At 31.8% G+C, this 126,529-nt stretch overlaps 19 protein-coding genes and 2 non-coding genes across 31 annotated transcripts; 12 read left to right on the forward strand and 9 right to left on the reverse strand.

Moving 5' to 3' along the window:
• The first annotated feature begins 404 nt into the window (after window positions 1-404).
• Window positions 405-2,891, forward strand: LOC113861090 (protein GLUTELIN PRECURSOR ACCUMULATION 3-like). The gene is made up of 5 exons (XM_027493700.1): window positions 405-536; window positions 1,444-1,971; window positions 2,088-2,153; window positions 2,452-2,618; window positions 2,717-2,891. Exons 1-5 carry the CDS (start codon window positions 405-407, stop codon window positions 2,889-2,891), a joined length of 1,068 nt encoding a protein of 355 aa, XP_027349501.1.
• Window positions 2,892-13,633: 10,742 nt separating this feature from the next.
• On the forward strand, window positions 13,634-18,749 carry LOC113861933 (homeobox protein knotted-1-like 10). Its single transcript, XM_027495046.1, has 5 exons — window positions 13,634-14,022; window positions 14,169-14,279; window positions 14,549-14,696; window positions 16,706-16,956; window positions 18,382-18,749. The coding sequence occupies exons 1-5, from the start codon at window positions 13,753-13,755 to the stop codon at window positions 18,535-18,537; spliced, it is 936 nt and encodes a 311-aa protein (XP_027350847.1). The 5' UTR covers window positions 13,634-13,752; the 3' UTR covers window positions 18,538-18,749.
• A 3,560-nt stretch (window positions 18,750-22,309) lies between these two features.
• On the reverse strand, window positions 22,310-23,519 carry LOC113861932 (nicotianamine synthase). The gene has a single exon (XM_027495045.1). The coding sequence runs from the start codon at window positions 23,466-23,468 to the stop codon at window positions 22,503-22,505; it is 966 nt and encodes a 321-aa protein (XP_027350846.1). The 5' UTR covers window positions 23,469-23,519; the 3' UTR covers window positions 22,310-22,502.
• A 7,918-nt stretch (window positions 23,520-31,437) lies between these two features.
• On the reverse strand, window positions 31,438-34,315 carry LOC113862992. Of its 2 annotated transcripts, XM_027496345.1 has the most exons (3): window positions 34,126-34,315; window positions 32,647-33,204; window positions 31,438-31,823 (listed from the first exon to the last, which is right to left on the reverse strand). In XM_027496345.1, exons 1-3 carry the CDS (start codon window positions 34,193-34,195, stop codon window positions 31,714-31,716), a joined length of 738 nt encoding a protein of 245 aa, XP_027352146.1. In that variant the 5' UTR covers window positions 34,196-34,315; the 3' UTR covers window positions 31,438-31,713. The 2 variants fall into 2 exon arrangements, with proteins under 2 accessions (XP_027352146.1, XP_027352147.1); XM_027496346.1 differs by lacking the exon at window positions 31,438-31,823 and having other exon boundaries at window positions 32,362-33,205; window positions 34,123-34,246.
• Window positions 34,316-35,070: 755 nt separating this feature from the next.
• On the reverse strand, window positions 35,071-38,207 carry LOC113861975 (peptide chain release factor PrfB2, chloroplastic). The gene is made up of 7 exons (XM_027495106.1): window positions 37,862-38,207; window positions 37,571-37,783; window positions 37,105-37,206; window positions 36,721-36,858; window positions 35,902-36,206; window positions 35,670-35,823; window positions 35,071-35,581 (listed from the first exon to the last, which is right to left on the reverse strand). Exons 1-7 carry the CDS (start codon window positions 38,201-38,203, stop codon window positions 35,447-35,449), a joined length of 1,389 nt encoding a protein of 462 aa, XP_027350907.1. The 5' UTR covers window positions 38,204-38,207; the 3' UTR covers window positions 35,071-35,446.
• A 938-nt stretch (window positions 38,208-39,145) lies between these two features.
• Window positions 39,146-40,198, reverse strand: LOC113861976 (universal stress protein PHOS32-like). 2 transcript variants are annotated; one of them, XM_027495108.1, is made up of 4 exons: window positions 39,935-40,149; window positions 39,756-39,862; window positions 39,545-39,663; window positions 39,363-39,462 (listed from the first exon to the last, which is right to left on the reverse strand). In XM_027495108.1, exons 1-4 carry the CDS (start codon window positions 40,137-40,139, stop codon window positions 39,363-39,365), a joined length of 531 nt encoding a protein of 176 aa, XP_027350909.1. In that variant the 5' UTR covers window positions 40,140-40,149. The 2 variants fall into 2 exon arrangements, with proteins under 2 accessions (XP_027350908.1, XP_027350909.1); XM_027495107.1 differs by having other exon boundaries at window positions 39,146-39,462; window positions 39,756-40,198.
• Window positions 40,199-42,414: 2,216 nt separating this feature from the next.
• On the forward strand, window positions 42,415-44,731 carry LOC113861198 (GTP-binding protein SAR1A-like). The gene is made up of 3 exons (XM_027493856.1): window positions 42,415-42,701; window positions 43,380-43,511; window positions 44,144-44,731. Exons 1-3 carry the CDS (start codon window positions 42,573-42,575, stop codon window positions 44,462-44,464), a joined length of 582 nt encoding a protein of 193 aa, XP_027349657.1. The 5' UTR covers window positions 42,415-42,572; the 3' UTR covers window positions 44,465-44,731.
• Window positions 44,732-48,095: 3,364 nt separating this feature from the next.
• Window positions 48,096-51,091, reverse strand: LOC113862961 (zinc finger matrin-type protein 2). 2 transcript variants are annotated; one of them, XM_027496293.1, is made up of 10 exons: window positions 50,928-51,091; window positions 50,739-50,819; window positions 50,615-50,642; window positions 50,441-50,523; window positions 50,246-50,278; window positions 49,472-49,550; window positions 49,327-49,379; window positions 49,085-49,145; window positions 48,691-48,770; window positions 48,096-48,519 (listed from the first exon to the last, which is right to left on the reverse strand). In XM_027496293.1, exons 1-10 carry the CDS (start codon window positions 50,946-50,948, stop codon window positions 48,433-48,435), a joined length of 606 nt encoding a protein of 201 aa, XP_027352094.1. In that variant the 5' UTR covers window positions 50,949-51,091; the 3' UTR covers window positions 48,096-48,432. The 2 variants fall into 2 exon arrangements, with proteins under 2 accessions (XP_027352094.1, XP_027352095.1); XM_027496294.1 differs by having other exon boundaries at window positions 48,189-48,516.
• A 61-nt stretch (window positions 51,092-51,152) lies between these two features.
• TRNAP-CGG lies at window positions 51,153-51,224 on the forward strand. The gene has a single exon. It is a non-coding gene; the product is annotated as a tRNA-Pro (tRNA).
• Window positions 51,225-51,946: 722 nt separating this feature from the next.
• LOC113863158 (probable protein disulfide-isomerase A6) lies at window positions 51,947-55,561 on the forward strand. Its single transcript, XM_027496618.1, has 11 exons — window positions 51,947-52,144; window positions 52,230-52,314; window positions 52,441-52,538; window positions 52,671-52,726; window positions 53,203-53,320; window positions 53,423-53,450; window positions 53,557-53,648; window positions 53,749-53,905; window positions 53,991-54,115; window positions 54,281-54,380; window positions 55,232-55,561. The coding sequence occupies exons 1-11, from the start codon at window positions 51,981-51,983 to the stop codon at window positions 55,295-55,297; spliced, it is 1,089 nt and encodes a 362-aa protein (XP_027352419.1). The 5' UTR covers window positions 51,947-51,980; the 3' UTR covers window positions 55,298-55,561.
• A 3,088-nt stretch (window positions 55,562-58,649) lies between these two features.
• On the reverse strand, window positions 58,650-59,630 carry LOC113861094. Its single transcript, XM_027493705.1, has one exon. It carries the CDS (start codon window positions 59,628-59,630, stop codon window positions 58,650-58,652), a length of 981 nt encoding a protein of 326 aa, XP_027349506.1.
• A 3,123-nt stretch (window positions 59,631-62,753) lies between these two features.
• LOC113861749 lies at window positions 62,754-67,145 on the reverse strand. Of its 2 annotated transcripts, XM_027494764.1 has the most exons (6): window positions 66,722-67,145; window positions 66,479-66,621; window positions 66,293-66,351; window positions 64,422-66,194; window positions 63,988-64,129; window positions 62,855-63,678 (listed from the first exon to the last, which is right to left on the reverse strand). In XM_027494764.1, the coding sequence occupies exons 2-6, from the start codon at window positions 66,579-66,581 to the stop codon at window positions 63,002-63,004; spliced, it is 2,754 nt and encodes a 917-aa protein (XP_027350565.1). In that variant the 5' UTR covers window positions 66,582-66,621; window positions 66,722-67,145; the 3' UTR covers window positions 62,855-63,001. The 2 variants fall into 2 exon arrangements, with proteins under 2 accessions (XP_027350566.1, XP_027350565.1); XM_027494765.1 differs by having other exon boundaries at window positions 62,754-63,678; window positions 66,479-67,126.
• A 7,635-nt stretch (window positions 67,146-74,780) lies between these two features.
• On the forward strand, window positions 74,781-78,492 carry LOC113863737 (calmodulin-binding protein 60 D-like). Its single transcript, XM_027497418.1, has 8 exons — window positions 74,781-74,970; window positions 75,048-75,123; window positions 75,397-75,443; window positions 75,681-76,174; window positions 76,327-76,487; window positions 76,631-76,834; window positions 76,990-77,155; window positions 77,733-78,492. The coding sequence occupies exons 1-8, from the start codon at window positions 74,867-74,869 to the stop codon at window positions 78,224-78,226; spliced, it is 1,746 nt and encodes a 581-aa protein (XP_027353219.1). The 5' UTR covers window positions 74,781-74,866; the 3' UTR covers window positions 78,227-78,492.
• A 4,188-nt stretch (window positions 78,493-82,680) lies between these two features.
• LOC113861098 (calmodulin-binding protein 60 B-like) lies at window positions 82,681-85,476 on the forward strand. The gene is made up of 7 exons (XM_027493712.1): window positions 82,681-82,790; window positions 82,881-82,962; window positions 83,126-83,160; window positions 83,259-83,752; window positions 84,258-84,418; window positions 84,524-84,649; window positions 85,236-85,476. The coding sequence occupies exons 1-7, from the start codon at window positions 82,681-82,683 to the stop codon at window positions 85,368-85,370; spliced, it is 1,143 nt and encodes a 380-aa protein (XP_027349513.1). The 3' UTR covers window positions 85,371-85,476.
• A 3,261-nt stretch (window positions 85,477-88,737) lies between these two features.
• On the forward strand, window positions 88,738-90,277 carry LOC113860698 (dnaJ homolog subfamily B member 6). Its single transcript, XM_027493187.1, has 5 exons — window positions 88,738-89,053; window positions 89,140-89,227; window positions 89,338-89,408; window positions 89,739-89,795; window positions 89,892-90,277. Exons 1-5 carry the CDS (start codon window positions 88,940-88,942, stop codon window positions 90,045-90,047), a joined length of 486 nt encoding a protein of 161 aa, XP_027348988.1. The 5' UTR covers window positions 88,738-88,939; the 3' UTR covers window positions 90,048-90,277.
• A 2,726-nt stretch (window positions 90,278-93,003) lies between these two features.
• Window positions 93,004-98,472, forward strand: LOC113860696 (importin subunit alpha-like). Of its 5 annotated transcripts, XM_027493185.1 has the most exons (13): window positions 93,022-93,361; window positions 93,599-93,608; window positions 93,861-93,929; window positions 94,018-94,109; window positions 94,195-94,326; window positions 94,465-94,650; window positions 95,115-95,278; window positions 95,374-95,452; window positions 96,204-96,332; window positions 96,447-96,574; window positions 96,686-97,064; window positions 97,221-97,708; window positions 97,775-97,895. In XM_027493185.1, exons 1-11 carry the CDS (start codon window positions 93,146-93,148, stop codon window positions 97,059-97,061), a joined length of 1,581 nt encoding a protein of 526 aa, XP_027348986.1. In that variant the 5' UTR covers window positions 93,022-93,145; the 3' UTR covers window positions 97,062-97,064; window positions 97,221-97,708; window positions 97,775-97,895. The 5 variants fall into 5 exon arrangements, with proteins under 5 accessions (XP_027348984.1, XP_027348983.1, XP_027348985.1 ...); XM_027493183.1 differs by lacking the exons at window positions 93,599-93,608; window positions 97,221-97,708; window positions 97,775-97,895 and adding an exon at window positions 97,980-98,472 and having other exon boundaries at window positions 93,004-93,361; window positions 93,833-93,929; XM_027493182.1 differs by lacking the exon at window positions 93,599-93,608 and having other exon boundaries at window positions 93,004-93,361; window positions 93,833-93,929; window positions 97,221-98,435.
• A 2,011-nt stretch (window positions 98,473-100,483) lies between these two features.
• LOC113863443 (GATA transcription factor 15-like) lies at window positions 100,484-101,835 on the forward strand. Its single transcript, XM_027497028.1, has 3 exons — window positions 100,484-100,842; window positions 100,935-101,021; window positions 101,226-101,835. The coding sequence occupies exons 1-3, from the start codon at window positions 100,816-100,818 to the stop codon at window positions 101,502-101,504; spliced, it is 393 nt and encodes a 130-aa protein (XP_027352829.1). The 5' UTR covers window positions 100,484-100,815; the 3' UTR covers window positions 101,505-101,835.
• A 1,906-nt stretch (window positions 101,836-103,741) lies between these two features.
• Window positions 103,742-107,814, forward strand: LOC113862038 (exonuclease DPD1, chloroplastic/mitochondrial). Its single transcript, XM_027495197.1, has 4 exons — window positions 103,742-103,895; window positions 104,942-105,591; window positions 107,161-107,366; window positions 107,461-107,814. The coding sequence occupies exons 2-4, from the start codon at window positions 105,017-105,019 to the stop codon at window positions 107,676-107,678; spliced, it is 999 nt and encodes a 332-aa protein (XP_027350998.1). The 5' UTR covers window positions 103,742-103,895; window positions 104,942-105,016; the 3' UTR covers window positions 107,679-107,814.
• Window positions 107,815-108,321: 507 nt separating this feature from the next.
• TRNAT-AGU lies at window positions 108,322-108,395 on the reverse strand. Its single transcript has one exon. It is a non-coding gene; the product is annotated as a tRNA-Thr (tRNA).
• Window positions 108,396-110,289: 1,894 nt separating this feature from the next.
• Window positions 110,290-113,996, reverse strand: LOC113862037. Of its 3 annotated transcripts, none has more exons than XM_027495194.1 (4): window positions 113,821-113,996; window positions 112,205-113,434; window positions 111,139-112,111; window positions 110,290-110,829 (listed from the first exon to the last, which is right to left on the reverse strand). In XM_027495194.1, the coding sequence occupies exons 2-4, from the start codon at window positions 113,432-113,434 to the stop codon at window positions 110,576-110,578; spliced, it is 2,457 nt and encodes an 818-aa protein (XP_027350995.1). In that variant the 5' UTR covers window positions 113,821-113,996; the 3' UTR covers window positions 110,290-110,575. The 3 variants fall into 3 exon arrangements, with proteins under 3 accessions (XP_027350995.1, XP_027350997.1, XP_027350996.1); XM_027495196.1 differs by having other exon boundaries at window positions 112,205-113,588; window positions 113,821-113,952; XM_027495195.1 differs by having other exon boundaries at window positions 112,205-113,647; window positions 113,821-113,952.
• A 6,041-nt stretch (window positions 113,997-120,037) lies between these two features.
• On the forward strand, window positions 120,038-125,657 carry LOC113861099 (kinesin-like protein KIN-14G). The gene is given in 19 exon segments (XM_027493713.1): window positions 120,038-120,152; window positions 120,473-120,639; window positions 120,745-120,888; window positions 121,011-121,250; window positions 121,340-121,411; window positions 121,623-121,691; window positions 121,799-121,876; window positions 121,990-122,139; window positions 122,229-122,310; window positions 122,401-122,496; window positions 122,598-122,774; window positions 122,863-122,969; window positions 123,067-123,285; window positions 123,363-123,529; window positions 123,830-124,083; window positions 124,169-124,332; window positions 124,427-124,606; window positions 124,856-125,295; window positions 125,527-125,657. Coding segments are annotated over 19 exon segments (3,039 nt in total). The 3' UTR covers window positions 125,645-125,657.
• Window positions 125,658-126,529: the final 872 nt, after the last annotated feature.

Raw genomic sequence — 126,529 nt, forward strand, 5'->3', positions numbered from 1 at the left:
TTTCCAAAAATTTTTATTTTATAATTTTAACTAGTTTGGTGGACAACCTTGTTGCTTGTTGGCATTCGCCATTTTTGTTATCGGATTGAGGGTAGAATGTAACATATATAATGCGAAGGGAGGGAGAGTAAAATTGTTCTTTTCACTACATCCATCAGTTGCTGTTGGTTGCCACAGTGATTTGGACTTGAAAGCGCCCATCTTTTCATGTCCGTTGACATTGATTGTTGATACATCACTTGCCTTGTTGATGTCTTCTTTGAATCTCTCTTTCCATACGACTCTTCCTCCTCGACTGTTTCTTCATCTTTGTCAATCACTGTGCTCAACATAACTTTTTCAAGTTTAAACTGAACTTCACACATTCACACACTCTCGCACACAGAGAGAAAGAATATAGAAAGATGGGTTCTCTGGTAGCTCAAGTTGCCAAGAAGAAAGCAATGTGGCTGTGTCCAAAGGTTTTGGGTTCTAATCCTTCCGAAAGATGGGGGCACTCTGCTTGCTTCTCCAAGGGGCTTATGTATGTCTTTGGGGTATGAGATAAAATCCTTTTACTGGAAGAGAGAGAGAGAGAAGCTTTTGTTAAACTTTTTGTCGTAGTTCCATTTAGTAATTCATAACCACTAATTAGCTTCTTAATCACTTCTAGATGTTTTGTTAAACTGTTCTTTACTGGTTGTCCTCATTAGTTCCTTTGGTTTCCTGGGGATGTTTTTCCTGTACAGTCATGTATCTTCATCTCTGGGAATTTTGTTCTTGTAGTGTGCTTTAGAATTTCGTGAGCTCCTAGTACTACTATGAGTATGACTACTACTTCTTTAATTACTGCGTTATTTCTATCTATATGTGGCTAAGAACCAAATCACTTTCTTCTCTGAATTTTAGTTTTTTCCCAATCTCTTTTACCTAGCATTTTTCTTGGAGACAGTTGTCTGAATTCATTTTCCTTACTGTAATTAGTGTGACAACACGTGTTTGGGTTGCCATCATTTTTCTGCTTCCTTGATATAGCAATATTCACATTTTCATTCTTCTTGCGTTATAAAGCATGCACTGAAAAAGAAACTGTGCTGCTTTACTGTCCTGGTAATCTGAAAACCTCTTAGTTTATTATTTATTACTGTCTTGCCACTAAATAGATATTGCAAAAATTTAAGCACAATTAAAAGTAAAGAGATTAACATAAAAAGATTTTGCCTTTTCTTTTTAGGTTGAGATTACTTGGTTCATATTGTTAATGCAGCGTGTGAAAGTTAAGAAAATGCATGAACATAATCATTATTACCTTTCTTTTGTTCTATCACATACAATTCTTCATGTGGAAGCAAGTGAGCAAAATAGTGGACTTTATGAAAGTTCTTTTTGCTTTTAGTGATTATGTTTCTTGGGTTTGTAAGCTTTAAATGTAGTCATATAAGAAAATAGTGTCTACTATTTCAGGGTTGCTGTGGGGGACTGCATTTTTGCGATGTTCTGACTTTGGACCTTAACAAAATGGTTTGGAGCAAGCTTGCTACGACGGGTGAAAAGCCAGGGCCTAGAGATAGCCATAGTGCTGTCCTTGTAGGGCATAAAATGATAGTGTTTGGTGGCACAAATGGCTTCAAGAAGGTGAATCATATTCATATATTGGATCTTGTTACTAAAGAGTGGGTTCGCCCTGAATGTAAAGGGACTCCTCCTTCTCCACGTGAAAGCCATACTGCCACACTCGTTGGTGATGAAAGATTAGTGATATTTGGTGGTAGTGGAGAAGGCCATGCTAATTATTTAAATGATTTGCATATTCTTGATCTTCGGACCATGAATTGGACTTCTCCTGAGTTGAAAGGTGACTTGCCTGTCCCTAGAGACAGTCACAGTACCCTTGCAATTGGGAACAAACTTATTGTGTATGGTGGAGACTCAGGTGATCAATATCATGGCAATGTTCATATGCTTGATATGGCAACAATGACTTGGACTAGAGTATGGTCTTCCCTCTTTCTCTTTGATAATTGCTATTGGTTTTGTTGAAAAAGGAAACTAACGTATTTTTCACTCGATGGGATTTAACAATGGCTTTATTGGCATTTTATTGACAGATGACAATTCAAGGTTCTCCACCAGGAGTCAGGGCAGGTCATGCTGCTGTGAATATTGGAACAAAGGCAAGTTATATTACTGATGTATTCATTTTTATTAAGACTTCCCTATTACTAATACCATGTTTTAGTTCAGCTTAATTTTACAAAAATAATAATGGCTTATTTTTCAAAAGCTAAAAGAACTAAGCAATTATTTTTTCAGAAAAAAGTTGAACCAAACATGTACTTAAATTATTAGATTTGTTAAGACAACATTACATTTGTATTTATTTGCATAGAGGCACATCATTTTCAAATTAAGATGCTCAAATACGATTTGTATTAAGAAATCTGAAGTATATGAACTCTGCTTGATGCTCAGGTCTATATCATTGGAGGAGTTGGAGATAAACGGTACTATAATGACGTTTGGATCTTTGATATCTGCACTTGTTCATGGACGCAACTTGATATACGCGGTCAACAGCTGCAAGGGCGATTTTCTCACACGGCTGTTGTTGTAGACATGGATATTGCCGTATATGGCGGGTATAATCCTGTCTATCAATTTTATTTCAATTTTCAGCCAATGTTACAATGTTCCGCTCTCTCTCTTAATTGTTCAATTTTTGTTTTGTTGATAGCAGGTGTGGGGAAGATGAACGTCCTCTCAATGAACTGTTAGTGTTGCAGCTAGGAGCAGAGCACCCAAATGGACATTACCACATTCCCATGTGCAAACCTTTTGGAACTTACTGGAATCAAGACAAGAAGATTATCACAGGAGAAGCAGATACTAACTCGGTACTGAAGTTGATGTAACAATCCCATTATTTTACCTTGTTCAATTTTTTATCAAAATTAGAACTAATAGTGAGTTTTCAAGCAGAAAACTATTCTCGTGGCCATGGGGAATAATGTGCAAGTTGTTGGAAGAGGAGCTTATGAAGTTGCTTCAGAAAAAGTGCCACCTTATCATTTCGATTCAGGTGGGTTGAAACTTACACTTAATATCTTACTTAAATCTTAATATATATCATATTACTTTAGGGGTTAATTGACTGAAAATAAAAGGATTTTACGTAGGGACTTCCCGACAAAAGAGGAGAAGAATAGCCGCTGAAAAGATGTGGGATGTTGAATCGGAACAAGAAGAAAATTTTCTCTCATTGTCACTTCATTCATCTCCATATCAAGAACGGTCCCCATGTCAAAATTCAAATACATTGTCTCCAACCACTTGCCAACATGACAATGGCTCTAGTTATAAGAGAACTTTGAAGAATATCCCAGTAAGAAGTCCACAAGATCTTCACTTGCTAGAACATAAACTAAAACAAGAACAATGTCTTATTGATTATGAGGATAGAAAAAGGGCTCAACATAAGGCTGCAGAGCAAAAATCCCCTGGGCGAGGACCCATTCAACACGTGGTGAACCCTGTTCCTGCAGCTGTGAATGGAAGGATTTTCAGAGGGGTCTTATTTGCACCTGTATGTTTCTGAACTTTGGTGCTATAATGTGTCACATTATGATTATTATCTTAGTGTTGCAACTTGCAACTAACTAGTTTCAATAACAAACAAAAAATGCAGCAAGGAGCAGGAGTTGTCTCAAGCGGGGCCAGTGCTAAACCAAATTGTTCTCTAGCAAGTTCTTTTCCTTCCACTCAAGCATTTTTGAACTACAATCATGTGCATGCAGAGACTTGCCATGGTTCCAGCCAAACATCAGTGGCTCCACCATTGCCGGTTATGCGCGGCACTCCAACTGTATCCAAGGAGCATAAAATCAGAAGTGATCTTCAAGGGTTAGTGTTAACGCTTGGAGGACCTGCAAGTGGAGATCCTCAGGTGAAATATTGAGGAGGCAAATAAAATAAGGTTCGTGTAAATTTCGGACATAATCTTAAGTACTTGAATTGAATCATTGTAGTATTTGATTTTCGCTTTCCAGTGTAATCCTGTCATCTTCTCGTACAATGGGAAGATTTTTGTTTCATGATAATTAATAAGATAATTTCCTCTTAATGGTTACAAGTTAGGATTTGGAGTAAGTTTAAATTGTATTCTTACGCAAATATGTGAAAATTGAACTTCATAAAATTTTAAAATAATTTAAATTGAGCAGAAGCTCTGGCATATAATGTATGGGTGTGGCCAAGGCACAACATGGATGAATAGCTTCTAAAATTCTCAAAATAGGTACGTTGCATAACGCTACTTGTTTGCCCTAGCCTATATGATACAGTGGTTAAAATTGTTTAAAGGTAAAGGAGTGCTCTGTGTACTTACCAATCAAAATAGTGTCAGAGCAACTAAAACTGTTAAAACATGATGCAGGGTAAGATATAGTAGTATTACTTTTATACACAATTTTATAACATTCTCTTTATGCATTTACCTTGTATCTTGTTTCACTCCATCACTCTTGACGTTCTAAATTTCTTTCTTCTTTGTATTTAACTTTTTATTTAATATTCATTTTAAAACTTTTAAGAAGGTTAATTATAAAATATAACAATTATTCAGTGGAGCGCAAAGGATAAGGTCAAAAAATATTGCACTATGAGTTGTGCAGTGCAGAGGTGGCTGATTGGCATTTATTTTATTGAGGCACTGCTACTAATTATGGCGATGCAGGAATAATATGGGAAAAGGTGATGAACTTGCTATAAAAGAAGATGAGAAAGCAAGTAGATATGTATTCATTTTGGAAGTTGAATGAACTAAGATTTTTGTAACGGTATAGATATGCATGTTTTGAATGGAAGTTGGTCCACAAGAAAAATATTTCTTGGCTTGCAATTGCAATATTGTGGAACATGTGGAAACAGAGAATGAAGCATATAGTAGTGATTTTGAAGAACAGGTGCTGGGAGTGGTACAAGGATTTGAAGAGGGGCCGGGCAGGTGGGGCAGAGACTCGGGCACAGTTCACAACAGAAAATTTCGCCCGTGCTTCCCGCGGGACGCTGTCGTTCTGTCTTCCAATGTTGAGAGAGAGAGAAATGGAAATGGAATTGGCCCACACTACCCAATGGGTTGGTCCCTGTCACTTGTCTGATCTGTCTGCCACGTCCACGGATAGTTGCAGCAAATGAAATAGTTTTGTATTTATGTATTTTTATTATTTTACTATAATTAATTTTTTCATGTTAATATTAATATAGTATATATTTCTATTATCATTGTTAGGTAGTAGGTACCTTACTTTTATATATTTTATTATCTAAATATCTGAAAAATTATATTATCTATCATATTGTCTATAATTACTTTGTCTTTTGTAAAAATACATATGTATAAAAAAAATACTCTTTAAAATTAAAAAATATTTCTAAAATTGCAATCTGTCAGCATTTTCACTAGTACACCTTCATGATTTTCACGCAAGAACTAAAGGATTCGGCAGATATTTGTTCCGATACGGAAAATGATAATACAAAAGAAAAAAAAAACTTTTTTTATTAGAAAAGGAAATTTTGTATTAAAAAAATATAATTATATTACATAATATTTATATTTTTAACATGAATACATTTGTCACTAAAAAAAATCTTTTTCTTCAAATTTATTTTCTCCTTTTTTAGGGATAGAGAAAAAATTATGTGCTCTACTTTTCTTTGATTTCTCTTCATTTAATTGTAAAATAAAAATTAATTTATTCACTCTTTTTTTATCTATCTTATCTACCAACTTTTATCCCAACTAAACTAAATAAAAAATATAATTTTAATTATTTTATATAATAAAAGTTTAAGCACATATACTTGTATGGATGTGTTCAATTTTACATAAACATCTGAATAAATTATACATCTCAAAAAGAGATGTAAAAATAAATAATAAATAAAATATTAAATAAATTCCTTCTAGTAATTAGATACAAAATTATAATATTATTTAATGTTAAATTATTATATCAATCAAAAATATTTTTAATTTTTACAAAATTTAATTTTAAGATGATATTAATAACATATTTTAATTAACTGTCAGTATAAATATTTTTATGATTAATGCATTTACTGCCACAAATATAAGAATAAATTGAGATAGAGTCGTACCAATATATATATATAAAGAATGAATTAGTGGAGTTGTAAGGTAGGTCAAACATCACTGGGAACTAAATTTATAACAAGAAATGCTTTTCAAAGCAACAAAATATAATTTTTAATATTAATAGCTGACAGTAGTGGTAGTAATGAACGAAAGAGGGAGAGTCATGAGTCAAGAAGGATTGATTGATTGATTGAGTGCTATTGTGAGTTTTTAAGATTGAGGGTTGAGTGGATGAATGAACATCATCAATAAAAGAAAGGGCCCAACTAGAGCCTGTGCATGAGGAGTGCTTCACTCAAACTCTTGAAAAGAAAACATAGTTGCAATCATGTTGACAAGACTTTTACCCCCCCTCCACTACACTACACCCCATTAGCCTTTGCTTAAGTGGAAGAGAATAAATAAATATAAAAATATGTTTTTCTTTTTTAATTAAACAAAAGTTTAATTATTTATTTATTTAATGAATAAAAAATTAAAAACAAACTACTATAAAACCATGTGTTCTTATAAAACTAAAGTATTCGCCTTATATTATTTCACAACAGGGATAACATAAAATAGATATAAACTTTTTTACTTCTATGAACAATTTCTCACTTACATTGTGTTTGGACTATAAGAAATGTAAGAAAAGAAAAAAAATTAAAAAAATATTTTGTGAACTAAGAATTAAGTTACTCATGAAATAACTTAATTCTTGCTGTTTTTGTGTATATTTATTAACAATAAATGAAGGAATAAAGTTATATTTTTATCCTATCATTGTTTGGATTATTTTATTTCATTTTCTTCCTTCTAAGTTAGGATGTATGGAAAAGTAATGCAATGTTGCCTTCGTTCTTACTGTTCTCATTTCCTCCAATATTCTTTAACAGGTTCACCCTCCAAGCCATATAGTTGTTTTTTGTGTTTTAATCTATCTTGATATTGAAGATGCTTAAAGTTAAAGGCACTGGCAGAGAAATAAAACGAATGGTTGAACTGAATAATATGCTTGAAGATGTATAATATTTGAACGAAATGGTGAGTAACAAGTGCCAACCTTGCCCCATACACAGTATGGATGAATAATGCCTAGTGTGGACAAATATACATTTGGAACAAGGACAGTATTGAAATAATAAAGTTATAATTCTTATGATTCCATTGACTTCCTAAATAATAGAGGGATATTTTTAACTCGCTCTATCTTAAAAGTATTCAAAAAATGAAATAAAAAAATTTACTCTACTCTATTTTATTCTACTTTCATTTGCCATTATTTTCACTTTTCTTTGCTCTCTTGGATGAGAAAAGTGAACAAAGACTCTTTATTACTTCACTTTTCTCCCTTCTTGTCATCTTCTTCAGATTCTTTTCTTTTTCTGTTTTTGGTCGTTAGATTGCCATTTTCTTTTCTTTTTTTGTCAATGATTGCCAGCCACACATGTATTCATGGGCCAAAACCCAATCCATTTCGCTGAATTGTCTAATTTGGAGTCCAGTGGTAATTGTCATTTTATTTATACAAGTTCATGGATCTTGTCGACCAAAAATATATCTGTTTTGAACTGAAAACTAAATTTTTAAATTCGGCTAAGACTTTTTTTTTTTTTTACTCTTTTAAGTGCTCTAACGGATAATAAGTTAAATTTTTTTAACTGTGTCGTCGTTTCAAATCCTATCCTCCTTCCTTTCTCCTTGGCTCTCAAATAAAATAAAATGTTTAATTTTCTTGTTCTCAATTTGACGGAGAAGTGAGAATAGGACAACTTACTTGTTGGTAACCTATCACCTAACCTATATAAATTTTAGGTTAGGATAAACTTATTTATTACATTAGTCAATTATTTTTTTATTTAATTAAAAGGTCAAATTTCGAGTAACTCATTTTTTAACTTAATATATTAGTCTATTTATTATTAATAAGAATAATAACAGTGATAATAATATAGTATTTTAAGAATATATATTTATTTTATTTAAATGCTTATATTTGTTTATTTACATCTTTTATTAACCTATTCGGAGATAAGGTTCTGTATCTTATTTTTTTTAAAATATTATAAAATACTTTTTTAATAAGTTTTTAAGGCCAGATTAGTCTTTAAAAAATAGCTTTATCAAATAAATAAACACAGCTAGAGTCTTAAAAACTTAATTTAATTTGTTTTATTTTTATCTATATATGTGTTCTTACATTCAGTATAAATTTAAAAATTTTAATACTTAATTTAAATATTTTATTTAACTTATATCTAAATATCTAAAAAATAATAAATTATAACTTATTAAATATAAATTAAATTAAAGGCTTAGAGTTACACTAATGTAAAAAAATCTTACCCATATATATATAAGGTAAATATGATAAACAAGAAAGAAATGTTATCGCTAAAAAAATGGCCAAGTAAGTGGATCTATATGTTCAATAAAGTGTAGAAGGAGGAATTTTATGCGTTCACATAATATTTTTCATTTAGAAATTGTCAAGTGCTTTAGTGTTTAATTTTTTACGAAACCAAATGATAAATAATCGCTTGACCGAGTTGCAAGTTGCAGCTTGCAAGAGAACCATCTCCATTCAATTTGCTCACAAGTGATAAACTCATTGTCTACAGCCAAACCCCAAATTTAGTCACAACAAGACAAATTAGTTGAGGATTACAGCAAGAGCTGGTAATATCTGATTTTGCCATAGCCATTATTAGTTCTTCTAATTGTAGAGCAACTGAAATCACAAATACACTCAAATCATAGCCATCTTTTTTCTTGGAAATGTGGGGTAAAGGTCGGAGACAAATTGAAGCACGGTTTCAGCGAGCACTTTTCATTAGGGAAAAATTAATAATTAACTGTAGTATTATAAATACTCTTTTACGTTATTTTTCAAAATAAAATTAAAGTTTTAATTAATAATCAGTATAAGCAGTTCATGAAAGAAAGAAAAACGTGTAAATTTTGTCCTTTTCATTACTAACTAGGATATTAACAGATAAACATCGGCAAGTTATCCAAGTGGCTTGAAAGAAAAGGGGTTCAAATGTCTTCTAACCTTTGATAGTTTCAAGGTTGAAAGTGTTTATCCAGGAGAGAAATAATAGTTTCATTTTATTAAAAGTTATGTTAATTTCAGTTAATAATTGTAAAAATTTATTAAAAAAATATTTATTATATTTTTATAACTTTAATATAATAACTTTATATTTTTTTTTATAAATTTATTTTATTTATAAATGCTTAAATTTACTCTAAAGACTAAAGTTAACGAAATCTTTTTATTAAATATAAACAGTAATAGCTAATAAATAAATTTGAATGTCGTTTGTTTCATTAAATAATCCATAATCACGATTGAACGAGAAAAAATATATAAAATGAAATTTATCATGATTAATTGAAAAACTTATTAATTATTTTTAAGTAAAAAAACAATTTTTTCAATACTATCATATCATATCACTAGTAATATGAAAAAGTGAATCCATAATACTCTCTCTGTAAATACGAATTATATGTGTATATATTACTTGAGCAGCGGAAACCTCTAGTCTGAGTTATTTTAAGGCAGAAACAATTGGAGTGGAGATTGCTTGTGGATTATGAAAATGAATAGTCACATAGAATTTCTAGTCTTCGAATGACTTACTTAATATCATAATTCTTTAAAAGATAAAATTGATGTAAGCAACAAATTTAAGAGACTGAAGTAGTCTTTGTTTAGTAATTTGTATTACTCTGTTCATTTACATATACAATAACTTGATTAACATTGACCTGTTATTATTAGAAAGATCAACATCATAATATATACATTTGTGCATTATACAAGCCTAGTTATAAATTATTTACCAACAATTGATTACTCGACTTGAATCAAAGTCAGGATCGGTAATACAATGGTTTAAATATGCAGATTTCAATCAAACTTGTGAAAAAATACTTCTGAAAAAGGAACAAAAGCAACAAATTCCAAGCTATATGGAAAAAAAAAAGAAAGGATGGGACCTACCTATTAGACATCATAAACAAAGGATGTCTACCCAAAACAAATTATCGAAGAAAAGTTCCCGAGGTCCATAAATAGGGGGCTAATAACTTCTGTTCATCCTGCAAGAGTTGTCTGATTTCCAAACTTTCACTTCACTTGAGATCCATATCTTCTCGAGTTTGCAATGTTGGTCAAAAATTTCAGTAGACTCTATTAGAGTTATATTTTCAGTTGATTTAAATATTAATTTTTTAAATTTTAATGTCAAAGTTTTGATTTAGTTTGTGATAAAGAAAAAAAATTATAAAATATATAAACTTTTTAAGATTAGAAGCCTAAAAATTGAGTCTAAAAGATCATTGAAAGTGTGAAAAAATATTTAGATAATAGGATTGAATAAATCAGTTTGACATTTATTGAGTTAACCTCTCGAATAATACAACATATGACAGTTTAGAGAAAAACTTTACATAAAATGATAAATATTTTATATAATTGAATACATTTTATGATATACTAATCTTAATATCTTTATAATAAAGTTCACTTTTTATAAGCAATTAAATTTCAAATTTTTTGTTTCATAATTTTTTAATTTAGCTAAGTAGAGACTCTAAAATATTTTTTTTTAATTAAGTACGCAGAAAACTCTTTATCATTAAAAAAAAAAGTAAATATAGTTAAATCTTTACGATTTCGTATATACTATATAACTCATGTAATTCATATTACAACTACCATTTATATTAATTTCATAGTATTTGAAGATAGTAAATCTCAAATATATTTAAAAAAAAGGGTAAATTTGATGGCTAACTTATTTAAAATTTATAGAAAATAATCTTGTTTAGTGGGGAAATACAACATGTAAGACTGTCAAAAATTACAATTGTTCTCCAAAAAATGGCAACTTTTTATCGTTCGTTTGTTGCTAAAATTTAGAATAATTATTTATTTTTTGGTTTTGTACGTTTATAGATTATTTTCAATATTATATAAATAAATTATAAATATTTTTTGGCCAAAAAAAATACACATTTGCATTTAATATCTACTTTGTAAAACGATGATAAAATTATTAGAAAGATACGTAGAAGAAGGTAACAAGATTCTTAAATTTAATAGGTGTCTCTTTAGAGTCTGCGGACCCCATTGTCTTTTTCATATTCAGAGTTAACATATAATTGATGCATTGGTTCATTGAATATATCTTGAAAAGCAGATAATTAACTTGGAAAGCATCAGCTTCAGCTCTCAACTTAAGGTCAAAGAGATTAGTGTGCTTTTAAAAAGGATGACTATCCTTCTCAGGCAGATTTGCCTTTATTATTTTTGGGGCATATTTCAAGGTATCGCCAATTATATGCAAAAAACTGCTGAAAGAAAACATCATTTTATAAATCACTTAATCAAACTTTGGCATTAACGATTACTTAGTGCTGTATTTTTATTTTTTTTTGTAAATATATTATCAACGTTAAAAGACAAATTTCTATGCTACCGATAAATTAATGAAATATTTTTTAGTTCACATTATGTAAACAATATTTTCACACTTTTATTAGAGCTGGTATCTGTTACATTAAATATTAATTTTAAATACTTACATCGTTTAATAATTTTGTATATAATATCAGATTAATCAGTCCTTATTTACTTTATAGTTTTTATTTTAATAGTATTCATAGTATAAACATCTTACTAGATGAATTTAATTCAAGCATGGCAAAAATAAAATTATTAAACTAAATCAATTTGAACATAGTTATTCCAAATGAAAGTTAAAATAAAGCAAATTAACCTTTCGCCCCCCCCCCCCACCCTATATGAGATGTTATTAGAGGTGTTGACACTATGAATTACATACATTTTTAAACATAAAGTTATCTAATTTGATTAAAAAAAGACAATACATTTTCAATTTGGATAAATTCGAATCAAAATTTAAAATAATTTAATTTAGTCTTATTAATGGCTGTTTATCTGGGATTGAATGATTAGATTTTATGTTCTTATTTTAAAACTAGTTAAAAATAGTAAATAAGTTATTTTATTATTTTAAAAAATATTCAATTCAATATTTCGAGTTTATTTTAAATAATTAAAAATGATAATCTTTTATTACAAAACTATATATTATATTCAGAATATAAAGTATGAAAACGTTATATCTTTTCAATACAAATTTATTATTTTTAAATATTTAAAACTATCTCTAAAAATTAAATGTAACAAATGATTACTATACAACTTGTTTTTATATATAACAAAATTTGTATTAAAAATGAAACACGATAAAAGTTTTAAATTAATAGATTTATATACTAAAATAATCATACACAACCATAAAAAACAACAACATGAAACTTTAAGATTAAAATATGAAATCCATAAAAAAAAATGAAAAACTAAATAATTTTATTAAAATAAGTGAACATTTTTCTACAAATCAAAATTTCAATGTATGCTCGTAACTTTTGTATAGATAGACGTAATTAATTTTAAAAATTATAAAAAAATACGATGTAAAAACAAAAAAATAGTTTTCTTTTTCTTATAATTTATTTTAAGTTACATTAAATTATAAATATTCATTGAGGATATATTATTATTATTATTAACCTTAAACTCATTTTCAATAGTTGTATTTAAATAGATAATAGTAATAATAATAATTTATTATTATTATATTGAAATTTTAAAACTGTGATTACAAAAATTATTATATTAGTTTAAATAAATTATTATTTCATAAAAAAATTGTTCATTTCAATTTTTACTCTCTACAAAAAGTTTATTTAATTTTAATTCTTAAAAATAAAAAAAATTATATCGTTGTAGTTTTTAATAAAAATAAAAATTACGGGCTTAAGTATTTGTTAAATATAAAAATAAAAACTGAATAAAATATTTATAAAGAATAAAGAGTGTTATATTTATCGTATAAATATATGGTGGTTTTTAGTTGATTGGCCTCATTTATAGTTCTAATGTGAGGAGATAGATGGACCCACGTATTAAAGCAGGGCAATGAAACATTGTCCAGAGTGAGATCACACACTGACTAAGTGATTTCTACACAATACGTACAACCTATCCTATACTTATCACTGACGCCATCTACATCATACCCATACATCCACATGCTGAAATCAATTCACTTCACAAACCAGACACACTCACCTTCCTTTCTCTTTCCTCTCTCACTCCATCCACCATCACTTTCTCTGTCTTCTTTCCTTTTCCCAGGTCTTCTTGGAAAAGAAAAGTCTTTGTGCACTGCAGCTACCGTAAGTAATTCTCCATCTCTTCCTCTGTGTCATTATCATGCGTAATTTCGTATAAACGTACACATTCACTTACACCCCCTCCTCTTTCTTCTATCCATTTCTTTTCTCTTCCCTTCTGTACCACTTTTATTAATCAACAAATACTGCTGCTTATGGGCTCAGGGCCAATAACTAAATATTAAGAACCTACGTATATATAGGTCGTACTATATATTTGAACTAGAATTAAAAAAACTTATAGTAATTTTAATTAGATATACCATATCGTTATTTAAGTTTAGCTCTGCTTGCTGGAGTGCACTAGTGTAGAATTCACCGACTCAGTGAGATATTTGAATCTATCCAGAGCCGTGATGGAAGCAGTATACAGGTGGAAACCTCCTTTGTCTTGTCCAGAGGATGTTGTTAGAGTTGGGAACGCGAGCGTTTCAGCAACTACTACTGCTACCACTACTTCTGAATTGCGTCTAGGGTCAGCTGAGGCTAATTGTTACCTCCAGCTGGAAGCTCCTGCTGAACGAAATGTTACCGGGTCAGATATGTCGGATCGGCTTATCAAGATCCAGATCGCAAATCACCCTCTTTATCCTGATTTACTGGCTGCATACATAGGATGCCAAAAGGTTCATACAAAGATTATAGATATGCTTTAGAGTTAGTGTTTTTTTTTTAATGTCCAATATTAAATCTTAAGCAAGCAAGCGAGTAAGTTTCTCTTGTGAATATGAATAGTTGAATACTAAGTAGTTGTAAGCTGTTGTTTGGAAAGGTTGGAGCACCACCGGAACTGATATCGCTTCTTGAAGGAATAGCCCGAGAAAGCCACTCCATGAATGCTCACCGTGAGATAGGGAATGGTCCTGAACTTGATGAATTCATGGTATACTTTGAAATTTCTTTTTTTACCCTCTTTAGGGTACATATGTTGATGTATGTTGCTTTGTTTCCAAATAAGTTGGAGGGAAAGTCAAGAGATTGGAAGAAAATGATGTAATTTTGGTGACTGTTTTTACGGTTAAATTTCGGGAAATTTATTAGTTGGCCACTTGGTTTTCTTTTTGCTAAATATAGAAACATCATATGGGTGGCCATGGAATTGTTGTGTTGTTTCTGAATGAGGATTTGAATTGTTGTTGTTGTAACCTGAAGGAAACGTACTGCGAAGTTCTTCATAGATACAAAGAGGAGTTGTCAAAGCCCTTCAATGAAGCGACTTTGTTTTTGGGTAATATGGAATCACAACTCAGCAATCTTTGTCAGGGAACACTAGCAAAGTCATCGGACAACAACCGCTCGGGTAAACACGTGATTTCAAACTTATTCCTTTGCGTTGTATAAAATGCCTGGTATTTTCATAGTGTCAAGTGAGTTTTAGGAACTCAAATCCTCGAAAACTAACATTTTTTGAGAGCAAGTTCAGGTTTATTCTTGTATATATTATTGTTTTTTATTTTCTTCCGATGTCTGAACATAGATGGCCCTTTTGTGTACGTTAAAGATGTAGTTGATTTAGAAATATTTAATTTGAACATCCACCCCCGCTCCTGTCCTTTAATTTAAATTTAATTTTATCGCCTACACTGTTTGAAAGACAGACGATTTTTTATAATTGTTGGTTTGTTAACTATTTTCTCCTTTTACATGAGTGGTGGTGAGGTCAATATCTTCGCCTTTAGTGAATAGATGAAATTTTACTCTTGTTGTTCTAATTCAGTATGGTGAAAACAAATATAAATTGCCTGTCATAGTTCTATATTATTTGTTTACTTGATATATGCAATGATAATGCAGTTTTATAGATTTAAACTCTCATATGCGGATATCTTATATCGTTAAAGTCTAATTTTATTTCTGGTGTTTGATCAGAAGTAATTTTTGACATTTATAAGAAAATTCTATTTTACTAGTATATCTTTCGATACATTTCATTTGTTATTTTTTACCATTAATCTCAGCTACGCCCTAAATTTGAATAATTTTAGGGCATTAATGCAAGAATTAAATTGAGATTGAGATGGTGATCGTTCTTTTTATTGCAAATTTTACTCAGGCATTTAATCATACCTTCAGGTTCATATGTTAATTTCTTTTATAGGAATATTACTCTTATTTTTAATATATGATTTTGTCGTCCATATAAATTTGATCTTTCAATATAATAGACTAATAGTTTATTGGTTTCCTAACTGAACAACAATGATGGCGACGTTTTGGAACCAAGTTATATTTTAACATATTTGAATTTTCTTAACAATATAATTTCGGAGTTTTCCATTCATTAGATACAAAAATGTCATTTTCCAATTCAAATTTTATTACACTACCCCTATACGTACTCATTCTTAATTAACCAGTATTATTAAACTTAATTTGGTCATTAATTCGGTTGAAGTATTGAGATACTGGGTCGATTTGTTCAACTTTTAGCTTTGCTTTCAAACCTGTTCAACCACATGGGTTGTGGTTCATTCGGTTCAGCATCGATTTCGCGGTACAATATTGGTTTGTGGACACAACCGTATGATTGTCTTCGTTCGACTTCCAAATGATCCGGTTCGTGGCTGAACTTGTTGACTTTAATGACTTTGCTTTTAGGGTTAAAAAAAGAGGAGGGGAAAAGTAAAATTACTTTCTCTTCTTTTTTATCCTGATAAAAGAGAGGGTGTAAGGGTAATATATTAAATATATATACTAAAAATAAGTTTGAAGTAGGATATTCATATAATCAAGAACAGCATTTTGCTTTCTATGAGCTTTCTGTCTTGGGTAACTGAGTCGAGTTGTATACTAGCGATAAAGGATAGTCATTCCTAAGAAGTAAACATGCATAGTCAGAGCTATAACTGATAACATATAGATTGAGAACCATTTTAATAGATCCAATGTCATAAAGAAATGGCCAAAAAGTGAAAAACAAAATAGATGTTAAAGCCTTACTTAAGCATGTAATAATAATAGAGGGTGTAATTAATCCCCAGTTTATAATCAATTATTTTAGCTAAACTTTTACACATGGTCATTTTTTTTACCTCAAGCCTTGGCTTAACAATATGTTCTCTTCTCCATGAGGGCAATAACCAATTTGTTTGTATTTGTGGGAAATTTCCGTCCAATTAATTAAGCGTCTTAATAAATAATAATCTTAGTACACGTTTCTCGACAGATACTGAAGTACTTTGTGTGTGTGCATGTATACATTGTCAGTCATTCGTTATTTCTCATAACTAAGAATCTAATTTTGTGTTTGTCTTTTTCGGCACATATATTGAGGGCCCTTGTGTTTTGTATTTTCATGAGACTCGGTAGCTGGTGGAGCATCAGAGGAGGAGTTAAGTTGTGGGGAGATGGAAGCTGTTGAAAGCCATGTATCTTCTTCTTCTGGTACTTGCCCAGGTGATCAAAAGCTTAAAGAAATGCTTCTTCGCAAGTACAGTGGCCATTTTAGCAGTTTGAAAAAGGAATTTCTAAAACGAAGGAAAAAGGGGAAGCTGCCACGGGATGCAAGGATGGCACTGATGGACTGGTGGAACACCAATCATAGGTGGCCATATCCTACGGTAATTGCTTCTAATATCTTAAAGCATACCTATTCATGTCAAAACGAAAACTTGCTCCTTTACCTTCAATTAGTCCAGATTTATTTTCGTGAACAAATTATTGTGTACATGCATTAGCACTTTTAGGTGGTGGTGGTAGGATAATTTCAACAGCAAACTTTTGTCTCCCTTAATTTAATATATTCATGCATCGCTAGGTTTGTTTCAGTTAGTAGCTGTAGAAAATGAGGATGAGATGGTCATGAGTTAGGGGATATGGTATGGTGTAGAGGAATTTCGTACGAGTTTGTTAAATCAGAATGCTAGTAACATACTTTTTTTTATCTTTAATATATTCTTGACTGTTAGCTAATATTTTTTAAAAATTATAAAAATTGCATATATTTTATTTTTATTTTTATTTGTGTCATACTCCTTCGGCATTTTCTTACACATAAACCTTTCGATACTTCGATTAATGGGTATATTATCTGGTTCTGGTCCAATTTGCATTGTCATTTGCCATTCTCCGCAAAAGCTTCTTTAACCCGTAGGTTTCCGAATTCTCCGATAAGAGATATATTTGTCCTTCTAATGGCTTGTGAAACTTTTTCTGTCAATAATATTTTTGTTTTGATAAAGATTATATTATTTTTACAGTGCATTTAGATACACAGCGTATTTAAATGTTTAATGCTTTTTAAAACAATGATTTATCTCATTAATTTAAAAATAATTTATCAAAATAAGTTAAAAATAGTTTATTTTAATACATTTATAGTAAAAAAATGATTAAAATAGCTAATAGAAGTTGTATTTTCACTAACTGTTCATGAGTTCACAAGTTCTTTCTAAACTATGCTCTTATTCTTAAATGCATTTTGCTTGATTCAAATCTCGTGAATTTCTCTCTCTATATTCTAGCTAGCCTGTAGACATCTATCTCTCCATCTGTGGTACCTAGGGATTGGTATATTCGATCAAAAGTTCTATCTTTCACCCCACCGCTGTTTTAGTATCTTTGCTACAAACATACTTTTCTCAATTTTCAAAATCTTACACGAGGATTGTGTTTTATAGCATTCCCTCTTGACCGAGACTGTATCTTCTGAAATAGTTTATTTTTTCAATTTTTACTAAATGAATTTTACGTTACTCTAAGTACAGAATACCCGTTTTGTTTAGTGACAAATTTCATTCACTACCAAACACTGACTTATTATTATTTCAAAGATGAGTTTAATTTGGTAAAAAATTAATTAGAATAATATTTTTTAATTAATCAATCATAAAGTATAATATCAGCTAGAATTATTGATTTTTGTAATACTTAATTAAAAAGTGAAGTCTATCATGCATTTTAGTTAATTTATATTATCCTTCTTTTAATATATGAACAGTGAATTAACCTCATTATATAAATGGCTTGAAACTATATTGATACAGGAGGAAGAGAAAGTGAAATTATCAGAAATTACTGGACTGGATCAAAAGCAGATAAATAATTGGTTCATCAACCAGCGAAAACGGCATTGGAAACCAACTGAGGATATGCGATTTGCCATTGTGGACGGTGGCAGAGGAGGACCTATGTTTTTGTAGTTCTGCAAGTGGCACCTCAACATGTACCCCTATGCTGGAGTAATGTAAGCATTCCTATATATTCCAAAATATACATATTTTTGGAGTCTGCATTATTGTATATGCCCAAGTACGTTTGGCTTGTATCCTTGTCAAAGTTATAGTTATGGTAGGGTAGTGCGTCATTGTTGTTCGACATTAATTTTTGGTAAACCATGAATGATGTTCAACACAGTAATTTTTGGGTGGTTCTTGCCAAAATTTTATTTATAACATTAAGGACAGCACCTAAAACATAAGACGATATGACATGCAATCTCATCTTTGACCAAAAAGATTTTTACCACTAATAACGAAATAAAAGTAAATTTATCATTTAATCAAAACGACATTTATGCAATCGGCCCGAGCTAAATCGGACGGAGTATCTTGTTCTTATAAAGACAAAAAAAGAGAAGAAAACTTCTTATTTCATTCAATTTCTTACTCTCGTATTCCTTTCGTTTTGGTGCATAAAAGATAAAAGTAAAAACATTATTTTACAAATCCAATCATTGGTGTAGTTTAAGTTTTGAGAGTATAAATTATATTTAAGGGTCTATTCATAAGACACATGGCTACAGCTTCCTTAGATATAAAATCACAAATGTTTATTGATATCAGTCTCCCTTTAATCACAAATTGTACTAATTTATCATACAAAGAACTGTAATTTTAGATTTTAGGTTAACAATTGTCTTTCAAAAACTTTAAAGTGAAGTACAAAAAATTTCTAAATGAGTTATTTATTTTGCATATTTTGTCTTTTATTGGTTGAGCCAGTTAAGTCAGTTCATTAACGATTACATCTGCATATGAATGAGATTGGGCTCTAAAAAATAAATGCTGGAAGGCAAAATGTTTTCACCCATTTATTTTGTGGGCTCTGCATATGTGTCAACAATCAGCACCAATAAGTCCTCATTTTCTGCAGAGGTCGTTGGGCAAAAATTTTCACAGAATTTTGTTGAGCACTTTTTGTGGACAAAATTTCATAAATTATTGAGGGCCAAGCCCGACCATATGATCATGTTTTCAATCAATTGAGCTTTTTAAAACATCCTCTTCACTAGAACCGAATAAAATTCCTATTCACAATCCAAGTTGGACTGTCGATCAATAAAACTTGACCTCCGTTTCTTGTGAATATATTAATAATAAAATTAACAACGACGAGGCCTATACATTGAGAATGCTTCTTGGGCTGGTTAGAATGAAGGAAATATCATAATTTTGAACTGTTATTTTGATGTTTGTGGTTTGGTCTTTTTGGATTTCAAGGAATCAAAGGGTACTCAATAGAATAGAGTATATATTTAGAAGAATTACTTGAATTGATTTGGAATGTGTATTAAGGAACAATTTAAACAGGGTTGGATATCATCTATTGAGTAGGATCAAATTCAATTTTAAGTTTGTTATATTCCTGTAAGAAGAGAGGTTGATGTTGGTCTATAAAATTTAAATTGGTATTTATGGGTGTGATAATATATATCATAGCATAAGCTTTTATGTGAAAACATGTTACGAAATATTAATCCTACTGTAATATTTTTTTTATTAACTGTGTTGCAACTAATTAATAATATTTTGTTTTACTTTGAAAATAATTTATGTATATTTATTGATAAATAATTTTATACAAAGTATATATGTTTGCATATTATATACGTCATCAACTTTTTTTTTTGTAATAACATTTTTTTGAATAAATTTTAAAATATCATACTTTAAAATATTTTATATTTTTAATTTGATTTTATCAGGCAGTGCACAATAAGTATACTGTTTAAAGGAGGAATAATATTATTTGCTTACTTTAATTTTAGAACTTCTCTTGCATTAATTCTTTATGAAAAAAGACGAGGGAAAATGAGTTTCTCTTTTTTATTTTTATCACAACAGATAAGTATTACTTTATAGAGAGTTATTTTTGCAGCAGTGACCTGCATAGGGTAAAGTTGTGGCAGTGACATGCATGTATGTTTTACCTCGATTTACACAATTTTTCACATGTCACCGGTTTGACTATGTAAGTGATGAAACATTCACTCAACAACTTTAAACATATATTCAAATCTGTATATCAGCCTTCAAAATTATATGTATTGGACATTTCAGTTTTTAGATTTAAAAATATTTTTCTAATCTTTAACTTTATAAATAACATTGAAAAATAAAATAAAAAATATAAATAAATTATTTTTTAATAAAAAATTAACAAACAATTTTAAAGATTTACTTTAGAGTTTATTTTTACATATTTAATTTGGGAGCCCGGGAGGTACAATATATGCTTTTGTTTTTTTAAGCAGTGACATAAAAAATGCCATCCTCTGGCTTGGTTTTTTGTTAAAAGGGGGGGCCAATAGAGAAAATATCATCAAGATTCATCTTTGAAGAATGCAGATATGTATTGACAACAAAAGGATTATAACATTCAGGGGTCGCATATTCTAGTTCTCCTAATCAATAGACCAAACAGATAATAGGAGCCAATTACAAAAGAATATCTTTCATAAGTGTCTTCTGATAAACGCAAAAGGCATACATGATTAGAACCCAACAAAAATTCGGTCTTTCCCATTATTTGGATATTTTTGGATTCTTTGTCAATTTTCCTTATATGAATATTGACATCATTTTCTATATATATATAAGCCAACGAAAATTATGAAATAAAAATAGTATCCCTATAGCAAAAAAAAAAAAAGAGAGTATCCCAACCATTAAGACAGTACAACGGGGAAGGAGCCTTTAAGCTTTAAATTAAAGGCCTTTAAAAGCATTGACATCGTAATAAGACATTAGGATTAGATTAATGAATGACTAAAGTGATTTGTATGAAATTGTAAATTTAAACTTTGTTGCGACTGTCCCCACAAAAATAAAATGTTTTTTTTAATAAATATGGTTAAATATATTTTTAATTAATTTTGACCATCATATATTTTTAAAAATATTTTTTTAAGTTTTATCAATGACATAGTATATATTTCGTTATTTACCACCTTAAAATGATCATTGAAGTAAGTAATTAATATATTGCGTATCTTTATAAAGTAGTAATATGGACTTCTTTTAAAAAAATTAAAATTTATGAAAGACAAAATTAATAATAAAATTTGTAGGATTAAAATTTAATCATATTTACAAGGCTAAAAATATATTTAAGTAAATAAAATTGGTATCTTAATTATGGAAAATATGCTTTGCTAATTATATCAGGTACACTGATGTGAAGATACATATGCTTATCATGTCCTTTCTTCAGCTTTTCTCAGGTCAAAGTGGTATATCAAAATGTCATCATCAGCATAAAATTTAAACCAAAGTGAAACATTGATTGATCAAGTACCGTAAAAAGGCAGATAAGTATGCATCCTTTAATTAAAAACAAACAAAAATATTTGATTTGATAGGCAATATCGGCAAATATCAAAGACAGGAAATGGAGGACTTTGTCTTTTTAAGGGATTGAAATTACGTGGATAATGAAGTAAAAGCTAACAAGTCAAAGTATAGGCAAGGCCAACTCTAGCATTAAGATTTGGCAATTAGTTGAGAATTCTAAATAATTAAGGTGTTCCTGTTCCTGTTGCGATTCCATGACCATGTCTCGATGTCAATGCGTTACATGTATATTAGCTACTAATAAGAACAACAAAGATGAGAAAAGGCAAAGGAAACCGAAAACATGCTATGATAGCATGCATGGCGTTATGGCTTTGATTGAGGGAGACATGATCTAAAACATAATCTCTTTTATATTTATTGAAAATTTAAGAACAACATTATGAAAAACACTAATGTTTTGCTCGATGTGAACAAAACAGTCGGACATATATGTAAGAGGAAATATGAAGTAATTAAGTTGCTACCACATGACCCAATTCCCATCTAAAGCATGACACGGAGTAGATAAGAGGAAATCAGAGAGTGAGAGTTTACAAGAGTTGCTCCTCAATGGTCAATTCCTCAATCATATTCCCATGGTTAAGGGGGTTGAAGGCTTGGATCTCAGAACACTTGTTGGGTAGGATCATAGAACCAAGGCCTTGCTCAAGTGAGTGCATAGGCATAGGCATAGGCATAGGATATTTACGTGCTATGACAACTGAATTGATAACCTCATCCGTGGGGTGGAACACAGAGAGGACCTCAAAGCCTCGAAGATCACAAGGGTCAACCACAGGGTAGAGAAAAGCCCTTGCCCCATGAGCACTCCTTAGCATAAGAAGTGCCCCTGGAGCCATGTGCTTAGCCAAGTGATCAATGATTCGGTTCTTTCCCTCCTTGTCCATGCCCACAAGGGCTGCCAAGTAAACAACTTCATAGTCCTTCAAAGCATTGGACACATCCAATATATCATTGGTGTGAAAAAGCATGCGCTTTGACAAGTCAGGGTCACAGGAAACCAAGCGCATAGCATTTGAATTGGCTAAAGGGTCCAAGTCATAGTTGTGAAAAATTGTGGCGGGTAAGTGATTTGATGCCAAGACAATTGAAGTAAGAGGAAGGGGTCCTGAACCCACAAAGGCAATTTTGCTAGGGACATGGGTGCAGTGTTGGCTAAGGATAGTGTACTCGAGGAGACCAAGTTTAAGGTAGTTAGTATAATAAGGAAAAATATTAAGGTGATCAAGAGGGTTGTCGTATGAGCCTAGGATGGTTGAATAGTGGGTCTCCAAATGTCCTTCAGCTTCACCACAGATTCTTATAAGGTTGGATCTAATATCTTGCACGGTTGTGTTGAGATTAGTGACATCGATTGGGCTAGGGGGTATGCATGTGAGCACTAGTTGGGTAAAAAGCATGTCGACATTTTTGCAGGGTTTGAGACTCTCAAGCCTTGAAATTTGTTCATAGAGCTCGCACACTTTTTCAATCAACAACTCTTCTTGGCTAACCATGTCGACACTATGTGGTTATTGTATGGGCAGACTGAGTCTCAAGATAGCACACACTTCACAATGCTGTAAGGAAGGATCAATATTTATGCCCAACTGTGGGGTCCACGTCATCACCTTGAGTTCAGACTTTGCTATTGCCTTCTTTATTTTATTGTATTTTTCGGATATTGTTATGCTACGAATTACATTGCTTCTCCTCCTCTCCTCTATGATCTTTTTTTAAACATTTTCATATGAGATTTTATAGGTTTTATAAACATTAATTCATAATTTACTTTATGTAAAACATGCTTTTGCTAAAAAATGTTAAAAGTTATCAACATTGTAAGTTGTAAGTTATCTCCACGGCAAATTGTGTTTTTCTTTTTTCAATATCTTTATCTTTTTAGAATATGATCGTGCACCGAAAGTTGAAACTAATTCTAATGATATATACGCACACATTCAAGATCATACGATGAAATTCGAGCTCTTATTACTCATAAACACACCTAGATAATTATAAATATATTTCAGCATACAAAGTTACAAGGCTGTGCCGCAACGACAAATTATATTCCGCTTGATGTTTCCTATACAGTAAGAGGATATGTAAAAGAAATTATTTAATTAATCAAGTACAATGATGCTCTGTGTTGTGAACTTTTTCAATACCAATGGGGGTGTGGGGGTATAAAATATGAAAAATACGATGTACGTTCTAAACTAAATAAAATTAGAAAGAAAACTCTCGATAACATAAATTTGAAGGTTAACACACAATATGTTAATGGGACGGTAATTTATTAACAGTAACAATTTAAAACAAAGACAAATAGAAAACAACATACTATTGTATTTAAACTCTAAAATGTTATTAGGTTAAATTTGTATATTTTATTCTTTCGAAGAATATGTTAATATAGACCCTTCGTTTAAAAAGAAGCGGTCAATAAACTGTGGAGATACAAAAGTTGACTATCCAATGCTTGTATCATAAAAAGAAGACGCTCGTCATGATGAATTAGTGAAATTTGATGATTATAAATTATTATTAAGCTAAGCAAATCTCTTTTATTACAAGAAAATATATAAATATTATATTAAAATCATAAAAATTATTTAATTTTTTTAATTTAATAATTCAAGAGAGATTTATAAACATAATATATGTATTCTTTTCATACATTTGCCTCAACCTGATTCCGATTATCCTATATGCTTTAGGGTTCACAGTGACCGTTGCTTTTTCATTGATTATAAGAAGCCGTGCTCGAGTCCAAATCAAGTTTGATTATGGTTGTCGCAATCAAAATGCCACGATCCATTAGTTGTCTTAATAGTAAGTACTAAATAAGGCGATGAATACCTGTAAAGACAAGTTCTCACATAACATATTACTCTCACCATTTCTTTTTATTTATCGTTTGAAGATATAGTATAACAATACAAACTATACAATTAATACTTTAATTTTTATATAAAAATACAAACTAATTTTTATTATATCTCAGATTTCTTATGTTAATTATTTTTCTAAAAAACACATTAATTATTAGTTGAAATTTACAAAAATTAATTATCCATTCATTAGTACTATGAAATGATAATTAAAATAAAATAAAAAATTAATCACAAAACTATCAAACAAAAGAAAATTAATGAAGTATTTTACCATTTCTTTTAATGTCTAGTATTTTAAATAAATAGTGAAGTTTATTAACTAAAAAATAAAAATTATTTAAAAAAATATAGGATTGGCATCTCATTCAACATGACCTTTATATATTTTATCTAACAAATGTGAAGACGGAAATGTCAAATATGTTAATAGCAATTCTTTAACAATAAATGATGTACTTACTTTTGTTAAGGCAAATGTTAATACTAATTCACGGATTGAGAAAATAAGAAAAAAATATTTATTATAAAAATTAATATTTTTAAAGTAATTATAGATATTAAATGAAGTGTATTAAATACTTCTAATGTATATGAAAAGAAATTGATTTATATTGGTATATATAATTCAGCATTTCTATAAAATACTTAAAAAAATATATCATATTTTTTAATCTTTCGAATTTCTATCTATTTAATTTTAACAATTTGTTACCTTAAATATTTTAAAAATCAAACAATATAAGTATATGCAATCATATTTTTTCTATATATTTAAAAAATATATAACATTATTTATAATACATATTGATGAAATATTAAATATTTTTAAATCATTATACAAATTTATATGTAAAATAATTTTCTCTCTCTATATAAAGTGAGTATTTTTTTTATTATTAAGAAAAATATTTAAAATTTATACAATAATCAATATTTAAAAATATATATTGAAAAAGGGATATTTGACTATATATATATATGTGTGTGTATTTATTTTTTATTTTTTTTGCTATATATGACTGTGTATTAATTCGGTGAGAGTATAAAAATTGAGAGGAGATAATCGTATTTTTATAATTATATGTCGATAATTAAAGTTTTGTTTAAATTTAATCTTTACTATTCGTTATATATAGTCAAAATAATTTCTATTAATATTCTCATCTTATATAAACTGGGTATGACAAAGACCAAATTTGCCGTAGACAATTTATAATAATTTTGCATAAAAATATCATAACAAGTTATCATTTGTTTTTTCTGTTCTTTTAAACTACTGTCAAGCATAATTTTGGTTCACACTAGATTAGCAATTTAATATGAAACACCGCTGGTCCTCATCATCTTCTTCACGAAACAAGCAAAAATTTAATGCATGGTGATGTAGATGCTAGATTTTACTTTCATTTTTTATTGATCAACTTTGTCAAACACGTACGTGCATCACGCACAATTACCCCCAATATCAGCTTACTGAGGAAATATTTTCTTAATTTCATCGGATACTCAAATTTTTTGGAGAAGGTCCTTGTTATTATTTGACTTGGATTTAAAGCTCCACTGTGTTTTCTCCCACCCCTCTATCATCAAGAATGATCCAGAGCTAGGATTATAAATTTCAATATAGCACTGGCAAGAACTAAAGGGAAGGTTAATCCTTGCAGATAGCTATATACGGAAATGAGACACAAAGTCCTTGAACCTAAACTTGGAAACTTTTTCAAATATATCTTCAATCACAGTCAGTATAATGGAGTTCTTACCACAACATAGGATGATCTCAAGAAGCTATACATACACTATAAAAGTTCAGAAAAATTCAATAAACTTTGGTAGATTCGAAGATGAGCATTATTGTGTTAGTCATGTGGGCGATAATGCTCGCCAGTGTAATCAAACTTATGAAGGTCCATGTATATACTCCAAATATGAAGTACACGATGAGCAAACTCGAGCAAACTTGATATTTTTTCAGAAAATTCTGGGAGTAAATTTAGTTGAGGTATTAAGACGGATTAATGAGCTTCCGTACGTTCATTAGTGAAAATCACAATAAGTGAGCAAAGACTTGATATAGAAAATATTACATGCAATGTGTGCTCTTTTCCTCCTCTCTTTTTTACCTGCCTTTTGTCATACCTAGGATGCTTGCATTTTAGTTTTATAACTTCATGCTTTTAAGTTTCTGGTTTGTCAAGTTTATTATACGCACATCTTATGTTTGATACTGTGATGTTTGTTTCTAGCTTCTTTTACTTCATATAAAATATTTTTAGATAAATAATTTAATTACATATTTAAGTATTTAATAAACTTGTATCATATAATAATTTATCAAGTGCTTTAGTTTTCAAATAATACACACAATAAATAAGGGTATATTTATAAACAAGTTTCACCATAAATTACTTAGACCTAATTTAGATAAACTTCTTAATAAATAAAAATTAAGTAGTAAAACGAATAAACTATTCACATATTTAACTTTTCTCAAAATTGAAAAAATAAATTATCTTTATCTTATGAGATAATTTTTATTTATTTTTATGTTATTTTTCTTTTCTTACAAAGATATATTTATAAGTTCACTCAAACTAGACTTTAAAACTAAAACAAAATACAATTAAAAAAGTTATAAATCATTCTCATAAATTAAATAAGTTCTTTCGAAAACTCTTGATTTTAATTAACTGGTTATAGTTTGTTTCTCTTTCCATAGAGGTTTTTGAAATTTTGGTTCAACTTGCCCTTCTTTATTTATCTTTGTAAACATAGGTACATTGAATCAATCAACTGTTCCCAGTAGCTATCAAAATTTATTCCCCTTCTAGGAAACTTATGTTGAGTTTATTTGTTTGTGATACCTCTTAAGATTTTTAGGCTTAACACATCATTGGCATGGCTCATGGCTTCAGCCTTGTAATGGGTAACGCTGATATTCGATTTTCTTTATTTTCTTGCCCTTTTTCGATCATTTTTTCTCCCACTGCCACAGAATATGTCTTTACAAAAGTTGTAAGGGCACAGTATGGGCACTAACAAAAAAAATGTGAATCTGATATTGTTGACATTCAACATCTGGAGGGTCATGCAGAATTTAATACATTAATTAATCAATTATGACAACTTTGATTCCTTCTTTTTCCTTTTCAACTTGAATGGTGCGAATGAGATGTTTTCATTCCCTTTATTTCGTGCAAGCAGTTTTCACTCATTAGACGCCTTGCCTTGTACGGCTGTAGATTTCTCTCATATATACTGATATATAATTAATAATGATATAATAGGCGATCATGATAATTTTCTTTTATAGGTTCCATCTTCCTTGTGTTCGCCTACAACACTAGTCATAGCTAGCTTGATACAAAATGTGTAATTAAAAATGCATCATCCTTATATTATTCCCTAACCGTCCATGGAGAATTGGGACCTCTTTATGGCTCTTAAATTGAAAGCAGGATTCAGTGATGGAAGTGGTTCCCTAGATGTAGACATTAGATTGGATGTTTGGGGTGGAAATAGAGTTTGGGAATGTGCATCCGTTATAGATATGAACCAAAAGCTACTTTTTTGCCCCCCATATTCTTTTTTTTTTTTTTTTTTTGGGTTGCCAATTTGGCCACTTCCACTACTAGAGATACCAGTAACACTAACAGCACCAAATGCGATTACTCGACGCTGAAACCAAAGGGGAATAGTGCAAAGGCACTTTAGCAAGTAGAACATCAAAGAAAATGAAAGATACAACAGATGGTGTTGCTAAAAAATAATAATAATAAATTAAAGACTCGTAAGTTCTGTATTTTTTTTTTCAGTAACTAATGTTTAAAATGCTATAAGAACTAAACTTCTTTTATTAAAACTAATAAATTTTTAAAATAAATCAAAGATTGTATCATAAAAGTACCCTTTTTTTTCAAGTAATCCAAACCCATCCTAAAACCTAAATATTGTTCCTTTCCCGTTTGATTGTGCTTCTTAGCTTCAACTAGCTCTGGGTTGTGACAGTCCAACTTTATTGCTCTACGTAAGACAAAGATTGCTTAAAATAATTAAGAATGAGCATGTTGGCTGGCCATGAATGAAGTCAAATATTCTTGATAATTTGTTTTATATAGATGGATGTGTGGCAACCACACGATGGCGTGTGGCAAAAGGAGCCACGTATTCTCCGAATGATGCCCCATTGTCATGCTACTCATATTCAAGAACGTACTTACCAACCACGCAACCTCAAATGACACGTAACAACGACAATTAGAAGTAATCCAGTAATTACAATACTCTAAAGTCAAACACCCTTAAAAATCAATATTTTTTAAAAAATTCTCTTAAAAGTTAATAAATATAAACAATTATATACTCAAACTAAACAAACACGTTAAGAGAGATGGGAATTCTTCTGAAATTGTAAGGTCTGGAGTTTTTGTAGTTATGATATGAACTTGTACGCTACAACGTGGAGACGCTGTATCGGCCAATAATTGACCATATTTCATGGTGCCATATTATTGTCGTAGCGAAGAGGGTTGCACGTTGGATGAAGGAGGGGCAAATGTAAGTCTGGTCGTTCTCAGAACTTTTATATTGTTTTGTCTTAATCTTTTGAACTTTTATTCACTTCAGTAAACTTTTCTCGAAATGTAGATAGTAAGCAGAAATAGAAAAAAAAAAAAAGTATGATCAATAATATAATATGATAAGAAAAAAACAAAAAGACGTGAGAATGAAATAAATAATAACAATATTGAGGTATCTAAAAATTGAATTTAATATAATTTTTAATTTCGTTTCTGAGTTGTGGTATCCGCCTTTAAAGGGTATTAAAACACATTTGTAAATACTTGTTGTCCGTTAATTATATATAGTATTTTTTTAAAATCTTGACAGTAAGAGTGGTGCTAATAAATATTAATCTATTAAAAAAATACTTATTTACTATTTTATTTTTTATGAGGTTAAATTTAAAACCATCTCACATTTGAATGTAGTAAATGAGTTTATTATTATTATTTTTATATAAAGATTTAAATTTAAAACATTATTTAAAGATAAAGACTTAAACTTAAAACATTATTTAAAGGATATTAAATCATTTACTACTCGAATCAACTTCTATCAAGTTAGTATTAAATTAGTTTTATTAATTCATTTTTAAAAAAAGTAAATTATTATATTATATAGACAATATAACTTTACACTAATCGTATAATATATTATATTAATAAATTATTTTATTAGTGTAAGATATTAATATGTATTATCAATAATTATATATTAGTATAATACATTATCTATTAGTATAGATTGTTAACTATATTAATGGTTTAATTTATCGATAAAAATATATAAACTAATGTTATCTTAACATTTTATAATTTTTGTTTATTGTTAATCATAATTTTATTGATTAATAAGTAAAATTTACAGAATGATATCTTTGATAAAATAATGTTTTTAAACATAATATTAATATAATTTAATAAAATTAAAATAATATAAATTTTTTTATTCTTAATAAGTATTTTTGAAACATTCTTTTTTAAAAAATCTTGTAAGTAATTTAAATAATTTAGTATAATGTATTAAATGGTACACACTCAATGATACAACTTATTACTGAGTCAACATCCAATTTATATTTTGTTTCATTTCCTTATTGTTGCAATATGTGTTTCCATTTAATTTAAAACTTCAAAAATGTTCTTTTCTTTTTATGTTCTTCCAAAACGCTCTTCTCCGAAGAATGCTGATTCCCCACGAAAGGCCATTGCCCATGCATGCTTAAATAATACGGAAGATTCCTTTTAAATTTAAATAAAATAATTGAATTTTATGTAATTTGTATTTTATATATCTAATGAATGATCAAGGTACGTAAATGATAATTTCTCTTACCAAAATTGTTACATTAAATTATATAATATTATAATGGCAATACACACACATATATATATTATTATTTTTGTCACTGTTGTTAAAATATTGTTACTATTATTTCTTCTAATTTGTATGACTTTTCTCAACTCATTTAAATATTCTTCCTTTGTTTTCATTTTTGGTCATTATCGTCGCATGATTATTTACGTAAAACTTATATTTTAGTAATAATTATGTAAGTATATAAAATATAAGTCGTTGGATTCGGGTTATACGTGTATTTAGTTAATGTTATTGTAACTTCTTAAATAAATTATATATACTCTCAATTAAAAATTCTTGAAGAGGTGAAAAAATTGCCAAACTGTGGTACAGGAAATTAAAATAGTTTTTACAAATTCTTTTTGGATGTATAAAAAACACCAGTTTTGCCAAACTAAGAGGTTGCTCACTGATGTTCACTCTGGCATCAACTTAATCAATAATCATAAACATTAGTAATAATTTTTTAACTCCTGTATCATAAAACAGCTATGTCCACATATAAATTATTTTACCGAGTCATACTACGTACTTTCTACATCTTTATCTTACGTCATTTTTTAATTCAACCAAAGAATCTACATCTTATTTTGTTGTTATCTATCTCTGTTTTTTGTTTCATCACATTATCCTATTAATTTATATGTTCTCATCTTGTTTTTGTCACTAACATAATCACACCCCTGCCATCATCCATTTTTTATCAATATTATTGCCTAAACAATTCGTTCTTCACGTTTACTTACAATTTTTTTGGTAAAATTGGAAAGAAACAAACTAGAAAATACAGAAAATGAGGGAAAACTAAGCTATGAAACTGACGAGAGATCATAACTCCTGATGTGTTCCCAGCAGCAATGGAGTAAGATCTTGTGATTGTGTCCTTATATATAGAATAGTCGTATTTGCATCCATGGCAACTCCAAGTTAAGCCAAATAATCAGCTCAAAATTAGCTTCTTTGTCGATGTATGAATACCGGTGACTTGGCACTGTCTTGCCAAAAGCTTCCCTATATAAGATATGGCACTTCCATCACCATAAATGATTTCTGACACCAAATAAACTAATTTAAATAAGTGTGATGTAATTTGCTAGAAGGAATTCACAAAAGCCTGAGATCCATTCTTCCTCGGAATCGTGAATAAGACCTCTAAAACCATCTCGAACAGAATCAGAGATAATTTTAAAGGATAGATTCTACTTTCATTAAAAATTTATTAAAGAGAACTTTTGATGAAAACTCTTGTGAGACATAAAATAAACTAATTTAAATATTTATGATATCTCTGTTAATTTGATTGTAGCAACACTTCGATAATTTGTGGAATAATATCTATATTGTTCGCTTTGCTTTATATTTTATTTTGCACACAAAACTTCAAGATGTTGAGAGATTCTCTGCGTTTCAGAATTAGCATCCATTATGAATCCTATCAACGATTTATATTGAAGAAGTTATATGGCATATGAGATTAAATAATATCATTTTTACATTTTAATTGGAAAGAGCAGAGGACAAGAAATCACAAGCAACATATAGAATATAAATTCTTTAAAGTGAAACGTCCATTATATGTTAGAAATTAAAATGCTTGATTTGTACACAATACTAGAGCAGATACATTGAAGAAAGTCGCATATACATCCAATTAAAATATGAGAAAATAACAATGTTGTGAACTTCACACTTTCATCACAGTTCAGAACCTTTATAAGTGTCCTACCTCTGCTAGACAGTAGATTCATAATTTATAAACAGAACCTCTAGAGCTGTCCTAAACAGAAGTTTCATCACTTTCATGGAAAAAGGAACTTCTAGTTGATTCAGAATTAATTTTCTTGATGGTTAGCTTAAGTTTCTTGAACTTCACCTCCATATGTTTGAACAGAATGCAACAAGAAATGCACTCCATTAGCCACATCATAGAGCATTAGTCCTATTCTACCTCCAACCCAACTTCCCATGTGACTTCCAACAAGATAACCAAATCTCCCAAGCCTTTGCTCCCCAAGGAAGCCTCCAGCATAAGTGCCAAACAGAGTACCACTTCCCCTGAGGAACCCTTCTGTGAGAGTGCCACCATAGTATACAGCTTCAAAAAAATCCCATCCAGAAGATATGATGGGACCTATAATGCGCTTAGCTTTGCGGGAAGCCAATTTTGCTGCCTTTTCACCTTCTTTCTGAGCATATTTTGATGAATCAGTTGGTGACATTCCCTGCTTCACAGCATCAACAAGAGCAGACTGGATTGCATCATGCCTTGCTCCTTCAACATGAGCAGCTCTTATATTGTAAAAATAGAGCTTTACACCTTCCTTGACACTACATGCTAAAGTTCCGGAGCCCATGTCAAAGCAATTTAAGAAAGTAAATTTTCCACTCTTGGACGACGCCTTCTCGCCAACAAGCTGCCTGCATTTTTCAGCTGAAAGGAGCAACAGTATATGAGTAATAATAAACAGACACTGAATTCGAAGGGATTCCACAGTCTATGATGAGAAAAAAACTGTATAATCAAAGACAAATAAATAAATAAAAGATAGACAGCTGTACTTAAATTTACAGGAAGTAGCAGAAATGGCTTGTATATTAATGATCACAATATATTGAAACATTTACACGTAGCAAAGTCAAAGCAATCCAAGGAATCCTTGCAAGTTGCTGGAAGAGATAGATAAATGTCCTCAATAAGGAGGCCAGTTTTGGGTTATACAATGGATTTGAACTTAGGATCTCCAATTCAAATTCAGCACCGAGAAAGCCTCTAACTAATGTAGTCAAAACAGATAGCTAAGGTGGGAACATTTATATCCCCGGAAGGGTAACAAAACTTCATAGAGGAAGAATTATCATATGCAATTTAGGAAGTGAATTGATTCCTTACTTGACTCAACAAATTTTTGGAAATAATATCTAGATTGGTAAAAGCAAAAGAGAACCTGATTGGGCTAACCCCCCAAATTAATGTCATTAATTGACCCCCAAAACGTTCATTAAAATTGACAAATAATGACAAAATTAGTTAGCAAAAATATTCACTGTTCAATCAACTCTGATGCGAGTAATAGACATGGTGAATTATAAAAAAAAGATCAAAACTTTCTCTCTGCTGGTTCTTCCCTTATTTTCCACGCAACCAAAGAGGGTAGAAAAGCAGGAGTTGAATCAAAGCCCCATTATGTGGCTAAGGTAGTGAAACAAAAGATCATGTGATGTATGCAATTAATGTTTATAATTAGATAACATTAATGTCAATTGTTTAAAAAAAAAAAGAAAAATGAATTCAGTTGTAACCGCAACAAAAGAACAGAGAGAATAGGGAATGAAAATAAGGTAAGGTAGGTACCTGTGATGCTGAGAGTAATGATTGCAGCGAGAAAGAGTAGAAACTGAACCCTCTTCTTCTGGAAATCCATGGCATGGCAATAACGGTAAAACGGAACCTAACCCAATTATTAATTATAAATAATAATAAATTAAAGAAGCCTTCAAGGCTTCGAAGAGAGGGAAGAATCTTAACAAACAATAAGATTCTTTGTTTGAGGTTCAGGCAAATTACCTGTCACCAAGAGAGAGGGAGAGAGAGAGAGAGAACAGCTGGGAAAACGCATCGTATTGACAATGGGCCTAACTGAATAGCTAAGGGCCTAGGTTTTAAGGTTCTGACTGTAAAAAGGGTTTGTTTGGACATCAGAATGGGCTGATGAAGGGCTCTAACGCAACGTATAGATCTCTAGAATTTTATTTTTGAAGTGAGAATTAAAATAAAAACATGGTGCTAGAATAATTAAATTTGGGTAGTTGATGAATTTGATCAAAGGTAATTAAAATTAATTAATTATTTTTATTTTTCAATATTAAATTTCAAAATATTGAAAAGAACAAAAATATTTTCCTAAATGTCATTTGTCGATATTTGTTGGAAATAACTTACCTGAAAATTTTCTAAGAATTATACAGTATTGACTTCTCCACCATTTCAAACTCCCTCCCATACATTAGAATCGCCGGAGTTGTCCATCTCTTTTCTTATATAATGTTTAAGATTAATCTTAGCTTATTATATTAAGCATAAATGCCCAACAGAATTTTACCGACGGCTCAATCAAATTCCTTGCAGCTCATCTGAAAAAAAAAATAATAAAAAAAAAAATTCTCATATAACATAACCCCTTAACCACTAACTTCAGTTTACTTACCACTTGGTTTGTCACTCTCTGGATATCTTTAAAGAAAAACAAAAACAAAAGCCACCTTCCATTAACGTGAATATAGAATTAGATTTATTAGTGTAGAAAAATGGAAGCTTCATTGGATTTAGATGCTAACTTTTTCGTCCATGAGTCATGATTTTAAAAATAAATTACAAAAAATTACATGATCATAATTCCTTGAGAAGAGTTGGATGCATGCCACTAAAATCATGCTTTTAAGCTTCATACTTCCATAGTCAATACTAAGCGGTATGTATACATTTATTTGTTACTGCAAATAATTGACAACCTAATATGGCTCCCCGTACGGAAGGAATAATGATCATGTGTTCACCAAAAAATTATGCTTCCTTGTATTCCAATAGACCTTGGCGAGGAATGACAGTAACTTTGACTACCTCAGACGCTGAAAATGTATGCAATAAGCTGCCATAGTCTGGGAATTTGATTGATTTAAGCAGCATCTTCGTCTTTATCCAAAGAAGCTGATAGATAGCTCAGGATGAAACCGTCTATATCTCCCTCAAGGACAGAGTCAGGATCTGAAACCTCATAGTTAGTTCTAAGATCTTTCACCATACGGTAAGGCTGCATCATAGACAAAAATAATTAATGTAACCCTCAGATCATCAAAACCTGCCAGTAAAAGAGGGGATATGAACAATCTCAAACCTACATGAAGCACATAACTACGAATCTGACTGCCCCAAGTAATGTCAGTGAGAGATTGTGTATGCTGTGCATTCAACTTAGCCTGACGTGCCATCTCCAGTTGGTCTAATCTCGACTGAAGCACAGCCATTGCTGAAGCCTTATTCTGATGTTGTGATCTGTTTCAAATCAAACCCAAAATTGAAGCTTAAGAACACAACAAAGTCAATGCATGGATACGTGCAAATATTACATACCTTTCATTCTGACAAGTTGCAGTAACTCCTGTAGGAATATGAATTATTCTTACAGCACTCTCAGTTGTGTTAACATGTTGGCCACCAGCGCCACCAGCCCGAAATCGTTCAATTCGAAGATCAGATTCATTAATTTGTACATGGGTAGATCCATCATCAAGAATTGGAATAACTGCCACAGCAGCAAATGAAGTATGCCGGCGCTTATTACTGTCAAAGGGTGATATCCGCACCAACCTGTGCACTCCTACTTCTGCTTTGGCATATCCAAATGCAAACTCACCATCTACTTTGATGGTAGCTCGCTGAAAAACACAATTGATCAGTATATTCAGAAACTAGCATCCCTATAATAAAAAAATAAAATTATATATATATATATATATATATATATATATATGGAAGGATCTTCTTACACCAGTATAAGTCTAAAAACTCTTAGACCCAATTTGAGTCTTTCATTTAATTCATTTAACTTAGATCTAACAGTCAGTAAAGTAATAAATTATAACTTGTTAGATGTAAGTTAAATAAAAGGTTCAGATTGAGTGTAAGAAAATCCTACCCTATATATATATAATCTACAGGGATGAGTGCTGCAGGCCCAAACAATTTTGAACTAGAGGCACATGGAAACCGAATCCTAATTGTAATCTTGATATTTAAATGCAAGTTAAGCAACTTAGAACTTGAAAATCAGAAACAATAGTCACATAAGAGGGAGGTCGCTGTGGGTTGTGCATCCAAGTATGTAAGAGTTATGTGGAAATTCGCAAAATAATTTAAAAATAACTAATGGAGGATGGTACGAAGAAGAACCTTGATTCCTGCAAGCTCACCAGGCATTTCGTCCATTACGGTTACTTTATATCCTCGTTGCTGGGCCCATGACTTATACATCTGCATAACCATTGCAGCCCAGTCCATGCTCTCAGTACCCCCAGCCCCAGCTTGAACCTATAATAAATTACAAAAGAAAAAGCTTCAATGGGCATGCACACACATAATCTCAGTCCGTGTGCATTGTTTTATTAATGCTGGATGAGGAAAAAAGAAGTTGCAATATAATCTACAGCAGCATGCCAACACCATGTGGTCTAAACCCTAAACCACATGCTTAGACCAAGACTGAAGGCTTGCGCATAAATGAGGATAAAAATACCAACGCAACAATAGCTGCTTTAAGATAGCTTTGGCAACAACCTCAATGTAGCAAGAACAAGAATCTTGCTCCCCAGAAAGCAATGCCTCTAGTTCTTTCTCTTTTGCACTTCTTCTCATGCTATGCAACACTTTCAATGATTCCTGAAAAAGGAGATACTCTCTGCATGAATATAAACCAGCATCTACTAGTAAGAACAGTCCATCTAACTCTACAAAGCTTGAAAGAGAAGACACCACAACAATAAAACAATGCTTTGGCTTTTTCGACAATGATGCACGTTTCCTCTAACATTTCAATATGATGCTAAATAATAAAGTGTCTACTTAATTTTTCTTTCTTGTGACAATAATTTACCATGTCCTGACCAGCTTGATTTTGGATCCACTTCTTCATTGAAAATTGTACACTCAATCAACAGAACATACAATGATTAAGTAGCAGACTAAGATTAAAGCCACAAAACAGATGAATACATGCCTAGGAGGAGATGAAGTGAGTCCCCACCGATTCCAAATCTGCATCATTTTCTTCACGAGCAAGCTTGATCATGTCAATATGCTCAAGTAAATCTTCCTCCAACGCATTTACCTCTTTCATTTTTCCCAGTAGCGAACCATGCTCTCGGCTTATTTTTCCAGCATGCACCGGATCATCCCAAAGCTCTGCTTTATTCAGCTCCGCCGATAACAAACCCAACCTCACTTTCAATTTCCTCCACTGTCACCACCACAATCTCATCAGTTATTCCACTACACAAAATCATGCTTAATTAAGAGAAGGGGAAACTTAATATACCTGTAACCACCGTTTGATTAAATGAATGGATTGAGCTATGGCGGTGGCATGACTCTTCCAATCGCTGTCGTTTTCGTCAAGAATGGTCCAATTATGGGCTAGAATTCCTTGCACCGTGAGCCCGTCCGAGGTTGAGGGTTCAGTGGCGGCGGCTTCAGAAGCCCAAAAGCGAGGGCGCTGAGGCCCGTGAAAGTAGCTGGTCTTGTGGTTAAAGGAATGTGACAAGTGGCGACACGTTGACGAAGAGAGAATGTGATGCAACTCCGACGAGTTTCCGATAAGTTTGTGCAGAAACGATGACAATCCCCTCATCCTAAGCGATTTTCGTAGGAAACATGACATTTCTTTGCGCTCCACCCTTCAGCCTCAGGGTTTTTTCTTTTTAATTCAAGACCACCAGAACATTCTGCCTCGGCTTTGTTGGGCTGGGCCTGCTTTAGACCTGGATATTTTTTTCATTATTCTCGTTACCAACAACAAATATTAAAAAAAAAGGTGTTTACCACGTATTTATTTATTTTTATTACCTTATATAAAGTTTCAAAATTTTTGTAAATATTTTTATTTATACTTATAAAAATTTTCTGATATTAATAAAATTTATAATATTCATAATACTTCATTATTTACGGTTTGCTCTATCAAAATTATCAACAATAACTCATGTTTAGTTCTATGAAAAAAAAAGTTATGTTAAAAATTGTAAAATGTAACACTTCTATCCAATTTTTTTCTCTCAAAATTACCATTATTATCAAAAACTCTCTCATTGCACATGTTATTAATTAGTTTGTTAAAATTATCTGTAAGACACTTCGTTAACAGGACCTGTTCAAATTCATCTTTCAACCGCTCCCCTAATGTTTCACTTTAATAGTCACTCAAACGCTAGAAGGAATAAATTTTAAAATTGCAATTTCACGCTAATGTACCACAAACCATGCACCAAAAGAGTTACATTTTTTAAAATGATGTTCTAAAGTTAAAAAAATAAAAATAAAACGAAAAAGATACATCATTGTCGTGTTAGCACAAAACCCGTAAGATTCGCTGCAAAAACTTCTATAAGTCGGATTTTTTTGGTTAACAGTGTTAGTGAGTGGATGACAACGCTGAATAACTTTCAACAAAACACTTCCTGATTGACAAATTAAATTGGATCGAACAAGTTAATAGAAAGAATTCAAAATAAATGCTCAGTTATTTAAAATTAGAATAATATTTTAAAAATATAATTTTATCAATAAATACGAGAAGTAAGATTTAGTATGCTTATTCAAATGCAAAAAATATCTAACTCAAATTATTAGCCATCTTGACTTGTAACTTGTAACAGTGATACAATCGATCACAGTTGACCCAACTTGAGAGCCTTGACAGCAAGGCATTCCCAATCCTCAAGGATATTCTCTAAAATTGAAAGCATATCACACGATTAGAAGAGCGACAAAACTAAACTATAATCTAGATTGAAAAACCATAGAAGAACAAAATTAGCATATTATTCTTCAGCATCGGCACTTCGCTTTGGATTCTTTACAATCAAAACTGGGCACTTGACATTCTGTGAGCAATAATCGCTCACACTTCCAAGGAAAGATCTGTAATAATTCCCCAAAAGCACAATTTAGCATTTACCCATAGAACTTAAAAGCCTTAAAAAAAAGAAAGTAAAGTGTGTACCTCTTGATAAAACCATAGCCGTGGCTACCCATGACTAGCACATCGGCACCCAACTTCTCAGACATCTCGCATATCACTTCCCTCGGGTCTCCACTCTCTACCCTCGTCTCCACTTTAACCTATTCACGGTTCAACAGAAGTGATTATTGAATCATGAAGGGAATATATACAATAATAGTATGATGAAAACAAAACAAAAGAAGGAACGTACGTGTTGGAGATGTTTACATAATTTCTTGGCTTTCTCTATAACGCAATCGGCCACGTCTTGGCTATACTTCTCGATAGTTGCGTTTATCTCTGAGGAAAACAAAATTGCTGAAATTAGTAATAGAAAGGGCACCAAATAATTAAAAATATATGTAGAATTAAAAGAAGGATTAAAGATACGTGGAGTTTGAGGATCATCCATTCTGCCTGTGGCATCGAAGGGGGTAAAAAAGGATTGATGGTGCTTGACGTATAGAAGGATAAGGGTATCTCTGGAATTTTGGAAAACTATGTTCTTGAGGCTCCAAGAAAGGGCGTAAGCGCTTTCTTCACCTGCGTCCACTGCCACCAGCACTCGCCGTTCGTTTCTTGCTTCTTCGCTCATTTCTGAAAGATGGTTTGATAAGAAGAAACAACCAATGAAAGAAAGTGTGTGTTTGTGTGTGTGACGGCTCTTAAGCTTTGACCAATGCAATGTAATAATAATGCTACTCACTGGAATCACTTTGTGTTAATAGCTTCTGATTTGTGGCTGCCCAACGTCACTAGATAAAATTGATCGGTTATTCGGTAGAATCTATTGGCGGTTTCAAGATTTGGGCTTCTGGTTTTGCTTTACTCATTTCAACGCAAAGGGAACAACAAATTTAGAAGTTTGTAATTTTTAATTTATTTTAGTAAGTTGTTTAGTGTAATTTATTGAAATGAGCGTTTATTATCATTTTGGGAAAAAAAATCAAGTTTATAAAACCATTTATCAATTATCATATATACAAAATTATTAAATAAATATTTAATTAAACATTGTTCACTTGAGAATTCTTTATCGTGTTTATATAATGTGAACCGAAAAAAAAATATAATTAAAAGATAATATTGTGTTCATCTTTTGTTTTTTTTCAAATGTATGATCTTATCTTGTTTACACGTTTTCTCTGTAAGGTATAAAAAGAAAAAAAAAATGCAATAGATCTTGCAAAAATTATTTCACTCGTTGGCTGACATGAATATACGGGGTATCCAACAAAGGGAGGAGCTACGATTTTTCTTGAATTATTTTTACATTATAGAAAACATAAATATTTACAATTTTTTATCATAATTATAAATTATTATAGTAAAAACTTGTAATTTTTTATTACATTAAAACCAGTTATTAATGGTATATGGTTCTTTTTCATAGCTTGGTACCTATCAATTCACTCTCATACTTGTGATAGATGTATTTGTGTGGTGGCTTTGGAGGTGTAGAAACGGGAGATTAATGAGAATAAAGGAGGGAAATAAACCTGTGAGCATTCTCTTGAAGTTGGGCTCTATCAAGCATAATCTCAACGCCACTTCTCTGCCTCAGATTAATGTAGCTGATGATAACATTATTTCTTTGAGACGATTAGAATATAAGATTACGGAAAGGTTTAATCCCTCAATTTATTGCATATATTATACTCTCAATAAATTAAAATACATAATATATATATATATATATATATATAATTATATCAAATATTTATTGATGTGATAAATTCTAATTAGATGATAGTATAATTTTGTTTACAGTGTTATTGTATTTAAATTATTATTTACTTTTTTAGTTAATGTCTTAACTTAATTGCTACATATATTTATATATTAAATTTCACTCTATACTTTAAAAAATTTTATTTTTATCAATTTATCCGTTCATTTCATTTGTTCATTGACTTAGGTCAGGTAGATGATCTTTTTATAAGGTTAAATTCAATGAATTCTAATTATTTGTTAACATCTAAATTTTTTTAACATATTAAATGAAAATTATTGGTTTAATTTTTGAAAGATTATGTTAATTTAATGATTTATTATTATATTTAAATATTCTTATATAATTATGCACAATCCTCTATCTTGAAATCACTGATTATATTTTTAATACAATTATAATAATGAAGTTTGATTTTTCATGCAAATAACTCAAATTCCTCATTATTATTATTATTACTATTACTATTATTTTATTTTAAAATAAAAATTATTATTATTATTATCAAGCAATGTTAATATTTTTTATATATTTATATATAAAAAACTTAAATTTAAAAATATTATTTTAGTGTAATTTGCTTAAAACATGTAAGTTGATTATTCTCTTAATAAAGATTAAAAAGAGAAAAAGAGAGAGAGGGAGAGAGAATAAGTTTTAGGATGTCAAGAAAATTAAGAAGTATTTTATACCCTCTTTTCTTACCTGAAATATTTAATATTGTTAATATTATATATATATATATATAATAGATAATGAGGATTAATAATTTATTTTTAAAAATATAAATGTTTTATAATTTTTAATATAGTAAACAATTATAATGATTTAAGAAGATACAAGACAGTCTTTTAAGTTTATTTATACAGTAACAAGGAAAAAAAGAAAGGTTCTCTGTTTCCGTTAAGCCAGTCACTCCTGAATGAGCCCTACTCAGCATGCTTTATACAAATGAATGGCTCGGATTCTGACGATTAAAGTTTCCATCGTCAGCTTCTGACTGGTTGACCCGGTAACCAGGTCATATAACGCCAGCGTAGTAGACAAGTGAGTAGGCCTAGCCTAACAAGTCACCGGGTGAGCCAGTGACCGGTCCTAGTCCCCACGTATTAATATATTTGCAAACTTGTGTTGCAGCAAAGAAACGGACCCTAATGCAAACGTAACTAACATCTTTCTCTCTCCTCTGGTTTGGGGTTAGGTCTTCGTACTCGAACACCAAATTTGTTTCAGTTTACATTAGATCGATATTTCTCTAATCAGGGTTTAGCAATTGAAATTCGATCGTGAAAGGCAATGTTTTTGGTGGATTGGTTTTATGGGATTCTAGCATCGCTCGGGCTGTGGCAGAAGGAGGCCAAGATCTTATTCTTGGGGCTCGATAACGCTGGCAAAACTACCTTGCTTCACATGCTCAAAGATGAGGTTTGTGTCCTTTTCGTTTTCCTAATCGTTTACGATGTATGTCTTTTTTTTTTTTTTGGGGGGGGGGGGGGGGGGAGGGGCGGTTTGTTTGTTCCCCAGTTGTGGTAGATCTCTGACCTTACAATCTTTATTGAGAATGTTACTTTGTTAGTTGAAAAATGTTTTAGGAAAGAGTTATATTTTTACTCTCACCTGTTTGCTCAGAAGAGTAACGGTACATGATACGAAACAATTGTGCATTTTATGTCTTTCTGAATGCTATTAATGAGAAAGTTAGCATGGTGTTAATTGGATACTCAAATCAGCATAATTTGTTTGCTATTAGCTGAGATTACAAAAATACCACTTTTCTTCAGTGCTGCTGGATCTCTTTGTTTCCACCTAGTGTAGCTCATGGCTTGACGCAAACATGCTATTCAACTACATAGCTTCCTTACATCAACCTGCGCTGTGCATAATTGGTTATGATCTTCTATACTAACATGTTTCGGTCTTTTGCTTTTCGGTTTACATCAAATGATTGTTTAAATTTTTGTTGGATTCCTCTGTTTTCCTCCCATCCATGCTTTTGTGGTTTTGGCAATCAAGAAATATTTACTGCAAACGTGACTTATTAGTCCAGAGCTTCCTGAAATTACCCTGGTGTGATGTTTTTTATTATAAGAGTTGGTTTTGCAGAGACTGGTCCAGCATCAGCCCACACAGTACCCTACATCAGAGGAGTTAAGTATTGGGAAGATCAAGTTTAAAGCATTTGATCTTGGGGGTCATCAGATTGCTCGCAGAGTTTGGAAAGATTACTATGCCCAGGTCTCTCTTCTCTTCCCGCATCATAATTTGTGGCGACTGTAGCCTTAAAAAGAAATTATCTTAATCATGCATTGTTTGAAAATTATGGTTGGATACCACTAAGCCTTCCCTAGATATATTAAGATCTTAGTCTTGCTTTCTGATGCAATGTTTTTTCCCTCTGATATATTATAGTGATTACAGTTTTGGAGGTATAGAGAGTTGCATGAGAGGTTTAAGGAATATGTGAACTACTTTAGCCATCATCTAGGAAAAAATTTCTTATGCTCATTGAGTCAGTACTATAGTAGTAGTGATTAAGTTTTTAAAGTTAAATTTTTTCCCTATGCAAAATGTTCTAAATCAATCTTTAAACCATTCATTATATGACTACACCTAAACTAAAGTATTTACATTGTCCTATTTTATCCAAAAAAAATTATTTATGTGATACATTGGAGATAGAGATCGTGGATATATACAGCTTATTACACCTTTTCACTTTAGAGGTTCTGCTAATAGTATCTCAACAGACACGTCTACTTTTGAAGCAGTTTCTGATTATTTTTCTCAGTTGGGATCTATTATTTTCTTGTGCCTGATATTTATTTATTTATTATGATCGTGAATAAGTTGCATCCTTTTTGATTCAGGTAGATGCAGTGGTCTACTTGGTTGATGCTTATGACAAGGAAAGATTTGCTGAGTCAAAAAAAGAGCTGGATGCTCTACTATCTGATGAATCTTTAGCCAATGTCCCTTTCCTTATCCTTGGGAACAAAATAGATATTCCATATGCTGCCTCAGAAGATGAGTTGCGTTTCCATTTGGGCCTGGCTAACTTCACCACGGGCAAAGGTAAGGTAAATTTGTCCGACTCAAATGTCCGCCCCATGGAGGTATTCATGTGCAGTATTGTGAAGAAAATGGGTTATGGGGATGGTTTCAAATGGCTTTCCCAGTACATCAAATAGTCCGTTAGCAAGAATGGTTTGGTATCTCATAAGTTTGTTTCTGTAGTTATGAATGAATTGGAGGTGTTAGCGAAATTGCAGTATATTTCAATTTTTATTTATATAAAATGACTGGGAACCTCTGCCCCTTCTCCCACTTCATGATGTGCTGAGCTAATTTCAGTTGATTTGTGGGGATTGATGAATTTTCATATTAAAATTCAGGTGGTCCAAATCATTATGCAAGCTGAAACTTTTTCGTACATCTTCATCTGCGGAAAAAAAAGACACGACCTTTCCTAGCTGAGTTATTAGTTTGAGATTTGATAGTTATCAAATCAATGAAGAACTAATTGCGCAAAATAACTGTCATGTTTAAAATCTCATCGAAAACAAATAACCAATGAACGTTTTCTTGTCTTGGATTTGAAAGTGTTACCCCACTTCCCTTGATAATTTTACTTGATGTAAAATTATTATAGTAGAAAAAAAGGGGTCTTATACGATTGTTTTCAAAATTTCTCACATTTTTTGTATAGAAATTATACTTAGCTTGCTATTATTTTGTTTCTGGAGTAACCTCTTAAATAAATGCCCGAAATTGTGTAGTATATACATTTAGTCTCTTTTAGTTTACGAACCTTTAACTAGTGTTCAACCTCATTAAAAGTTATTGACCGAAGTGTTTTTATTTTATTTTCATCATTATTGCATGTAAAATTTGACCGATGTTTCACAAAGTTAAGGACTGATGAAAGGGGATTTTAAAATTTTAGGAGCTAAAACGTTTGATTCATATAAGCTCGATGACTAATTGAAAATTATATTTCAAATACTATTATTTTGTTTAAAATTAAACTTTCAAAACAGTTTTCTAAATTGAATAAATTAGACATTTAAATCTTTGAGATTTAAAACCTTTCTATTAGTTTCAAACATCACAAAAAGTAACAATTTAGGTCAATAATTAGTAGAAAGTTTTTAACTTACTTTATCATTTCTAATAAAATTTTAAGCTAGTAGATTGTGGTATTTGAATTGATATATGAAAATTTAAATAAATAGAAGTATAAATGAGATTATTGCTTATGTTAACTTTATGTCTGTGAATTAAGTTGAATATTAAGTAGTTAAATAATTAAAAAAATTATTGAATTATGAACTGAGGGATTATGTAAAATAGAAAATATTTTTTAGGAATTTGTTTAAAAAATAAAGAGTAAATAAAATGTGAATTTTTGTTAGGACTAAAACTTTTTTTAATAATCATGCAACAAACAGATAAGAATCTTCACTTCACCCTGTAAAAAAATATGCCTAAGTTTTTATGTCACGAAATTGAGGGTCTAGATCTAGTCCAGTTAATGCGGAAACTGAACATCCAGTTTTATTTTTGCTTAAGCAAAAATAGATTTGTTTCAGCAAAAATATAGAAACGACCAAATTTTTTTTATTTAAAATTAGTTTAAGTGAATTTTGTGCATTTAAGGAGATAGAAGCTAGGTATGAGAGGAAGAGAGGACTCAAGACAGATGGAGATAAGAAGAGCAGTGGTATAAGAGTGGTGGTGGAGGGAGAGAAGGGTGGAGAGTTGGGTATGGAGCAAAGACGAAGATATTAGTATGAGGTGGGTAAAAATGAAAAAAAGAAGAGAAGAGTTATACAGGAAGAGAGAGTTGGTAGAGAAACAAATGAGTTGAATATAAGAGAAGAAAAAATGTTAGATACGAAAGTTAAAGAGAGTTGAATATAGATATTAAGGAGAGAGAGTGTTAGACATGAGGAGAATGAAAAGAGAAGATTGAGAGAAAAGATGAAAAATTTGCTTAAGTAAATATGTAAAATTCACTTAAGCTAAAAGAATTTGTTTAAGCATAATTTTTTTCTTTTTTGTCATTTTCTGTATTTTCGCTTAAGCATAAAAAAAATTTGTTGTCTTTTGCATTTTAAATCAATTTTTGCTTAAGTAAAAATGAAACTAGATGTCTAATTCTCACGTTAACTAGACTGAATCTGAATCTAAAAATGAAAACTTGTCACACAGATACAAAGAATATGAAAAATAATTTAACAATAATGAGTTAAGTATGTATAATTTAACGATCGTGCAGAAGGAAGGCTACGTTTAAGTTTTATCTCTCTCATTTAGTCTTTTCTGCTAACCATTTTGTTGAATCTACACTGTTTTCACTCTTTTTATCATCATCAACACAACTAGTCTCCAATCGTTATTGGTATAAACTGCTCTTTTTCATTAACTAACCGCCTTTTCACTTTCAGTTTTTCCTTCGTAACTTCGTGAGCTGGCCTACTTTATCAGCTCCAACTTTCACTTAAACTCAATTAGAATGCACTGAAAAATAGGCTAAAAGCTAACGTTGCTATATGGTCTGCAATATTGTTCACAACTCTCTCCTCATATGACGCACATTGCAAAATTCCAAATTAGAGACTAAAAGCATACAATATTTCACTATGCTTTGGAAATATGTTTCATTATCAAACCTTTTATTCCAAGTCTATGCCACCAATATATTATCAGTCTCAATTTTTAGTATTTGAAAACTAAGATCTGTAGCTAGTGTTAGGGCTCACCTGAGACAAAACGCTTCAGCAATATGAGTTTCTACACTGAGCCTTATACTTCAAATGAATACTTGTCGACATGATAGAGCATTTCTGAATCTTTACATGAAAAACATGGAAAATGCCTGAAGAATGTTTAAGCAGATAAACTTCAATTATTTTTTTTTAGTCAGTGTTATTTCAGGTAGTGCAGACGCTTAAACATGGAGAATGCATGTTTCCATTATCCCAGCTAGCAAGAATGTCAATCATGAGTTAAGTACGTATAATTTTACGATCGTGAAGAAGGAAGGCTATGTAGTTATATTTCTCAAGTTTTATCGCTGTGTTTAGTCTTTTTTGCTAACCATTTTGTTGGATCTACACTTTTTTCACTCTTTCTATCATCGTCAACACAACTAGTCTCCAATCGTTATTGGTATAAACTGCCATTTTTCATTAACTAACCTCCTTTTCACTTTCAGTTTTCCCTTCATAACTTCGTGAGCTGGCCTACTTTATCAGCTCCAACTTTCACTTAAACTCAATTAGAATGCATAGAAAAATAGGCTAAAAGCTAACGTTGGTAAATGGTCTACAATATTGTTCACAACTTTCTCCTCACATGACACACATTGCAAGTCTGTGCTTTGACAATATTTTTCATGATTAGACCTTTATTCCAAGTCTGTGCTACCAATATACTATCAGTCTCAATTTTTAGTACCTGAAAACTAAGGTTTAGGACTCACCTGAGACAAAGCGCTTCAACAATACGAGTTTCTACACTGAGCCCTATACCTCAAATGAATACTTGTCAACATGATAAAACATTTTTGAATTGTTAAATGAAAAACATGAAAAATGCTCGAAGAATGTTTAAGCAAATTAACTTAGATTACTTTTTTTTAGTCAGTGTTATTTCAGGCAATGGAAACGCTTAAACATGAAGAATGCCTATTTTCATTATCTCGACTAGCAAGAATATCGATCATGAGTTTAGTACGTATAATTTAATGATCGTGCAGAAAAAAGGCTATGTAGTTATATTTCTCAATGAAAATGGGTGTTGAAATGCTAGCCCAAAATAGAATTGTATCAGAATGTTCATAATTGATTTCCATTAGTTACGCTCAAGTTATCACTTCCCACTAAAAGAAAAGTAGAGAACACAAGTATGAAGCTCGTATAATACACCAGGTTAGCTATCAGAAGAAATGTACAATATTCAACCGAATCACATGATTGAATAAGGCTACGCTAAGGACCAGCACGCAAACTACTGTGCCCGCCGCAATTTAACTTTTCACTATAGATTCATCGTTTAGCCACCCAAAATCAGGCTGGTAGATATCAGATTCAGCTTAGCATTGCAGAGCAATTGCTCAAAATTTCATACAGTTCATCCCGCATGCAGAATGTTATCATTTCTTGGATGACCGGAAACCTCCAAACCCCATCATAGCAGCAACATCAGGATCTATTTCTGGTTCTTCCACCGCCTTCTCCTTCTGAATCCAAAAGTGAACATTTCTTAATTACTAATTTGGGAAAAAGAAAAAGCAATATTTATTTACTAAAATAACACTACAATCATTTTCTTAATGGCAAACTCGACACAGATATGGTTGAGGGAAGATAGAGAAGGATTTGTCCAACCTATTGCCTACACACACTCTTACCTTTTCTTTTTTCTTTTCTCGACGTAGTCGTTTTCTTTCTTCCTCTTCTTGCTGCTGTTTTAAAATCCGCTCATCAAGATCTGTTAAATAATACCAATTAATTTCCATAACATTAATTCCATCATAAAAGTGGGGAATCCTAGCGTGGACTGTGGGGCAACCACAAAATTTGAAAATTCCACATACACCTACAAATAATCAAAATATTATACGGCACTAATCTTTTTTTTAAAAGCTATTACTTGGGAATTTAAGAAATTACATACTATATTTAGATATTATCAAAGAAAGAACACCTACAATTCCAGGGTAAGAAAGAACAAAGAACAATATCCAGGCTGATGTATGATTCTATATAAAAAAACCCAACCCCTTCTGTTATCCAAGGCTTTACCTTGCTCTGTGAAACTGCCAAGATCTTTTCGTTTCTTAAGAACTTCAAATCGTTCCTGAACCTGTTTCATCAAAATATTTATTACTGTCATGTAGAGGCATAGATAAATCAACAGAAACAAAATGACAGAAAAAGGCTCACACGTGCATACATGCATGTGAAAACAAAATAATTTGTGCAAAGTCAGTTATTGGTTTTTCCATTTGACTTCACAGGTAATAGAAGTCAATTTTAAGCTTTACCTGTTTAAGAGAAGCACGTTCAACTCGCATAGACATGCCCAAAGCTCTTTGATCTAAGGGATAACATAAGAATAAATATGAGCAAAGCAAAGGCAATTAAAGCAATTACATGGAAAATCAGAGAAATGTCAAAAAGACTACATACGTTTCTTCCCATTAATATGATCCAAATAGTTTGCAGAGTCTTTTACCACGCACTCACAAACGGAGCAGTAGTATCCAGCCTGCAATACACATAATTAAATAAAAAATTGCTACATAAACAGTGTAACAAAAAGAACAACCAGATAGCAAAAACCTAAAACTGTAACATCATCTATAAGTCTTATTCTTAGTACTCCTTGGTGCATATATAAAAGTAACATACAAACAAGGCTGAAAAATTCCCTAAGCAAGAGGCATCAAGGATGATAATTTCCATGTCATTCCACCCTCCATCTTATTTCATGTGTCATATCTAGTTTCAAACTTGACATGACATGTAGCTTGCTAGCTTCAGATAATATCTCACACAACGATCAGGTACAAATAAGCCCAGTTGGGGTCTCAAATCTAACTAAAGCCACAATCCAACTGAACCTGGGAACCTTAACACTCAAAATTTATGCATGATTGACATGGTTGAAAAAGATATTTGACTAACTGCAGAGCTCATGACATAGGATTCCCTATGAATCTGGAAAACTTTAAAATTCATTAAAAGAAGCGGTCCTATGTGTACAGTGTAACCAGCAAAGTCTACTACTCATCCTTAACATTTAATCACGCATTACACCTCCCACAACAAAAGGAAAAAGTAATTTACAATTTGACAAGACTCACTATGAGAAAAGAACTTTTTTTCTAATATAAAAGTACCTAAAAACAACAATTAGATAGTGATAACTAGAAATCTAAAACAAATATGAAAACCAGGTACCTGCTGACTTAGTGGTGCAACCGGCGTAACAACCTGCAAAAGATTACATTTTATCAGTACAACTGAATCATGTGACAAAATTTTAACACCAGTGGACGTGACCGCTCATGACCTACAACATACAATGCTTACATACTTGTAAGAATCTGAATGATGCTGGGCATTGCATTGACCAAAATGTTCAGAGTAGCATACCTGAGTCTTGCCCAAGCGGGATTCAAGGTCCACTTCATAATCTCTATGTTTCAATGGCTTCCTCTGCACGGGAGGACCTTTAACTGCAAGAATAAGATCATGTTTAGTCAGTTGTTACTTAAAGCAAATTTAGTTGAACACAACTCCAACTCTAGCACGAATGCAGTGACTGACCTTTAGGTTTCGATCGATTATCCTCCTCCTGTTCAAAATTGCAAACACACAGCTCAATCAATCAACCTAAATTATCCAAAAATCAGAATAAGAAATCGATATCGGAGGAACACCAACGACGTACCTGCCTCTCGCGCTCCCGGGCTCGTTCCAGATACTCTTCTCGATCGAATTTCCTTCTGAACGTGTTGTCAACCCCAACGACCTGATTCATGCCAATCAAATTAACAATTAGATGAAACTCAAAAGCAGAAAAAATCGAAGGGATTGTGGAGATGAAAATAGGGAGTCGATTCCAAAATTCTGAACTTACATTGTTGCTGGTGTGAGACATTGAGAAAACCAAACAATTGATAAACAAACAAATCTAGAGCAAGTTACAATGAAGGCTGAGGCAGTTTGATAATTGAGATAAACAAAGGGCAGATACAGAAGCTGATATGAAACCCTAGTTTTAATTTTCAGAACGAGTATAAAAAGAGGAGCGATTTATCATTAAAATACCAATATAATGTGTTATAACTTTTAATAAGAAATTGGGTGTTTGGTCTAGTGGTATGATTCTCGCTTCGGGTGCGAGAGGTCGCGAGTTCGATTCTCGCAACACCCCTCTTCTGTGGTCAATTCTTTTTTCTTTTACCTATAACCTTAAATTTGATCGTGATCACATAAAGGTTCAAATAATAGTATTAAATAGGATTATAGGCTAATAATATGTATGCTGATGATTTTCTACTAGCTCTTTATACTAGTTTCTCTACTTCTATTATTTTTTTTCCTGTTTAAATCTGGATGCTAGTAGTTTTAGATATCTTAGAATTGTAGTTTAATTTTTTCTGTAATTGGGTCCTTTGAGCCTGTTTACTATAAATAAAAGAAAAATAAAATTAAAAGGTTTTTTTAAAAAACATCCCATTTAATAGTGTTTTTTATATATATAAATTTAAATAAAAATTTTCATTAAATTCAAAATAAGAAAGATTCAATAAAAATTACATAACTTTTATAAATTTTAATTAATAATTAAAATATGTTAAAAACTGTATTGACAACAATTTTTTTTTAATAAACTTATTTATAAAATATGATTATTTAAATTTTATTGTCATCACTTAAAAACAATTAAACCATATTTCAATTCATTAAATACATTAACCATTTAATCATAAACGAATACTCTCAGCGTTTTTTTATTTATTACGGATTGACTGAAAAATCATTTATGTTGCTTTTACGTTGCTGCATCACTAAGTAAGAAACGAAAATTATAGGAAAAAAAAAAACAAATAAAAATAAATAAATAAACACAGAGCAAAAGAAAGAAACATCCAACATTGATTTTGAAAGATCGAGGAAGAAGCGAACAATGTGGAGCTCAAGAATGAGGTTGATGCTTGGTGTTGGAGCCATTGCTCTGATCCTTCTTCTCTCATCGGCTTCAGCGGACGACGTCGTTGTGCTCACAGAGAACACATTCGAAAATGAGGTCGGCAAGGATCGCGGTGCTCTCGTTGAGTTTTACGCTCCCTGGTATATACAAATCGAATTTCCCTATTCTCACGCGCTTCTCTTTACGTATTTTGATTGTGACATATTATTCGTGTTTTCATGTTAGGTGTGGACACTGTAAAAAGCTTGCCCCAGAATATGAACAGCTCGGAGCTAGTTTTAAGAAAACTAATTCCGTTTTGATTGGGAAGGTTGGTTACTTTCTTTTGTTATTCTTCTTTTTTTTACGTTATTTTGATTTCATTACGCTTCTTCAAAATGTAATTCGTTTCATTTTAGCAACTTGGTCGATGATTTGGGACTTAACGTGTTTGCAGGTGGATTGTGATGAACATAAGAGTGTTTGTAGTAAATATGGGGTTTCTGGTTACCCTACAATTAAGTGGTTTCCTAAGGGATCTCTTGAGCCAAGGAAGTGAGCACCTTCTTTATTTCCTTTACTTCCAATTTTTTTTAGCCGTAGAGAATGTAAACAATATTCTCGTTCTTAAGTTGTAGCTATTCATTGCATCTGTAATCTACATTTAATAAATTTTGTGTTTTCTAGATATGAAGGTGCACGTACTGCGGAAGCCCTTGCTGCGTTTGTGAACATGGAAGCAGGTAGTTATCTGAACTTGTCTTTCGCTATTTATTGAATTATGCTCTTGCTAGTTTTCTTTTTTATCCCTTCTTTCTTGTAGTGGCTTTTTGCATGATGCCACTTTGCGTATTTTAGAACAAGTTTGTTGATTTGTATATAAATCTAAGGGTTGTCACTATTTGCATGTTTTGAACACAGGTATTTATTTTTTCTTTGTACCAAGTGGACTCTGTTGTATTCATATGCATTTCTGATTGATTGTACTTCAAACTATTATCCGATATTATTATGAATTTTTAGTCATTGTACTGAATACTTAACAATATTATATAATTATCCCATGTTGTTTTCCCTATTTTATTGCCATCCCGTGCAGTGTCTCTATTGTAGCATGCTCTCATGATAGTTTGCCATCCATTCTTTGTTCTTTATGGCTTTTTTAGCATTTTGCAACTTAATTCTCCTAACACTGATATAAAATATCTTGTTAATGTAGGCACCAATGTGAAGATAGTTTCTGTTCCATCCAGTGTGGTAATTCTCTCTCAAGATAACTTTGATGAGATTGTCTTGGACGAAACAAAAGATGTTCTGGTGGAATTCTATGCACCATGGTTAGTATAGATTAGTCATAGATGAACTGAGAAAACTTTGTTGAATGGTTAGATTTCTTTTTATTTTGAATATTTTTCTTGATAAATTTAATTGTCTTCCAGGTGTGGTCATTGCAAGGCCCTTGCCCCTGTAAGAATGTTCTTCAGTCCTTAGACCTCTGTTATAGCTTAATGGGCTTCACTTGCTTGTGACTGTGTCAAGGTCAATCCTGATTAAGCTTTTACTATTTCTTCAGATTTATGAAAAGGTTGCTGCAGCATTTAAACTAGAGGAAGAAGTTGTTATAGCCAACGTTGATGCTGACAAGTATAAGGATTTGGCTGAGAAGTGAGTACAATGATATATTTTGATTTGTCTTCTATTCAAACTAGGTTGATATCATATTTCAGAAGTGCATGTGCATAATTTGAAAATTTTGTTAATACAGATACGGCGTTAGTGGCTACCCCACACTGAAGTTTTTTCCAACGAGAAATAAAGCTGGTGAAGATTATGATGGTGGCCGCGATTTGGGTGATTTTGTAGCCTTCATCAACGAGAAATGTGGTACATACCGTGATGGGAAGGGGCAACTTACTTCTAAAGTTAGTGAAACGATATATGTTTACTAATAAAAGAAACCAGAATGATATACTTCATTTCTGAATGGCTAAATTATTCTTGCTATAGGCTGGTGTGATTGCTTCTCTGGATGACTTGGTGAAGGAGTTTGTGAGTGCTGATGACAATGAGAAGAGGACAGTATTTTCCCGGCTTGAGGAGGAAGTTAAGAAGCTTAAAGGTTCTGCTGCAAGGTTTGAACGATCTTATGGTTCTATTACTTTCTGGTTACTTTAAGTTTTATTTCGAATTATGAATATTGTGAAGCTGGGAAAGTTTAACCATGTTTCTTTCTTTAATTATAAAGATATATTTGTTTGATTTTTTGTGATGTCCTTTTTGTTTGTACTTTGTACCAGACATGGCAGTCTCTACTTAAAACTTGCTAAGAACAGTATGGAAAAGGGTGCAGACTATGCAAAGAATGAAATTCAACGTCTTGAGCGCATGCTTGAGAAGGTAATTTATTACATTTTGTGGAATATTGTAAACATGTTTGAGACCAATATGATAAAATATTATAAACAAGAAACATGCATAATATCATATCAGATTGGACATAGCTTCTCTACATGGGATGGGAGGTCTTATGTCCAATGACATATTATATTACAAAAATGAAGCAACCCCCTCAATAATAATACAACTGGGTTAAATTCAGTATTTTTCTATCGAGGAACATGCAAAAACTTTAATTACTGATCTCATGATGTAGCTTTTTAACTCTACTGATGAAAGAAAGTAATGAATTTTTTTGGTTGAACTTTCTACAGAACTCATTATATTTTTTAAATAACCTGCTTGGGACCGAAGCTGTTCCTTATATTTATGCATATCGGATTAAGAGATCCATAGTTTTGCTTTAAAGAATTCGCAATGAGGGAATATTCTCAAATATCATGCTGGTCTCGTTAAAGGAACTCAATTTTCTCAATTCTAATTTTCAAGATGCTTATGAGTTATGACATTTACAATTTACAATAAAGATATCCTTTCATTAGCAAATTTAAGAGTTGTAAATGTCGAGCTACTTGAGATGATGTAAAAGATGGTGTTGTTCTCATATTTTTTGTTTATTGAAGGGTTAGGTAAGGGTTTGATGGTGACATGTCTAACAGTCAAAGTAATCTATTTGCTCGAATCATTTAATGGTTTGGCCATCGAGAAGTAATAAAATTAAGAAACAATGGAAAAAGCTGATCAAAGAAATGGTTTTCGTTATTATGAACTGGCATGTTAAAAGCTTTTATTTTTAATAATTTGGATTACTCGTTTGAATCATGTTTGAAATTTTCTGTCTTCGGATGCAGTCAATCAGCCCAGCAAAAGCTGATGAATTCACCCTTAAAAAGAACATCTTATCTATCTTTGGTTGATTTTACTGTGGTAGAAGAGTCATTTCTTTCAGTTCTGCGGGCAGATATATAATTTGTAATTCCCGAGTTTCTTGGTGTTATCACCTTGGTTTTCATGATGACCATGTCCTCTAAATATGTAGTCTTTTTAGGCACATTTTTGCAGTGTTGATGTACTACGTTGTAAAATTAAATGAAAAGATAGGCTTAACATCTGAGAAATCATATTCTAAACCTGTTAAATTCAGGCTCAGTTTTATAATATGAAGATTGTTTTACCTTTTTCATTCCCTTTTGTTTTACTTGCCTTTTCTTATCCATAATGATTCCGTTGAACTTTGCAGGCTACATCTCTTATTTTGTTGCACTATTACCTTCATTATTTTCTCATTAGTTTACAAAAACGCAGTAGTTAGTAATTACTAGTAAAAAATTACGTGTACTGGAATATGGTATAGGGCCTACTACTACATGGCCCTTGTTTGGCGGTGGCGCAACGAGAAAGAGGAAAAGAAGAAAAACTCACATGGATTTCGTGCAATGCATCTCATCCCAATCATAACTAAGAACTCCGAACTAGTACGGAACCATGTTTATGGTGCTGCTTCTTTAGGGCCCACACAGACGAGATTGAGCAGGAAAAGAAGAAGGGGGGGGGGGGGGGGGCTGCGTTCTAAAAAGGTTTCGGCTGTACAAAAATCTATGCTTGTATTATTAAAAAGTACAAAGTTTAAATATAAACTTTTAGGATTATTTTGTTATATACAGTTATTAGAAATTATATATACTATACTAAAATAGTGTTTTTTAAAATTATAGAAATATAAAATTTAAAAATCATCAACTACAATTTTTAATGTAAATACAAAAATTTATAGATGAAAAATAAAAAAAAAGTAATAAAATTTTAGACGATTTTTTTAAAAAAAACCTAAAGTTACTAATGATAAATTTTAAAATAATAATAAAATATTCAAAAAGTTAGAAAAAAAAAAAAGCATTCAAAAATCGTTATAGCCAAAAGTAGCTGATAGTAATTTTTGAAAAAAAACTATACTTTTATAATTTTATCAAAACTCGCATATTTTGTAATTGAAAAAAAGCCTAAACTTTTATATATTTAAACATTTTTATCAAATGTTAAAAAAATAAAAGAAAAAGAAAAAAGTACAAATACATTTCTCTAATCAATAGCATGCCCTAAAGGCTGAAATAGGTGTAAGCACCATCACAAATTATATACATATGCATGAATATAGCAGCATATTCTCTAACACATTTTTTAAAATATATATTTTATTATTATTAAAATTATATAATGCTAAATACAGGTGTATTTTTATAAATTATATATATATATATATAATTTTCAAAATACAAAAAATTATCTTTTAATTAGAAACAAAAAACCCTTAAAAAAGAAAGAACAAAAAAATTATAAACAAATAGAAAAAAGAGAAGGTGGCGATTGGCGAACAGTTGTTTAGGTGGCGAGGACATGTTCTCGCACGTTTTTGTTAGGATTTGACACTACATTTTAGATATAACAGTGATAACTTTTATTTTTAAACTCATCAACATGTCAACATTTATTTAATATCCCGCATATTTCCTTGTTTAATCATTTTATTCATCACATGAATTATTTTTCTCTTTTGATTCCTGTCTCTCTCAATGTCTGTCTGGAAATAATTTCCTTACTCTCGAAAATGAAGTACGACCCAGACTTGTTGTCGTGCAATTAACAAATAAAAATCAGATGACTGGGATTTCAATGTTAATAAACCAGGTTCAAAAAGTATGAATTGTTCCATCTTTATCCACCAATTCTGATTCGCGAAATCTAGATTTCCTCTACATTTTTTTCTCTCCTTCATGCTCCCAATTGATATCATTAAAACCCCACTTTAATAACAAAATTTTGCCGACACCAATTGACTACAAACCGTTAATGATAAATCTTTCGCTCAATCCCCGAGACATACATCCAAATTGTTCATCGCGAAAGAGCCAGGAGAACGTGGCATGATTTTGCTTAAATCAGCAACCAACTTTTGGGTTTTGAAGGAGCTAAAATCTTGATGCCACCACCTTAATTTTAAAGGAGTTGGGGCCCGCCTCATTTGACTTTCATATCTCAGTTATTGGCTACCTTTTGAAGATTTTCCAATAACCACAATAATTCTTAAAAAGAAAAAAATTTAATAATTGACAGCGCGAGTAGCAAGTACAATTAACGTTATAACTAACATTTTATCTTCCTCAATCTACATCCCTCTCACATTTCCGTACTAATCTGTATGAGAACGAGAGATTACACCAGAAGAATAAGAACACATCTCAATTCATGGGTTCCATTTGAACGTGTAATTGTAACATACTTATAGGCAAGTCAATATCAAATAATCTGAATCCATTTGATGTCCACTTCTCAAGAGGTACCTAGTACAAACATATAGTATAGGATAGCAACTTTTTTTTTTTCCTGAATCCAATAAGCTCTGTCAAATATCATCAGGCCTTGATAATTATGGTGTTGCATGTAACACCTTATGGCCCCCCAAGCAGATAATTTTAATTGGGTATAGGACTAGACAAGAGGCCACCTGGGTCATCTCGTCTTCATCTATTTGCCAAACACAACTCACTTCTTGCAATTGATATTAGGAACAAAAAGCTTAGGACGTGAAAGATGCAAACAAAAATACAGGCATCTTCAATTTTGGTGTGTCGTGGGTCTGCTTATAGCTCCCAATGCAATCTGAGTTGTGTTGTTTTTGTATACACTGTGAGTCTGGGGCATAGGGTTCCCCACACTACGTGGATACATTAACCGTCCCCGTTTTTGTATTAATTAAATTGGGAAACCCTTTACATATTAGCTTAATGATTCAACTTAATAGTTAATACTAGTACGCTTCTCTCTTTCTCTCTCTCTCTCTCTCTCTCTCTCTCTTTCCTGATAATACAAGCTGTAATCACGCCAATGATGACGTTACTTAGGCCCGATTTAACCACAAAATTTGCATTTAAGAACAATTGAGAAAACTGTTTTCCGAAATGCTAAGAAGATATGGAAGATTTTCGGTGTGGTTGGATCAAACATATCAAGTGCCAAAACTAAGAACGGCTAGTGTGAATTTTAACTCACAGCATCAGCAAGTGTAAATAGTAAAATATTGTACATAGACAAGGAGGGTGGGGAAGTTTCATCCACCGCAAGGAATGGAGGATTCAACCACCTTCACCAATCTGCGAAGCTTCCACAATTAACTAGACTAAACTATATATAGATTATAGAAGAAAAATAATAATAATATAGTGATAATAATGTTAACAATCTGTACATTATTAATTATATATATATAAACCATTACCTGGAAGAGACAGGGTTTAAGGCTCTAGCGAAGCCACTGATAGCACCATAACCTTTGGAACTAAATCCCAAGCAGCCAAGTAAGCCCTGTTTATAAGGCAAATATGTCTTCTTTCTTAACTCCTCCGCTTGCGCTCTGTTCGCTTTATAATGCAACTCGTGCGGCGATGGTGGCACGCGCCTCTTTCCCACGCCGTTACTGGGTTTTCCGGTCACCTTCTTAGAGAAAGCTTGAGAATTTGGTTTGGATTTTTGGCTCCGGGAAGACCCATTTCCGTGATTTTGGTTCCCTCCTTTCTTATCCTTGATGGGTGAGAAGGAAATGGTGGACCAGAACTTGTTGTTACTGCTTCCCTCGCTTTTGCTCCTCAGAAAATCCTTCAAGAAAACCCACCTCTTCGAACTCCTTCCAGCAGAAGACGACGAGGTTGTTGTCCCATCTCCATCTTCGTTTTCCTTCTTGTTAGTTTTATCGTTATTCGTAACATCCTCGTTCTCTGTCCACTCCAAAGGTGTTTTCCTGAGAGGAGAAAGAGATCTGGTTCTTCTGCGCTGCGACTTGTCACGCAACCTTAGATCTCTACCTCGTACATGCGACTCAACAACCTCAACCTCAACCTCCTCTTGATCCAGCACTTCCAAGTGGGTCGATAGCTTCATGGGCCGGATCTGACCGTTCAAGAACAACTCGTCGGCGGAACTCATCAAACCGGAAGCGCCGAACCCGGTGGAGTTGAACCGGGCCGAGAATTCAAACTCGGAAGAAGAGGCGTTGTCGAATGAAGAAGAGTAAGTGGAAGCGGCGGTTATGGCGAAGTGCATTGGGCTGGCAGGAGCGCTGTAGAAGAAGCCGCCGGCGATGGGTCCCCGGCCGGGACTGGAAGGTGCGCTGACGTAAGGAGTGGAACACGTGCTTTCGATGTCTTCGTAGAGAGGGGGGTCTGGGTTTGCGGTTTGACGCTCCATTTCCATTGCCATTACCATTCCCGAGAGAGAGAGAAAGGTGATGCTATAGCCTTAGCCTGCAACTGTAACTGCAAACAAGAACGAGTGCAGAAAAATACTATACAACACTAACATTAACACAGTACTATTATTACTTTTTGTTTAAGCATATCACAACCCTCATCAAATTGCCCTTCACACTCTTCTTTTATATCCCTCCTTGCCATTCTCTTCTCTTCTTTCATATACACAAGTCTGCTGTAAATTTATTATTCCTATCCTATTATAATTGCTATTCTATTTTTATAATAAGTTAGCATGTCGGTATTAAAAATTTATATATATTATTGAAATAATTTTCAATTAAAAATAGTACAAATATTACTTATAATATAACAATTCTTACGCAATATTTATATTGTAATTTTAGTTTTAATATTTTTATTCAATGAGTTTAAGTAAAGTAAATGTTAATAACATATTATTTAACATACTTTTTAATGTAATTTTAATTATTAATTAAAATTTATATAATTCTCACTCTTTTGTATTTTTAATTTAATATTTTTCTCATATTTTATAAATTTTATACAATAACTGAAATATAATAAAAAAATTATTTCTAACACTTTTCTTTAAGTAAATAGTTACCTGATGCAAAAAATAATAATGATTCAGGATTTTAGCAAAAATTTTGTTGTTCCTTAATTGAATTGAATTTGGAGACTAACAAAACAGCATGTATTTATGATGATAACTTTTGTATTACAAAATTTACTTTGAAGTGAGTTTATATATAAATATAAAGAATAATGTTTATTAAGGGTATTGCAGCCGGTGAAATATGAAATAAAAGAGAAAACTAATTAATATGATTAATGATATAATGTACGTACTAAAAATGTTAAATAGATGTTAATATTAATTTATAGAAGAATAAAGTAGTAATAAAATAGTTTAGTTGATAAAACTTTTAGAACGTTTTTTAGTTCCGAGTCTGTGATTATTCTTATTTTAGTTTTGGAAAAAAAGTTAACGTTATATTCTTATTTATGAAATAGTATCAATTTTTGTTATATATTATTGATTATTTCAATTAGTATGTTTTGTAAATGATAAATTAAAATAATACTATTTGATAAGTAATAAATTAAATTCATGCTTAATTTTTAAAAAAAGCATCATGATATTATGTGTAACATTGGAGAACTAAAATATTTATTATTTAAAGAAAAATTTCTTAAAAGAAGCGGTCACATGCATGTTAAAATAATGGTATACTCTCTTTCCTCAAATATTTATGTGTAAAACTTTGGAAGTTTCCTTAAAAGAAGCCTGTGTTTATTAAAACAACTAATAAATAAAATCATAAAAAAAATGTATTTGTATATTGCCAATTATTAACATTGATGTGATTAACTTCTTGTTTTTAATTATTTTTATCTATATCATAAACATTATTCACAACATGTACTTTGTTTGAATTAAAAACCTCTACGTTATGAGATTAGTAAAAAAAAAGATAACTGGAATTCACCCCTTAATTCATTTTAGAAAGTTAAAATTACATAATATCATTAAACTTTAATTCATTTTCTTAATGTCATTACACTCAATTATTCGACACCTTTTCGTAACTATTTTAGGAGGCATGACAGAAACTTCTTTATCATTTTCTTATTATTAGTTTATCATTATTTATCTTCATTTGCAACATTTAGCATGCATATAGATATTGGTAACATGATAACGAAGGGGTCTATTTTGCTTTTGAATAAGTAATATCTTTTTTTGTGCCGCTGGTAATCACACTCACATGGGAAGACAGTAACCTGCAACAAAGAATGGTAACCATTGCATCTGTTAATGTGTTTGCGTCAACGTTGAATCAAATTCATGGGTGGTATCAAGAAACTATTCAAACACAAACTAAGTCTTGGATTATCAAATGCTTGTGATTTATAAATATTTTAATAATGTTAATATTTGTTTAATATGTTTTATTATATCACATTATTTATTATATTTATAATTTTATAATGTAAGACAAATATTGTTTAGCAATGGCACTCCCCAGAGAGAGAGAAAAAAAAATTAGACAGTGGTATGTGAGGTGGCTTCGGCTGGCAGATATTCCGTCAGAATCTTTTATTAGCATATTAGGTAAAGGTTAACTGGTTGTAATTATTATAATTATATAAATAAATAATTTGACAATATGAATTTCGTCTATGAAGTTTCTTTTTCTCTTTTTTTTTTTCATGTTCACTAAAAAAATCAGCATGGTATTTTTAGAATATCAAAATCTGAATTAGAAAACATAGTTATTAAATTATAAAATTACTAGTCATCCAGTTCTACAATTTATAATGGTACTTTATGTTAAAGGGTGTTCAAACTTTTCAAATAAATATTCAGGTTGTTATTTTCAAATTTGCATTAGTATTTTTTAACTATTGTTTATAAGTTGGATTTATTATTTTGAAGACAATTTTTCTTATTTTAATATTTAATGTCTTAATGAATCATTAATAATTTTTTAATCTAAAAAGAGAATAAAAACAGTTAAAAGAATATAAAACAAATGAAATATAATATTCCATATTGTTTAGAGTTGCATATGTTAGGAAACTAAAAAGAGTATCATGGTTTTCTCTTTCTTTTTTTTTCCTCTCACTAAAGAGAAAAATAATACAACTATTGAGACTCCAACTTGCTTAATATTAGTATTAATGTATGAGACTTGTTGATTGTGACACATGTAAAGGGGAGGGAGCAAAGTTGAAACAAGGAAATAATGAAGGAACCACATGGTATGCTGTAATAGGCTGTTATAATTATGGCATAGGAGACTTGTTGACATTGTGGAACATACAATAAAAAACACAAACCAATATACGAGCAACGGGGATTCCCAGTTCCACTCTCCTCTCAACACAAACATCGAAGTTTAGATACTTTCATCTATACTACTATTGGGGGGCATACAAAACCAATTGCTTCAGGCGCAGCATTATATTATGGCCACGACAACATGTTAGAAATACGACTTAGTCCCTAGATAATAAACTGTGCTCTTCTCTCCAACCCCTCATACTCTTCTGGAAGAAAAGGAAAATGAGAGAAGCAGAACAAAATAGAACACATGAGGAGTAAACAGGGAACTTGAACAACTTTCAACACACATACATACCATATACACAAGTTTCTTAAAAGAAATTCTACAGGTAAAAAGTACTAAAAATATTATCAAGTTGGAAAAACATTGTGGGGACTTGATGAATTATATTCAACGAGACGCTACCGTGTTTCTTTTTAACAATTTCAATGGTATCGATCCTTATCGTCAAGTCTTCATACGCATTACATAGAATATAATGTAAAAAATGGAGGCCATCAAGTGGTTAAACATGTAACAAATCAGAAACCAATTCATTAATCAAATAAGCTAGAATGTCCCCTTCAACTTCTAAACCCTCTTCAAATGCTTCAACATTAAAGTCAAGCCATTTCCCGCATCCAGTGCTCATGTCCTTGTTGACAAGCTCATCCACCATTACCTCTTCCATGCTTCTAAAACGTAGCATCTCCTTGTACAATTCCTCAGCCATCCAACTCTTCCTCTGAACTAATGTCACCCATCCAAGCCATGCTTTGCATGTTCCAACAAAAGCTTGCTTACATTTGAACTCTAGCCACTCACTCACAAAGTCAAATATAACCTTCCTTTCAAGCTTTGAGTACTCTTCTCCGTAGTTTTCTATTCCATTGTTCAGATTCTCCAACAGATGAAAGAGATTTGGCATTATGACCATGTTAGTCTCACCAGTGACAAATTCTTCCGACAAAAACTCTGCATTGCCAAGTACATCCTGTACATATTCAAGTTCCATGTCACTTGATCTTTTATAATTTACCAAATTTGATGTTCCACTTATTTGTTTCACGGTCATATTTATGCCCATCAATGTGGAAGAGCTTTGCTCTGACCATTTCACCTCATCTTCAAGTGATGGAGATTCGTTTGTCTGGGAAATATTAGATACTTCTTCATCTTGCATGGAAGAATAAACGGTGCTGCCTGAAAAAAAAAGGAAAGAAACTGGCAGGTGTTACAACTTTATAGTTAAATGCATCTATGCTGAGGAAATGTAATAAATTCATTGCAATTTTCTCTGACCCAATATTCATGAATGAATATAACAAGTTTGTATATTCCACAGCATAAAGGATAAAATAATAAAAGACTCCAAAGTTATGCATAATAATCAAGTTTTTAAGAATACTCCTGCAGCATCTTTGAAGTTCATTCTAGTGTTCCATCTTCCCCCCCCACCCCAAAATGCAGTTTGTTATTAAGAAAGTAAAAGAAGAGAGATTGAAACATTACCATATGCACTGTCTTCACTATCCAAGTAACTTTCACTGACCAAAGGAGTTTCAAAAGTGACAGCGGTGGAAAGTTGGCAAACTAGATCATTTCTACTTTCACCGTTGCTGCTACAGCTAGGATCTTCCCTTACTTCTAATGTCTGCATAAGTGATTGAGTATTCAGATAAGCAAGTGAGTTTTCTTTAGTTCAAGGACTATTGAAAATTGCAAATAACCAAATTTGTAAAATCAGAATCTTTAAATGATGCGAAGACCATTTCAAACAAATCCTCAATAGTTTGTAATGTGCATCCCCAACATTCCTTTTTCCAACCTCAACATATTCTCCCGACTAATTAATAGCAGGAAGTTAACCAGATGCCATATCAATAATAGATACTTGAAATAAAACCCATATATGATGCAGCTGAAAACATAAGGAAATGACATACCTGCAGTTGCTGATTCATGTTAAGCACTGGATCATCACTTGAACAAAAATGAAGTTTATGCATGCTATCCGGCTTATCACTAAACAGGTCAGGGTGAAAGCTCTTCTCCTGTTCCTTAGGCACGGTGCTTATCACACTGGGAAATTTGTCTTGCAAACTAGATCTCAAACTGGTAGAAGGACCCTCTGTGGCCAGGGTACATTGAGGTAAGTTTATTCTAGATGTCAATTCTTGAAGCTTTTTCTCCAACAGGACATTTAAAGCATCACCATCTATCATATTTAACCCTGGTGGAGATAATGATAATTTTTTGGCATAAAGATTATCATTGTGCCCAAGACAGTTGACATCAATTCTATTTCTGGTTCCCATCACTTGCTCAGTAGAGGATGGTGACTCAGGCATGCTTCTCCTCAAGGGAGATGTAAATGTAAATGAAATAACATCCTTGCTCTCTTTCATGTTAAATGCATCTTGATCAAAACTTCCATCAGTTGTAAAATTGCATTTAATGGACTTGCTTTCAAAACTATTCACTCCATTATCAGGACCTCTTGCCTTAAGAACATCTCTGCTGATATACTTTTTCTTTTGGGAGATACTCTCTGTTTTGAATCGTGGAAACTCCTTTTGGTTATCAGTTGCCCTAGTGCTTGACCTTTTTGGCTGAATATTGGTATTTATAGCACCCTTGTTTTTTGTCTTCCTTGTTCCAGTAGAACTTTCTGAAGACGAAGCTTGTGTTGTTGGCTGATTGAAATCTATTTTAGAAGTTGATTTACCTTTGGTGGTCATGCTATTTTGCTTTTGATTATTCTGCCCAAGCACATTGCTATTTCGACTTGTGGAAGTTCTCTGCTGCATGGCACGATGAGCACTTGGTTTCTGGCTCCTTGAGAGCTGATTTGACTTTACATCATTCTTCTCTTTCTGCTTCACATATTTCCTATCACCATTTAAAACCAATGTATCTCGGCTTTGAACATTGGTTTTGGCTTGTATAGTGAGTGAAACTGATTTTCCTTTACTTGCTAAAGGGTAAGAACTAATTTTTTCTGAATCTCTTGAACCCTTGAATGCTGAAGTGCATTTATACAGATTATTGCTCCTCTCACTAAGCTTTCCATTTGCAGGATTGGCATTTCCCAAATGCACAGGCTTTTCAGGCACGGATGCACATTGTGCAGCTTCCAATCTCTCTTTCAAATCAAGAATTCTCAAAGGAACTGATGAAGGCCCGGCGGATGCCATTCTTTTCCTCATATATGGCCGAGGGCTTGCCTCAATTATCTTAGCAGCTGCCTCCATTACCTGAGCTGCGTTCTTTGGTGGCAGAAAACCAGGACTCTTGATAGGAGATAACAGTTTATTGTGAGTAACAGGAATGGGTTTAGCTGACTTTGGAGGCAACATTTCAGTTTGAAATCTCTTTATTGGAAGGTTTTCCACTTTACGTGCCCTTGATTCCTTGGCATCCAAAGAAGATTTCTCCATCTTATGTGGCATGTTTATGTAGTCGGCAGCGTGAAAGTCATCCACTGAATGCAGAGCACTTTCATTACAATGAGAAGCTCCGTGAGAGTTAGAGCTATATAAAGAATTGCACGAGAGCTCATTGACTGCTGAAGCTGGCAATGAATCCAAACCCATTAGTCTCGCTACTAACCCAGGAGCTTTACTCCCACATCCTTCATCACTACAAATAGAGAGGTTGCTATCAAACTCACAACATCCAATGTTACTTGGACTTGCTCCAATTTCATCCACCTTTATCTGAAACAATGGTAATAGAGCAAAAAATATCAAATACAAATTGTGTGAAAATTACACCTAATAACAAGCAGACAACAAAAAAGAGGACAAATTCACACCCTACTGAGCTGCGACTTTGGTAAGTTCTCCACATTTTCCTTCCCTTGCTTTGAAACCTCTACAATATTGTAGCAGAAACATTTAGAACAGACACATGTGACTCACAAGCGACAAAAGCATTGAAGAACAAGTCATAGCAAGCAAACAACGACAATAAAAATGAATATTAACTTCATTAATATTACCATGTACGGTAGGATTGTTCCAAAGCAGCTTCTTTCGAGATTTGGAGTTCCAATCAAACAAGCTGAGGAAGCTTCCCTTGGAACGTCTTTTCTCCATCTCCATTTCTCCTTTTCCTATTCCTACCACATCAACATACAGTGTTCTGTGGCGAAAGGAAACATTTTTTCACCATTCGGTTCTCTCAACTCCAGAACCCAAATCTCTCATCTCAAAACCAATTAACATTTTGAACGAAATCTTACCTGAAATGAGAAATCCGTCACAGCCCATTTCAAAATTCATGAGCTCCTTGTTGAGAAAAGCACGCGACACGAATCAGCAAACACAATTGCAGCCTCTTTCGTAGAAAAGAACAATTTTTTGCATCATTTTCATAGACCCATTCTCCAATGCACACACTATATAATTATTAATCCAAATAATTTTTGAAAAGGGCAACAAGGGTACACAACACAACCCTTCGTTACTCTGACTCTCTCTTCGTCCACGAAACTAATCAAAGCGAGGAAATGAAGAAAAGATCTGAGAGTTAAGTGTAAGAGTGAGAGTGAGAAGTGGGAGCAGAGAGAAAAATCTGCGATAGTCACAAGAGAAGCGAGAGCAAAAGAGAGGTGAGGATGCTGGGTCTTGTGAACTCTCTGTGAAGTGAAGTGGAGGGATCAAATTAAAAACAAACAAGTAAATAAAACGATATAAGGTTTTGGGTTTTTTCATTAAATACAGTAATCAGGAAATAATTACTATTTCTTAACTCTCAAAAATTGTAAAATAATTATTTTAAAAATAAATTAAACTAACTGTTTCTTTCGAGTCTATTCACAAGTGTTTTTCTTATAAGAAAATAATTTTATTTTAAAAAGTTAAATATATAGTACTTTGAACCAAACACTTCTCAATTATAACCTTTTAAAATAGTTGCAATAAAAGTTGGGGTATTGCATTGCATTGCGTGTTATGTCAACGTATTGACTATATTCTTATAACAACACCTTTATGATTCCGTAAATCTTAAGATTAGATTTGAATTTCATATCTAATCTCTTGTTGACTACGATGTGCTTGTGCTATAAAGTTAATAAAACAGTTGGCGAAGTGCCTTCTTTGCATGAACGAGGACTAATCATTTGCGAATATTGCTTCTAAAATATAAGTTCGTTTATTAAAATAGGAGTGTATTTACTTTAAATTTCATGTGAAATTGTATTATTATTATAATTTGAAAAATAAACATATTTTTATTTACTCACTTTGAATGCAAGTATGATATCATGACCTTTTTATTAACAATTTCGGTATTTTGAATACCAGTCAAGGAATTAAAATAATTTTTTTATTAAAAACTATGCTGTACTGCATTAAAAATGATCCAAAGATGTCTATTAATAATATTTTAGACAAAAAAAATCTTTTTTTAATCAGACTTTATTTAATGATTATTATAATTTTAAATATTTTTATATTTATTTTTGTGTAAAATTATTTTTTATCACAACGTTTAATACATTTTTTATTTTTCTTAGTTGCATTTTATCTCTTTTTTTATTCACCTATTATTTTACACCAATTTATTAGGTATTAAGTGATAATTTCCTTTTATTAATGCATATTAGTGCACGGTGTACCTTGGACCCAAATCTCTTATCTATTTGAGAAGTCAATTTAAACTTTCTTGTTCGTCATTTTGTTTAATCAAAATAAGTGTGGATAACAAAAAATAAGTTGTAATCACATGATAAATAATTCAAACTATTCCTCGTATCAGAATTGAAATAGCTAGCTAGCATGTTTAATTTCTTCTCTGTTATTATATACATCACGGATCAATTATCCGCTTTTGCTTTTGCCTTTTGTGTCATACATTTTGCCTATCACTTTGATAAGCAGGAGGAGAATTCTGGCTAGACTAGACCTCTGAGACTGAGAGAAGAGAAAATATCAATATGATCCCATACTAAAAGACAATCCTAGAGAGGCATATAATTTTTCTTAACAATCCAATTATTGAGTGTCGCTTCAAAAATAGTCTCTTCTATATTTTTCTCTCTCTTTCAGTGGGACGATTCTATATTTTAGTATTGGTGACCAAAGGTATTAAAAAGAGTGTAAAAGTGACCTCAAATAAAACTTAAACGCACAAACTTTAGTGCATGAGATGGGAAGAGCCTGCAGGCTGCAAGCCAGTAAACAATGCTTTTTACACGAACATCATGTGAGATCCTACTTCACTAATTCTGCAATCTTAATTAGTAGGTGAATGGAAAGAACTAGATTGCTGCATGAGCGAGATACTTTTATCCTAAGCTTATGCATACTAAGATGTGTTTAGATGGGGTAATTTAGGAGGGGAATGTTTAGAATTTAAAATACATGCCCAAAAATATTGTTTTTGAAATTTTAGGAAAAATTAAACAGGATATTTATGAGTAACTGAAATCATGGAATTTAAAACCCCACAAAAAAATAGGTGAAGGTTTCAGAATCTTTCCTTCCATCTCATCAAAACTAGCTAGGCAGGTCAACATGCGAGTTTGGAGTAGGTTGAATCAAGCGTGTGTTACACATGCAAAGGAGATGGAAGCATGTTGTGGTATGTTACAATCAATCGTGAAATTTTATTATGTAACAAATTGACATGACGACTAGCAAACACGACATTAGAGGTGTCAACCAAAATATTAAAAATAGGAGAATGGAGTCTGACCAATGATGCCATCAAATACCATAAAAAAAAACGATTGTCTTCCCTTCCATGTTCTAATTCATAAGAAGATTTGATAGTTCATGTTTGGAAGCGAACATGGGCTCAAAATTCCATTTGTTGGGGGGTGGATTCGAAAGCTGTGTGTTCCATTGTCATTGTTGAAAATGAGATATGTCTCTGATTCTTTTGGTTCTCAATGAAAAAATGCAAAATGAAAAAACAATAAAATAATGGAAAGGGAAACAAATTGTTTTGAAAGGAGCGTGTGTTCTACCGATTGGAGGTGAAGAGGTGCTATTTGGGTACTCTATGAATCCAAACAAAAAACTGAAAAATACAAATAATGCAATTGTTATAATTAAGAAGATAGTGTGTAATTTCAGTCTTTTTCAAAGTATTTAAGTTGTATCCCAGATCTCAAACGTGTCAATCAATCAATTTTTTTGAAAAAATAAATGGAGAATTATTATTGAACATGCATCAATATCGAATAGGATGACATTGATATTTTTGGAATATCTAGATTTTATAGACCACAAGGATTGAGAAATCTGTGTTTTGGGTTCAATGTGTTTTCTCGACAGTTCCTGTAAGGAAGACTGTGGCGTCAATTTTAGTTGTATAATAAATACTTATGGCTGAGATTGATCCGTGTTCATTTAATAGTCTCTTCTCTTCTAATTGTTAATTTTTCATTTTTATTTTTTGGATGAGATGTTTTTTAATTCCCGAGAAAAAAAAGGAAATTTTTTCAGGAATAATTATTTTTTAAAAGGTTAAATATATTTTTATATATTTTAATTTTAGTTCATCCAATTTTAATCCAAATACTTGCAATATATTTAAGTATTACATACAAAATTATAATTATAATGTCAGTTAAACTAACCCATGTATTAGTTAGTTTTTCACGTGACGCTCGTACCTTTGAAATGGCTCGTCAATTGTTATGCCTTTCAATCTCAATGTCGTGGCTTGAAAAATCTCAAGACAAAATTATTGAATCCGACGAATATCAATAAACACGGAGTCAATCCCAGGTTATGTGTAATGAGGTGTGGGGGATCATCAATTGAAGGAAGAAAAGTAAAACCAACTACAGAAAATGAAAGAACTAATAATTATCTCAGAAAGGGGGAAAATCTTACATAAAGAAAAGACATGCATGCATGCAAGCAAGAACATATGAATGTGGACTTTTGTGATTGATTTGAAACAATTGTGGAGATTCCATCACACCTCTTAACAATAGATGTGCATATTAAAAAATGATTAAAGATGATCTTATCGCATTGCATTGCATAATGCACAGTTAAAGATTGGTTACGATCTTCATGCATTTGATCTTCAACCAGCGCCACCCTTTCTTCACAGAATGCTTGAGTTTTCCTTCCGCCGCATAATACTTGTACTTAGCCACTCTGCGCTTTCTCTTCTTTTCAGGGTCATTCCACCACCCCGTTGACTTTGACTTGGACACAGTTTGAACGCAACGTTCACGGGGTGGCTCATAAGGTTGCAAAGCTAGAGAGTTTCTGGTGGTGGTGGTGGTGGTGTTCGTCCCTACACCCATTTGGTTGTCCTTCATGTTTCTCTTATTCACATCATGTAGATAAGAGGAGGAACGAGCATAATGGTGTTGGAGCCCCTCCATTTCTTTAAGGTGATGATAATGATCACCTTTTTTCAATTAATTGATTTGATGTTCAATTACCTCTCTCTCTCTTCCTGGCTTAGGCAGGAGAGAAGAGAGGAACTTGAAAAGCAAGGTTTAAAATGTTGAGAATGTTTTATACAGATATTTGAAGGAAAGTATGAAATAGAGGTTAAGGGGACAGACATCTTCCTAAGCTGGAACAAGAGAGGGGGAAGGGGACATACAGCTCGTGATTATCAACCTACTTAACCGTAATAGCCACCGCTAGTCTATTTGCCTCTTTATTTAACCCACCCTTCACTAATTATAGAACATGGAGCCTGTCCACACCTCCTCATTTTCCACTGTTTCAAACCTTTTATTTTTTGAATGATAATTTTTTAAATCCTTATACTTTAAATAAATTCAAATAATTTATTTGAAAGGTTTTCCTTGACTATTGCATGCAAATTCAAAATATTAATTATTATTATTTTATTAATAACAATTCTCATAAATAGATCTAATTAAGTGTTTGAACTGTTTTTCTAATTTTTTTTGTTAAAATATAGTTTTTATTTATTTTATTTTATTTTTAGTTCCATTAATTGATACAGCCCATTAAAAAGTGCCATTTAATAATAACTCAATGAATCTTATAACATAAAATGACTTAAAAATAAAGTATAGAAGAAAAAATAAAGATTATATCTTAATAAAAAAATTTAAAAGAACTTAATCTAAATTGTACAATTTTTATAAAGATCAAACACTTAATTAATAAATCTTCATTTTAAATATTTAACAATAAAAACTTTAATAAAAATGATACATATTATTATTTGGTTAGAACATTATTGCCCCAACCCAACTTAATGATGGATACAAACAAGGTTGCAAATTTCAACCACGGGGACGTGCAGTTTTATATCTTTTTCATAAATCTTATTCCATCTGCCTCTAATGATAGAAAATTGTGCAAGTAGCTGCTACAGTTGGAGAGTTCATTTAATGGTCATGACTTATGAGGACCAATTCAGAATTCGATGGACAGGGCAATAGCATGAAAGCGAAACACAAACAGAAAGTGAGCATTATAGGAATGGTAGACGTAGAAATTTAAAGTAGTAGGAACAAGTGCAATAAACAAGAGCATATGAAACAAACACAGCCACTTCATGTGTTGAACCGCAATTTACCTCGTATCACCTGATGGACAACATTTGCAGTGAGTGGGAAAGAGCATTGCTTAGTTAATGAGCTTTTTACAGGTATAATAACCACCTAGCTAGATAGCCACCATTCCTTTATGCACAAAAATCACCAAAAAATCAAAGAAAGGACCACTGTCGTTTGTCCATTTTCCATCATTGCACTAGGATATTGTCTTGGACTTTTAAACCAATGAAACTTTCTTTTTCTTTTTTATACCCGTCAATCATGATTCTATTCTATTATATTTTTACATTTTTCTTGCAACTAATTAAGTGAGAACCACAAAAAGAATATTACCCCCTTCTCTCAACATAATAAAAATATGAGCATTACAAATAAAATATAACTAGCATGATTAAATATCTAAATTTAATAATTAATATTTATACATTTTACTATATGCCAATAGGTTAAAATGACATTTTTAATAAAATGAAAATTTTAATCATTTTTTTAAGATCAACAGTTTAATTTTAATTTTTTATAAAGTTGATCAAGTATACAAAATTTTATGTAATTTAACTATTGAATCGTACTTCAATATCTATTATATTTTAATAAATTATACTATTTAAAATAGAAATAAATAATAATTATTAAAATATATATTTACAAATGTCTAACTTGTGTAAAATTACACATGTATGTGTGAGTATATGAATAATTCTAAATTCTCTTATCTTTGATGCTTACAAATTCTTTTAATTAGCATCCCTAATCTTATTTATAAGAAATAATTATAAAAAAATATGTCTAAAATAAATAAAAAAATTCTAAATGCATTTATTGTTAAACTCTCCTTATATTTTTATATATTATGTGATATGTTTTGATAAGACACTATTTGTTACTTATATAAGTAAGCATATTCATCCATTAAATATATAAAATACTAATTAACATTATGAATATTTAAAAAATATATATATAAATTTACTATACATCGCTACTTTTTATTGGTTTTAATATATTTTGAAGATAATAATAAATGTTTGTATGTTTTCATTTTATGAAAGTTGCCTTGTGCTGCAAAGTATTTTCTTGGAAATTAGTTTTGGTTTGTTCAATACTAGTGAATGTTGACAATGTCAACCGTACAGCCTGTGAAATAAAATTGAATGGCCGAAAGATGTTTAAGTTCATCTTCTCATCCTATTTTATTGACTTTTTGAAGAGAAACAGTAACATTTTCACACGTGGGGAAACTAAAATTGAAAATTTCTAGATATCCTAGTTAGTGTTTATTTCTTCATTTCTCGAACGTGTTATATTGTACACAAACGATATCAACCAATTGATTCGAGTAATCATCTTTTAAAAGGCAAGAGGACATCCTTTCATGCATATATAAGTTAAGTAAAATAAAACAATGTTGTATATTTATATTGGGTAACATGGGAAAAAAATTGAGTGATTTGAGATTTTTCACTTATATAGTAATATGTATTTTTTTAATATAAATTATAAAATTTATGTGTAACACAAAATGATTGATCATATCATATGGTCTTAAAATATGAAAAAAATAAAGGAACATAAAGAAAGAATTGGGATAACGAGTAATTGGTTTTCTAATCACAAAACTGATGTCAAAATAATCAGGCCAAAAGTTATTAGATTTCGTTAGTTACATTCAATGTACATCCCCTTATATGTAAATCAAATTCAACTTTGTTTATTTGAAATTGATTTTTTGAGTTTATTAGAGTCAAAACCAATTAATTAAAAAGAAAAAGGCTTCAGTTTGTGTGGGTATTATGTGTCATCTCTAATTAATCTAAACGTATCAGTGATAAATGTTTTATTTGTTCAATCGCATCCCCAATAACGATCACAACAATCATTTTCTTTAATTTTCTAACTTCACCGTATTAGTGTAATAATGACGCGTCAAGTTAGTACTTATCTTTAATTATAAGTAGAGTATCAGTACTGCTCATTACATCCTCTAGTCTTAAATATAAAATTATTTTAATTACTTTACAAATTATAAAAAATAGTTAATTTTATTGATGATATAAAACTTATCAACAATTTAAATATTTTTTAAAATTATTAAAAATCATAATAAACAAAAGTGTCTATTATCATTTTAAAATATTTATTATCACTTCTTATTTAAATGCTTTATATTTAAGTATTATTATTAATTTAATCAACTAATAAAAATCATTTTATATAAAATTATTTAAATAAAAATAGTGTTAAATAATAAAAAGTCTCACGTTAGTATACTAACAACAAATTAAAAAGTATATAAATAATAATATTTAAAATTTAAATTATTTAACATTAAGTAAGTTATTCAAACTTAATTGGGGCCATATTTAAATTTTGTAAATAACAATAAATATTTTTAAATGATAATGGATTCATATGTAAACTCTCTTTATATTTAATTAACTTTTTTTTATCTTATTTAAGAATATTTTTATTAAAAAATAATTAATAAAAGCAATAAGACCGTAACAAATTCTTCAAACATCTTATATTTAAGACGAGACGTAGCATTTATTAACAAGTTATTGGTTTCGCTGTTTGAAGTTCGTGACACTTATATATTTAAGAGTTATTTCATAGTATATATCCTAACTTTTATATTAATAATTAAGTGTTTGAACATTCTGGGAATTTTTGGAGGAAATATGAGATTGACTTTTGGGATTAACGTGTTCTATTAGAGAACTGTTGAAGTTTCGTTCCTTCTTCCTGCATGTGAGTATATAAGGCATTTTGGCTTGAGTTAATGATACTAGTTCTTGGCACTTGGTTGACTTATTAAATCGTTGGGAGTTCTGAGAAAGGTGAATTGTTTCTTTACTTGTAACTTTTTGGATGGTATCAAATAGGCGATATCCTCAGAAGCACAAAGGCAGTGGCAAAATTCCAATTAGGGAGCCAAATTTTAGCCATGGTGATACAAAACAAGCATCAATAAGGTACTTTTTAATTTGTGTACTTATTTTGGTGTTTTTGGTTGTGAGCTCTAAATTTGATTTTTCTGTTTATTATGCAGTGGCCTTAGAAATGTGATAAATGCACCATGGATGAATGATCATGCTTCCTACTTTGAAAATTTTTTGCGAAGAGTGGTAAGAAATGATTGAGCTATTAAGTGGTATGGTGTTGAGAAAGATTGTAATGTTTATTTTTCTGCTAGTTTTAAGCATCTTCTTCATTTGAAATTGCACAACCAAGCACAATTTATCACCTATGTAGTATGCCATCCTCAAGGTTCCCAAGGTTTCAGCAATTGATAAATGTATTTTAGATTCTCACACATCGTTTCCCTGTTGTGCTTATTATTTGATTTGTAAAGGAAAGAGAAGCACAATTTGATTGATTCATGTGTCTTTCTTAAGTAGGTGAGAGAGGAGGTGGAACATAAAATCCAGGGTCATGTATTTTCAAGGTTTGTTCTTCATGTCCAAATTATGTGTTAATAAGAAACATTTGGTGTACTATTTCTTATGGGGGCATGGGATTAAAAACTCATTTGAAAGATCATAGATCAATTTTACTAGCGAAATTATATTTATTACGTGGTTAACCTTTTCTTTTCTTGATCCCAATCATATATCCCCTCTCCTCCATTTATTTGATCAACACTTGTAGTTTACCATTCTTTTTTTTGGCAATTTTGTTGCAGAAAAAGGGTTAATCAGACAGGCATATCTGGAGCCAAACCCTTACAATTGCGTTTTCTTAATAAGTTGCCTGATGCAATTTTTACTCGGTCTAATATACTAGCAGAGGACAAATCGCCCCTTCAAATTGTTCTTTTTGATGTTAGATCTGGGCATGTAGTGAATGATGGTCCCCTTTCCTCACTGAAGATTGAGATCTGTGTCCTGAATGGTGAGTTTGGATCTTATGGAAGTGAGGATTGGACAAAAGATGAGTTCAATGCCAATATCTTGCGGGAAAGAAATGGTAAGGAGCCACTGTTGATTGGAGAGAGGTTTATTACTCTAAAAAATGGAGTTGGTTGCATAAATAAAATTGCCTTCACTGATAACTCCAAGTGGCAAAGGAGCAGAAGGTTCAGGTTAGGAGCCAAAGTTGTGCAACCAACTTCTGAAGGAGAAAACATTCAGGAAGGTAGAAGTGAACCTTTTGTGGTCAAAGATAACAGAGGAGAGCGTGAGTTTGTCTCTGATTCTTTATCTCCAACTATGACATCACATAATCTTTGTTTCCATGAAAATTTTATGCTTGTTGGATTTTTTTTGTTTTTCATTATAACCTGTCTTTTGGGACAACTCCAAAACTGACGTATAATTTGGTCATTTAAGTGTACAAGAAACACTACCCTCCATCCTTGAAAGATGAAATATGGCGTTTGAAGAAAATTGCTAAAGGGGGGAGAATCCACAAGCGGCTCTCTGAACATGGAATTCGCACTGTTAAGGATTTCTTGCGGTTGTTCATATCCAACGAAACTTCATTATATGAAGTAAAATTTTGTCTGTTTTTCTTATCTTCTTTTGTCTGTTATTGATTGACATTCTTTACTTATTGTCCCCTTCATATAAATAATTTATGAAATCCTTACTTATAATGAGTATTTTGATTGGATCTTTTGCTCTGGAGATGTAGAAGTTTGGCAGCATTCCAAATAAGTCATGGTTAGCAATTATTGAACATGCCAAGGCCTGTGTGATAGATGATTACAAGCTTTACGGGTATCACTCAGCAGAACCACCAATTGGCCTGCTATTCAATTCCATCTTCATCCTTGTGGGAGTGACATTCGATTGGCAAAATTATTATTCACCGGATACTCTCACCCCCATTGAAAAGGTAATATTAATATCCAGTTTGGAATTGGTTGTTAAATGTAGATTTTAAAGAAAAACTTCGTACTTCATAATTGATTTCTTTAAATTATTGACTAATGTTTTATCTTTATTTATATATTATATTAAAAGGTGATCGATTTCCTTTTTCCTTGGCAGCATTTGGTGGAAATAGTGAAACAAGAAGCTTACAAAAATGTTAACTATTTGAAATTGATTGATGAAACTAAGTTGAACTGCTTAAACCTAGAGGCACGACTAAAAGCAAGACAGTCTGACACACTAGATCAAGGTCTCCTACATACTAATATCTCAACTACACAAGGTATATATGTAATGATATAATTCTTAGTTATTTCATTATCTCTAATACTGTATCACTCATCATGACTTCGTGACAAGGGATTAATCACTAACCAATGCCAGGCTATGTTGCACATGTTATCCTAACGGAATCCAGATCTCGTTAAAGCGGGAATTAGACGTACTGTTCTATTTTAGGGTTTAGGGTTTCGATTTGAAAAAATACAAATTATCTTGAATTACCAATGTTTTGTTTTTACATATATATTAAAATGTGAGTGACAGAGAGTACATAAAGAGTTCCAAGTGATCGTGCAATATAGTCCAAGTTATTTTTAAAGTTGGAAGAAACTGCTCCAAGTTGAACAAAATACCAAGGAAAATTTGGATATATCATGTTGTATTCATTTCTATCAGAATATCAATATTATTCTATATACAAATACAATAGCGAACAAATCTTTCTATGTCATTCACTACCTTCAAAACTAACCCATTTCTCATGCATTTGACTCTTTTTTATAGTTCATGTCGTCTTTTCACCAATCATGCTATTCCTGTTGAATATTTTTCTCTACTCTTTTAACCTTATTGTGCAGGTCAACCGGTAAGATCGCCAGGAGGCAGTCCACCATTTAACTCTACTTCACATTGTGATAAAGGAACTCTTGATTACCAAATCTATGCTGATCAACGGCTAGACATAAGAGAAATGCCACAAAATAGTCACGTGGAATATGAATTTCCCTCTGAAATGTACATTGAAGGGGATAGTTGTTACCTTAATGGATCACATTTTCCATTTGTGGAAGGTGGTGATGAAATAGATAATGTAAGTTCAGGTATTCAATTCATAAATGATTGTCCTCCTTACACAACATGTGAACCAGAAACTGGCTTTTTCTTTGGTTCTTCTGTCGGAGCAGAATTTAGTAGCTATTCTACTTTCCTCAATTCTGCTGTGGATATATCAAGCAATGGCAAACCTAAAGCAGTGTGGTACAAGTTTCGTGTTGCTCTCAAATGGGTCATGTCAGTGAAAAGAGATGCAGCTGCCAGAAAGAATGCCAAGCTATTTTACTATAACTGTTAGACTCTCGTTTTATGGCCTTCGTTGGTTATTAGGTAGAATAAGCCTACTAAGTCTAGTATATTAATTCCCCTAAATGTCTTATAGCTAGTGGTGAGTTTGTTTTTCCTGAAGTCTACCTCCTTCAATTTCAACTACAGTGAGAGACGTGTAAGATGGGGTCCTACTGTATATCCTAGTGTTAGGTTATTTATGCACAATTTATGGTTGTTGTCTGTATAAATCATGTTTATACATTCTGGTTCACCATCAATTCAAAATTTATTCTGTTGATACTTTATGTAAAAGGATTCTGTTAAATATTCAACTTAAGCCCTGAAAAATTTTTCACCCAACCAAATTTAGTCCCTAAAAAAAAGAAAGCAACCAAGTAGACCGCTACCTTGTTATAAATGTGAGATTCTGTCTATTGAATATGAAGACTAAAATATTTTATTTGTATAACTTTCAAGGACTAAAATAGTTACTTTTTCAACAACCAAAGTGTCTTTAGCGAATTTTTGAGCAAATACTCATTTACTCTAGCTTTTAATGGTTCAAAATAACCGTTATTCATTTTACTCTACCTCCCATTTAAGTTATATTTTTCTTTTTCAATGCAAGAATGAAAATAGTTACTATGATGAACATAATAAATTAATATTACTTATTTTATATTACAGAAAATAAGATAAAATAAAAAATATTATTCTATTTTATATTTATATCTTACTCACAAAGTGTCTGTAGTATATGGCTTGCAACAGCATCAAATCCGACTTCACAGCTGAAAAAAGAAGATTAGAAAAAGAAAATCAACGGATTGGAAAGAAGCACTGAATCACACACCGAATTTCCAGCACGACGAAGAAGGGATAAGACAAAAAACAAAAACGGAGGAGTAATTAATGAACGCAAACCAGAAAAATTAATAAATATATAAAAAAAAGAAGAATAATTGAAATAGCTGAGGTTGACCGAGCAAGTCAAGCTCCTTGGAATTTCTTTATATGAAGGTTTGTGCGATTCAAAATCGTATTTCAGATATCGAAAAACTCATCTTACTTACTTCTTGGTTGTCCTTCTCTCCGAAACCATTGACCAATGACCACCAATATCTTTAAAATTTGAAGTTGAACCACTGCATGTTCAGATCTATCTGCGTTACACGCATCAATGGCACACAAAACCCTTCAAACATTCCTCAACTTCAAACAAAGCAATAGCTTCTGCTCAGGTCAGCTATTTCTTCTCCACACTTTAATTGCATTTCTCACACACGCTATCATTTTATTTGTCCACAAATCGAAACTTGGCTGTAAACGCTGGCTCTTCTTCGGAAACTTTGTCCTGCTTTAGTTCAACGTTTATTTTTATTACAAAAATAACGAGTTTTTGTAAGTGTTTTTTAGTCCTTCTTGTTCTTCACATTGTTAGGATGAATCTAAAATATTTTCAACTACGCTTCTGCGTGATCTTATTAATTTGTTTTATCTCTACATGAAATTGGACAAAAAAACTAAAAAAAACATGAAAAGATCTAAGAAGACTTGGACTGTCTTTTTTATCTTTTAATGGCCATTCATTGTTTTTTATTTTGGTTTTGGGTCAAATTAATTGTATGGTCGCAAACATTTTTACTGGATCAGAAGATATTTATAATGGGCCTGTGGCCTTTTTTCTCCGACATTTGAGATTCAGCATTTAAATTAAATTTAAGAGCATCCGTGATTACGTCATATGTTATGCTTTTAGCTGACTAATTTATAAGAATTTATTTACCGTCCTGATTGCTGATTGTTTGGATCTTTGACAAAAATATGTAAATTTGTAATAATCTAAAATTGATTTAAAAATGTTGCAGGAACCTTTAAACTTTTTAAATTATACACTTAATTCTTGTAATTGAAAACTTTATGAATTAATTTTTATACTTAAAAAATTATGTTTAAATGTATATATAAATATTTTATTATATTTTAATATCTATAACATTTTTAATAATAAAATACATTAAATTATAATAAATTAATCGTGTATAAAATATAATTTTTATTAATTATAAAAATTAATTCAAAAATGCTAAATATACGAATCAAATATATATTTTAATTTATTTATTTTTATTTTTAGTTTAAATATACTTTAATCTTTATAATTAATACTTGTTTAAGAATTTGTTTTGTAAAAAATTTATGTTTTAATGAGTATTTTATTAGATTTTAATTTTTATCGTTATAACATTATTTATATTGTTAACGGGAGAAACCAAAACATAAATATTAAAATGTAACAAAATATTTATATAAAAAAGTTCCATTGCTACCAAATTTGATTTTGTAGGTACGCTGTCAAGTAATACCTTTTAAGAGAAAGTGTTTATCTATGGAAGCACAAACTTATTCCAAAACAGCTTCAATAAATTATTGTTAAAAGTGGAGTATTAGTCAGGAACACATAATATTCATTAAAAGCCATTTATGAGTGATTGAAATATAATTATCAAAATTAATATTCATTAAATAGAGAATAAACACATAATTTATAATTATTAATAGATTTTAATGAATAAATTTTTTTTAAGGAGCTAATATATTAAAAAAAGTTGTCGGGACTTTTTTTAATTTAACATTTTTTGATATATCACATCTTATTTTAGCAATATTAATAACCTTATAGAATGTTTCTAAAAAAAATTAATTAAAAATACAAATAGATTAATTAAATCTCTTATCCAATTAAAAACTTTGTATTAGAGTATGAATTATTGTTACTTATAAATTATTTAAATTCTTAATTTGTATTTAATGTAAGGTTTTTTCACTCATACTTATTACTTCAACAATTTTTTTTCAATTATGAGTACATAATGAAAATATTTTTAACCACAAGTGTTTCCAGTAAAACAAGAGTATTACAACTATTAACGCCAACTATCTTTAATTCTTATAAACGAGTCACGATTGTCAATATTTTGTTCAACTTTACGTTATTATTAACTTCATCAACACACACATTGTTCAACATATACATTGTTAGAAAGACTTTTTGATACAATAAATTTTTTACATAAATCTACTATCAATTTTTAACACTCATACTTGTATATGTGCGCATGGCTGCATGGAGTATATATGTTTGTTTTAGTTTATTTTAAAGAAATAATTTTTTACTTTTGTTAATTTCTTTAGGTAATTTTTCAAAAATAAGTGATCGTTTCTTTAAAATAATTGTATCTAAACAGGTACTTAAAATTTTTAAAATAATAATTATGTGTTTTTGTTAACTTCTTGAGACAATTTTTTAAAAACAAGCAAATAATTATGTCATGAAAAAATTTGTATCAAGACATATGTACCGAACTTATGAAAAATCCTTGACATATATAATGTATTAATGTACGTCCGTATGTTTTTTTCTTTAATATATTGCGCCAGTCATAAGAAAGAAGATTGCAAAAGAAAAAGCATATAACAAATGAAATGTCTGTACGTGTCAATCACTCAATCTGCTTGGGTCAAGTGAGGGAGATTATATAGACACCCGGAGCCTGCATGGAGCAAATTTTAAACATAAACACACGAAATAATGAAAAAAAAAAAAAAACTCCTTTGGATAGGAAAAGTTATCGTAATAAATTAATGGCTGTGCAGGAAAAAAGAGAGAGGCTAATGTAAGGTTATTTCAGTATTTGTAAAAAACAAAACAAAAGAATATATCCCTATTTTTTGAATGGTTCAAACTTGGAAAAATCCATCTTCAACCATAACCAAAAATATTCTACTGTAAACAAAACTAGGAAGTTCGGCAATTTTCTAATTTGCATATATATATATATGTGTGTGTGTGTGTGTGTTGAAGAATAAAAAATATTTCAAATGTTTTAGATCGTGGTCGCGGTTTTAGAGTAAACGCGTTATTTATGGAAAATTTGTGATCAACACTCCCTGCCCCACCAAGTGCTTACGCGTGAAGTATCAGTACACACTATCACTGCATACCAATTTTAGCAGTCCTTTTCGTTCATGCATGCATAAGTGAACGACGAGATTAATTACTGCCCAGAAACTTGATCGGGATAAATTTATTTAACCCAATATTCATGTTACCTTCAGAATACGCGTTATATTATTATGTCAGCAATTCGTGTTTATAATACAAGCTAGAAGGAAAGAGAGAACCGTATGAAGGGGAGAAATTTCGATTGAAATGCAGATATTATAGATATATATATACATATTTTATTTGGGGGGTGTGAGCAAAGCAGTATCAGAATCATTTGTTCAACATACGTTTCCTCGAACCTCCCCTTTTTCGTAAATTCCTCGAAAATTCTGTTGCGCCTACACTATAAAAATCTCATCATTATCAGCTCCCTTCAAAGAAACTTTTTAATTAAACGCTTTCTATCATTAGGATTCGAAATTATTAACATTAAGTGAGTTACCGATTTGATTGTGGTTCTTGTCTAATTTGAAATGGAATCAAAAAGACAACACCAGCAGGAGGAGGAGGGTGATGAAAGGGGTGTTCAAATTCAACATTCAAAGCGGAGACGCGAAGATTCACAACAATCAGAGACCAGCCGGTACTTACAATCTGTTATTCTCGATTCCTTACTGTAATTATAATTTCTTTGCATAACGGTTTATCTTTTGTGGTTACCTTATTGTGGCAGCACCATAACAAATTTTGGCTCTCTATTTCACTTAACGAATGATGATATGATGCCGTGCTTGTCAGAGTTAGTTAAGAAAGTGGTAAGAATAATCACTTTTCTTTGTGAGAGAGTACTATGATGTCGTTAATGACTAAGGCTATACATTCATCTTAACAACTGGCTTTTAACTTTGTTTAAGTAGCATCCATCACACAAATATTCAATTGTTGGTTCATTGATTCATATTGTTATTCCTCAACTAGGTAAGTGACGTGTTGAAAACCCGACTATTTCCAAGGTTTGTTTCTCTTTTATCTTGATTTTCTAATATTAACTAGTCCTTGCATAGTTGAATGTTATCAAAAGAAACGATGGCGTGTCTTAAATTTGTTGCAGCCCAACTAGTAATCGGAATGGAATATCTGGAGCCAAACCCTTTCGGTTGGTTTTCAAGAATAAATTGCCTGCTACAATATTTACTTTCACAAAGATCAAAGCTGAAGACAACACTCTTGTTGAAGTCGCTCTTTATGATATTAAATCTCAGTCTATTGTCGCTGAGGGTCCACTTGCTTCGACCAAGATAGAGATTTGTGTCCTTAATGGCGAGTTCGGCTCCGATGGCAATGAAGATTGGACTGCTGATGAATTCGAGGACAAAATCTTGCCTCCAAGAGACAATAAAGGGAAGTTACTGAAAGGAGATACGGTTATTACATTAAAAAATGGAGTTGGTTGGTTAACCAACAATATGATTACCGACAACTCAAGCAGGACCCGAAGCCGACACTTTAGGTTAGGAGCCAAGGTTGTTCTATCAAATTTGAATGAGGCAAACATCAGGGAAGGTAGAAGTGAACCTTTTATTGTCAAGGATGCCAGAGGAGAGGGTAAGTGTTCAACAATCCGTACCGTTTCTTTTGTTTCTTTTTCTGACAGCCACTCCTGAAATGCTGTTAGATTTTAATTTTTCAAAATATAATGAAATTTAATAATATAGATTATTTATCTTATAATTTGACAAAGTATACGAGATGAAAGTTTTTTTTTTATATGCTCTATAAGAAAATTATGAAAATAGTAAAATGATAGTTATATTTATTTCATTTCATTTATATCACCATTAAATATTTAGACATAATATATATGTGAATCAAAAGTTATTTTCTTGATCAAGTATCCACAGACGGTGAACCTTCTTAATGCTATTTTTTCCATAGATTCAATTAAACACTCATTCAAAGCTTGAAATCCAACCTAAATCGTATATTGGTGCACATATTTATAACTGTAGTTGATATATACTGTGTTATCTATTAATTTTGATTTTATAAGTTATAAACTTTAGTCATTCAAGATAATTCATGCGACTGACACGTTATTTGATCATTTCAGTGAATCAGAAACACTATCCTCCATCTCTGAAGGACAATATATGGCATTTGAAATATATATCAAAATATGGGAAAACTCATGAGCGATTAGCTGAATATGGGATAAAAACTGTTGAGGATCTGTTGCTGCGGAATGAAACCAATCCATCATCTTTGCCAGAGGTATTACGGAAGAAAACAACTGTTATTCTCGGTACTTCTATAGCTCTTAAAAACAATAATTTGACAAGTAAAATTTTATCTAAACTTTTTGTTCTGTAACGATAGATATTTGGCAACGTTTCAAAAAAGCGACGGGAAGCAATCATTGAGCATGCTAAGACTAGTGTTGCTGAAACGACATTTGACGGACCAAATTACCCTTCACAAAATACTGTCGACTCTAACGAGGAGGTTTAAATCTTATGCTGTCTGATACCTGATCCACATACACACATATATGCTGCCTGATACTTTGTTTCTTAGAAGTAGGGCATGATTATACACGCGCGTGCACACCAATATATACATATATTATATTGATTTCGTCGCACAATATTCATATTTTATTTATTTATTTTATTTTTTTCTCTTGTTTCATAAAGTTAATAGAAGTTGATGGTTATCAGATTATGTGTGTCACTTTTGCACTATTGATATATATGGCTATAGTGTGAGTTTCGTTATGCGTGTGCGCGCGCTGCATGTCATGCATTATTATTATGTTAAACTATGATCAAGAAGAATTACAGCGTTAGATATGGAATTATGACGAAAACATTCTAGTTATGGGGCTGCGATTTATTTTTATCATCCCTTGAGTTCCATTCATTATCTCCAGAACTTTGTGTTTTATAATTAATAATAACAATAATTAAAAGCTTCCTCAAAAAAACTTCATCAGTAATATATTCCCTTGTTGTATCAATATATCTTGCCAATGTTTAAAATATACGTTTAAGAAGACTTAAAGTCCGTTGATTTCCACCATTAATGGCAGCAGTTGGTGGATGCTCTCCAAAATGTCCAAGATTTGTTTCCAGTTGACCAGACGTCAGTTCACAGCTTACCATCAGCGGGACAATCTCCAGATTTGCAATCACTTTATTTGCCAACTGCTCAGCAAGGTTTGTAATTCTGTCTCATGCAGGTGTATGTGAAACCATGCATAAACAGTCTAGTGCAAAATCCTCAGGTAAGCGAAAATTAATGCAAAGATATAATTCCATAAGTAAATTAAGTGCAAAAAAAAAAAAAAAAAAAAACATGGCTAAAAATATTGTGTGGTGCTTTGTCTCAATTTTGCTACTTTTTATCATTTTTTAAGGTTAAACATTTGTTGCTGTTTCTCATTTGTATTTGCCATCTACCTTGTAAAAAAAGTAAAGATTTATGGAATAGTGCCTACTAACTTTAAGGAACATTAAAGTTTTGTTTGGGTGGCTGATTTTTTGAGGAAAGAAAATGTGGGATTAAGGGTTGAAGAAATATATAGAGGGTTGGCAAGAAAAGTGTGTATGGAACGCCCATAAAAACTTTTCTTTTTGGGCATAGATAAAATAGACGTTATAAAAAAAGTTTATTAAAATTACAATTTGCACATACATTCACTTAATTATTATTAAATTATAATGATACATAAATCATAAAATAATTAATTTTCTTTTTTCCTTCAACTGAATAAGGAAATGAATTACTTTATTTTTCTCTTTATCCAAACAATAAAAAACTATTTTATAAATTTTTCTCTTATATTTCTAACTTTTTTTTCTCAATTGGTAGTGATAAATTCAATCCATTAGTGAATTAGTTTTTTAAAATATTTTCCATTTATGTCTTTTCATAAGACTTTTAGGTAAATTTCTAGAAAACTAATTTAGTGATAACTTTTTCCTTTTTTGTAATTAATTATTTTAGGCCCTGTTCAAAAACTCCACTCTCCAAAATACTATCATTATTTCACCTTCTCAGGCCTCCAATTTGGATGTATATAATTTAGGTTGCTATGGTGTATATTTCCAACATAATTTATTTATTTTTTTCATTGTGATTTGTACTATATAGATCTCATTTTTGCCTCTACATGCCTCTTTATTTCTACTAGAAGCACAAGATTTTAATCAGCCTTCAACTTCAACATCGCACATTAATGGGGAAGCAGCACATTATTACCAAGTAGGCTTCGACGAGCCCTTGTCTGGAATGTGCATAGAAGGGAATGCTTTATTCTTATTGGATCCATCACATGTTCCAACCCAGATGCCTGACGTTTATTCAACAGGAAATTATTTTGAAAATGATTTTTTCTCTTCTTCATGGAAAAGGGGTGAAGAACATTAATTAGCATGCTTTGGAGAAGACTTCAGCGTTCACGCTTACTTCCTCAGTTGTGTTGTGTTTAGCAGAGAATCGTCAAACAATGGCAAAAACTGGTTTAACTATCCATACAAATGTGGTCAATTTGTACATTTTAGTCTAAGTGCGCAAGCTTTAGATTGATTGGCTATCTTTCAATAATTACTGATAATATAAAGCAATAGCAAATATAGAAGGTATTGGCAAATGATTTAAGTTAAGTTAGTATACAATTGTTATTAAGTGTATTGTTTCATTTTTTAATTCAAATACATGTTGCTATATTATATATATTAAAGAAATTGAATTTTATTTTATGATTTTCACTTAGTTTGATTCTCAATATAAGACTTGGAACAGTATTTAAATTTGGAAGATAATTTTAGCTGTACTATTATAAATCTTTATGATAATAATCACTCATAAATCTCAAATTAGATATTCTGATCTAACGATGCTTACAACTCTGAATCAAAAGTTATCAACACTTTCTAATTTAACAAAATATTATTGTCGTGAATATAAAGAAAGTAATCTTCGCTCACAATTATTGATTACATTCTAAAAAAAATAACCTATGAAAGAAAGAAAGCTTTTATCCACAAGAAAAAGAAGTTGAAAAAAAAATCTTGTTTAAAACAATAGTTTAGCTTTATTTTTTAATTATTATCACTTAATTTATTATTTATACATTTATAATTACTAATATTAAAAAATCATGACGAAATCCTAATAGAATATCATAAAATCATAATATAATTATATGAACAAATATATGAATAAAATACTAAATATAATCCTTATAATACATTAATGAAATATATATTATATTTAAATAAAATATTGATTAAATATATAAATATTAACTTCTTACTAAATCTAAACAAATCCTAATAAAATTTCTAAATAAAAGCTTCCTAATAAAGCAAAGTAGATTCAAAAATAAAATTGGCAAAATTATAATAATATTTATAAATAAAATACTAAAAGTTCTTAAAACTCTTATATAATCCTTTTATATCACTTCTTTAATATTGCATAATATTGTAATTTTGTTTGTCTAATTTTAATTTGAATCATTTGTCGAAATTACATGACGTTATGGTACATATAATTATGTTTACTTGAAATCATATTATTAATCAATTAGTATTCATTTCAATACCTACTATAATAATTTGAATTAATCAAATATTATAATGATTTTAAATGTGTACAAAAAATTATAACATATATAAATTCTGTCAAATACTTCTTAATTCCTCAACATTAAGTTTTTATTTATAATTTAGTGATTTTTTATTTTGTTTAAATTGTCTTTAATTTTAATTGTTTGCAGCTTTTAGTTCTCTTTATATTCTTGAATATATGTTCCACTGTTAATTTGTTTTTTTTTATTTTCATGTTTTTATTTTCATTTTTTATGATAAGATTTTACCCTTTTTTTTCGTGTGAATATTTTTAAAATTTTCTAATGTTTAATAAGCTAAGTTGGCTACAAAAAATATTATTTATTTGTCTAATAAATGTAAAATAAATGATCATGAGAAAAATAACTTACCATGTAAAAAATTAAGATACTTAATATTTTGTATGAAATTTTAAATTATGATATTATTATATTTATTTGATAAACAAGTATGTTTTTAGAAAGTAATAATAAATTTTATTATTATTTTATTTTTAATATATTATCATTAATTTTATATATCTATGAACATATTAATTGAAATTATAAACTAAAAGAATTAATCCAGCAAAATTATATTTACCAATAAAAGTATTTTTTAAATAAATATGTTTTTACGCAAATCATCTTTTAGAAGCATCCGTGCGGTGAAACGGAAGATAGAGTTGGTTAAGTTAAATCTTTTTAAACCCAATTGAACAACTTAAAAAGGGCAAAGAAAACTTAATACGGTTAAGATACCAATTTCTAATACTACACGACAATAGTAATTTGATTTAAATTTAATGACACACGCGAAACCATGAGTGGCAAGCGGTGTAATTTGATGAAGTTGGAGTGTCAATTGCCTAAACACCATAAAAATATCTAATCCCTTTTCACCATCACCAAGCCAAGGGGTCTCGAAGTTTCTTTTGAGATATCTATCTATCTATCAATCTTTCACCAGCAAAAGCTTAAGCCACCACAAGATATTTTTTCTCTCTCCTATTTGCCGCTTCAACAAAAAGTCTCTGCTCCTCCTCCCAAATTTACCCTTTTCTCCTCTCTGTACTTCGTCTATATCATTGACATGGCTTTTGCTTCTGCTTCTGTTGTTTTGAAACTTTGATTGAAGCTTGCTGCTTTGAGTGGGTGCCTTCGCCTTCTTCTGCCGTTTGATGGATCGAGAAGGAGGAGGATCCAACGGCGGATCTTGCTACTACTCCGTCCTCGGGATTCGTAGGGACGCCTCCTTCTCTGATATCAAAACCGCTTACCACAAGCTTGCTATGGTAATCATACGCTGCGCTTTTATTCTTGTCGTATTTTCTGTTACAATTTTTTATAATTGTGTTTTTTTTGGGCTGGGCCGGCGCAGAAGTGGCACCCGGACAGATGGGCTCGGAATCCTGCAACTGTTGGAGAGGCCAAGCGGCGGTTTCAGCAAATCCAAGAAGCTTACTCAGGTTAGGTTACGTTGTTGTTGTTGTCATCGTCGTAATTATTGGTTTGATTACTGGTAATGACTTGGATTTGATGGGGGATTAACGATTGCGTTGTGGTGGCGCTGCAACAGTCCTTTCGGATCTGTCGAAAAGGTCAATGTACGATGCGGGGCTCTACGATCCCTTGGAGGAAGATGGCCAAGTATGTATCGTTTTCTTTCCTTTGATTTTGCAGTTGCAGAGCATGAGGCAAGGATTTTTGCCGTAAACAAGCCGAGGTAAAACTGTGTCGTTCTGGTTTCTACACCCCAACGACGATGTCGTTTTTCTCATCTTGGTTCGGTAACACCATTGCCATTTTGCCTTGCCCTATTTCCTTTTTTTAAGCCGTCGTTTTAGTTCTGTTAAAATAATTTGAAATTTCCATTATGGACCAGCACAAGCTCCTTTTTATCGTGATGCGTGAATCCCAAGTCGCCGTTATGATTTTTTATATATATAAAAATTGTTTGGTTACAATTTATTTGGGCAGGAATTTTGTGATTTCATGCAAGAGATGATATCGATGATGAACAACGTGAAAGATGAGGTAGTGATTGAGTCATAATAGTTTCCTTTTTGGCAAAATGTGAAGAGAAAATAGAATGTGGTAGGTAATGTGATGTTGTGTTTGATTGTGGTGTAGGGGGACAGTTTGGAGGACCTGCAAAGGATGTTCGTGGAAATGGTGGGGGGTGATGGGGTGAGCTTTGACTTGAATCAGGATCAGACGGCTGGGAAGAGAGGACGCGTCAATGGATCTAGGGGCAACGCAGCCAAGCGCAGCAACTCACGCTCTTAGTGCGTTGTACTGAATCCCTCTTGTAACATTATACTTTTTCTTACTGGAAATTGGATCATTGAAATCAAAATCCCTGCATTGATTAAACATTAAGTTTGAACACCTAGTTAGACAATGCTTTTTATTAGTTACTATATTATGAGAACAATGGACTAAGTGCAAGTTTGCGGGCCATTCTAATACGGCCCTCGGGCCATTTTTTTAATACTAAATAGTTTTAATTTCGCTGTCTAAAACATCCTAAGCGTAAAGCATTTTCGTATCGAATTTCGAGGTCTGTGTTTTGTAATGCCACGTGAGAACGCAAGCATGACACGTGTATGGCATGCGGAACTGTGGAATTGAAAGGACGGTTGTTAGTTGAAGATAAAAAGGAACATGTGGGGAATCCTTTATTTTATTTTATAATAAAAGGTTTTTAGAACTTATATTTTGAGGTGGGGTTGCTAAACAGTTTGGATATTTTGGGTGAGTGGCCCAAGAGAGTTAGTGAAGTGTTGTAGTGCTACTATGTATCTATTTGGTGGGCCTCTCTTAGGAGCATTTGTGAAAGCACACGCATGAGAGCATCATTAGAAAGGTGGGCTCAGCGCCAGCCCTGGGCATGTGGTTGGTGTTATGCTCCACTGAACGACATTGTGCATGGTTTATTAAAAAAGTATGTTTGGTACATAGAGGTTTCTAGTTCTTGTTGACGTCGGCTTAGATATTTTGTCTTTGATACATACACCATTGGAAATTTATACATTTGTAAAAAAATTGGACTGGAGTTTGAGGTTTGAGTTGGAGCCGGATTTCACGGGTTTGGATTCGTGCATCACGATTATAGTTTAGCTGCATTATTTGTTTGACTATTTTAAAATCAATTGTAATTTTTTCGCCAAAATATAATAAAAAGACATTCTCAAATAAGTTTTTTAGTTAGATTTTTAAGTTTTTGAAAATTAATTTTTAGAACTAAAATTTTACACTTTTAAAAATGATTTTTTAAAATTAGGATTTTATATTTGCATAAATTACTTTCTAAAAGTAAATTTTTAATTTTGAGAAATTATTTTAATAATTAATTTTGTTTGAAAGTGTTAAAATTAAATTTTAGAAATTTATTTTAAATGGCTTGGAAGATTGACTACGATGGTAGGTCGACAAAACTTGACAAATATATTATTTTTTATGAAATTTAATTTTTTTTTATTACATTCAAAAGGGGCGTGTTATAAAATAATGATGTTTAAAGAAAGTGGTAATAGAAGAATGAGAATTTTTTTTAATAAAATAATAAGGTGTAAAAAGAATAAAAAAGAGGTGTAAAAAAGGTTTGATTGATTTAGTTTTGATCTTTAATTTTTAAAAATATTTTTTAAATAATTTTATAATGCTAATTATAAGAAAGAAATAAAAATATAATTTTTTTGATAATTTAGTTTTTAAAATTATTTTTAGTTAAATTTTTGTTAATTTTGGAAAGAGAAAATAAACTTAGCAAAAAAGAAAAAAAGAAGAGAGAAAACAAACAAGTACTAATATTTGAAAAAAAAATAAATGATGCTTTTATGTTTGGAAGTTTTATATCAATTTTTTTTATTATATACTTTTTTTGTACTGACACACTGAATTTTTTTTTCTTGTGATAATAGATTAATAATAATTTTTTTCCTGTAACAAAAGATTAACAGAAATATTTGTTAAGTGACTTGGTATTATTTAAGTAAAGTTTTAAGTTTGAGTCTTTGTATATGTAAAAAATTTTGAATTGTGAATTTACTATATTCAAATATATAATTTGGATTCGAATTACACTGAATAAAAAAAAAAGAATTAATAAAAATTTTATTGAGATTTTATTTCAAATTTTTTCAGATGTAAATTCATTTCAACGTGTTTTTAATAAGTTTCTAAATATGCAGTTAAAAATTAATATCGAGCAACGTCACCATGTGCTACACCGTCTTGACATGATAATTGAACTCATATAATGGATATGCACCAGAGGATTTGTTAACTATAGGGTATTGGATTAAAGAATTAATAAAAGATAATTATTAAAAGTTATAAAGATACATGTGTTTTATATTATTGTTATAAAATTTTTATTTTTAATCCTTCAATTTGCACTTATTAGTACTTTTTTGTAAAACAAAAAGAACAACAAAAATTGGGGTGGGGCATGAGTTAGCAGTTTATTATTTTTGAATGTTCATAAAAATTATCATTCAATCATAAAAGTTGTAGGTAAAACAATATCATACGTATGAGTATCTAGTAATTATACGTAACAGAGTAATTTATTTTAATTTTCCTTCTGTTTTGTGTTTTCTTTACCAAAAAAATTGTTTATTTTTCAAATTACACAAAACTTATTTATTTTAAATTTTTACACAAATTTTCTATTAAAAAATTACATTGCACATTATTTCATAGTTGATGTTATATTTAACAAAATTATCTGTTAACGATCAATTGTTATCTTTTATATTATCGTGACAAAACACACTTTAAGTTTGGAATTTTTGCAAAACAATAAGTATTGCAAAAAATTTCTTCATATTTTTATAAATGCTTTACAATTAAACTCATATTACAATAAGAAAATTAAATAATTAATCATATTTATATTTTAAAATAATATAAATTATTTAAATTACTTATTATCAAGAAAGATATCCTGAAAAAAAAGGAAGCTATAAAATTTGTGAAGGTGTGAAAGAAAACTATAGTAACTTATCCTACATGTATTAATTAAAAATTTGTTGAAAAAGTTATTTAATAGACAGAATTGGCCTTATAAAAGGCATCCCAATCCCACTGGGATTCCCTTTCCTAGAATCAAAGTAACTTTTTCCCTCATCTCTAAATTCAAAAACTAGTGGCATTTCCGCAAATGCAAGCCGATCCAGGTCCACTTCTGTCCCAAATCCATCGTACTATATAAAACCCCTCTCCTTTTCAAACCCTCAAAGTACTCTCACTTACTAATAATCAAAAACCCAAACCCTTTGCTCTCTCCATTCAATTGCTAATTCCTCTCCCAAACCCTACGGTTCGGTTCCTCAATCCATATCCGATTAACCCCTGCGGTGCCTCCTTCTTCCAACACCATGTCGTATCGACCCACCGGAAACGCCAGGACCGAGGTTCGCCGGAACCGATACAAGGTAGCCGTCGATGCCGAAGAAGGTCGCAGACGCCGAGAGGATACCATGGTCGAGATCCGAAAGAACCGTAGGGAAGAGAGCTTGCAGAAGAAGAGGCGCGAGGGCCTTCAAGCTCAGCAGATACCTGCATCAGTTCACTCTACTCAAATAGAGAAGAAGGCAAATTCTGCTTATCTTCAAATTTCACTCTCTTTTGTTTCATTACTTGTTTCATCGCGTTTTATATCATTTGCTTTATTTATTTATTTTACAGTTAAAATACTTTGTCTAAATTCGTTATGAAATTCAAATTGTCATAACGAATTTCCACCTCACTCTGCCAATATAGACACGTGATTAGGTTAATTGTACACGCGGAACTCTGGTTTTTGAGTTTTGTTGCATGTTTTATTTGAGCTGTTGCGGTGTTTGTTTATTGAAAGGGTTATACTATGATATAAACATGTTTATGATATTCGTTGGTTACAAAATGTGGGACAGTTTATATTCTCTTTCTCTTGTTTTTTGGTACTGTACTCAGTACTCACCTATTTGAAGCCATAAAGTTTGGTTGTTGTTATGTTGAATTTGCACGAAACAGAAACAAGTTGAAGCTTACTGAACTGTAGTTTCTTTTTCTATTTCCTGTAGTTGGAACACCTACCATCCATGGTTACAGGTGTTTGGAGTGATGACAATAACTTGCAGTTTGAGGCCACAACTCAATTTCGGAAGTTGCTTTCAATTGGTTAGACACTGGTCTCTAGCATTTTTCATTTATTTTTGGGTTCTAAATGTCGAACAATCTTTGATGAATTTTGTTTATGTTCTACCAGAACGTAGCCCACCAATTGAGGAAGTTATACAAGCTGGTGTGGTTCCACGCTTTGTTGAGTTCTTGATGAGGGAAGATTTTCCACAGCTTCAGGTTTGTTAACTGCTTTGTGTTATTTTGTGATAAATATTTATCTCTGCTTATGCATTGCCTTGACTTTGTTTAATGTTTGTTGTAGTTTGAGGCAGCCTGGGCTTTGACGAATATTGCCTCTGGAACATCTGAAAATACTAAGGTGGTAATTGATCAAGGTGCTGTCCCAATTTTTGTGAAGCTACTTGGTTCTCCCAGCGATGATGTCCGTGAACAGGTATATTTTATGTACCTTATCATTCCTTCACCTATGCTATGCATAAGAAAGATAACAGTACCTAGGAGTAATGTACCTTCTACCAAGTTATATTTTGCTTAAAGTTTTACATCTTTTCTGTATGTTGGGGAACATCAGGCTGTGTGGGCATTAGGAAATGTTGCTGGAGATTCTCCCAGATGTCGTGATCTTGTACTTAGTAATGGTGCTTTGCTTCCTCTGTTGGCTCAATTGAATGAGCATGCCAAACTTTCTATGCTCAGAAATGCTACCTGGACACTCTCAAACTTCTGCAGGGGGAAACCACAGCCTCCTTTTGATCAGGTATGCAGTTATGCATAACATGATCAGAAATAAAGATTTTTTAGTGCCTCCCATTTGTTTTTAAAATGCTCTGCCATGCTGAAATGATGGCACCGTTATGCTTGTTCTATTCATTTTAATTTGCTTCTTGAATAATATGTGCAGGTATCTATTGCAGAGTAAAATGTTGTATGGAATTATTTTTAGAGTTTTTATTTTAATTTGATGAACAGCTTTCAAATTTTTCTTCATTTTATTAAAAATAAAATCTTTCTAGTGTTTGTATAGATATATTATGAAATTGCAGTGTGCTGTCTTCTTGTTCTTTTGTGGCAGTACACGCACTTCACACTTGTAAATGATGGTATGACTGAATAAAACATGTAGAGCTATTGCTTGGCTCCATCATTGGTCTTCGTTGTTTTTGTTTTGTTGACACTGTTTTGACTGAGTATTGGTTGATTCTTATCCTTTTTTCCCTACAGGTTAAGCCTGCACTTCCTGCTCTTGCCAGTCTTATTCATTCAAATGATGAAGAAGTTTTGACTGATGCCTGTTGGGCACTTTCATATCTTTCTGATGGTACAAATGACAAAATTCAAGGTGTAATTGAAGCTGGTGTCTGTAGCCGGCTTGTTGAGCTTCTATTGTGAGTACCTTGAATCTCAAATATGACTGCAAAAATGTATGCATTCTATTGTTTTTATGCTGTCAAATTGTAAATATTATTCTACTTTTGGTCAGGCACCCATCCCCTTCAGTGCTTATTCCTGCTCTTCGTACAGTTGGAAATATTGTTACTGGAGATGATGTGCAGACACAGGTATTAAGTTCATGAATTTCTCGTAGTTCTTTTTTATCAACTTATATATAGGCTTCAATGTGTCACTTGGCTATTCTGCATTGAGGGAAATAGTAATAGTGATAGGAACTGGTATTAGTGTTCAAATAGAGAGAAAAGTCCTTCAGAAGTGATACAAATACAGCTCAAAATCAGAAAAAGATACCAGAATATCAGAAATGCAGAAAATGTTGCCACCACATTATTATTGTGTTTGGCCTCGCTGCTATTACCCACCCCATCCGTACTCATGTTTTATTTCCTTTCCCAGCATTGCACAATTTCCCCCCATATACCTTGCTGTTTACCACTATTGTTTGCTCCTTACTTGTGAAGCTTTCCCCATTCTCCTTCTCATAAACACACAATTTCCTTTGGTCCAAAACTTTCAAGCAGCACGTTGTGTTACTAAAATGGCTTTCTTGTTAGGTGCTCTATGAAACTATTACATGTTCATAAGGGTCCTTGTAAGAGTAGTAAGCTTTCTTAGTCATTTTAATATGTTGAGTGCCAGAGTGAAATCTTATTTTATTAGTATTACTTGAAGTCATGCCGAAACATTTTTTCAAACTTGATTGATTGGTTAATTCTTTTACTTCATTTTCTGTGAAGATTCCATTATTGTGTGCATTATCTGTATACTTCTGTTTGGACAATTTAATTGTGTGTATAGTCAAATGTGTGTCCACACATATTGTTTTTGTTTGTGTTGATGTTGTGCTTTTCTGCTTAGATTATCATCAATCATCAAGCTCTTCCTTGTCTTCTGAATCTGTTGACTAATACTTTTAAAAAAAGCATCAAGAAGGAAGCATGTTGGACCATATCAAACATCACAGCTGGGAATAAACAGCAGATTCAGGTATATAGATATTTTTAGGGATCTTCATTATGTTATTGTGCATTTATGGTAGTTAAAATTTGATGCATTCTCTGTCTTTGAACTTAAACTATATTTCTCTTGTATAATCTACAGGCTGTAGTTGAGGCTAATTTAATTGGTCCTTTAGTCCATTTGCTTCAAAATGCTGAGTTTGACATCAAGAAAGAGGCTGCTTGGGCTATCTCAAATGCTACTTCGGGTGGATCTCATGAACAAATCAAGTATGAGAGATCCTTGTGTTTACAATGCTTCCTAGAAATTTTGTTGGCATTAAAACTTTTCTTTTTGTTTTTTGCTTTGAAGATTAATATTTCTTTTCCCTTGATTGACAGGTACCTGGTTAGTCAAGGGTGTATTAAGCCCTTATGTGATCTTCTCATATGTCCTGATCCTAGGATTGTGACAGTTTGTCTGGAAGGGCTTGAAAACATCTTGAAGGTTGGAGAAGCTGATAAAAATGTCGGCAATACTGATGGTGTGAATCTATATGCCCAAATGATTGATGATGCTGAGGGGTTGGAGAAAATTGAGAACCTCCAGAGTCATGATAACACTGAGATTTATGAAAAGGCCGTGAAGATTCTTGAGACTTACTGGTTGGAGGAAGAGGATGAAACTATTCCTCCAGGGGACGCTTCTCAATCAGGGTTCAACTTTGGTGGTACTGAGCTTCCTGCTCTGCCTTCTGGTGGATTCAACTTCAACTAGAAGGTATTAATGCTTTACTAAGATAACATTGTCTTTTATTCGGCCTTTTTATGGTTTGTCTGGAAATTATTTATTGGAACTTGTAAAGAAAGTTTGGCAGTTTGCATTGTGTTCTTTCCTTTATTGTGTAGACATTATCTTGAATTTTCTTAACTGCAGGACTTTTTGCTGGTCAATCAGTTAAGTCCTCCAGTATGACAGTCCAACAGTTGGGTCAATTCAATGTCTTTTCATTGTTCTTGGGTCTTACAAGGTTCAGCCTTGGTAAATAGAGGATTGCTGGACCGGCTTGGGTTTTTGAAATGGCTGGTTTTACATACATCATGGGGACAGATGGGTTGTGGCTTGATTTTCTTGCCACGTTAGAGTTATATATATACTAGAGTTTGCTTTCTGCCAAGTGATCATTCTGAGTGATTTAGTTTTTATAGAATTGTTGTTGTGTTTTGTGATTTTTTTCTGTCATAGACTGGGGTCAGTAAGTAGTACCAATTGTGATTCTTGGTGTTTTGGCAAAATACCAAATTCTACTATCTTCATATTTATAGTAACGAGATGGAGTTTTCTTTTACCCTTTCTCTTATAAACTCTTTCATTGAAGTTTACCATGAAGTTTTAGTTGCCATGTTCACTAGGTCCCGGTTCAGGTTCGACATATAATGTTTACTAATCCGGTTCAGGTTCGACATATAATGTTTACTAATCCGGTTCAGGTTCGATATATAATATTTACTAATCAGATTTGGGAAGAAGTCTTGCAGATCAAATAGTGTGCAACAGTTTCTTTATTCCCAGACATTATATTCAGTTGCTCTTTGGGCTTTTCTCCTCCACTTTATTCTCTCCCTTGCATACTATTATACGTGCTCATTTATTTTTATTATTATTTTTTTTCATGCGCTCATTTATTGTTGTCAGATTTCCTTTATTTAGATTCAGATTGAACAATGCGTCTTGTGTCCAACTACTTTGCGGCCTTCATTAGCCTCCGGTGTTTGAATGTTGTTGATGGAATGTATAAAATTATGAATGTTTAGTCACGGACTTTTTGCCTTCAAGAAGAAACTTTTCATGGTTCAATATCCAGCACCTGGTACTATTGTGTCTAGTATGCTTTAACAAACCAAACATGTAGATCCTGGCTTGGACTATACTCGTCATTTTTAGGGAAAAGTAGATTGTTAGTCTGATTGCCTCACTTCTGAATGCTGATAATAAGAAAATTGACTTGTACACGATGAAAGATAACGTTGAATTACCTCTTAAGAAATTACGCTGATTTAATATTGTGAAATAGCTGATGTAAACCATTTGGTTGTAGGAAATTTGCACCTTCAAATCTATGTAAAGTTTATGTTGATTTTTGGGGTTTACATTAAATGAAAAAGTAATGTATAAATGAAAAGGATGTGAGAAATCGGAAAGAGCTTAATTTTTATTTTGGTTAAGTACAGCACGTTATTATAGTGTTTTGTGTGTTGCTTGGACCTGTCATTTTCTGTACCTGATGTGCTTTATTAAAAAAATGTGGATAACAAATCTTCGGCGGAAAACGTTCTATGATGTGTGTTAAAAATTAAACAAATAAAACAGTGGTTTAGGTAATAACAAATAAGAGCTGCCAAATAATAATGCTCAAAGACTGCAGCGAGAATTATTCATTGTTAGGAGTGCTTGGAGCACTTTTTAATACAGTTTTTGTTATTAGTTCAAAGTTTCGAACGTATAAGAAAGAATCATTAAAGTGAGAAAAAAAAAGTGAAATTTATATAATTTTCATAGTTTTAAATGAATTTTAATTAATAACTAAAAGTGAGATAAGAAATCTGTTGGTAACATTTTTAATTTAGTGTCCACAGCCCTCTTTTAATCCTTGAGACATTGAAAGGTATCGAGTCAACGTTCCATCTGGCTGATTGAATTATAATGGTGTATGGCCCTTGACTTAGTGGCAATTAATATTTGGATTCACTTTCTTATTAAAAATATTTATTTTTTATTAAGTTGATGAAAAATGAATTATAAAAAAATGGTAATTATTAAAAAAATATTTTATCTTTCATATATGAAATAATCAAGTATAAATTATTCTTCCAAGTTTATGTGCACAGTTCCAAGTTTGAGTACACCATAATAAAAAATAGGTGATAATTCTTTTATAATTTAGCTTTACCAAATATTCCATCAGTCAAGAGGTGCTTAACTGAACTAGGTAGCATAAATGCCCAATGATCAAATAAACGACTTTAAATGCGAACATCATAATGACAGCAATGGAAGATTATGAGCAAGTGCCTGGCCTCGCAAATGTACTCCTTCCTCATATAAATGGTGAGAATCTTAAGGAAAATCAGGAACGTTTTATTTCTGGTTTTTTGAGTACGTCTGAGTTAAGTTTCGTTTCTTAATAAAAAATAAAATAAAAAATTGGATTGTTAAACTTTTTTTTGGAAAACCTAAATATTGGATTTTATTTTATACTTTTATAACATGGATTGTGTCTGGCCTACTTTTATCACGATTAATTCTAGAAATTAAAAATGGTTTTATTGTTTAAAATCTTTAGGAAAATGCTATTTAACTAGCAACGGGCCCTCAAGTAATTTTATTTCTTTGGTTTTAAACATTGTCTTACGTGTTCCTGAAATATGAACATTTAATTTATTTATTAATATTTTTAAAATATTTATTATAAAAATTATTAATTTTAACCAGTATGACAATTTATAATAAGTTAATAATATCAATTTTTTTTACAGTTTCAATATGCTTCAACAAAATTTTAAAAACAAAACTATGTAAATTAAAATGGTTAGAATGTAATTATAATTGGAAAAAGAAGTAAGTTGTAACAAGTTATTGTGCAAGAATAATGATACACTATTTCAATTTAGAATATAGAGGAATTTGTTGTTGACGTTGTCACCTTGTAGCCATTTTTGCATTGAATTGTACGTGTTGCACCAGTGCGTCTGCGTAGTTAAATAAAAACACATGCATTTCTTTTGTTGGTACCATGTGATGAGAACCATTTTATTTTATGTGTAGCGGGTTCTACAGCAGTGTTACGGCGCTGCCATTCACGCAATCCGAACGTGTGATGTCTTTTGAATTTGGGGAAAGTGGATAGATATGGACAATTCTAGCAAAGAAAATAAAGTTGGCTGATAAGATTTTTGGGTCCCATCGTCATTTTATGATTAATCAGCCCAAACATCCTCATCCTATTTTATATTCGGCGGAAGAAAAAAAAAACCTCATCTTTAAGATGTGGTTATACTTAATAACGAAATCTAACCCACCAATGAACATGTTTTGTTAAGCTAATTTCATAAAAAGGCAAAAGAATATTAAAAATTTATAGCACACCCAACGCAAAAGGGTCTTGAAATTTCCATTTAACTGTGTCTGGGTCACTGGGTGGTGTGAGTAGGAGAAGCGGACACGTCACATGGACAGGTGGCAGCGTGGAGGTGTATAAGTTGCAGGTTTGCCACTGTATTTGAGGAAAGAAGGAGGGTAATTTGGTAATTGTGAAGGGGAGACCTAGGGTTTTTGGGGTATATTCAGTTGACAGAGTCGGTTGGAGTGATAAATGAAATAATTTGTTTCCAAATTGGTGAGAGTGGTGCATGCGAGGGTGTGTTGTATTGTAGCTTGGTAGTTGTACTAGTACGGTACCGCACTGCCACTCTCTCGGTGATTCGGTTACTTGTTTTCTGTTGCATTCATATTTAGCCTCTTGGGTTGATCCATGGTAATCATGGATCTCAAGGACAAGGTGCGGGGTTTTCTTTTCAGTCTGGTTTGATTGAGCTTATGAGGTTGCTTTTACTACTAATAATTGCTTAATGTGTTTTCATTCTGATTCAGGAATGGTCATCTGAGAACGACAAGTGTTGTGCTCACTGCAAAACCACCAAGACCCCACTCTGGCGAGGAGGACCAGCTGGGCCCAAGGTCGTCATCATCATCATCCTCATCCCCAACCCTTAACCCATTTCTAATTTCCATTTCTATTTCCATATCATTTCGCTTTTCTTTCCTTTCTACTTTTGGATTCCGCCTTTTGATATTGATTTGGCTTGGGCATGTCTATTTCAGTAAAGGGTTATATACATATAAATAAATAAAATTAAGATTTTTTTTTTGTGGGTGATGCAGACGCTGTGCAACGCTTGTGGAATAAGGTATCGGAAGAGAAGGGCTTCTTGTTGTACGGTGGGAATGAACAGAGGAGAAGAGAGGAAGAGAGGGAGGGAAGAGAATAGGGGGAGCAGCAGCAGTTCCGATTTGAGGGAGTGTTTGAAGGTAAAGTTAGTGGCGTGGGGTGAGGAAGTTCTCTTCCACCCATCACCAAAACAGAGGTTGAAGAAGTTAGGGGAAGAGGAACAAGCAGCTGTGTGTTTGATGGCATTGTCCTCTGGCTTTGTCTTCGCTTGAACCTCAATCACGCCCATTACCTTTACAATTACAAACAAAGCATTCCTTAATTTAGCACATTGAAGGTAACCTAATTACTCATCCACCTCAATCCATTTTCCTTGTCGTATAGCTAACCTCTTTTTCTTTTGGCCTTGTGAAATGAATATGTACCCTTATTTATGGGTATTTTTCACTCTGTTCCTATCTAGTTAGGGAGAAAATCTCTTTTCTTTTACTTTTACTCCCTTCTGTTTATATCTGCTAATAGGGCTAGTTAGTTTTTAATGTAAGTATTTCAGATTTATGGCTAATTATTATTATGATACAAGTAATCTTTGATGTTGTTCCTTTCTCCATTATTTCCCTTATTCTGTCCATTCACGGTTTTTTGCTTTAACTACTAGTGGGAATACATGCCTTCATAAAAGGTGCTGGTCTAAAATTTCCGGGAATATAATAATGAAGGGATCCTATGAACGAATGAAGAAATAATTAGTTTAAGTTCTTTTTAAAAAGTAACTTTGGTTAAAAAAATCACGTATTCTTCAACTAATTTCATAAATTAAACATGGTTTAAAGAAAATGAAAATTTATTAATAAACGTGTTCGAAAATTTTAAGTTTTTTATTTTAGGTAAGGATATTTTGAAATAAAGTTTGTTCTATGTTTTAAAACTGGTGTAACTACTAAAAAAAGGTGTTGAAATTTCCTAATAAAGAGGCAGAAAGGCGACAAACACAAAACCGACCTAAAAGTGTTTGGTAAATCTTTTTCGGGCCGTTGGCCGAACATCTGGCTCGGGTGCTAAACAATGGCTCTGCATTTTTATTTTTATTTTGTGGTCTTGCTATTTGCCACGTCAAAACATAACATTAGTAACAGCGATAAATGAGGGGCCTAAAAAATAAGACTATGGTCAAAGAGAGCCCGTAACTAAATAGGAAGCGGGCTTGGGTTTTCTTGCTTTTGTTGTTGTTGGCCATATTGGATTTCTTGTTGTGCATATGTTTGGGCATTTGAGTGTCCAAATTTGGACGGGATATTGTAACAAAAAATGCGTTGGCAACAGAGAGAGCAATGATGTAATGTGTAAAGCAACGTATGCAACCATCTCAAGCAAGGCATAATCGCTCATGCATTCTTCCCAATATCTTATAAAACCAAAATATCAGTAAAGCGTGTGTGTAACATATACATAAATATATCGCTTTTACAGGACATTTATCTTAACACGTGACTTACCATGTTTGAATTTGTATCCTCTGCTTCACTTCATGATCGACCCATTTGCTATCTATAATAAAATTGTCTTGTAATTTCTAACACCGATGCAGTCAAATACTGCGGTTTTTTTAAAAACAAAATACATGTAAGGCAATGTCAATTAGTGTGCTAAGAAAATTAAAACAAATAAAAAACATTAAAAATTATTTATATTAAAAAATGGTTTAAAACTACAGCAATATGTAATATTTTTTTTTTCTTTTTTAAGTTAAGGATTCGCTTTAGTGAAACAATAATGGCTTTGGAGTTTTGCGCCCATTGAAGCTTCAACAGTAATTGAGTACCTAAGTTAGTTTAATCGACAGATACTTCAATGTCTTTTACTTTAAAATTCACCTGTCCTAATCCTTAAAAAAATTTAATTAAAAAAAAAAAACTTAAAATTTTTTCATATGACACACGACTTGTTGCATTTTGCAGTGACGATCATCAAGGTAAATGGTACTCCTCCTTCTTATTTGTATAAGAAATAAATAATTAAGTTATCATGACTAACAATAAATAATTATATATTATAAAATTTAAAAATGTTTATATTGCTAAATAATTAAATTAATAACTCATATATTAAATCAATAATTATATCTATTTATAAAGATAATAAAATGAATATATTGTCCCAATAAATAAAAATATACAAAAAATTAACAATTAATATATTTAAAAATAATTTCTTATTTTTTATACAATTTTATTAACATGTATACAAAAATACATGTTAAAAAACATTAAATATATCCTATTATATCTTATTTTTAATATATGAGCTGAATACGCATTAAAAAAACTGTTAGTTATAACTTGAAATAAAACAATATGAATTATTTTATATATTAAAAAGTAATGATAGAATAAAAATAAAAAAATGGAAATGGAAGAAGTTTGGGTGGGGGGAGGTGCATCCATATGAAAGAGGAAGGAATTGAATTGAAAAGGATAATATAAAAAGAGAGAAGAGTGTAGTTATAGTGAAACAATAGGCGATCCGCAACTAACGTTGTTGCTCAACGGAGCACGTTCCCCTGTCCTCCCCACATTTCTCTCTATTTCTTTGTCTCTCTAACTATAACTACCTCTTTCTTCCAAATGCTTTTCTTCTTCACTTCTAATCACACCCTCTTTCAGGTAACTCATATTCTTTACCTACTCTTTCAAACCTTCTTCTCTGTTGACTCTTTGACCCTTTGAATCTTTTCTAATACTTTCGCTCTATGTTCCATTATAGTTTTCACACAACCAGTTACGATTTCATTGAAACAGGTGCCATTTTGTGTCCTCTCGTCCTTCGATTTTATCAACACCAGAAAATGTCTTGAACTTTTTTTTTTTTTTTGGCTTTTTGGGATACTATTGGATTTTATTTCATTCGAAAAATAATGTTTTTTTTTTTGTATGTGAGTTGAAGATTATGCGAGGATGGTTCCTGTAATTCTTGTTTCACATGATTTACATCTCGTATCCCTTATTAAATTGGTTGATTTGTTTCAATAGTTAATATAGGTTTAATTGATATTATAATGTAAGCTTTCTGTTCACTATTTTGTATAGAGTTAGCCATTATTACAGCCAATGCAATTTATATCACATGATAAAACGGATTGTTAGCTTACCCAGTTCGCGTGTGGTTGCGTATGCTTGTTGTTTTATAAATTCATTGATACTGGAATACTTTTCTTTTTAAGGCAGAGTTAGATTTCTTCTGGGCCACCTATTTTGTTCTAAAGGAATAATACCTTCCTTCTATTTTCCTGCGGGATGTTGTTGCTGGCCCTCTATGGAAAAAGCCATATACTGTTGTAATTATGCATTCAGTTCATGGTGGTTGCTTAGTCCATGCTTTTCTGTAATTCTTTGTTCTGTTTCAAATTTGTGTTTGATACATACATGGTTTGCACAGGATCTAGTTGTCATTCGTAGAATGAAATATTTTGGATAAATCTAACTGGTCCAACCCCTGAATTTTTCTTTTTAATATGATATATTTCTTTATCATTCAAAAATTTGAAGTTATAACTTGTAACTACCAAATATATCTTGATGACTTGCTTTTATACTGGATCTGGGATTGGATTTTGTTTGGGATTAGAAGATCAGACCTATATGATAATTTATGCCTGTATAGTGTTTCATTCTTTGTGTGTTACATTGGTTCTGTTTTATCTACATTTCAGGTTGTAGCTGCTGACTCATTGGATGAAGAATTCTTGATCAAATAACTGTCTTAGTTGTCAAAAAATTGAATTCAAATGAAGACAGGCTCCATGATTTTTTCGTTATTGCATGTACCTAGATGTAGAATACACAGCTTAGCTAATTATTGGGGTGAAACCTTTCACAGCTTCAGTAGTTGTCGTGGAGACAATTCTAGCATCAGGCTGCTTAGTTCTAGAATTTATGGTCTTCAGGGAGGGCAGAGAAAGAAGTGGACTCGAAGACCAATTACTACTAATACAGAAGGCAACGGGAGCACCAAATCGAGAAGTACCAAGCATGACATTTTGAGTGAAACAATTTTAGCAAATGCTACTGTAAATGTAAATAAAACACAGCTAGGTCAATTCCAGGAAATTCAGTATTGTGACATACATCAAGAGATTGCTCAAAATAAAGACTTGTCTAGCTTAGTCACTGTTATTGTTTTTGATATTGAAACCACTGGGCTTAGCAGAGAGAATGAAAGGATTGTTGAAATTGCACTTCGAGACCTTCAGGGTGGTGAGAACAGCACTTTTCAGACTCTTGTAAACCCTCAACGCAAAGTTCCTAATTCACACATTCATGGAATTACTACTCAGATGGTCAACAAACCTGGTGTTCCTAGGTAACCTTAATCTCTAGCTCTTTCATAGTTTGGACCTTGGATTAACTTACCTTTGCAAAAAAAATATTCTATTGTGTGTCTAGAATTTTTTTAATTGATCAGACAATGCTAAAAGAGGTTTTGAATTTAGGAGGGGCAGTCTCAAAATCATAAATGAGATTCTCGCTCTCAAATGGCGTGGGGATACCCCAGAGAAGACCCAAAAAAAGACCTTGTAAATTTAGGGAGATTAAGAGATATATTTTTGTTTTCTTTTTACCCCCACATCTCCTTAGGGTCATAGCACGGCCATTTGTGATCACAATTTATAATATACATACTCTTTTCTTATTTTATGCTTTTGATAATTTCATATAAAAGAAATTAGTGAATTGATTTCCCGTCTACCAACCATCCAGACAAAAACAAAAGATGTGAAACCGGCTTAAACTGTTAAACATGAGAAGCTAAGGCTGTAGACTGGAGAAGCAGCATATTAAATCCCCTCATATTTATCTTATTGGATATGCCTTTCATGAGAGTGTGTTTGCGGGTTATTGGATTACTGTACATTTTTTAATCCTTCCTTTCCTAGATCCTAGTATTTGTTTTTGATTGTGAAATGGGTATAGAATTGTCCTGAAGTTATTTTTGGCTACCTATTCACTTCAATATATAGGGTTAGGGGTTAGTGGCACCTCTATATTTTTCCCCCTCGTTTTGGTATGTGGCTAAAGAACATGAATGGGAAGAATCTTGCTTTAAACTGACAAGACAAGTACCAAAGTTGTTGAATAGATCTTACTAACCCTGTACTAGGTTGGAATTAAATACTATGTGTTTGTCATATACATTGAGTGCATTTTAGTTTGGAAAGAATCAATGAAAATTCACATTTTTTATGTTTGATTTTATGTGGAGTTTGTTGGATAGGCACGAAGTCACACGTATTCAACGATGTGAATAAGGGTTAGAAATATGATCATCTTGATTCTGAACTGTTGACAGAGATCTAATCTATGACCCAACTTATTTTGTCTCGATACCATCTTATGGTCAGTGTAGATTTACTTCAAATTATTTACATAACTAATGGCCGATATAAATTCATTAATATCTGAGTATACTAAATTCTATTCACCCGCAAACTAAAAAAGTGCTTGGTTTGTTACTCTGCAATTAGAGAAGAACACTCCCATTATCAATAAACAGACTGACAGGGGGATTCTAAGTTTCAACAGTTTCAACTTATTCAGATGCAGTTCTTGAATTTTCTTTTCCTTCCAAAATTGTTCATTTTTAGTCATTGTGCATGGTTTCACTTTGAAATATGTAAGGAGGTAACCATGCTGATCTGATAATGGATTGGAAGAAAATACAAGTTCACAGCTTTATATGTTTTGTATGACAAAAATCTTAGTGTTGCTTATTTATCTATCACCATGCCTCTAGTAATTATCATGTTTCCCAAATGGTTTTGAACCTATTTGGCTACTGACATTGGTGATTGAGCCTATGGAGTGTGGACACCAAAATAATTTTGCAAGGGGAACCATTGAGTATTTTTGTGCTCTTATGAATTTTCTGTAGAATGGAGGACCTGATTCCCATCTTATTGCGCTATGTTCAAAGCCGTGAGAAACCTGGAGGATATGTCTTATGGGTGGCTCATAATGCTCGCTGTTTCGATGTACCCTTCATCATTCATGAGTTACGGCGTTGTTCTACAGCAATTCCTCCTAACTGGCTGTTTGTGGACACCCTTCCTTTAGCGCGCGAACTAATGAAGTCTGGAGGTCTCTCTCTCTCCATTTATTCAAAATACATAGAGCGCACACACAAATACTTATTGTTTCTGCATGGAAAGCCTTAACTTTTTAGTGTTAACAGGAGCAGAACTTTCTTCAACATCCCTTGCTGCCCTCCGCGAGCTCTACAGAATAAAAGTCGATGGATCAGCTCACAGGGCCATGGTAGATGTGAACACATTGTCCTTGATTCTTCCCAAGTTGACCTTTGATCTGAAATTGACCCTATCAGGCCTTGTCAAAAAATCGTTCACAGAGTCAGATATTATCAACTCTAAGAAGAAGAAGAATTCAGATTAGTTTCCTGACGATATTTTGCATTGATATTGTGACAAAAAAATATTTAACCAAAAATTGGACTCTGAAATTTGTATTTGATGGAGAAAAGAAACTTTGTAATGTTAACTTGTTATCAATAAAATCTTATTATCATATGCCAAATTTTCGAGCTACTTTATTGTGAAAATTACTGATTCGGTTTGGTCGGAAAGCATCCCGGTAAAAGCAGGGTAATGATGATGGGGAGCCATGCAACGTTTGAAACTTTGGATTGGAATAAATAGGATGTGAAGAGTTTCTCTGATAGTTTTATAAAATATAAGGGAGTTGAGATATTATCAAGGAGTAGAATAAATTTTCTGAATCTTATTTTACATTTGAAATTTTTTTATTTTTAGAACAACTTTTTTTTTTTAATAAAAGGGAAGGAAAGTCTTTCATTTGTTTTTTTTTTTTTTTTTTTTTCTATTTTTAAACCTAAAAAAGTGCTTACCACGAGTGTATCAGCTTCTCTTCAAATTTTAAAAAAGTACATACAACTAATTAATTTTTATTGGTCTAAAAATAAGGATATCGTAACCTCTTAACATTTTTTAATCTAAAATGTAATAAAAAAATAAGTGGGATAATGAAATGATAGTTAGCAAAATCAAAATGAAGAAATTGCTTTCGTTGAGAGTCGAACTCAAGACCTCCCGCTTACTAAACGGGTGCTCTAACCAACTGAGCTACGAAAGCTGATATCAAAGCTTTAGTTTTAGTATTGTATGATAATAAAGATCAGCTTCGTTCTCTATTTTTGGGGTATATGCTTTAGATATTCGTGGCTTTTTATCCGAAATAAGAAATACGTGTTTAGTATATATTACTCATATGTTTTAATTTAAAATAAATATATGTATACATTAAAACTAATAAAAATTTTAAAATATATAAAAAGTTGTATTTATTTTTTATTTTAACTTTATCAATATTTGACCCAATATTCTTCTTTCTCTACACTAAAATAATTGATTATATATACGTAATTAATTTATAGTTAAGAATACTAATAAAAAAAATGTAATAATGATGTTTTTATTAACAAATGACATGGTAAAACTTTCTAATATATTATCAGATCTTAATGTCACTCCTAATATTAGATATGTTATTAACAATTTTAGTGAAGAGAAAAAAAATTATTATGCTAAATATGAATGAAGTTGAATTAAAAAATATATATTATTTTAAATTTTAATATATAAATATATATATTTTAAATTAAAATAAAAGTCGTATGCCCTGTATGACTTACTAATCTGTTTTAAAAATTATAAATAAGTTATACTTGAAAGATGTGATTTATATTAATTGCGTAAATAATTTAAAATATATACTAAATACGTAATTTTGATTTCAAATTATAATATTTATGTAAAAAAAAACAGATATACGAAGGTTACTGGGTTGACTTTTCTTTTAAGGTGACGTCACTTCGGTAGTTTAAATATTCCGCTAATCAGTTCATTAAAATTATAATTTTAAAAAAATTATATTTGTGTTGTACTAAAAATTATGGAAAAAATAATTATTATATTGTTAATTAGAAATTATTTTTCATTCTTTAATCGATATCTTAATTAGCATTTGCTTAGTTTAAATTATGCCTATTTGTTTCTCTTTTTAAATGGAATTTATACAATTTTCTAAGCATAAAATCGTATTTTAAAACTAGACATTCTCGTTGGGGCCTTAATTTTGAAGTAGATATATAAGGATTTTAATTTTATACATCAACCTCTCAGTTACTCCTTGAAAGGATGAAGATTGATCCCTTTTTCAGTGGATTAATTGTCTGTTTCCCCAAGGGTGGACACAACAATTCTTATTTTGTCCTACTTATTCCATTCTTGTGCTGTTGGCATAGCATAATTGACTGATCATTTTATTTGCTTGCTTTAGATGTGATTTTTTTTTTCATTTTAAAGAATTTGTCATTTCTACGATGTTTCTATGACCATTTTAACCTCACAAACCAACATTACATAAAAAAAAAAATACAAAGAATTTCACTGTAAATGCAACAATTATCTATATGAAAGAGTATTAAAATTCATCTCACCTAGAGGTGAACTTTTGCATAAAAACTTGTTTTAAATTATATTATTTTACAAATCCAATTTATTTGTAAATAATTTCGTATTATATTTTAAGGTTATAGATAAATTCTTTTCAATTATTTAGTTTGACTTTGCTTTTAATCTTTCTATTATAATCAATATACAATTATAATCCTTCAAAAAAAATTATTCATTTAATTTTCAAATTTTTAATTATTACAATCCAAGTCCAACCATCATTAATTAATCTTAAATTCTTTGAACCTAAAAATACCTCAATTTCTGACTTCGAGAAAGAAAAACAAAATCCTACAACTTTTTCTAAAAATTCTCAAATTGTTAATTTTTCATTCAAATAGTTTAAAGTTTAAAGCCAATTCGATTTTTGAAAAATTAGAAGATTTAAAAGATCAAAATTTCTCTAACTTTTTGTGATTCATGCAATCAGCCTCACTAAATAACACTTAGAGAGATGGCATGATTGTTGAACCATGTTTTGATTGATAAATTTTAATAGAAAGATAATATAAAGAAAAATCAATTAAGAAACTTTATTATAATGATTAAAAAATTAAAAAAATTAATTATAACAATTAAAAATTACAAAAATAAATTAAAAAAATATATTAGAAGACCAAAATCAAAATTTGACTATAACAAACTAAAATTAAGCCTTCTACAATTGAATCGTTTCAAACAAGGTAAGGCTTATTCTTGATCGCCATCTGTATGAGCGCCAAAGTTAACAAATTGAATTATATAGGCTCTGTGATGACAAAAAAGGTGTGCTCAGGACACATTGTAAGAATGTTATGCCTAAAGTCCTAATCGTAACCATTGAGATGACATTCTTGTGTCCAAAATCCTTTTCACCACATCCCCTACAAAAGAATCAAAGCAAGATGAACAGCACCCTTTAATCAGACTCGTTTGTCCACCAGCCATTAGTTCAATGTGGGGACACACGGGTGGTGGCACAGTGCAAACCTCACTCTTGTCGTGCTCAAGCCCACAAGCTGCGAGTGTGGTATGCATGGAACTTCTTGCAATGTCTTGGAAAGTACTACGGCCTGAATCAATACATAAAAAGGCATTTAAAATATTTGAATGAGATCATCAAAAGCAAAATCAATCGAAATAGATGCAAATTCCCTGTTAAAAGAAACAATGATGGAAAGTTATTCCACTGCTCGATTGAAAAAGGATAACACAGACACACACGGTGCCTCAATGGCAATCAAGGTTCTCTTCACATGACAGGGAAGCCTACCTAGTTTTTTTTGTGTAATGGTCTAGTGGCTTAATTATTGATGATGAAAAATGTTCAAACATTGGTAGATATATACTGTGATTGATAGAAAGAACAAAACTACATTTACCTAAATCAATATCTCGAGAGAAGCTCTTTAGGTGGTTATTAACCATTGACTGCAACTGCTCCTTTACAATGAAGAAATTACTCTCTTCTTTGATCGCAGGGGGCAAACTACCATCAATGTTAATGTTAGCTCTGCTTCCAAACTGATGGACTGCCTCATAGCCTGATATGGGGGGTGCCGCCACAAGTCCAGGCCATAGCACCCCATTCACAGGCCCATTGGCAAATGCCGCTGAATTGTGAATCACTTGCCTTCTTGAGTTGCTTATTCTTATGGAGAAAGAATCTCCATTTTGTATTAATGGAGAGAGATTGTTGCATAATCTCTCCTCAAAGAATGTGTGATATGATGTTCCTACATCCTGTGTCCTTGTATGTTGAGTGACTGGTTCCCTACTTTGATCAATTTGAGAGTTATATAAGTTGTTTGTTGAACTGGTAGCTGAAATACCATTTGTTGTGGCAGTTGGAGAGTTCATTCTATCTACTGAAAGTAACTGCTGAATTTGACGGTGTATCCAGCGTCTCTCTGATAAAGTTGGTGCCCCTCCTCCCGGTACTGGAGAAGCTCCTTCAACATTTCGGCCAGATAATCTAGAAGATGGAAGATGCACAAATGCTTGATTGAAAGATGTACGAGGTGAAGACACCATGTTGAGGTCTATACTCTCTCTCACATTAAGACCAGATGATGATCTGATAGGCAGGCTTTGAGTTGTCAACCTTGGATCTGTCACGCGTTCTTGCACTTGGGAGTTTGAAGATCCCAAAGCAACTGGTCTACAACCATTGCAATACCAATTACCTTCAGGTACTTCCCTCCCCAGACCAACACAATAAGTGTGTGCAGGGGAATCACAGATATCACAGAGTAACATCAGGCCATCATCCCCACCTTGATGGCACTCTGAGCAAATAACATACTCATATGGATCAATATAGCTCCTCAGTTCTTCTTCAGACGGCTGATAAACCTGCAGGTGAAATCTTTCACCATGAGCAACTATTGAAGCAAGTGCAAAAATATAGGCAAAAAGTAAAGCCTACATGAAGTAAAACTCAAATACCTGGTCACGCTCTGGCACTTGTATCACCACTTCTCTCAAATCAACTCCTGCTGTTGATCGTGCAGGTTTACTGATTGTTTTGAATCTTTGCTTACACAAAGGGCATCGAGATTCCACCTTTGACCACTCCATAATGCAAGCAAAGCAAAAATAGTGAGTGCAACAATTTAGTACACCCCTTAATCGTCTTTTATTTTCCTCAGACAGGCAAATTCCACACACCTGCTTTCCCACCTCACTTTTTAAATCTTCTATTTTTTCCTTACCTTTTCTTCCTTGAGATTCCTCTACCTTTTCCTTACCCTTCCGGGCTGGAGGCTTCCGTAGCTGATGTACATTGTCATGTACTCCAACCACTTCATTTGTCACTAGCAGGGAAGAACTCCTTAAGTTCCTTCTTAAACACAATTCCTTAGCTTCTCTCACCTGTTCCCTCTCTTCTTCAGAGATAGTAAATTCATAATCAGACGAACCAGATACACAATCTGAATCAGAATTGGAATCTTCAAGGACAATCCTTCTCCTTTCCCAACCCAATTTTTTCCTACTCTTTATCCTGATTGCTGGGCTATCTATAAAATCATCGACATCATCAAGTTGTACTTTCCTCAGTAATCCTCCACTCCGTCGTCTTCTCTTTCTCTTTGGCTTCCTTGAAGCTCTAGATATCCTCCTTTTCCGACCTGTGGTAGAAGTTGCAGAAACCCTTTTCCGTAAAACCTTCTTGCCCATTTTCACACCATCATTGTTCTTCTTTCTCTCCATTGTTTCTTCTTCCTCAGCTGAGTAATCTTCTTCCTCTGGGGTAAATTCCTCATCATCGTCATAATTAAAATCCTCATCTTCTTCTTCATCGTCATCATCTCCATCTCCCCCTTGTTCTTCTTCTTGTTCTAGTTGTTCAGCATACGCAATCCTCCCCCTCTTTCGTGATGTTTTACTTACAATTTTCCGCTGATCACAATCGCTACTTTTGGCCTTTGATCTATTGAATTTCCTCACTTGACGAATTTCCTCCTCCCCTTCATCCTCCTCTTCTATAAAATCATCAAAACTCTCCTCAGAAGCACATCCATCTAAAGAGGAGAAAGAATCCTCCGGACAATCAGACACATCCCTACCATCATCTGAAACCACATAATCCTCATCTGAATCATCAGAACCCCCTTCCTTCGACCTAACCTTCTTCCTGAAACTGCGTTTGCCACTAACCTTTCCTCCCCTTGCCATCTGTTTTTACACAACAAACAAAAACCCAAAGTGCCAATTTATCAGAAACCCCATTCAAGGGCATAAAGCATTAAACCTTCTTCAAAAAAATAAAATCAAATTAAATCGTGTCATCATCCTTCCATCCAAGGCTCCCCTTTAACCTCAACTCAAACTGGGAAATCAAATTACCAACAACCAATAAGAAAGCAAAGATCTGATTTAGCAATAAGCCTAAACATAAAAAGTAAATTAATTACAGAGATCCCATAATTATTTTAGGGATTATGCCACCCAAGCAAAATAAAAAATAAAATAAAATCATGCGTAGCAATGCAAAATAACAACAATAATTCATGATAAGGTGGGAATCAAATAGAAAGATATGGAAAATATTTGGTGGGTACCTGGGAGAGGAGGCGCAGAGGATGAACCGGGTTTCCAAATTCCAAGAAACGTTTCGTTTCGTTTCGGTTGTTTCTTCGCCCCGTTATGTTTATTTTATTTTATACACTTTCTTTTCTTTTCTTTCACATCGAGAGAGAGAAACCAACCCACCGTATTTTTCATCCCTGAGAACGTTCAAACGGCGTCCGCATCCAAATTACAAAAATACCTCTGTCGACGTTAAACTTAAAACCGTAAGTTCCTCGCTTTATCTCTATCTGTGTGTTTTTTAATTACTCGTTTAATCTACATTATTGCAAGTAAGATCTTTTATTTTATATGACTTTTTTTTACGATTACTGTTATTAATTGTTCATTTAATGTTTCAAAATACAACCATTAACAGATTTTGTTGATTATTTATAATAATAAAATTGTAAATATCATTTATCTCTGATATTAATGCTTTCACAATTTTTAACTTCTTAATTATATAGTTATGTTTTAAATTGATTAATAAATAGTTTTATTGGAAGACTAATTCCGATGAAGAATTAGTAAATAAATATTTTCAATCACGTCAATAAATAAAAATAAACGAAAAAATAATTCAATTAAAATACTTTTCATTTTTTTTATTTTAACAGAAACGTGTGTGTGAATTAATCTAACAAAATGAAATATAAAGTCGTGTATAAATAAGTGAAACTGAAAAACAATAAAATCTTATCTAAAATGTCATTGTTATTCGATAACAAAAAAGTTGTATATCTAAAAAAAAAACAATAAATTTTTTTATTAAATTATAATGAATTAAAAAATAATTTCTTTTGACTTATAGATAGAATTATAAAATAAATTATTTAAATGAATACTTTACATAGTCTCTATTAATTTGGTATGATATATTAGAATTTTAATCAATTTGATTTAAATACTGATAATATAAAGAAATTTTATATTATTGTTTAATTATAAATTAATATATAAGGGAACATTATTAATTTTTATGATAATTATTGTACAAATTATATTTATAATGTATTCTAATTAGTTCATTATAATTTTTTACACTAAAAGTTGGACAAAAATTTATAAGTTAAACTTGTTAAATTCAAGTAATAATACTTAAAATAATTTAGTATAAACATAGTTTTTATTAAGAGGATTGTAGAGATGAGGGTGTATCTAGTATACAATGTTAGAAGAAGATGTATTTAAAAAATAAATAAATAAATTTAATTAATAATAATTTAAAATTCACAAATATATAATCTGAGATACTTAATATAAATAAAAGTACAAAATTAATTAAAAATAATAAAATTTAATTATTTTTCTAAAATTAATTAAAAATAAAATATTAACCCCACTAATCGGTAAGAAAGACATAACTTGATTATAATTATCATAAGATTTAAAGGAATACATACATATATACACACATGTATGTATATAAGAAAGATACAAGAGTTTTTCCACTAGTCCAAATGTCAAATGACGAGTATGCCCCGCACAGCAGTTCAACTGCGTCTGCACGTTGAACATATCAACGTCCGTCTTTGAATCAGGACCGTTGATTTCCAATTCAGCAGAGAGGGCTTAAATAACAAGGAACGACAGCGTTTTACTTGAAAGAGGGAGTAGGTATGTTAGCCTAGCCAGGTACAAATGTGCAACCATTTCAGGGTCTTAGGTGGATTTTTGTTTTTCTATTGGGATCGGAAACAGCGCACATAATTTTTTAATAAAGATCACAATAATATATAAATTTGTCTCCCTAATTTTGATTCAGAAATGTTTTTTTTCAAGACATGATAGTTATACGTGCCTCTTCATTATTACCAAGTTATACATGCATGTGTATATTTTTTAAACTGTCAACAAAATAAATCAATAAATAAAAACAAAACAGGAAGTCTATTTGAATGTGCATTCAAGATGTCTGTGGATTCTCTGGTAAAGGGTATATGAACAACATACATGCATGCTTTCTCTGATCATTCACACCCATTGCTTGTCTATGTCTATTATTCGTGTAATGACTAAAAGATTGAAGTGTCATTCTGGGTATTCTTGTTACGTCTAGTTAATTATGAAGCTCTCTGTTGTGATTCAAATTGCTACGAATCACATTTATCATACACTAAAGTATCTCTGCAAGTACTCTTACAAAGGCTTTGAAAGCATCTATCCACACACTTCTCAGAGTTAGCAAGGGAAGCACATGTAAAATAATGTCTCGTATGCTATTCATTCCATTAATCATGTAAATGAAGAATTATACTTTTACAGAGAATCGTTGAAAGCTAACATTTTATCAAACCATATTATAATCTAGAGTTGATGATGGCATGTTGACCTATTTGACCCACATAATATCTACAATATTTTTAAAATAATCTTACTTTTGTATAAAATATTTACCATCCTTCAAGTTTTATAGTGAATGCAATATCTTGAAGTTATAGATCATTTAAAAGGGCTATATCTAAGATTATGTACTACCTATGATAGCAGTTTATTTTGTAAAGTATATAAAGGGTTGTATCCTTTTGTGATAAATAATGAAAAAGGGTGTATACCGAACCATTCAAAGTTGCATTAAGACCTGAGTTGCTCTAATAGCTGGAGCCTACCAATGGAGGATTGGGCTGGCAGCAACAACTATTGAACGTTGGCAGTATTATGTAATTTGGACGCACCTGGAAACAAGTCTCGTTTGGGACCTTTTCCTATATGTAATTTTATCCTAAGCTTTTAGGCTAGGCTAGGAATCACGTGTTTGAAACACCACTCAAGTTTGGACTTTGGAGGGTGATGGGCCTTTTGTGAGTTGACAACAAAGCCACTGTCATAAGTTAACCTTTTTACGACAAAAAAAAAAGGTAACCTTCTCGATTTCGATTTTGGGCTTTTTGTGTGTGTCTGGTAATGTTAACAAGTTGGGTGGACTTTCATTCCCAACAAAATACTAGTATTTTGAGGCTATCTTTTCTAACTGTGACATGCATTTTAATCAAAAACATGTAGGTTAACAAGTTGGGTGGACTTTCATTCCCAACAAAATACTAGTATTTTGAGGCTATCTTTTCTAAATGTGACATGCATTTTAATGAAAAACATGTAGTTGTAATTAATTAAGATGCATATCTTAATAATATTTAACAACTTGAATTAATTTTATCAAAATTAAAAAATAAACAAATACTTAGATTCTATTTATAATCTGTATTGGTGGAAGAAAAGAAAATGTAACTGCAGAAAAACAAAGTTAATGTGTATTTTTTGTAGTATAAAACGAGAAAATGTTGTTGTTTGTGTAAAATCTAAAAACTAGATCCTTAACAATTGTTGTGAGATATTTCAATGGATGTTTAATTCTATGGCGTGTGCTGAGATCATCATGTGGTGTGGCCAAGCTTTTTCTAACCTTGACTAGAGTTGGGACCAATAGTTTAGGCTAAGGTAACAATCTGTAAAGCACGGTGGTGCCTATCTCTTTGCATTGGCCCCTTCAACTTTTTTCTCTTTGCTTGAACTATGAATTTGAGAAAGCATTACGCAACTAAGTTGAACATGGAACTCTTTTTTATCTAATTAATTTATAAAAATAATTTTATATATGTACAAAGTTACATTTATGAACTTAACTATCAAGTTGCTAGTCACTAGACATTTAGACATTGCATGTGTGCTCGCCTTGCGTTAGTTCGTGCTTTACAAATAATACATCCAATATTTGATAAGCAATCCCATAGCTTAGGTAGCAGGGCCTGTTGGTATTAGAGGCTTCAGATGCTTTGACATCAATTCTTTCAAAGGTGGATTAGAAACAAAGGTCCTTGGTGACCAAAATCATAAGTTGATACAAAGTACTCATGTGCTCTTGATGCCCTTTTCATGACAGAAAAGCTGTGGCTTTTAATATAAACGTTGAAGCACATCACTTCCAACAATCAGAAAATTCAAATCTACAAAAGGAAGAGTGCAGAAAGAACCCACGTACACGGCCCCTATAAAAGTTTCTTATTTAGATTCATTTTGACATGTCAATTTGATAACCATTCATGAAAGAAACCCACACAATTAGATTATGTTGGAAAACCGACTTTAATGAATGTACAGATATTATTTTAACAATTTATACATTGTTAAGGGAAAATGTGAGAGTGGGGAGGGTCCGAAAATGATCCATAAGAACTTAAATTTTACGTATTAAGGTTCATTTAATTTGTGTAATGGTACTAATCATGCATCATGGAAGAATGCTTTTGTGTTAGATTTTGTTTACTATATATCCAAGTTTTTTAGAGCCTAATGATGACAACATGTTCAAGGCTTTACATGTAAGAGGAGCTGGAGTGTTTGCGGAGTAGTATATGGTTAATATATAGTATAATAACAACAATAATGAATCACAAATTAATTGCTAAATTAGAAAATACACCAAGCAAATGGTCCAGTTTTTGGTAATGGATGCATGCACAAACATTGTACACTAGTCACCCTTGCTCAATTCCCTCTCACCCAGAAAATTATTTTTCCAAAAAGTTATTCCTTATGTACTTTTGAGAACATTGGCTGGGGCCAGGACTTGGTTAATTAACACCTACAAATCAATACAGATATTGAAGCTCAGAGACTTTAGACTTCCCTTTTTAACTGATATGTACTAAAGTGTTGTGAACTCTGTAGAGTCTAGAACATTCCTTGTTTCATAGCCTACTGCTGGTGCTGGTTTGTTCCTGTGCCAGCATAATGCATGGACTAGCATCAGCAAAATAACATTGATTTTTGCTTTGTATAGTTGTAGACTTATTTTTACTTCCATGAAATTTTAGGACTGATCAACATATCCATGAAAAATTCTTACTGTTTTACTCGAGACATATATGGTCGAAAATGTTAAACTCAACCTTTAAATTTAAAGTTTAAACAATTAATAGTAATAAGATTTTAGTGAAAAGACAATTATTTATTATATTTTTATTTTTAATATAATAATTATTTTTTGAATAAAATGTCATTATTCTTAATTATTTAAATTTAAATTAACAAAATCGTATATTGTATTAATTGGAATGAAGTCTCTGAATCATAATCTGGAAAACCCGTGCATGCATTTTTAAACTGTTGTATTTTCTTTCTGCCGGTATAGAACCTCCTTTATCAGTATTTATTGCTAAATATATAGTTCCATCTCATAGCAAACAGATAAAATAAAAGACATAAAAAGGTTCAGCTGTAATATTCACAGACAAAATATTTATCTCATGTAAAATAAATTCTGTTTTACTATGACAACAAACTAAAGAAAAGCGTGTTCACCTAAACAGAAAATTACTTCTTAAAAGTATAATTTACAATACATTAGTTACATCAAACAGATTTACAATAATATCTCTTCAACTGAATAAAGTTGAGTGCAACAATAGGTATTGACATACTTCCCATTCGAAGGTAGAAATGAGGGGGACAAAAATCCCATAATTAAAACTAATTTTGTTTTCATTTCAGTACTAAATTGTCTCCAAAAAAAGAGAAAAACGTGAAAATAGTTACTTCTATAAATAGGCTGTAGTTTCTTATGACTTATTTTATTGATTGTCAAAGTTAAAACAATATTCAACAATTATTCTAAAATTTAAAATTTTGTTAATGTTTTACAGTTTCTGTACGTATCCTGAATATATAATAGTAAATTATTACACCGTGATTAGGATAATTAAAGATAGGAAGTAGACAAAGTTTCACAAAATGGCAAAACATATATAAACTAGAAACTATTGCTTTTTATCACCCGGTAAATATAAACCAATAAGTGACACAGCGAGAGGCTCGGAACCAGGTTCGGTGTTAGCTTTTCAACGTCAATATAGACAGCAAACTATTGAGAGAAAGACCAGAGAACCAAGAGAAAGCAAGAGAAATTCCAACGCCATTTTCTTTCTCTTTTCTTTCTTAAATTCCTTTCCATTCTCTGTGATTCTGCAGCTTCATCTTGAAGCTTTTCTAAAAATTAGTGTCTATATTTTCATTCACATTCTCTTCCTCTGAGAATTAAGCTAACTTCTTTCATACATAGCTTTAGAATTCTGTGTCATTTTCCCCAAGGCTGAAGCTTTTTATAAGAGGCTGGGGTTATTCCATTTTGGTTAATATATACAATTTAAATTCAATTCTGTGTCTGTCAGTGGCTTGGTCTTTTCATTTTTTGTGTTTTGAGGCCTAGTTATGACAACCGAACAATTTGTACCATTCTCTGTTGTTTCTGTGGTCGAAGATGTTCTTCAACAACATGGTGGCCGTTTAGACGTCAACTTGGCGTCAAGAAAAGCTGAAGAAGCTTGTATATATCCCCTCTCTCCATTGTTTCTATCTCATTACTCTCAGAATATCATTACGTAAATCAATTCAAGTTTTTTGGTGAAACTTATAATAGCTAATGTTGTTTTTCTTTTATGTTCAACCAATAAAGGACGCTTGCTTAGTTGAAAATGAAAACATTGTTCTTTTTGGCTTCATAAGCCGTTAACGTTTTGATGATATAGGAAAACAAGGAGCTTGATTGAATGATGGAAACAAGTGTTAGTAACTACATGGCCATAGAAAATTTGAATGATCTCGAAGAGAAGAAATAACGGAGATTTTACTTGTGTTGTTTTGAAGCCTTGAGAAGATATGAAGCAGCTGGTTGGCTGCGAAAGACAGTTGGAGTTGTTGGAGGGAAAGACTTGCCAGCTGAGCCTTCTGAAGAAGACTTCAGGATTGGATTGCGTAGTGGGATTATCCTCTGCAATGTTCTTAACAAAATTCAACCTGGAGCAGTGCCCAAGGTTCAATTATTTATATTTTATGTGTTTTTTCTCTGCCTTATATATTGGTTCCTTAAGTATTTACTCTCTTTAAACATTTATTTGATTTTTGACCAATATTATTAGGTAGTTGAAGGTTCATGCGATTCTGTTATTATTCCTGACGGGGCAGCACTGTCTGCGTTTCAATATTTTGAAAATGTAAGGAATTTTCTTGTAGCTATGGAGGAAATGGGGCTTCCAACCTTTGAAGCTTCTGATTTGGAACAGGTGCTTATTGACCAGACTTAAAGTTTTCTGTTTAGTACTTTGATGGATTCAATAGATTGAGATCAATGTCATTGAAATTGCTCTAGCTTTAACATTTTTTCCCCTCCACGTGTGGATTTCAGGGAGGAAAATCTTCAAGGATAGTGAATTGTGTTCTAGCTCTCAAGTCCTACGCTGAAGGGAAACATGGAGGAAGACATGGGTCATGGAAAAATGGTGGGGCTGGGAATCCAAAGCCACCTACCTCCGGGAAACCAATTGCGAGGAAAAACTCTGAACCATTCATGAAGTCTTTATGGACTATGTCATCAGGGGACAGAGATGGTTATATGAGTGATCCCGGGCATGATCCAAATGAAGGGGTTAGGGAGCTTTATTGTTTATGATCTTATACTTTTTGTGTAGATGGTGAGGTTCATCTGTCTTAAGTTTTTTGAATTGATATACGCAGGGTTCCTTTCCTTCCTTAAAAGCACTAGTTCGTGAATATTTATTTGAGAAGAAGCCAGAAGAAATTCCCATTGTAAGTCAATAGATATATATTTTTTCATCCTTAGCTATAATTACCATTCTGACAAGTATTTTGAGTAATTTCCGACATGCACCCAGTAACCCAAGTGCATCGCATGATACTATTATGGATATAACATGAACCACTTTTCTTCAATGAATTTATCCTTTTCCTTTAGTTTTGTCCCTACTTAACTAATGATATACATCTTTTGCTATAACAGGTGGTAGAATCCCTCCTTAGCAAAGTCATGGAAGAATTTGAACATCGCATGCAAATCCAACAAGAAACGGTATGCATCATCTCTCTGATCAATCTCATAGCCGCTCACGAATATTTTCACATTTCTCGGGTCCACAAATCTCACTGAATTTAATGTCAAAATTGTAACATTGGCAGTGTAAAACAACTCAAGAAGATAAGGCACCATCTGAAACAGAATGTTCAATTTCCAAAGCTGCTTCAGTTGATGAAGAGGTAAAATTCACATTTCTGAATTGCTTTTGTCTTGCAAGTGCAAACGAATATGTTTGGATTGATTATTATCACGATCTCAACTGCTTGGCTTTGTTCGTCTGGAGAGTATTCAGACTGAAGAAAAGGAAGATGAACCGGAGGAAGTACAGGATAAAAAAGAGGAATTTTATGAAGAGAAGTACAATGGTCATGAAGAATCAAACATCCAGAGTTTGATTTTGAAGCAGCAAAAGATAGTAGAACAACAAAACAGAAGCATCCAAGTAATTCTTAACATATACCGGAATTTAATGTAGATATTGTTCAGGAATTAATGAGGTAAAGTAACTAATTTCAAGTTAACATTTTTTAGGAATTGAAAATCATCGTCCATCAAACAAAATCAGGAATGCAGTTTATGCAGAAGGAACACCAGAAGGAGATCATTAATTTAAGTAAGTTTAATGATAATAGAAAACCCTCTAATTCATTTGACAAAAAAATATCATTTATCTATCTACTTACTAACTATCTAACCTTAACAGGTAAGCACTTGCATAGCCTATCTTCTGCTGCTTCAGGATACCACAAAGTCCTTGAAGAAAACCGCAAGCTATATAATCAAGTGCAGGATCTGAAAGGTAAATTCCAACAATCAAGAGTTTGTCTATAATTTTGCTCCTTGGTTGTTTGTTCAAGTTCTAAATGAGAGTAAATGGTCAAAATTTTTGCATGTGGGTAGGAAACATTAGGGTGTACTGTAGAGTACGACCCTTCTTGGGTGGGCAACCAAGTCATCATAGTGCTGTGAGTAACGTGGAAGCGGGAAGTATCTCAATCATAACACCTTCCAAATATGGGAAAGAGGGGAGGAAGATATTTAATTTCAACAAAGCGTTTGGTCCTTCTGCAACACAAGGTTGGTTTGGTCTTAGTGTGTCCATCCTCTAAAACATTTGCTACTCACTGTGTTTTTGTCATTGCCGATCTTTATGGTTTACTTGCAGGGGAAGTTTTCTCAGATACACAGCCTCTGATTCGTTCTGTTCTGGATGGTTACAATGTCTGTATATTTGCCTACGGCCAGACGGGATCAGGAAAAACGTTTACTATGGTAAGAGATTCAGACAACCTTGTATAGTTGTTTTCAACCTCGGACTTGTGAAAATTGTAATGACTAATAACTCTGTTAATGTATGTGCATGATGCAGTCTGGACCAGACGATCTTAATGAGGAAACCATAGGTGTCAACTACCGTGCACTGAGAGATCTTTTCCATCTCCAAGAGCAGAGGAAAGACACCATTTCTTATGAAATCTCTGTTCAGATGCTTGAGATTTACAACGAGCAAGTCAAAGATCTTCTATCCACAGATGGTTCTAACAAAAGATATCCTTTCTGTTGCTATAATTAAAAGTATTTTCCATGTGTTGGATTTGTATCTGGATGCAATGTTCAATTATTGATTCTCTTGTTCCATAAATTAAGTGTAACTCTTAACAGTAGCATACATTAGAAATTCGCAACAGTTCCCATAATGGCATCAACGTGCCAGATGCGAACCTTGTTCCCGTTTCATGCACGGACGATGTCATAAATTTAATGAACTTGGGACATAAGAATCGAGCCGTTGGTGCCACTGCCATGAATGATCGTAGCAGTCGCTCTCACAGGTAATCAATCAATTTCTAAGGACTTGTCTATGTTACCATCTTCTGTGGGTTAACGATATTTTGTTAATAATAAGTTAAATAAAAATGTTGATACAATTTGCAATACATCTCAACTTCATTAGTCCACTTAGGATAATGTTATTTACCAATGGGATAACTTTGATGAACTTCTTTTCTAATGACCTTGTGCTGATAACAAAAGTGGTGATATTGATCCCATTTAGTTGGCCTTGGGCAACACAACATTGACCCTTTTCATGATAATAATATTACTAACTTGTAATGGAATTATTGTTGTAGCTGCCTAACAGTTCATGTTCAAGGAAGGAACCTGACATCTGGAAGTGTTATTCGTGGTAGTATGCATCTTGTTGACCTGGCAGGAAGTGAGAGAGCTGATAAAACAGAGGCCACAGGGGATAGACTTAAGGAGGCTCAACACATCAACAAGTCACTTTCTGCCTTGGGAGATGTAATTTCTTCCCTTGCATCCAAGAATGCACATGTTCCCTACAGGAACAGCAAACTTACTCAGCTGCTTCAGGATTCTCTTGGTATGATTTTTCATTTTTCTTAGTTATTTCTTTTGACTTCATAACTATTTCTTCTATAAAGTTACTGCTTTCTTTATTATATCAGGAGGGCAAGCAAAGACCCTTATGTTTGTTCATATTAGTCCCGAGCCTGATGCTCTAGGAGAAACACTTAGCACACTCAAGTTCGCGGAACGGGTCTCCACTGTTGAACTCGGTGCTGCACGAGTTAACAAAGATAATTCAGATGTGAAAGAGCTTAAAGAACAGGTTCCTGCATTTATTATTATTATTATTATTATTTGTTATCATTGTATCTTGAAATCGTTTGTTGAGTAAAATTTTGTACCATCATGCTTGCCAGATTGCTAGTCTGAAGGCCGCATTAGCGAGAAAGGAGGGAGAAGGAGAACACTTTCCACATTCTGTGAATAATAGCCCTGAAATACCAAAGTTGAAATCATATGCTTCCTCTCCTCCTATGCAACGTAGTTGGACACCTGGAGCCCGTAAGCTGCCAAGAGATGATTCTAGTAGCTTGGAGGTACCATGTTATCTACCTTAACTCCATCAAATTAATTTAGTAATTTGGAAATGATTGTTCATGTATAATATGATTTATTTAACGTGTGTTGGACAATAAGAAATTAACAAATAGTAAATTTTTCTTGTGTAATTTGGATACACAATAAAAAAATCATAAATAATAATGCAATGCTAGATAGACAGTGTGATATGTGAAGGAATGAGATGGTATATATGATTGACAGGTATGTTATGTATGTATTTGTAGGGCCAGAAAAAGGCAGCGACAAAGTTGAAAAGGCGAAGCCTAGATCTCCATGACATGTATAGGAATTCACCTCCGTGGCCACATGTTGGAAATCATGGAAAGGATGAAGACAAGGAATCAGTTTCTGGGGATTGGGTTGATAAGATTTCAATGAACAGGAATGACAGTTTAACTAGTGATGACAGCCTTGTGGGACAGTGGGAAGCAGAGAGTAAACAGTTTTCTCCATTGTTAAGTCCCACTTCTCTCTCAGAGCCTTCTAAAATATCCCTTGACCACTCAGATGAATCTGATGAACATGACATGGCAACTAGTGATTCTTCAGAATCAGACTTGCATTGGCCATCACATGTACCTAAACCAACCGGCATTCCAAACGGATTAGGCTCTAAACCAAACAAACCAACCAAAACCAGACTAGCAAAGAATCCAGAAACCAGGTAATTAACCGTCTTAGTGTGTGTTTGAATTCATGTTAGTTTAACACTGTTAGCTCGGGCTTCTGGGTTGGATTCACATTTGAAGTTTTCTCAACCTTTTCAACGCAGACACTATAAATAGTAGCGTTAAAGTAAACGTGAATTAGTTTATGTTGCATATGCGCTTCTCATAGATATTAACTCTGCTGTTTTTCTTTTTTTTGGCTTTCCTACAACCTTGTATGCAAATAGGAGTATGATCCCATCATTGATTCCTACCCCATCAAAGAAACAACCCACCTTAGCTACTCAAGCCAGAAAGCATCCAGGATCTATAGATGTGAAAAAGAGGACAGGGAGTGCCAAGTGAGAATGCCCTTCTTGGTGTCAAGGCTTCATGGGTTTCTTGTTCCACAGCCTTTGATATTCTTTTTTACAGGCTAAATTATAATTAAAGTTATACTTGGCATTAATTTGCTTGTTTACACATTTATGACGTCAAATTGATCTTTTAAAGATTACAAATGACATTAAAATGATTCAAATTATTGTCATCGAGTTTGACAGAAAAATCATTTTAATGTCACAACTCTTAAGTAGACCAAGTTGATGAAGTGTATATTTAGAGGACCAAAATAATAGCTTAGATTTTTATTTTTTATTTTTTTTGTCTCCTGTTGTATCTATAATTTTGTGGAGGAACTGAGCAAAAGAGGTTTTCTGCCTTTTGGTACTGGCATTTATCCAATTGCTTGAGTACATGTATTTAATTGGCTGTTCTTTGCAGCATCAAATTGTGTAAGTTTGTACGAAGTATATATTAGTATGAAAGGTCGAAAATTTAAACAATATATAAATTGTCGTGCAGATTTATCTCATGAGTAGTTATCTGGTTAAGTGAAAAATGTACCCTCAGAGAAGAAAATACATATAACATGTAAGAAAAAAAGACGTAACGGCTATTGTAGAGGAAAAAATATATATATAAAAAAGGATTTTGTTAGTCTTAAAGTTAAGATAAATAATTAATAATAGTAAAATTTTAGAAAAGTATTTATTGTATTTTTATTATTTCAATAAACTAAATGTATATTTTTTCATAAAATTTTTTTATTTGTTAATGGTTAAATTCAACCTTAAAATTTGAGATTAACAAAACTAAAAATAATCATAATATGTTTTCAAGTAATACAATATCAATTATCAAAGCTTCAACAAGGGATATTTAACAAAGTGTTTATTGTAAAGGCTTAAG

This window comes from Abrus precatorius, unplaced genomic scaffold (genome assembly GCF_003935025.1).
Source record: "Abrus precatorius isolate BTA unplaced genomic scaffold, Abrus_2018 Scaffold3, whole genome shotgun sequence".
Classification (NCBI taxonomy): Eukaryota; Viridiplantae; Streptophyta; class Magnoliopsida; order Fabales; family Fabaceae; genus Abrus; species Abrus precatorius.

What these genes read in the sequence shown, in the direction of transcription:
- LOC113861090 (XM_027493700.1), top strand. Translation starts at nt 405, where the DNA reads ATGGGTTCTCTGGTAGCTCAAGTTGCCAAGAAGAAAGCAATGTGGCTG. An exon ending in GGCTTATGTATGTCTTTGGG is followed by an intron (nt 537 to 1,443) that starts GTATGAGATAAA and finishes CTACTATTTCAG; the next exon opens with GGTTGCTGTGGGGGACTGCA. An exon ending in CTGTGAATATTGGAACAAAG is followed by an intron (nt 2,154 to 2,451) that starts GCAAGTTATATT and finishes CTTGATGCTCAG; the next exon opens with GTCTATATCATTGGAGGAGT.
- LOC113861933 (XM_027495046.1), top strand. Translation starts at nt 13,753, where the DNA reads ATGGAAGCAGTATACAGGTGGAAACCTCCTTTGTCTTGTCCAGAGGAT. An exon ending in CTGAACTTGATGAATTCATG is followed by an intron (nt 14,280 to 14,548) that starts GTATACTTTGAA and finishes TGTAACCTGAAG; the next exon opens with GAAACGTACTGCGAAGTTCT. An exon ending in ATCGGACAACAACCGCTCGG is followed by an intron (nt 14,697 to 16,705) that starts GTAAACACGTGA and finishes GAGACTCGGTAG; the next exon opens with CTGGTGGAGCATCAGAGGAG.
- LOC113861932 (XM_027495045.1), bottom strand. Translation starts at nt 23,468, where the DNA reads ATGGTTAGCCAAGAAGAGTTGTTGATTGAAAAAGTGTGCGAGCTCTAT.
- LOC113862992 (XM_027496345.1), bottom strand. Translation starts at nt 34,195, where the DNA reads ATGGATTTCCAGAAGAAGAGGGTTCAGTTTCTACTCTTTCTCGCTGCA. An exon ending in CATTACTCTCAGCATCACAG is followed by an intron (nt 33,205 to 34,125) that starts GTACCTACCTTA and finishes TGCTCCTTTCAG; the next exon opens with CTGAAAAATGCAGGCAGCTT. An exon ending in TTCTGTTCAAACATATGGAG is followed by an intron (nt 31,824 to 32,646) that starts GTGAAGTTCAAG and finishes ATTTGGTGTCAG; the next exon opens with AAATCATTTATGGTGATGGA.
- LOC113861975 (XM_027495106.1), bottom strand. Translation starts at nt 38,203, where the DNA reads ATGTCATGTTTCCTACGAAAATCGCTTAGGATGAGGGGATTGTCATCG. An exon ending in CTTGTTCTTGCTACATTGAG is followed by an intron (nt 36,859 to 37,104) that starts GTTGTTGCCAAA and finishes AATTTATTATAG; the next exon opens with GTTCAAGCTGGGGCTGGGGG. An exon ending in TTCGTAGTTATGTGCTTCAT is followed by an intron (nt 35,582 to 35,669) that starts GTAGGTTTGAGA and finishes TCTATGATGCAG; the next exon opens with CCTTACCGTATGGTGAAAGA.
- LOC113861976 (XM_027495107.1), bottom strand. Translation starts at nt 40,139, where the DNA reads ATGAGCGAAGAAGCAAGAAACGAACGGCGAGTGCTGGTGGCAGTGGAC. An exon ending in TATGTAAACATCTCCAACAC is followed by an intron (nt 39,664 to 39,755) that starts GTACGTTCCTTC and finishes AACCGTGAATAG; the next exon opens with GTTAAAGTGGAGACGAGGGT. An exon ending in GGCTATGGTTTTATCAAGAG is followed by an intron (nt 39,463 to 39,544) that starts GTACACACTTTA and finishes GAATTATTACAG; the next exon opens with ATCTTTCCTTGGAAGTGTGA.
- LOC113861198 (XM_027493856.1), top strand. Translation starts at nt 42,573, where the DNA reads ATGTTTTTGGTGGATTGGTTTTATGGGATTCTAGCATCGCTCGGGCTG. An exon ending in TTCACATGCTCAAAGATGAG is followed by an intron (nt 42,702 to 43,379) that starts GTTTGTGTCCTT and finishes TTGGTTTTGCAG; the next exon opens with AGACTGGTCCAGCATCAGCC. An exon ending in GGAAAGATTACTATGCCCAG is followed by an intron (nt 43,512 to 44,143) that starts GTCTCTCTTCTC and finishes TTTTTGATTCAG; the next exon opens with GTAGATGCAGTGGTCTACTT.
- LOC113862961 (XM_027496293.1), bottom strand. Translation starts at nt 50,948, where the DNA reads ATGTCTCACACCAGCAACAAT. An exon ending in TGTCTCACACCAGCAACAAT is followed by an intron (nt 50,820 to 50,927) that starts GTAAGTTCAGAA and finishes GGCATGAATCAG; the next exon opens with GTCGTTGGGGTTGACAACAC. An exon ending in TCATATTAATGGGAAGAAAC is followed by an intron (nt 49,380 to 49,471) that starts GTATGTAGTCTT and finishes GTTATCCCTTAG; the next exon opens with ATCAAAGAGCTTTGGGCATG.
- LOC113863158 (XM_027496618.1), top strand. Translation starts at nt 51,981, where the DNA reads ATGTGGAGCTCAAGAATGAGGTTGATGCTTGGTGTTGGAGCCATTGCT. An exon ending in GGATCTCTTGAGCCAAGGAA is followed by an intron (nt 52,539 to 52,670) that starts GTGAGCACCTTC and finishes TGTGTTTTCTAG; the next exon opens with ATATGAAGGTGCACGTACTG. An exon ending in GTTTGTGAACATGGAAGCAG is followed by an intron (nt 52,727 to 53,202) that starts GTAGTTATCTGA and finishes TTGTTAATGTAG; the next exon opens with GCACCAATGTGAAGATAGTT.
- LOC113861094 (XM_027493705.1), bottom strand. Translation starts at nt 59,630, where the DNA reads ATGGCAATGGAAATGGAGCGTCAAACCGCAAACCCAGACCCCCCTCTC.
- LOC113861749 (XM_027494765.1), bottom strand. Translation starts at nt 66,581, where the DNA reads ATGGAGATGGAGAAAAGACGTTCCAAGGGAAGCTTCCTCAGCTTGTTT. An exon ending in ACATGAATCAGCAACTGCAG is followed by an intron (nt 64,130 to 64,421) that starts GTATGTCATTTC and finishes TCACTTATGCAG; the next exon opens with ACATTAGAAGTAAGGGAAGA. An exon ending in TAGTGAAGACAGTGCATATG is followed by an intron (nt 63,679 to 63,987) that starts GTAATGTTTCAA and finishes TTTTTTTTTCAG; the next exon opens with GCAGCACCGTTTATTCTTCC.
- LOC113863737 (XM_027497418.1), top strand. Translation starts at nt 74,867, where the DNA reads ATGGTATCAAATAGGCGATATCCTCAGAAGCACAAAGGCAGTGGCAAA. An exon ending in AAAATTTTTTGCGAAGAGTG is followed by an intron (nt 75,124 to 75,396) that starts GTAAGAAATGAT and finishes TTTCTTAAGTAG; the next exon opens with GTGAGAGAGGAGGTGGAACA. An exon ending in CAAAGATAACAGAGGAGAGC is followed by an intron (nt 76,175 to 76,326) that starts GTGAGTTTGTCT and finishes TGGTCATTTAAG; the next exon opens with TGTACAAGAAACACTACCCT.
- LOC113861098 (XM_027493712.1), top strand. Translation starts at nt 82,681, where the DNA reads ATGGAATCAAAAAGACAACACCAGCAGGAGGAGGAGGGTGATGAAAGG. An exon ending in CAGAGTTAGTTAAGAAAGTG is followed by an intron (nt 82,963 to 83,125) that starts GTAAGAATAATC and finishes TTCCTCAACTAG; the next exon opens with GTAAGTGACGTGTTGAAAAC. An exon ending in AAAACCCGACTATTTCCAAG is followed by an intron (nt 83,161 to 83,258) that starts GTTTGTTTCTCT and finishes AATTTGTTGCAG; the next exon opens with CCCAACTAGTAATCGGAATG.
- LOC113860698 (XM_027493187.1), top strand. Translation starts at nt 88,940, where the DNA reads ATGGATCGAGAAGGAGGAGGATCCAACGGCGGATCTTGCTACTACTCC. An exon ending in CTTACCACAAGCTTGCTATG is followed by an intron (nt 89,054 to 89,139) that starts GTAATCATACGC and finishes GGGCCGGCGCAG; the next exon opens with AAGTGGCACCCGGACAGATG. An exon ending in AATCCAAGAAGCTTACTCAG is followed by an intron (nt 89,228 to 89,337) that starts GTTAGGTTACGT and finishes GCGCTGCAACAG; the next exon opens with TCCTTTCGGATCTGTCGAAA.
- LOC113860696 (XM_027493183.1), top strand. Translation starts at nt 93,146, where the DNA reads ATGTCGTATCGACCCACCGGAAACGCCAGGACCGAGGTTCGCCGGAAC. An exon ending in CTACTCAAATAGAGAAGAAG is followed by an intron (nt 93,362 to 93,832) that starts GCAAATTCTGCT and finishes TATTTCCTGTAG; the next exon opens with TTGGAACACCTACCATCCAT. An exon ending in GGATCTCATGAACAAATCAA is followed by an intron (nt 96,575 to 96,685) that starts GTATGAGAGATC and finishes CTTGATTGACAG; the next exon opens with GTACCTGGTTAGTCAAGGGT.
- LOC113863443 (XM_027497028.1), top strand. Translation starts at nt 100,816, where the DNA reads ATGGTAATCATGGATCTCAAGGACAAG. An exon ending in TCATGGATCTCAAGGACAAG is followed by an intron (nt 100,843 to 100,934) that starts GTGCGGGGTTTT and finishes ATTCTGATTCAG; the next exon opens with GAATGGTCATCTGAGAACGA. An exon ending in GAGGACCAGCTGGGCCCAAG is followed by an intron (nt 101,022 to 101,225) that starts GTCGTCATCATC and finishes TGGGTGATGCAG; the next exon opens with ACGCTGTGCAACGCTTGTGG.
- LOC113862038 (XM_027495197.1), top strand. Translation starts at nt 105,017, where the DNA reads ATGAAGACAGGCTCCATGATTTTTTCGTTATTGCATGTACCTAGATGT. An exon ending in AACAAACCTGGTGTTCCTAG is followed by an intron (nt 105,592 to 107,160) that starts GTAACCTTAATC and finishes AATTTTCTGTAG; the next exon opens with AATGGAGGACCTGATTCCCA. An exon ending in CGAACTAATGAAGTCTGGAG is followed by an intron (nt 107,367 to 107,460) that starts GTCTCTCTCTCT and finishes TAGTGTTAACAG; the next exon opens with GAGCAGAACTTTCTTCAACA.
- LOC113862037 (XM_027495194.1), bottom strand. Translation starts at nt 113,434, where the DNA reads ATGGCAAGGGGAGGAAAGGTTAGTGGCAAACGCAGTTTCAGGAAGAAG. An exon ending in AAGTGCCAGAGCGTGACCAG is followed by an intron (nt 112,112 to 112,204) that starts GTATTTGAGTTT and finishes TTTCACCTGCAG; the next exon opens with GTTTATCAGCCGTCTGAAGA. An exon ending in CTCTCGAGATATTGATTTAG is followed by an intron (nt 110,830 to 111,138) that starts GTAAATGTAGTT and finishes GTATTGATTCAG; the next exon opens with GCCGTAGTACTTTCCAAGAC.